Below are 143225 nucleotides of genomic sequence, written 5' to 3' on the forward strand. Positions count from 1 at the left end.
GTCCTTTCTTTGTTTATTGGCTGTACACAGAAGAAGGCACATGAATGTGGATACAACTCAAACAAAGAATTTTATCCAGAGAATGACACATGGTCTGAAATGGAAAAAGATTAAGATTTAGAGGTTTATTGCACTACTTACATGTCCATCTTTCTGTGGAGTTTGATGAAGTTTCGCATAAGAATGCCCAGCAACAGCAGCAAGGTACTGAATAACTTTCTTGGTGTTCTCTGTTTTACCTGCTCCAGACTCTCCCCTGTCAATCAATCATTAATTCAATCAATCTTTCAGTCAAACAATCAATGTGAGTTGGGTTTGTTTGATGTGGTGTTCTCTCCTTAGTATGATTCCCTTGGAGAATCAAGGATGATTCATTTTTAACCTGTGGGATCCAAGGTTTCAATTCCAATTCAATGGGAACCATATGCAAGTAGAGTTTGTTGGGTGCCTCTCTATTGATTTATGAGTTTTTCTCTGCAAAACCTAACAAGCTAAATTTGAATTTAATCTGTGAGTTAACCCTTCCCTAAACTTGAACGGTCAAGAAGTTGTTTCAGGGTTTAATCTGTGAGTTAGCCATGCCCTGACTTAGATCAGCCCAGAGGTTGTTTCAGGGTTGGATCTGTGAGTTAGCCATGCCCTGACTTAGATCAGCCCAGAGGTTGTTTCAGGGTTCAATCTGTGAGTTAGCCATGCCCTGACTTAGATCAGCCCAGAAGTTGTTTCAGGGTTGGATCTGTGAGTTAGCTGTATTCTTGCTATTCAATTATAAGCACCTCTTCAAAGGCGTATTCCCTGTTTTTCCGAGGGGACACCCCCATTATGACAAAAAATAGTTGGGACATTAAAAAAATTCATGCAAAAACAATACTTACGTGCACAAAATGGACTGATTTTCTCGATCTACAAATAGAATTTTAAAAAGGTATAAATAATCATAACAATGCATTTTAGTAATTTCGTTAATGAAAAATTTTAAAAAATAAATAAAAACTGTTAAGTTTAAAAAAATAGCTGTTTTAACTGTGAAAATGAATTGAAAACAAAAGAAACAAACATGTACTAAATTATTTTAATTACATAATTTCATTGTAAAAGAAAACAGTTAAAACAAATTTTTTTGACATTTTTAAAAAAATTTCTATTCATTTTTTTATGATTATCAAATTAAAACTGAAATCTTCAGCTTTTCATGAGGTAATCTTTTTCTTTCTATTTCAACATGGATAATTTTGACCTTTACGGTAAAGGTGAAAGTCGATACTAAAGCTGAAACAATTAACATCAACAAAATGCTAGACATATTAAGATAACAAACATTTCTGGCAAATTCCATCGGTATGTGCCGGCTTATACATATGGCATTACAAAAGCTCAAAAAAATATGCAAAAAGCAGCTAAATAGATTAGAAATGGGATGAAAAACCCACAAGGAATGATGAAAAAGGTTTTTCAAAGGAAACCGTTTTTATTAATAGGCGATAGAAGGTACTAGAATGTTGAAGTCATGCTTGCTCAACATGTGTTCTTTTGAAGCAGTTTTTAATGATTGAATAAGAGCCCCATGAGAACAGGAAACTCATCTCAAGCCAGGCAACATATGCTTAACTGTATTAGTCAAAAAACCACTAAAGTACCATTACACCAGAGTTCAATTTCAAAAGAACAAGCTGGGTGATATTTCTATGTACTTCATTCTTAAACTTGTTTCAGCTGTTTCATATTTTCTTATTCTTGAACACTGTAAATATCTGTCTTATTGGGAAGTTGGAATTTTTTTCTAAACTTAATGCTATTTTGTCTATTTTTTTATAAATTTGACTTTAGGTTTCATTTCTGTGAATAAAGCTTGTAAAATAGCTTTTTTGCTTTGATTGAGCCACTCTTATAGAATAATTTTGGTTCAAATTTTGAATCTCATTTGAATATTTTTATATTATCAAATTAACTATGTACATTAAAAATGAATTCTTACAAAAATATGAATGACAAATCAATATTAATAATGACAATAACAAGAAATAGATATAAATAATTTTAGAAGTTATATCAATTTTATCTAAAATGTCTACAAAGAAGAGTAATATTTACAAATGTTCATATCTTTTTATTTATAGAATGCGAAGTAATGTATTTTTTCTCTTGAGAAAAGTTTTTTTTTAATTATTTTTGGAACATTTCTAAATATTCTTTCAGAATTTTGTGATTAAATAAACAAAAGCTTATAAATAAAACGTTAAAATAAGATGCTTAAAAAGCCTTGTGAGCCTTGCATGACACCAAGATGTAACATTATATTCTTACACGCAGGTATTACCATATTTAGGTCTCTCCTTACAAAAATCTGTTTACTATACACTTAAGTTTGTGTCATAAACTATATATAAGTTTATAGCAAAACTAAAAACATTCTTCTAGGAGTGTGGCAACAATTAAGCAATAAAAAATAAAGTATATTAACCCCAAAGAAGTGATTCAGAAAACAGATTAGAATTGCTTGAATCTCTCCTTTATGACAATGACCATGCTGAAAAATATCACTCAAAGTCTAAAAATTAACACATGAATGGTTGATGACCTCATGAGCTTAATATTCAAAATATTTGAAGTAAGAATAGTGATGATTATAAATGGGCATAGTAAGAGGACTATTAGCAATGACCATATAAAGAGATATGGATTGCACATGGATGTTATCTGTAATCCACTTAGTAATGTAGTTACAAAAATAATACTAGACACTCGCAAGGCCAGAGGTTATCTACAGTAAATCGACTGGAACCACCAACTTAAGTCATTCAAAACAATCTTTCCTAAATTGGAAAACTTCAACCATGCTAACTTCTTATATATTGTATTTCATTATTTGTATTATTCCTAATTAGTGTTAATGGATATATTTCTTTTGTCTTTTTGTTTTAACAGGGCTCTCTTTAAACTAATTCTACTAAACGAGACATCCCTGTATAAATATTGTTAAAATAAATAAATAAACTACATCTAAACAGCACAGATTATTAAATTTAGTTTCAAGATAAATGAGGTTTTTTTTGAAACAAACTAATTCGTTATGATCTTTTAATAATTTTGAATATTTGCTCTAAAAATAGAATGCTACATATCAAGATTAAACTATTAATATACAAGATAAAGATATCTTATCTATAAAAGGGTTTAAAATTGAAACCCCAAGTTAATATTTTATTATCATAGCCATACGTTGACCTAAAATGTTTTTTTGTCTACATATTGTATAATGCACTGGTACATAACATGCTTCAACTTTATACACATTCAACTCTCATCTTGCAGACACCCTGACATTATACCGACACATCGCTATTTTGGACAGGAACAAAAATACAGAAGAAAAAAAATAGACAAAGAAACGACCGTAACAAATTATTCCCACCACGGACATGAAGTAAAGGTCATGATGATGTGATGATATCTGTGCTAATAACAGTTGACTGTATATGTATATCCTTCTATATTTAGAACATATAAATATTTTAAATTATTAAAAAATCTTAAGGAATTAATTTCGAAAAGTTTCATAAATAACATACTTTATTATAAAATAATGTTTCAAAAAAATAAACCTTTATTTATCTTGAAACTAATTTTGATAATATGCGCCAGTTTGATGTAGTTTCTCAATAGTCCCTTCACAGTTCCCTGCACCATCTTGGTTGCTAAACCTTTGCATTGAAGCGAGACAAACGGTGAGATTGCAATGATAGGGACATGTGAATAATTCTCCAAGGTATTAAAAAAGGTCTCCATCATTGCAATCTCACCATTCATATCACTTTGATGCAAAGGCTTGGCTACCATTCAAGATGGTGCAGGGAACTGTGAAAGAGACTATTTAGGAAAAATTGTGTTGCCAAGAGTTTCTTAATAACAACTGTTGATTGTTCTGCCAATAGGCCTGCTTATCTGTGTGTTGGTGGAAGAGACAACATAGAAGATAGAAAAAGCATCTTCCCCCTCCTCTGATGACAACTTCACAAGATATAACTTCATGCCCCCCCTCCCCCCCCCCCCCTCCCCCCCCATTTCACTCCACAATCTTTCACTAGAAGATAAACTTCATATCTTTGTGCCAAGGTGTAATATACTCTACTTATCTTTATATGTCTGGCACAAATTCACATTCATTTAACAAAGTATCATATTAAACATTATTTGCTTTAATAACACTTTTATTGTGGTCTGCAGCCCAGGAAAACAACAATACTTTAACTTTCCATTACAGATATTTATTGCAAAAAAAAATTTTGAGAAAAATAAAAAAAGTTTTTTATAGAATCATTTTTGTGACTTATATTCTGTAGACTACATAAATACTAAAACTGCAGTATTACAAAAACCATAAGCAGCTGCCCTCTAAAGATTATTCTGTTGTCATTTAAATAAGTGCTTGGCCTTCTTTTTTTAAGTTTCTGGGGTTTTAATTGCTCTAATTTGATTTTTAGATTCTCCCTGGGAGAGGGACGTGATCAAACATGGGTTATTAATATTGACAGAGGTAAGTTATGATTAAACAAAGTCTATACATGTATATGAATTTAAGTCCTAACAGTACTGAATACAGCTCAGTAATATATGTGGATATTAGCATCAAATATAGATTGAGTTCTTGGGATAAAACCCTAAAAAACCTCTAAAATATAGATAGATTTTAGAGAGAAATGGTTTCTTTAAATATTTGTTTAATGAACTGAATCTGATCAAAAAATATTTCAAAATAAAAATTACTAAAAAGAGCTCCAACATTTTGACAAATCTAAAAAATCCATATTGAAAGTTATTCATATTTTTGATATTATTCATGAATATTACAGATAAAGTTGTATCACCACAGGTATCCAGAATTAGACTAAATAAAACACTGTTAACATTAAAACTACACCTATGAATTATAAATATAGCTAATAATATACAGCAACTTATGAAAAATTGGAGCCACAAATCATCCTGGATATTTGTTTCCATATTTTCTCCATAATTTGTTTTTATAGTTATAAGACACTATAATTTTTGGTACATGGTATTTAATTGCACTTTTTATCTTTTTTTTTTTTACAAGAAAATGCAAAACAATAGACTCTTACTTATGTATTTGAATTTTTATATCAATGAAGAAGTAAAATACTGGATTTTTCATTAGCTAGTCTTTCGTACTTTCAAAAAAATCTGTATGATTACGATCTATTACTCATATTTTGTGGCTGTGCAAACTGGCTGACGGTGCTCTACAAGAAAGCCTAATATTTCTAAGACTGTAGCATAGTTTTATGACCCTGTAACTAATTGATGACATGTGGGGTGAACCCAGATGCCTGAAATTACTTCAAGCACAGACAATACTTCTATGGACAAGTGTTATCTTTTAGTAAACCATAAACAATTCCTTCAACAGTATTGCTTCTTGGAAATTCAGGAATTGCTTTTTTGAAGAGTTTCAAATTTGCTGTCCATAGGTGATTATATCATTGCATATAAAAATTGGTGGAAGGGATTAATCATACTTTTGTACTACTGATAGCAAAAAATCTAGCTCATAAGTGAACTGATTTGAACAAAAAACAGCATATTGTGATTGTGGCAGGCAATACTTCCATGTTTAATGTTTCAGCTCACAGAATATTTTATAACTACATTAAAGTCTAGCTCTCCAAGAGTGAAAATCTTAACAGATGGGAACAAGATAGAACAATCTTTACGCAAAATGAATAATTATAGTACATCTATGTTGTATAAACAATTGTTATTAGGACAACACTCCAGCTAATCATAACAAATTATGCTCAAGCTGGCTGTACATTTGAATAATGATTGACAAAATCACAGAGGGATGGAATTAGTATTTGTCGGCAAAGTAAGAGCTGTGTGTATTCAATGACCTTTAGTGTTGATGGAAAAAATACCAAGACTTTCTAGTGATAATCAGGATGCAAAGTAAGCTCCCTTGAGCAAAGTAAACAATATTTATCTACAAAGGGGTGGGTGCAGCATTTAGATTCAACACACAAAAAATTGTTTGAGAAACCATTGTTAAAGCCATATTGAAAAACATTTGGAGGTCTAGGTCTTAATTGTTCAGAATGATATTGTTGTAGATCGGTTTGTGATGGATAATGGTTTAGACACACGATATATATTTATGCAAAATGACTCATAATTGTAATGCCTATCCACTGCAAGACGTCACTGAGCGATCCTAAATCTTGAAGTGCTTAAAAAGCATTGATCACGGAATCAAAAGAGACAAGAATGCTGTGAACAATACTAAATCGAGGTCTTCAAGGGTTTCCTCACAGATCACTGCACAGAAATGCGACCGTTTCGTGCGGCCATCTAATTTATTACCATAGTAAATATATTCGCCCTTCCTTTATTATATTCCAAAAAAACACTACCTTAGAACCTAAAACAGTGATTTTAGTAGAGCCACTAGGAAAACAACCCATCATCTATGGCTCAGTTGATTTTTATAGCAATCAGAGTAGTAGAAAAAGTTTTTAAAAAGGTTATAGAATCATACCTTGCAACATGCTCCTGTAAGCTGTATCAGTAATGGCGTAGATATGTGGTGGTACTTCGTGCCTTTTCTTTCCACGGTACATATCAATAACCTTGTCTGTATAAATCGGTAAACGCTTGTAGGGATTCACCACCACACAGAACAACCCTGAATAGGTCTATCATAATTAAAAAAATTATAAAAAGACATCATAATTGGTTCAAAATCAGCTGGCTTTACTACAAAGATAAGTCAATCGCGAGTAAAAATCATCCACAGACTTCCGGTGATTTTAGACCCAACATTTCAAAGTTCTGCAATCTTTTCCGGGTAGACATGGATTCAAATATTACCTAATGAAAAATGAAGACTATATTCTTTACTTACATAGATCAAGCCACTGTAATAACGATCTTTAAGGTTGTGTAAGACGCTGGCTTCGTTCAAACAAGTCAGATCAGCCATGTCTTCAACTTTTTCGAACTTGGGTGGGTTCATCCTCTGAATGTCATCTTTATTCACATTTCTTCTCTTCCCTCCATCTAACGCCACAACATACTCTTCCCCTTTCTCCTCCTTAATACTAGCAGGTAAAAATCCCTCTTTGTCGTCGGGAATCCACACAAGTTTTTTAGAACTCCATTCTGCAAGAGCTACGGGATCCGAGATGGCCGCACGGTCAACGACCAAGTATTTCATTTCGTTCTCCATGGCTTTTTAGACGCGTTTAAACGCGATTTGACCCACCAACACGAAAAACAAGACCTTGTAGTTCTAATTTGTGTTGATAAGGGCTTCTTGGAAGGTTGTTTTTAGGAGAAAATTGGTAAGAATCCAAGCTTGTTTGGTAGGAAAGCCCTAGTGCCGACAAGTCCTTGGCAAAGAGCTGGCTTAGCAGCCTCACCCCGGCGAACCCGTTACGTCACTCTTTCTTGGTATGTAGACCTCGAATACAACGCCCTTTCCTATTGGTTAACCTTGTTAAACCTCCTAAGAACGGCTCGTGTGATTTGGTGATATTTAGTATGGTATGAGAAGCTTGTTTCGGCTGTATTTCCGCTCATAGAGATGGATGCTTTCAGTATGATGTACTTTTGGCTAAGGAAAAGGAAACTAAAGAAAAGATTGCATAATTTGAATGAGTTGGTCGTGAATAATACATCCTATTCTTTAACTGTTCAGTTGAGAAGCTGTTTCACGTGACCATATAAGAAATTAGAATATAAAAATTACATCTGTGTCAGAGAGACAACCTTTTTGGAGTACGTGGGAAAAAAAATTTATGAAGCAAAGTTTTTAAATTTTTACAGGGTTAATAAAATTTTGTGTCAGCTACTTATTTTCTTCTATCTTTCCTTTTCCTCTTCTTTTTCTTCTTCTTCTTCTTCAGTTCTTTTCGCCATTGAGATCATAAACTATTTCTTTCTTTTCCCTTCTTTCTTAAAGAATAATTCCACTCTTATTTGAGCCATTATTGCATATGCTTATTATGATTCTTTTTGATTATGCAAACAAAATAATCTTGCTAAGTGGCCACGTTGGACACGCCCTTATTCGACTCCTAAAAACCATGAGCACCACCGCTGACAGAATCGAAAACACCTTGATTCGTATTTTCGTATCATAATTTTCTTTATGAAATGAAAACATTATGAGAGAAAATTGAGACATTTTCAGTTGCTGACAGGGCAAATGTTCTCGTTAATCTCAATAAAAATAAACCTTTTGAGATGAGCGATAATCATATTATAAGTTAATTCGATTCGATGATTGATAAAGTATCTTTCTCAGGCGTAATCTAGTCATTGACATAATAGGAGTTAGGGAGGAACTATCCTATGACACTAAAGGATGGGAAATTGGATGGGAAATTGTTTGAAGATGTTTCTTTAAAAGTTTATTTATAAAACATTCCTATCAGCAAGACGAGAAGTGTGTTAAATTCAACAGTAACTAAAAGCTGAACAATATCGACATAATATATAATGACTCATAGATCTTTTTACTAAAAAAAGACTAAAAAAGATTTTTTCAGACAGATGCGGAACGTCGACATTTTTGCGGGATTGCTCATTTTACTTATTTTTCAATTTAACGTAAGGATAACAATAGTCTCGGCCAAGTTTGAAGCCTTTTTCGGGCACGGAACGGAAGGTCACGCAAATCATGTTATACAACCTGCGTCACTTCCTGTTTGTCTACAATAAAACTAAGTAATAAAAGTATTTGATGACAGAATGCGCATTCTGATTGGTTTAAGAAAAAAATAACTGTTTATCTTTTTAAGGCTCTAAAGCCATCAGTTATTTCAAGGCCCCCTTTTAGGGCCCTCTTTTTAACACACATTTCTCACTCTGAATGAAAGGTCCTCAAATCCGCTCCCTCCCTACCCCCGGGTTAATGTGGATTACTACATGATAACGAGGCTAATAACACACTGTCCAAGCCTTTGATGGCGGAAAAACAGAAAGAAGTGTGAGGAGAAAGATTGGAATAAAAAAATGATTAAAAGATGACAAGTAAAAGACATTCTTTACATGTAAGTATTTATATCGATATCAATACCTATTCTAGGTCTGGGTGTTATGGTTATTTGTGATTGCATAAAAACGAATTTTGGCGCTTATTTGTCAACCTTCGATGTGGATATTTTGATCATGGTTAAAACAAGAATGGACAATTTTTGTTATTTTATTTATATCAGGCTTAAAAGCGTTAGTCAATGTACAGTCATATTAGTAATAATGCTGATTCTAGTTACCTCCGAGCTCAGATCTGCTATCGTTTGTATCGATTTGAAGACATCGTATCTTCATATCGAGAAGGCATCTTTCTCACTACTAAAATTATCTAAGTTCACTTTGGTTGTGTTAAAATATACCTTCTGCTCCTTAGATAACCATACTGCCGTAGTATGTTAATACTAAACACATACACTTGCAGGTTTTGAGGCTCTCACTGTCAAGAAATATGCCCTGTTACTGGTAAATTCTGACAAGCACTTTGCCTTGAAACCGTAACACGAGAGCCACAAACTCTGCTCTGATGAATCACTGACAACAACAAGGCTCTTTTAGGAGTAAAAGTTCCACAAGGAACATGAAAACGTTCCAAAATTGTAACAATGGCAGTTGTGAAATTCAGAGGGAGGAAATGGGTGTCCCCTAATAGGCTTTTTGAGATGTTCTTAACTCTTCTTCCATACACTTTCTCTCCTGTCTTTTCTTCCAGTCCCAGAGTCCAACAGAAACATGGACAGATGCGTTATCTGTGTGCAAGGCATCTGGTGTTGGTTTTTTAACCAATCAGAGGTACCGAGAAGATGGAGGAAGAAGAGAAGAACATGAGTTTGAAGACAGAAGCTTTCATTTTAATGTCGATGGGACGTGTTTGTATGGAGTGTTTGATGGACATGATGGACCAAGAGCTGCAGATTTTGCTGTTCAAAGGCTTCCTGCTGAACTGCTGCTAGGGCAACTGACAGGTAATGACACAGCCAATAAGAAGTTAGATATCATCATGATTTGCCGAATGTCATAATTAAAGAATCCTAATGAATTAATGAACTACAATGCTTTAGGCACCGGAAGCAATGAAATGATAAGCAAAGCACCATTTTTCTCTGCCAAGCAAAATAATAATAATATAATAATAATAATGGGGTTCTTATATAGCGCATTTCACATGGTCTCAATGCGCTTCACAATCATGACCAGTGGAGGACTTTACGGGCTGCATATTAAGGTGCTAGTAGCCGCCTTGCAGCTTACAATCATGAGTGATTTGTTAGTACATAGGCTGTTGAAATGGGAGACAATCCCCTACTCTTATACGAATAATTCAACAGGTTCTTTTATGTCCCTCATTACTGTAGGTTAGGAAATGTTGGGAGACAGGGCCTACAGTTTTAAGTCCAAGAAGACTTGAAGGTCCAACCATTTGCAGATTTTATTGCAAAGGCAGCACCTTCTACTCAGTTATTTTAAGACCCTGAGTGTTGGTCCAGCCGAGGCTTGAACCACGACCTCCCTCACAACAGACCGATGCTCTTACCAACTGAGCTAGCCGGGTGGCTTGGTGGTTTTGTAACTGAAGTTTGGGAATCCAGTTCCATCGGTACTGTTATTCCTGCTATGTGTTATGACCATCATGATATAATAGTACATAGTCACTTAAAGCTTTCCACAAGATTTTGCATGTGCACAAATTTTGGTGAACCTACACAGCACTGAAATTTTAAAATGTGATTTCCTTGTGTTTTTCAGATGACATGTCTGATGAACAAGTCCAAGTTCTTCTTCGACAAGCTTTTATTTCTGTAGAAAAAGGATTCTTTCAATCTATTGATGATGCTCTTGCTGAAAAAACTGAATTACAGTTGCAAATTCCAGAAGTAAGTGATTTGCAGTATACACTTTTAATTTTAAAATTTGTTAAAATAATCATAAGCCTATTCCATGACAGACATGTTCTAAAAAACATCGTCTGGGCGGAAAGCAAGAAGCAAAGTATGATATATAGACCAAGCAAATGGAGGTGTTCATGGTCTGTAAAGACCTAATCGGCTAACGTGTTGCTATGTACGTTTCCGCCCAATTCAAACCACATGGGACTAAGTTTCATTGTTCGTTATATTTTGGTTTCACAGTTGAATACTTAGCGACAAACGCTTCTATTCCCAGAAGGTTTGAATTGGGTGGTAACGTACATAGCAACACGTTAGCCGATTAGGTCTGTAATTTGTTCTACAGAAAAAAAAATTATGAATTTTTTTTTTCGGATCAAGTATTTGTGCATTCTGATTGGCTGCATGAGTGGGTTGTATTTTCTATTTCTGCCCATGGTCCAGTATCCTGATGCAAGGCTTACATCATCTAAGCACTTAATCGACCCCTCTCTAACTCCATCTCAGTGGTACCTGAAAAGAGATTGCATATAACCGCCACCCGGTTAGCTCAGTTGGTAAGAGCATCGGTCAGACTGTTGTGCGGGAGGTCGTTGTTCAAGCCTTGGCCGGACCAACACTCAGGGTCTGAGGAGAAGGTGCTGCCTTTGTGATTACATCTGCAAATGGTTAGACCTTCAAGTGGCTTGTATGATCACGTTAATGGCGGTCCCATCCCTAATTAACTAGAGACGTTAACAGAGGACCACAAGTTTATCAGTTGAATTACTGTCAAGTGTTATCCTCTATAAACAAAGTTATTTTATTTTTTATTTTTTATACACATCTAATAAATAAAATACCAATTTAAGAATTTTTTATTGATATATTTATTTTGTCTTTATGTCATTCATTTATTTTGCAGGGTGTAAGCTCCTACGAAGCATTCCAAAACTACCCTGAACAAGTAGAACGCATACAAGAACTAAATGACAAAATTAATGGGGGAACTACGGCAGTAATAGCCTTGATCTTTAAGAACAAACTGTATGTTGCAAATGCCGGGGACTCTAGGGCTGTGTTGTGTAGGCAAGTGGATGGGACCTCTTTACAAGTTGAGCAGGTATGCAAAAACAAAGTATTCCGTTTATGTTAAGAATAGTCCCTTTAACAGTTCCCTGTGCCATTTTGAAAGGTAGCTGTGCCTTTGTATCAAGAGTAAGACAAACGGTGATCTTAATAAATAAATATATAATAAATAATGGTAAAGAATTTACTTGTAAAGTTTTTTCCAGGATACCAAGATTTTCCTAGACGAATGTCTCTTATGAAGGATGAGACAAAAGATTTCATATTTCCAAAAATTGCCACAAAAATCGCAGCAAAAATTGCCAGTGTAAACGGGGCTTTAATAGTATAGTCTTGCATAAGCCAAACACCTGAGCAGTATTGGACAAAAAGTGATTCTACATGCTGTGATTGGTCCAATGGCAATGATGCTAATTGCCAAACATCACCTATACCCTGTGTCATAGTATATTGTATCACAGGTAGCCCAAGCTTGGTTTCTGTGGTGTCATGTTATAAGGAAATGTATGGGGATTCATCAAAAATTTCAATAAAATCATTGAAACATGAAATAAAGCCTCAAAATTTTACCTGATCGTTGAGAAATAGCACCTATTTCGCTCTGTGTGGTTATTCTTTGAATTTAGCCCGTTTTAAGATTTTTTTCTGGTGGGGCAGACACCACAGAAACCAAGCTTGGGCTACCTGTGATTGTATCTAATTATTTTGAAACAAAATTTTGTCCTTTAGTTGAGTGTCGATCATGATACACAGAATGAAGAAGAGTTACTAAGACTGGCTCGGCTTGGTTTGGATATCGTCAAGATACAGCGTAATAAAAGAATAGGAAACCAAGAAAACACCAGGAGTATTGGAGATTATTGTGTCAAGGGAGGGTACAAGGACTTTGATATTTTGAGGTACTAGTGGTAATAGTGATTATATGTTGATGATGATGGTGATGAAGATGATAGTGGTGATGATGGTGATGGTGATGATGATGAAGATGATAGTGGTGATGATAATAATGATGATGTTGGTGATGATGATAGTGGTGATGATGTTGATGACAATGAAGATGATAGTGGTGATGATGATCGATCATTACTGTCAAAAACCATATCATGATGCTGTCATCTTTAAAAGCATTCCTGTCACCATGTCCACCACTATAATCACCATCACAATCATCACCATTGCAATCATCATCAACATCATCACCATCGTCATTGCCGCCACCATCATTGCCAACATCAGCAACACCATCATCACCATCAACATCATCACCATCGTCAGCATCATCAGCAGGAGCAGCACCACCACTATTATCATCATCATTAAAATCATGATCAATATGATCAATCATCATCATCATCGCCACATCATCATCACCACCACCACCACCATTGTCATTACCATCCAAACCAGCATCTTTATTGATCTGCCCTATTTTGATTTCTACCCATAGTACCGCCGCCGAGGAGCCCGTAATAGCTGACCCATATATATCAGATGGTATACCAATAGACAAGACTTTCTACGCATTAATCCTGATGTCAGATGGAGTGTACAAATGTCTAGAAGAAGCAACTGGTACATCAACGGTCAATTCAGACATTGTCTACGTCGTTGCTACCGAGCTTCTTTGCCAGAGCACTTTGAATGGAGTTGCGCAAGCCGTGGTAGACAAGGTAGGACGCTACCATCACGATGCCTTCATGCAACAGCCTACTACTTGCCAGAAAAGAGATGATATGACGATTCTTATTCGTAATTTTGACGAAGAGGTAGCCTGCACTTTAAGTAGTCCAAGGAGTAGTACTCGACCATCTGGCCCAGGTGAGTTAGTGACTCAGTATTTAGACTCGAATTAGTCTTGGATTAAGGCCAAGTCAATCAAAATGGCAGCCTCGTACACAGACGTTCTTAGTGTCTGTCACACAACGTTTCCCTAAGGAGGCTACCAAAATGGCGGCTCAACCAAGAATAAATTTGCTGCGTCGCATGCATTGATCACATCGTGTGACCCCCCCCCCCCCCCGAAAAATTGCCTTTTTCATGCAACGTTGCAGGCGATGTTACAATTGTGTATCTGCACCTTAGTCTGAGACGATAAATAATTTAGGCGCGATGAAATATCATTGGCTATATCACAAATCGTTGCGAGACGAGTTGCACGAGGGGTGTTACACTAAGCAATTAACTCGCAATTTTATTGCGAAAAGTAAAACTCAGTTTTACTTCTTGCAATGGTTGTAGCCATAAAATTGCGAGATTTTGCACTGGGCAATTGCCCTATTTCACTATGACGTCACATCAAAACAATCTATTGTTTAAACGTAAAGGATCATGGTCGTCGGAGGGGGTCAAATCAACGCAAATTCACCGAAAATTGTTCTAAAACCCGTATCAATCCACGAAGAGAAGTAGAATAGCCAGCAAACTTTCAGAATATTTTTTAGTACATATTAACACATATTATATCTGAAAACCAGGCCATTTTAGATTAAACTTTTTCGCTGGGAGCAAATTTTATCGAATTTTCTATTGGATTTGGCGATTCTATCCCCCACATAAACAAGCAGTGACGTCATAGTGAAATAGGGCAATTACTCGTGCAACTTGGAACGCAACAGCAACTTGCGAGATTGACAGGGCTCCGTTGTCCAGAGTTAGGTGGCGTACAAGTGTTGTTTTAATGTTGCGAAAAGTAGAACTCAGGGGTGGTTACCATTTAAACCAATCGGCCCGTTTCAAAATTCATTCGCTAATGATAAGAAAAGAGCGGGAAACTTCGAATTTTGAAAAATGGTACCAATCGGGTTGACATACCATTTGTTTCCAACCGGAATTTCCGGTTTTTCTGGGTAAATGGAAAGCACCCCGTCATACTTCTTGCCACGGTTATAGCCACAAAATGGCGAGATATTACAATGGACAACTTCACGTGCAACTTGGCTCGCAACAGCACTTTAAGAATGAAGGGAGCTCGGTTTGTAAGTTGCGTCCAACGTTAAAAATGTATTTTTTTATGTTGCCGTTTGTAGCCTACCAAACGACCAGTCCAGGAGTCCTTCCTGTCTCAGTCCCTTTCAACCCTTCAAAAAAGAACTCTGGATCTGTCCCAACCCTCAAGATCCCAATGCCTCAAAGAACAATATCACAGCCGAATAACCATGAGGGCTCGCCTTCCAGTACTACTTCGACCCCTACGAACCCCACCACAGTAGCACCTTTGGTTTCTCAATCAGGCTCAGAACCCTCTTCACCAGGTCTCTCTCCCAACGCATTCGACCCAGGCCCCTTCCATGAAAGAGATGGTAAGGCCCGGAAGGCAATGTTACTTGAAACTACTCAGCCTGTAGATGGGAGTCTAACGGTGATGCCTGCTTCGTCTACTCATGGGGTAAGCGATAATAAAGGGTCGAACCCAAACGATGAAGAAATGATCGAGCCGTATGTTGATTTTACCGACTTTTTCAAGACTGTAGAGGAACTGGGAGAAGACGTTGTTTATGGTTGTGATAAAATGCCATTGAGCTGATTGGTTAATTTTAATGTGCGGTTAAGTGACGTCTGTGAAACGAATACGTCTGGCTTTACTGTCAGCGGATTTCGCATAAGTGGGAAATGTAAATTCTTAGCCGTATTTTTTATCGTAGCAGTATCTTCGTGATGTGAATGGTGGATTTACTCGAAGGCAATGGGAAGCCATTTCAATGTTAAGGCATGTACTGTGCCTATGGAGCATTTTCACTCACGTGACAAGGCAGCCATATTGGTTAACCAAACAAATAGAAACTTTCTGCACAGTATTTGCATAAAAATAGAGTTCATTTCCCGGAGTATAGAAAATGTATTGTTTTGGTACCCCATAATGGCCGCTGAGACGTCACGTGAAAACGCTCTATAGAACTGGGCCCGGTTGTACGAAGCCTGGATAGCGCTATCCAACGGATAAATCTTATCCAGTGGACGATGAATTTATTGGACAACAGTATGGACTTATCCACTGGATAAGATTTATCCGCTGGATAGCGCTATCCAGGCTTCGTACAACCGGGCCCAGATTGATTAAGAGAAGTGACGGTTAATCCTAAACTTCCTGCTTCAGACCTTAGAGCAGTTTTTGTGTCACTGAAACAATTCACGTTAGGATGTGTCGAGCCGCGACGACGTTGCGGTATCCAAGCATTCTGATTGGTGGAGCAGTGTATAGCGCACTTGTGATTGGTTCAGTTGATGTCATCAATTCAGTGACTCTTCTTTGGCAAGCCTACTGTAAACCTTGATAGGTGCATTCCTTTCCATGACAATAAAAAGACAAATAACATGGCCGCCATGTTGGTTGACAGTGCTAATTTTTTTGTTCAAGTCAACCTGCATGGCGGCCCAGATGAGGTGACATCCATCATAAGAACTTCGACGTCCGTCACTCCATCTATCTATGAATATTGAATGGGTAGAACTGTGGTGAAATAATGATAGATGTGTTGATCATCACAGTGAATGAGCGATCTAAGCGAACGCTGTAAAGAAAGACTTGAAAAAATGATTTCAAGCTTCAACTCCATCTATTTATTAGCCATTGCGAGGTCGAGCGAAAAACTGGGTCGAGTTGAGATTGCAGTGCATTGTGGGACTGAATAGCCGCCACCTTGGAAATACGTCCCCTAAAACAGCCCCACAATGCACAGCAATGTCAACTCGACACAACTTTTTCGCTCGACCTCACAATGGCTAATCATTGCACCGTTCATTCAATGATAAGTTTTTAGCACGGCAATTGATAGCTCAAATCACGTGATATAGGTTGTTCTGATCAGTCATTTTGTAAATATTTTAGCATGTCATTTAAACACGTTTTAAATAGGTTAGAACGTATCGATTTCACAGTCTCAAATATAGACACGAGTATTGATATCGAATGTTGATATTTATGTTCAAAATGTTCATGTAGAATTTTGAACACAAATATTACCAAGCAACAAGACGCTCTTGGAGCGTGCACTGGGTTGCCCAATGTGCTGGTATGCTGGAGCTTATTTAACATCTAAACTTCATTATGTACCGCTATTTGAAAGCATTGATACTAATAAATATCTGAATTACAATCCTAGAAAGTCTTCTTTTACTGCACAATTATATTACTTCTAAAGCCCGGAATTACATCCTCAGCTGCTAAGCCAATCTATGAGCCCAGAATCTATAAACACGTCATTCAAATCCATATATGGGTACTACTCTTGCGCAAGAATGCACATTTCGCGAGGAGACTAAAAAGGCATTTTACAACTGGGCTGCCACAGGCAGCCCAGTAATGATTTTTCCGTTGGGTTTTTGAGTGTTCTTGAAGTTTAGTCTGACCCCAGGGGTGTACTCGGGTGGGTAACATGACGGGGAGGTCCGACGTATTTTTTTGGGTTGACAATTTTCGTTTCCGGTATTTTTTTGGGTCAAGAGACCAGCCACGTATTTTTTTAGGTCTCAAAATAAAACCCGTATTTTTTTGGGTTGTTACAACTCTGAGTTCGATTTTCGTATCAGAAAATTATTTGTTTGACTTTTTTTCAACAAGGCGTGAGTGAGTTCCGTAAACTGAATTCAATAAATCAGTTTTGAAGTATTTAAGTCTTGGTTTTTTTTTTGGGTCAGAAATTTGGATGCCATGTATTTTTTTGGGTGTAAAATTTCAGGTTTGAGTATTTTTTGGGGGCTGCAATACGAAGCTCCGTCGGACCCCCCCCCCCCCCCCCGTCATGTTACCCACCCGAGTACACCCCATGGGGAGTCTTACCTGCTTGCCACTGTTGACAGATAAACCTTTAGATGTTATTTGGGGTGTAACATGTTTTCCAACAAAATATGTAAAATCGTGTCACATTCTCTTGAGTATTATATTTTTCTTGTCAAAATGTAAGTATGGTATGAATACAGTTCGATACTGAAACAACCTCTATAGCTAACTCACAGATCGAAACCTGAAACAACCTCTGGGGTGACTCACAAATCGAGTAGGAATACTTAGGTTTTGCGGAAATCGGAAAAATGTATATAACCTAGAGAAATTAAATCCCTCGAATCAAGGGACCTTACAACCTTACGCACATCTGATAAGGAGTCCACGAATCAAACCTGAGACCCTTGAGTGAAAGGCGAGTGCAGTAAGTGTTACACTACCCTTAACTTTAAACAAAACCAACAAATTTCTAGCCTGTGAAATGTTTTTCGGCCAAAAAACAAATTAATAGATGCATATGTAAGAATCAACACTGATTTCACACAAAAACCCTGTGCAACCAATATGCTCTCTAGCCTCCGTTGCAGACGTTCTGCGGGGTTCGGTTCGGCTGCAACGGAGGCTATATGCTCTCCTAGTCATTTTCTAATCTATTGACTTTGAAACTATTTACCTTTAATATTGATTTGAAATACTAATGTCTCATTGCTTAATTCTTAGTCAAATAATATAAGATGTCGTACGATTAGTATCCCACCAGAACGAGCACAAAAAGAGAAAGAAAGAAAGAGTTATTTTCAGTTTACCAAGAACTAGCTATTGAAACAACCAAGCAAAATAGAACGCGAGTTCTTTTTTTTTCTTTGTTTAACACATCCAGCCACCAGCAGCTGTTTTGACTAATTATCACTTAGGTTACAAATAGGACAAGAAGAACTGGCAAATGGAGAAAAAAAAAAAGTTCGACCTCATATTGTGTTGCTAGGGAGCAAAAAAAGGCAAACCAAAAACTATATTTTTAAAGCAAAAAAATATAAATAGGTTGAAAAATAATACTTAAAATGGATTACTAGTTCAGTTTTCTGTGGAAATATTATTATTTTATTGATGAAAGAAATGAAATGAAATTACGTAAGTATTTATGTAGCATGTGTGTTCACTAGTGACGTACTATACCCCTCCCCCCACGAAGTTTTTTTAAAAATAACTCGGTTTGCATGTCAGAACGTGTCATTCCTTTATCGTCACGGTGTGGTTATCACAAGATGGCCCCAAGATCTTCCCTCGTTTTACGCTTCTTCATCATCGCAGTCTTTGTTTGCTTCATATACCCAACTTTATACGTGAAGGTTTTCAAGTTTGGTAGATTTTCGACTTCGCAAAGTTCCACTTCCTTCGGGAAATTTGGAGAAAGAGAAAGACGATCTCTAAAAGTAAATGAGTCACTATCAAGGGTTTATATAAATATACCAGAAAGCCAGCGAGTTGCGAACTGTGTTAAACCATCCATAGATGATTTCCCAAGTGATTTCATGACTCAATATGAGCGTCAGCATGGAGCTGTAGCAGCACACATTGTCATCGCCTTATACATGTTTGGAGCCCTTGCTGTAGTCTGTGATGACTACTTCGTGAGTTCTCTCGAAAGAATCTGTGAAGGGCTTAAACTTAAAAGCGATGTGGCTGGAGCTACGTTTATGGCTGCAGGAAGCTCGGCTCCAGAATTCTTTACTTCAGTCATTGGAGTTTTTATCACAAAGGGTGATATTGGACTTGGAACTATAGTAGGCTCGGCGGTATTCAATATCCTGTTTATTGTGGCCATTTGCGGTATATTTTCTGGTTGTGTACTCAAGCTCTCTTGGTGGCCTCTAATGCGTGATTGTATCTATTACCTTATCAGTATTGCCGCTCTAGTTGTAGTAACCTATGATAAGGAGGTCTACTGGTACGAAGCTCTGGTACTAGTAATAATGTACATTTTTTATGTTATAATCATGTACTTTAATACCAGATTAGAAGATTTCTTTACTGGGTTATTTGATAAAGAACCGGTCGTGAAGTCCGGAAATAGAGGAGAAGAAAGAGAAGCACTAATTAGTGGTGATGATGATGACAGTTTCAAAGGATCGGATATTTATGAGAGTGATGAAGGGGTGAGCAAGGAAGTGGATGTTGTCTCCTTTACCAGCTGTGAAGACAGCGACAGCCCCTTTACCATGCCACGAGGCTTCTTCAAAGGGATTTTATGGATAATCTTTATTCCCATTTCATGTATCTTCTACATCACAATCCCAGATTGCCGCAAGCCACGTTGGAAGAATTGGTACTTTGCAACATTTTTGTTGTCTGTGATATGGATTGCTGGTCTTTCCTATCTTCTGGTGTGGATGGTAGAAATCATAGGATACACCCTTGAAATCCCTGACGTCATCATGGGCCTGACATTCCTGGCAGCAGGCAGTAGCGTCCCTGATGGTATATCAAGCCTATTGGTAGCTCGGCAAGGTGACGGTGACATGGCAGTGTCAAATACTGTTGGCAGTAATGTCTTTGACATACTCCTCTGCTTGGGTTTTCCATGGCTTCTGAAAACCACAGTGGTGAAGTTAAACAGTACTGTTCATGTCATAAGCGGAAGTATCCTATACACTTCAATTTCTCTATTTGGGACTGTTTTTGTTACAGTGTTACTGATCAGTCTCAACAGGTGGCGGCTTAATAAGTGTCTTGGAATCATCTTTCTCTTGTTGTATATTGCTTTCATATCTGTTGCTACACTCTTTGAGCTGAACATCTTTGGAGATTTCAACCTTCCTGTTTGTGGAACCTAATTCCATCCATTCTTTATGTCTTTCCTTCGTGGGGTAGCAATGCATAGTATTCACACACATTGTATTATTATCCCAGAGTGCTTGTACTTCCTTTTAAAAATGGGCAAAATTATGGACTCCTTTCATCCCCTGATAAGAGGATGTTGGGATTAAATATTCACATATGGAGTAATAGCACAAAAAATCAATAGAAATTCTTAGATTGAGCATATTTTTTTCCCATTTTAGACCTCTAGTCATTCTCTTGAGAATAACATTCTGTTTGAGTTGTATTCATATTCATGAGTCTTTCTTTTCATGCAGAACCATTAAGAAAACAAATTGTAGTGACTAGAGAATTACATTTGATTTGAAATGGGGGAAAAATTATACTGAAGCTAGGACTTTATTCCTCATTGCTTATAGAATATGAATATCCTTAATCTAGCTTTCCTTTATAATAAATTATCGTTGCCCCAGATTTTATAAATCATAAAATATCATTCTATTCATACACTTAATATATTCATACACTTAATATCATGGTCGTTGGAGCTGGTCAACGCATGGAAATTCACCGAAAATCTTTCTAAAACCCATATTAATCCACGAAGAGAAGTAGAATAGCCAGCAAACGGTCAGAATATTTTTTAGTACATATTAACACATATTGTATCTGAAAACCAGGCCATTTTAGATTAAACTGTTTCGCTAGGAGCAAATTTTGTTGAATTTTCTATTGGATTTGGCAATTCTATCCCCCACATAAACAAGCAATGATGTCATAGTGAAACAGGGCAATTAAATACTTGATTAAAATCTACTACAATATTTAAATAACAATATTAATTTGTTGAGAAATTATCCAAGACTTTTTAACATTAGTAGAAGTATCTATAATATATATTTAAAATATATTGATAACAAACTTATGAACAGATATTGTCATAGCTATCAAGAATGTCACTTAAATAATTATTTTTCTAAATGTATTAACAAATAATTTGACAGTGAGGAAATTAATATTTTTCAATAAAGATAAATAGTTCATTAAAATCATATTAGAATGTGACTTTTGTTTTTTATGGAAATTTCCCTTCACTGCAACATTCAATCATTTCCATGAATCTCTTGGTCTTTAGCTGGCAAGCTCCTATTGGTTGTCTGACTGCTGAAAAAAATACTGTTTTCAAAGAAAACTGAAATGCTTTAGTAACAATATACACCTACTTGCAAGAACGTTGTCATATGATATTAGAACATTACTACTTTAGTGAGAAAGGAATACATTAAATGACAAAAGAAAAAGTTCAGCTTCCGTGATCTTCTTTTGCTTTTTAATATAATAATCCTATCCCACTAAATCACTAATGTTCTATTTTCGTATGACAACGTTCTTGCAAGTAGGTGTATATAACACATTTGATACTATACTTATTACTAACTCTTTCATAACTACTTAAGTTTGTAATCAAGATAGGAATAACAGAAATTCAATATTTAACCAGCTTCTTTACTATAGCACTACAAGCTGCTGTTTCAATCCTTGGCCCTTGTTTCCATATTTTGCTTGATATGTTGTTCTCTCTCTTTCCAATCACAAGTTTTTTTCCAGTTTTCCTAAAAACCAACTTGTGATAAAGAAAAATTTGAGTTTAAAAAATTGTTTTTCATCCCTTCTTTAATTTTTCACTTAGTGATTGAATATATTTTCTCTACATCACAAAAAGCAATTATCCAATTGTGAATTATTGATGAGCAAAGATTAAATATCAGTCAACCAGTCTGTAAATATTGGATACAGAATCATGCTAATTTGTATTCACGATTTGACATGAATTTTCTTGCTCAAAAATACTCCATTCTCAAAATTTTCAATAAACAATGAAATTATACAAAGAATATTATAGAAATTTGATAAGCATTTATATTAATAATGTGTAGTTCCAAAAATTATCCATACCCCCGATGGAGGATTTTTTTCAGACCCCCATACCTCCGGAAATTCCAATTTTCTTCCATTCTAACTCTGTAATTCTGTTCTTTCTCTGACCCCCCACCTCTAGGAATTTCCAAATTCCTCTGTGGGGTGGGTATGGATAATTTCTGGATCTACAAAATACGAATTATATATAGTGTCCAATCTGTATTATATTGTATGTATTACTCATATTGTACAGTCGTGTTCTAGACTGCATTTAAACAGTGTTGAGAATAAGAAGGACGTAAAACTATTTTATTTAGAAAAAATTTATATCGGTATAAATAAATATTGTTGAATTGGTATTATGCTCTCACCTGGTTGTCAATAGCAACTCTGCTTCTTATTTTACCTTTTGGTAAAATAACCACGCAATATATCAATTAGATGTAGTTTTTTTTATGTATGAATGAAGAAATAGAAAACGCGCGCGCGTGCTGTGTGCAGTCATAAAGCACGCGGGGGTTGGCAGAACACGAGAGAAGTGTTTGGAGAAGCATGACGGGTAGCAAAGTGCTTCTCGACACTTGTCGAGTGTTCTGCCAATCCCCAAGTGCTTTATAACTTCACACAGCACAGCAAGTTTTTTATTTCTTTTATAAAATACAAATTTCAATAACCGTAATTTTAGATAGGAGTGACGCAACGGAAAGTGCGCGCGCGTGCTATCTGCTCTCATAAAGCACGCGCTCACAACCAATCAGAACGCTAGATTTATAGCAGTTATTATCGTCTTCTTCACAACTGGCTGATCGTCGTGGACCGATTTCGTCTTCTCGCTGTCACCGATATCTGTGGGAACTTTGCGACCTGGACACTAGTAGCCCTCGAAGATCTGGCATACTTCAGTCTCATCTGACGATCAAACGGTGATTCTTCCACTGGCGCCAAAACATGGCTTGAAGTCAAATTTGAACTTCTTTTGGACAAGGAAAACGCTTTAGTACTCTTCTCGGACAGATTAGAAGAATGTCGTTGAAGGCTTATTCGTCTCTGTCGAGTCTCGGATTCCTTACGGGAAGGGGTTGTGTCTGGTAGTACTGAGGGAGTGGATGGTGGTGATGGTTTGTGATTAGAAATCCCTTGTCTGTAGGAGTTTGAGAGCTGAGTTGAATAGATCTCATACAAGCCTGTAAAAGATGGGGAAAAGGTCCTTTTTGGTCGACTTGTATCGGTTTCCATAGAAACGGTTGTTAAGCTACTAGAGTGTCCTCCAGAGTCATCTAGTATTGCTTGAGAACTCAACGGCCTTCTTTTTATAGCAGCTTTTGATTCTAAGTTTAAATTCTTCCTTGAAGGATGAGCAGAATGCGTTCTTGCTTTCAACCTCTTTTCTAGTGACTCCGCGGCCTTCCTCGAGTCCTCTAGGTCTGAAAAAACGAATTCTAACAGCTCTTGCTCTGTTGGAAGTTTTGGGGCGTTTTTAGGGTCAAGTTTTGCTGCCCTCATGAATGTATGGAAGCCCTGACCTCTTGCTGGTAAATTAACATTCTCTAAATAACGGTTTCTGGTAGCAGGATGTTTAATGTATTGTAAGACACCCGAGAGTGACATTTTTCCTTCTTTCACAAGCAGCTTCGCACATTTGTGGTCTTTTCTTTGAAACGCAATAAACAACGGGCACATTCCTTTGTAGTTGAAACGATTGACTTGATCCAAGAGACTAAACTCCTTCAAGACGTCTAGTAACAAAGCCACCATTTTGAGACAACCAGACAAAACTGCGAGCATGATTAAGCTATTCCCTTCTTCATCAAAAATGTTAAAGTCAACTTGACTGTGAAAATGGTCAAGTAGAAATGTAAACATCTCGGTCCGTCCTAGAAAAGATATCCAAGACATTAGAGAACGACCGTGTTTGTCTTTGTTGTTGACCTCAACATCTTGCTTAAGTAGGAGCTTGAAGATTTTCGATCTATTTTCGTCATCTTCCAAGAAACAGCAGTAAATGACAGCAGTTTGGCCATTCTCGTCTGCTAAGTTCACGTCAATCCCAGCTCTGAGAAAATACTTGACCTGACAAACATGACCACTTTTGACGGCGTTTATAAGGAGCATATCTTAGCAAATATTTTTTCATCTGCTTTGAACTCAACCAAGTTCAGTTTCAAGTTGGTGAAAACTTGCCTCAAAACAAGCTTAATCGTTTGACAAATCTATTAATCAAATAAGTTCAAAACGGCTTTTTTGACAAGATTTTAACGTAATCATGTGTATAATCCTATCTAATAAACTAAAATTAAAATTTGATTGACATAAAATATCCTTAGCCAAATATATTATACTCTAATGCAACTCCTATTGGTTCAAGCGAATGGCTGCCAACTCGCTGGCTATCACAGATCCCCAAGCTGATTACATAAGAGCTACTTACTCCAATGTTTCCGAGGTAAAGCTCATTAAAGGGGCTAATAATCACTGATAATCTCAAAACAATGCCCAAAAAATGTTCACAAATTGCCACGAAACAAGAATAGAAAAGTAGTTTCCTCTACGACTTCAATTATGCGTTTCTTGCGGGGGAAAAGATATCTGGAAAAGATCCTTAAAGCCGAAAATTATCGGGACAGAAAAAAATAAATAACGCTTTAAATTTCATATTTAGCATTTTTTTTCCTTCGAAGTTTTAGCTATTAGAAGAGTGACTCGTAAAATACACAAATGCCTTGGTTATTATACTAGTAGGCCAGTAATAAATGGGACTGTATGCACAACATGTTAACTGAAGAAGAAATGACTTTGAAAATTTTCAAATATAAATGCTGTTGAAACGACACTAAAAGAAGATCGAACTTTTATCGAACCATTGTTCCAAATCAGGTAAAAATAGTAATAATAGTTAAGACAAATGCCAGAGCTTATCAAATAACTAAGTAACTAATATAACTATAAGAGTAATGTTTAAAAAAACTGAAATAGCCCCCTACTAAAATAGCATGTCTTAAATCTTTCATTATTGAGGTCATTGCCAATGGGGTTAGTAGTAAACTGACAATTGGACAAAAATAGAAGTTAACTGAACTAAATAACCTACAATTAGTAGTTAACAGTTGATTGATATTTCATTATTTTGGTTCATATTATTGCCAGCGCTTGAAAATTATAAGCAATTATTGGATTGAGGTTGAGCATGATATTAACAGTTAACTGACATTCGGCCAAACAATTAGCAGTTAACAGGCATTTGGTCCGGAATCCACGAAATTTTAGGCTTTGGAATCCGGAATCCAGGCCTTGGAATCCGGAATCCAGTTTATAATGGATTCCGGAAAGTAGTATAGGGAATGGGGGTTCCAGCGCAATCTCAACACGGGGCAAGACCCGTGTCAAAAATCCACCTACGGACGACCCCCACTCCAAGTGTGGTTGAGGGCAACAGCGCACTTAAATATGTTAGTCTATATATGGAGTGCGAAGAATGTAAGAGAACTTTTAAGAAAGAAGCGGATTTGAAAAAGCATTTGAAAATGAAGACGAAGTGTATGAGCAGTTATGATTGTGGATGTGGTAAGAAGTTTGAGACTAAGGTTAAATTGTTTTGGCATTGTCAGGACTGTGAGTACGACTACGACGACCTAAAAAGTGCTTGGTATTAGGTATAAAATATTTCCTATTATATAGATGGAATCCCAAAGCAACTTCAGCACGGTGTCAATACCCGGTAACGGTGAGATTGACGTTAGACAGTTTTGGCGTCAGTCAGAAAGGAAGGTTAAAAGGACTCTCCGAAAAGGTATAGAAGAATTAGGAGCCCTGAAAGCGAGCATAATGGTAGAAGTAAGTTTGTCAAAAGACGAGGTAATGACGACAGCAATGTTGCGATCAAAGTCGTTAGTGATATTAGAATCCACGAATCTGGATAGGTCACTCAGTGAAGCCTTAGAAGCAATAATGGAGTCGCTGTCTAACTACACGAAAGAAGGATCGGGTTGGACAGTAGAGGAGGTTGAAGGAATAGAGATAAGTATGGCCAGGTACGTACCCATACGAGGGGGGAGTTACGTACCGCTACCAACGTGGGTAGAAAGGAAGAAGGCTATTGTAAACGTGAAGAATGAAGACAATCGATGCTTTATGTGGGCAATCAGGTCTGCACTGTATCCAGCAGAGAAGGATCCCTGTAGGACAAGTAAGTATCCCACAGACGATTTAGAGTGGGATGGTGTGGAATTTCCCATGCAGTTGATAGACATCCCCATATTTGAGGAAATAAACGATCTAGCAATTAACGTTTACGGAGTCAGAGAGCAGACGATAGTACCGTTAGTTCTGTCAAAAAGTAAAGGAGAGCGCGTACATTTATTCTACCACGGCGGACACTACTCATGGGTTAAACACATTAGCAGACTATTCTACAGACATACTAAGCACAAAGGCAAAAAGTACTTCTGCGACTGCTGCTTGCTGTCATTTACATCCTTAAATGCCCTAAAGAAACACGATGAGATCTGCCGCGGAGTCGAAGAAGTGGCGCAACGGATCCAGATGCCCACCAACAAAGAGCTTTCATACGCAAACCATCAAAAGCAGATGCAAGTGCCTTACGTGATATATGCAGACTTCGAAGCGTTGATAACTAAGGAAGAGCAGAAACGTGGTGCCACGAATAAGGTAGGATTACACGAGATCTGCTCCTTTGGTTACATAGTAGTCAGATCAGACGGTAAAGCAAACCCTCCTGTGATTTACCGAGGTAAGAACGCAGCTAATGAGTTTCTAGAAGCATTGCGAGAAGAGGAGGGGGAGATAAGAGAACAATTAAGACGTCCAAAGAAGATGGAATTTACCAAAGAGAACCAGGAGGCTTTTAACAAGGCAAAAAAATGCCACATTTGCCAACATACGCTTCTTCAGTTTGGAAGACGAGCCAAGAAAGCGTGGGATGAAGATGGAAAGTATCTAGGAGAAGCTCATTTTAAATGCGGGAAGTATGCTAAGAAAGGTGAGAAGCCGGGAAAGCCCTCCACGCACTGCATTCACTGCCACAAAGCATTTGTTGAGGATTTCTATGTGGATAAGGTTAGGGATCACTGCCACATCACTGGTAAATACAGAGGAGCGGCTCATTGGAAATGCAATATAAACTTCAAAGTAAATCCAGATATGGAGATTCCGGTGTTCTTTCACAACCTCCGCGGGTACGACTCCCATTTGCTACTACAAGGAACAGACGGCTCCGACGTCAAATGCATACCCAACAACAAAGAGCGCTACATGTCCGTAACTGTGGGTAAGCTAAAGTTCTTAGATTCGCAGCAGTTTATGGCGGACTCCTTGGCAAACCTCGTAAAGTATAACACCAACTTTCCCATTTCCAGTCAATATGGTGCGGAAAGGAAAGGAGTCTACCCATACGAATACATGGATTCCTGGGATCGATTCAAAGAGTCCCTACCACCCAAAGATCGCTTCTACAGCACCCTAAACGAGTCCGGCATAAAGGATGAGGAGTACCAGCATGCGTTAGACGTGTGGGAAAAGTACTCCTGTGAGAACATGGGGGACTACCACGACATCTACCTAAGGTCTGACGTAGTGCTGCTTGCAGACGTTTTCCAAAGCTTCAGAAAGATGGCTATAGAATATTACGGATTGGATCCCGCTAATTTCTACACGGCTCCTGGGCTCAGCTGGAGTGCTTTGTTAAAGAAGACAAATGCGCAGTTGGATCTCCTAACGGAGTACGACATGTACCGCTTTATGGAAGACGGTATTCGTGGCGGCGTATGCGGACCCAGCCGACGTTACGCCCGCGCAAACAACCCCTTAGTAGAGCACGACCCAGAGAAACCAACCACATACATTTACTACCTGGATGCGAATAACCTTTATGGTTGGGCAATGTCACAGTACCTACCTGTGAGAGACTTCGAATGGGATCCAGTGAAGCCGATAGACTTCTATATGCAGGTAGGAAAGGAGGAAGACAAGGGTTACGTTTTAGAAGTGGATCTGGAGTACCCAGAGCGCCTGCACGACGAACACAATGAGTTCCCCTTAGCACCAGAAGCGATAGAGATACCATTTAAGCAGCTAAGTCCGCTGCAAAAGCAAATGTGCCCTGGTTACAAACCGTACAGGAAACTAACTATGAACCTGATGGATAAGAAGAAGTATGTGGTACATTACCGCAACCTGCAGTTCTACGTGCGACACGGAATGCGCGTAGAGAAGATCCACAGAGTCCTAAAATTCACGCAGGAACCCTGGATGCGCCCCTACATTGACTTTAACACGCAAAAGCGTACCGCAGCGAAAAATGACTTCGAGAAAAACCTCTTCAAACTGATGAACAACAGCGTGTTCGGAAAGACAATGGAGAACATCCGCAAGCGCGTAAGCGTAAAAATAGTCAGCACCAAAGAGGAAGCAGAAGCATACGTGTCACAGCCAGGCTTCGTTAGATACGTAGAAATGCTGAACTTCTACGTGATTCACATGAAAAGGGCAAACCTCTTACTAAACAAGCCCGTTTACACAGGCTTTACGGTGCTGGATCTATCGAAGCTGCTTATGTACGAGTTCTACTACGATAAGCTTAAGCCAAAGTACGGAGACCGCTGTCGCCTCCTATACACAGACACCGACTCCCTAATTCTAGAAGTGCAAACGGAAGACGTTTACAAAGACTGCCTCCCCGACATAGACGAGTACGACACCAGCGGTTACCCGAAGGAGCACTTCCTTTACTCTGCGAAGAATAAGAAGGTAATTGGGAAGATGAAAGACGAAATGTTAGGAAAACCCATAGTAGAGTACGTGGGTCTGAAACCAAAGATGTACAGCGTGCTAAAGTTAGACGGCGTAGAAAAGAAAGCTAAAGGCGTAAAAAAGTACGTGGTTAAGAAGGACATTACGCACGAGTCCTACCTCAACGTATTACGAACACGCAAGGAACAGCGGCATAAGATGAACAGCCTGCGCAGCTATGGTCATCAGATACATAACGTCACGCAGGAGAAGGTGTCACTGTCTGCATTTGACGGTAAGCGATGGATGTGTGATGACGGAGTGCATACGATAGCATTCGGACATCACACGATAAGCAGTTCTTCCATGACGAACCCACGTGTGGGGCCATCGTGAAGATAATACAAGATGGGCTGACCCTTCTTAGCTATTACGCTTCGGATCTGGTAAGTTTCCAAAGACCAATTAGGATCCGTAGCTCTTTTGGATCCTCCTTCTAATTCACCCGGTCCGTAGAGATATCGGACTGTGACATTACCTAATTTTTTTTCATGGGGGAAGACCGCCCTCGAACTTCTGACGTAGGACTTGTGTTCCACGTGTTTCTTTTTTATGGCATCCTTGGGTTTCATTCCCGTAGCCCTGGCCGCCTCGTTATTTAAAGCCGCGACGACCTGGGGGAGCCGCTGAGTCCATTCCCTGTTGCGTTTGGAGGGATCTTCCAGCTCTTTCCAATACTGGTATCCAAAGAGACGCTCAGCCAGGGTCTTATTGAATCTTTCAACGATGCTCTGACCCCTGTGGTACTCAGCTTCGGCTCTCCTAATCTTAGTGTCGTGGTCTTTCAGGGTTTTGGTAACCACGCCCATGAACTCTGTCCCCGCATCCACTTGCAGCAGCTTAGGCCATTTCAAGACGCGCTTATAAATCCTACCTAGGGCTTCTGCGACTTCCCCAGAATCCTTGCTGGTTATGGGTTCGGCGTCCTTATATCTGCTTGCGATATCAACTACGGTCAAAGCGTACCTATAGGTCTTTTTTCTCACCTTGTCGTGCGGCAAGAAAAGCAAATCCGCCTGATGAACTTCATTGGGGACATTTACGGTAAAGCTGGGCCTGGGAATGTACTTAGGCACGGGAAGATAGACCTGCCAGATGGTTTGTTTTCTTAGCCAGTTCTTAGCCGTTTCTTCTGATACCCTGGCCGCGGTCGCGAGTTTCTTGATGGCCGACGCTCCTTTCCAATAGCCTTCAGGCCCATAGTAAATCCTCTTGAGTTTGTCCTCTACGCGACCCATTATATGAATAGAATCGCGCTTCGCTTGATTCAAGCGAAGGATAAGACAAGATTGATTTGACGTCCATTGAAATCCACAGTCTTTCCGTCCACTTTAATGGTGATGTTTATGCTTTCTACCAAATTAGACAAATCATAGCTCAAAGAAATGGGAGTGTATTCTACTGAGTCAAATGGATTACCTTGGGGCAGAAACTTGGACATAAGAGAAGACTTTTCTCCATTGTTGTAACTATTGACCAAGTCGCAATAAACTTCGTAAGAGGATGCGACTTTCCATTTCACATCATATGTACTGCCGCTATTTATCGTGGTACTAGTAAGGCCCAGGAGTTCTACCAATGAACTGTCCTTTAGATTGGCACTCCCACTATTTTTCTTGAATGTCATTTCATGGGGTAATCCTGTGGTAAGAGTATATCCATGCTTTGCTAGCTCCTTAGCCAGTGTTATAGGGGTGTAATGGGAATCTGGTAACTTTGGCTTGGTGCCGGAAGTTCCGATGACAAAGCCATTAATCAAATTATACCAAGAATTGTACAAAGAACAACTAACCAGCCTAACCTTATGGGCTTTGATGGGGGGATTCAGATAAGTGGTAAAGTTATTTTTATCGCTTTCCAAAAAGACGATCATTATATTAGATACGCCAAAGCTACGCCTCCTGCCAGCCCTGCGACTCCTACAAAGACCAACTCATTGTCTTTTTGTTTCTTAGAAGGCTGATAGTAATTCTTAAACTGAGGCTTTCTTAACCCCGTTAATGCCGCGGGGTGTGCCTGTGCATAAAGTTTAAAGGCGTAGTCTGTATTTTCGAAGTTCTTATCCGCCTGTATTTTGTCTTGGTAGTTCTTGTCCAACCAATCCCTGTAAGCTTGTCTTTTTTCATTCCAAGCTGCCACGTCTCGCTGATATTTCTCCAGCGCTAAGTCGTGTCTCTTCCTTTCGGCGGCCAAATCTCCGCTTTTGTCGCCTCTAACTAATCTATCCAAATACTGACCACCATAATTAGCTCCAGTGAATGCTAAAGCTGCAATAACTCCACCTGCGATTAAACTAGCCATTTATATATTGGGTAGGTACTTTTCCTTCCGTAGGTAATCCTTTAGCATGATAGCCCCGCCTACGGCAGCGGTCATCTTAGCAAAATTAGCGAAGCTCTTGCTTGGGTCTTCAGTAAAGTCTTCTTTGAGCACTTTCTTACCTACCCAACCAATACCCGCAACGATGGAAGTAATAATAGCTGCTTCTTCAACAGTTTTCAACAACGCGGTCGACATTATATTACAAAGCGAGAAGGAAAATCTAGGTCGCCGCGGGTGATAAATCTACTCCATTTCAGGGATCTTACTTTTTCTAACAGCCGGTTCCACATGTGCGTGCACGGGCGCGTGATATGTTGCGGCCTCCCACTTTACTTTTGGCTTCGTTGCCCGCCATTGTAAGTAGAGGCTGCCTGCTGCTATAGCGACTCCTAACGCGCCGATGACGTATCCCGGATTAATAAAGGATTCCTCTTCTTTTTCCTCCACCTTTTCTTCCTTTTTGGCTTTGTTCTTCCTGTTCATCTCCGCGAGCTTCTTTCCGGCAGCGACTCTGCCCGGAGATTTAGCCTTGGTAATCTTGGTATCTTCTACGGGAGCCTTTTCTGGTTGTTCTTCGGTGCCACTCATCTTATATTAAGGGACTTGAAGGACTTGACAAGTAACTTGGTTACGACTTGAGAACGACTTAATAATGACCTGACTAAGTACTTACGAATGACTTGACTAAGTACTTACGAATGACTTGACTAAGTACTTGAGGTGACTTGACAACGACTTGACTAAGTACTTGAGGTGACTTGACCAGGTACCTCAGCAAGTGCCGCCTGGAAGACCTTTTCGACTTCTCTGTCCTTTTTGAAGTCCTTCCAAGAGGCACCAAAGGTGCCCGCAAGTTCCTTCAAGTCAACGTGCTGAGCTACGTGAAGTGCCGCAGAGGCGACTGCCATTAACTTACCGCACTTCAAAGACAACCACCCACAGGTTATCTTAAGTTCTTGGGCGATGACATAGTCCTCGCTTATGTCCTTCCGCAGTTGCTCCACGTCGTCTATGGGCAGCGCAAGTCCAAGCAATTTAGTCGCAAGTCGGATAGCGGAGTCTGCTACGGCGTCCGTGGTCTTACTTGCAAGGGCGGCCTCGTACCTCTTATGGAACTTCTTGACTTCCTCTTCCGACAACTTATTAACCTGCTCATGGGTAAGTTCCTTGCCTATCATTTCTTTGCACTTCCCAGATAACACAAGGATGTTAAGTTGTTCCTTAAGGTTACTTTCATCTAACTGCGTGGGGACTTCATCTAAGAGCTGCTCAATGTCCATATACATTAGGAATCATAGATTCCAACCGTGTAGGGAAACCTCAAAGAGAAGATCATCTTGGAATGTTGGTGCGTCTTTAAATGCCGCATGTATTCATGCAACTTTTCCTTGGATATCTCACCGCCGTAGTCGCTTAAGATGGTTTCCAGGTCAGACTTGCTCGGAGTATAAAATACGACAAGTGAGCCTATGTTTTCCCTAAAAGGCTTAGAGACGCTGGTAAGCTGCTGCGAGAGCAACCAAACGCTAATATTGTCGTGTCTGCCGCTAAAGGCGAGTTTAACGAGCTCGGAAGTGCGTCTTTTTACGTCGTCCCCACAGGCAATGTCATCCAGTATAAGGAGGGTTTGCGTATTCTTGGGGAATTGTTTGTGCCAAAACTTAAGATGGCCGGATAACTCGTTAGGATCTAAGATATCTACAAAGAAGTCGTCATCTTTCACTCCTATGCCCGTCCAGGTGCGGTTATTCACGTAGGTGGGGCATAATAACACGATATAGTCGAAGCGGTATCTAAAGGGTCCTAATAGCTGCTCTACCACGAACTGGGTCTTTCCGCAGCCGGTGGGTCCTACTATCAAAGCGTTACAAGGAATATGGTTCGGATCCATTATATATACGATGGACCCAGTGGACGCAGTAAGAAGGATTGCCGGCGACGCAAAAGATAAAAGAGACACCATAGAAATGCAAAGGGAGGAGATAGACCGGTTAAAAGAGCGCGTGCAGGAATTGTACGATGAAATGTGCGGTCTGAAGCGCGCGGAAAGGTTTGGTGCGCTCTTGACGATGGCGGGCTGGGCGAAAGATTCCGTTAAGGACTTCATGCGGTATCCCTTATAAGGGTTAATAAATTCTTATTATATAATGAAGTGTAAGGATTGCGACAGGGAGTTCAGCAGCAAACAGGCTTTGCAATATCACCAAAAAAAGGTATGTTTTAAAGAGGTGGATAACGTCACCACCTGTGGCACTTGCAGCCGGCAGTTTAGCAGTAAACAGGCGCTGCGATATCACGTGGAAGGAAGGGTGTGTTTGAAGTCTAAGGAAAGACGCTGTGCTGATTGCAATCGGCTCTTTAGCACGCCCCAAATGTTGCAATACCACCAAGAAAATAGGGTGTGTTTAAAGGATGTGTGTGCGCGCTGCGGGGAGCTCTTAACCGACGCATGACATCAACATAGATGTCGTGGTAATTATGATTTGGATGTCGTATGCGAGGAGCATGGTGATATCGCTGCGAGATGTTGCCCAGCGGAAACCATAAGGAAGTTAACTCTTCGTAAGAAAGAAATAGACCAACGCTTTACGGAGTTCGACCGCGCCGAAGGTACGCGCTGGGAGAACGCAGAGTATTGGAGTGCGCCCTGTGACGCGTGTGGCGGCTTAAGGAAAGGAGATGATCATATCTGGCAGTGCTTGTGCCCGCAGCATAATCCCCGCGGTTTTAAGGAGTACTTGGATCGCTTTGATGATTGGCATGCCCAAAACGTGGAGGTAAGAAAAAGGCGTCCTTAGTTTGCGCAAAGAGTCTCAAAATGCACTCTTATATTTATTAATATTCTTTGATTCTTTATTAAGAAGAAAAGAAGATACATTAATAAATATAAGGACCCCTTTTGGAGAAGGTATGCAGAACTCAATAAGAAAAGAAGATACATTAATAAAAATAAGGACCCATTTTAAAGGTATATGCTAGCCTACGCAGCCGCCTTTCTGGGAGGCATTCTAATTACCCTTTCAATATATGGACTGTATTACTTGCGAACTACCTGCCGACTGCATACCGATACCCAAACCGCGTAAAAAATACACCTGCCTTCATTGCGACAGGGTATTCTCCGAAGGATCCTTTGTGGGGCATTGGTGCTCCGCGGATCCTAAAGCGCAGCGGACTTTAGCAGACGCGCTTAACTACAAAGAGGAGATGGAGTGACTCTTCTTTCAATGTCAAACTTCCATCGGCCATTTACCTTACCATAGCTGCGTAAGTGGGTGAATTCCTCGCCCTGAATTACGTACCGCACGCAATCCGGCGCCCAAAGGGAATATTCCTTGCCTTCTAAGTCTTTGAGGACTAACCGTAAACGGTCGATGTCTTCGAAGACGACGTAATTTTTTATTTCGTATGCTTTACCGTGGGCAAGATCACGCCAGTGAGTCAAGCTGAGCTTCATTATACCTATGGAATATCTTTAGGTGCGTTTTCAAAGTGGCGTAGGACTTAAACCGCTTTACACAGCCCTTACAGGGAATACGAATGCCATCCGCGTAATCCATCAGGGCACGGCAGATAATGTCGTAATCGTTGCTAACCATCGTTAGGTAACCATTTACGTCAAGCTGTGAGATTTTCTTAGATTGCTTCGCGGATAAGACGCCGTTTCCTTTTGGGGTTTTCAACTCAATACACAACCCGCGGTATTTCTTATGCGCATTTAGGATTAAAAGGTCGGGTTGACCGGCTTGGTAGCCTTTTCGCCAGCAGGTTATTCGCTTGCTGTCTGAATCTTGAAGTTCGCCAAGACCCGGCGCTATGATGAAATCGGGGTAAAACCTACGTGTGTAGTCGACGACCTTCGCGTGTAGGTCGGCTTCATTTTCGATCTTGAATACTAACTTGTTTGGGCCGCCAAACCGCCTTTCTATTGCATATTTACCCGTTTTCCTTAGCGCGGGTAGGACTTCTTCGAAGACCCAATCACGAAACTCCACAGCTTTGGGTAGTTTGGAGCTAAATATCAGTTCATACAAACCAGGTTCGGATATAAACACGGCATTTGGTTGCGCAGTAAAGGAGCGGTGATTCGCAGCCCCTTGTAGATCAACCCATTTTTTCTGGTATTTCTCAGATACGTGTGCTCTAATTGCATCTCTAGGGCGCTCATAGCCCAACGCCAAAGCCACTTCCTTTGCTTTGAAGTACAAAGTTTCGCCTTGCACTATGCATTGCAGTTTGGTGTCGTTGTTTTCAAATACGCGAAGCATTGTATATTTAAGAAATATTTTAACATTAATATGCAACGCTCTTTAGCTGATTCATTTCTACGCTCAGTTGCGCGTCAGACACGACGAAGACGTAGCAGTTTATTTTGTCGCCGTCGCTCGCACTGGTGTTTTTGGTGCGTTTGATCTCCAATGTTATGCCATCCTGCGTATTTACTAGACGTAAACCCTGACCATGCAGGTCTTCGTCGTTAATGGTGCGCATGTCAATCCACAGCGCATACTTATCCTTAAAGAATTCCTCGGGGCTAATTTGGTCGCCAAACTTGCGCTTTGCCTCCCTGTACACGTCTGCGGGCTTTATCCCCTGGGAGTAAACCTTGTTTGGGACTCCGTTAATATTCACGCCGACGTTAGTAATGTTGGGGTTATGAAAGGCTTCGGAGTTGCGCTTGCCGGCTTCGTAGGGTTTAGCAAACACCAACATTAACCCCGTGAGACTTCTTCGGGGGAGGTTAATGCTTTGGTTGATAACCTCATCCGTCTTATCCAAGAAGCTAAATGTCTTATACATCACTACGTGGTCGTAAAGGAATGCCTTACCGGAGCTGTATTCCATGCCAGCGCTACGGGCCAGCTCTTCGCTGTACACGGTCTCATACTGCAGCTCTAAGTTGGTGATAGAATAGGGATCCACAGCTCCACTGATTGCGCTGTCCATTCCTCCTATAACGTTCGTGGTGTCTGCTAACGTTACTTCAAACTGCAACTCGGATAACTGTCTGGGGTAATACGCGCCATGGTTCGTAATTACTTCGAAATCCAAGGGGATAACGTACTTGCTACCATAGGCGGTCTTTACCCTCGTTGCGTCTGCTACTGCGGTTGCTCCACTGGAGTCCGTAGGCGCGGGGTTAGTATCGCTGCGAAGCTTACGAAGGATAACGCTTCCAATTCCCTGCTCTATCTTTTGTGCACGGTCGAAGGCTGTTAGCCACAGATCCTTATACGTGGTGTACAAATCGTACCTATTCAAATCCAAGAGGGATTCCCCTGCGAACTTGATTCTCATCTTAGAGACGAGGTTCCTACCCACATTATTGACGGTATAGCGCTTGTCCTTGGTGCTTGGTTGTATTGCTAGGTCAAACCTTAAAGCCAAGGTACCAGGAACCAATACTAGGTTATCCGTTAGGCGGGGCACGCCTACGTACAGCGTCTCCCCCGGCTTTGCGCTAGAAGGTGTGAATGTGACCCGGTGAAAGGTGCGTTCTGCTTTTAGTCCGCCAACCTGCTTAGGTAATACGTTGGGATTTAACTTTGAGCTTATCATATATAATGGAAGTAGAAGGAACAGACCCCGACTTTGACCCCACCACTGAGGAAGGTCAGGCTGACATTAACGACGGTGACGAAGAACCGCTGCTTCCCACCCAACAAGTCGACGATTCCCTAAGGGATAGGATTGCAAAGGCCTTAAGACATCCCAAAGCACGCGAGTACACGTTTCCGCGTGAGCACATAGAGCTTCAAAACATGGGCGAGCCGGAAGCAGCCGCACGGGAAACCATAGAGTGGGCGACGCAAGAGCTAGAGCTGCGCTACGACAACTTTGATGCTGACGACGTAAAGCTCACGGAAAAGGGAAACAAAGTCCTCATAAGCGTCCAAGACTTAAGATTTCCCGACAAAGACCGCTGGACAAAACCGCAAAACCTCTTTGATGAGGAGGGCAACGTTAGGGGTGACGTCTTGAGATTAAGAGGCTTTCAGCGTGCTACTAGAAGCCTGTTAGAAAGGCTGCACAACTTAACCGAAAGGACCAACGCGGAAAAACGTGCCGCGGATCTGCAAAGGGAGTTAAGAGAAAAAGATGTAGAATATGCAAAGCAAGGTCAGCTACTTGCCGATGCTGAAAAGAAGTCCGCCCATCAAGATGAAAGAATAAAAGAAATAGGAAATCAGGTGGATCAGGCCCTGCGCGAATTAGACAAAGCACGGGAGGACTTAGGAGAAGCCCAAAGCTCTGGCACCTCAGTGGAAGCGCTGCGGGAAACGTTGGAAGAAAGGGAGGAGGAATACATGAAGCAAAACCAGCGGCTTGCCGACGCGCATAGGAGGGAGGTCGAATTTAAAAATCAAGAAATAAGGGAGCTGGTAGACCAAAGAACCCAAATTCGACGCGAAAGAAATCAAACTCAAAGGGCTCTTAACCTCACCCTGCAAGAGTTAGACTTAATTAATGACGATACCGATAACCTGCAAACCACCATAGCCGGCTCTTTAGTGGAACGGCGACGGTTAATGGCTGAAATCAATACTAAGGAGGAACAAATCCGGCAAAGAGATCAGGCTATTGAAGACCTGGAGGGACAAATAGAGCGGCAGCAAGAAGTAATCGAGGACCAAACTCGTACCGAGGAAGAAAGGGAGGCAGCTCAAAGGGAAGTAGAAATCCTTCAGGAAAGAGTCGCGGAATTACAGGCGCAAAAGGACAACCTGGAAAAAGAGCTGGGGCTTACCACCAAGGAAAAGGTAAAAAGAGCCCTTTTGAAGTATGGTATTCCGCTGGCATTTGCGGTTGCTATTTCGAGCGTAGTAGGAGTCATCCTATCCACGCTTAAGGCTACGGGCGCGGGCGTAAAGAAATTAGGCAGTGGGCTGACGGACTTGGGAAAAAAGATGGCAGCCGGTCTTCCTGGGCTGCTGGGTTCGGTTGTTTCCTTGGCACTTAGGGCCGGCGGCGAACTGTTGAAGTTCGTGGGGAATAACATTTGGATCTTGGTCGTCGCTATCGGCGTGGTCCTTTTGAAGAAGATGCGGGGTTGATCTTATCCTTGTGTATTACTGGCGGCTTATAATCGTCGTCAGGCATCCGGGGTGTTCTCGACTTGGGATAAGTAAAGATAGTATTCGCACCGCCTTGATAATGCGGAACTAGCGGAAGCACGCTCATAGTGCTAATGGGCTTATGATTCCAAATAGCATCCGGCGTAGGTTCGGTTGCCTTACCCGCAGCATTCATTCGGGCAATGCTGGGCTTGGCGCCGGAGGCAGTGGCATCGCTGGGGCGAATCTGAAGCTTCGCATATTGACAATTGGCTATCATGTGAAAAGTTAATGGTACTAGGTCTTCGAAGCTATATAGGTTAATCTCAGATGAAAAATGGGTTGGGTGCCTATTATTATTTTTCGTCCTGTAAGGCAACAATGGGGTGTTGGTCTCGTCAACAATCCTAAATCCAATATTACATGAATACCGCTCCGACATACTAATAGTGCATACGATTAATCCTAGCCCCCCAACATCCACCCACAGTCCGGTGTCGTACCACTCGTCGCCCGTGTAGTCCTTTTCCTCTAGGTAATGAAGAAACCAGTCCTCTTTCGTGTGTGGGTTCATATATTTAAAGACTAAGCACCGTAAGAGTGCTAATGGTCGCGTGGTTAAAAGGCTTATCTCTTTGATCCTCTATGCTATTCACGCAAACGCGCCCAGTATCGTCTACACGCATTTGCAGCTTTACCTTCCCATGGCAATCAGCAACCATGTGTAAAGTCCAAGTCGTAAGATTCTCAGCACTGCCGGGGTACGGCTCTACGGAGAAATGCACTGGCTCCCTGTTGTTCGTCTTATTTCTCATAGGCTGCAGTACGCCATTCTCATCCAGGAACCTAAAGCCGACGTTGGCATGGCTGCTCGTGCCAATGCAAATACTACAAAGGATTAACTTCTTTCCTGAGTAATTCAAATTCACGGACATGCCCGTGACATCAACCCAAGAGCTCTGGGTGTATTTTTTCTCACCTGTGTAAGTCGTATAGACACAATCTACTCCAGCTACGTAGGGGTTGTTCATCGCCATATATAATAGCTCAGACCAATGCTTGCAGCTGCTAGGCCGGCTTTTAGTAAGTTATGGTCATATTCCTCAGGTATCGCAGGCAGGACCTTCTTTGATGGTTTCTTAACTACGGGTAGCTTCGTTTCGTGTGACTTTTTTGGCTTCTCTACGAAGTGAGGAATGTTCCTAAGAGTGTCAGAGTTCACGTCATTCACCCCAAACTTCATATCCTTAGTAGCTCGCTGCAGCTTATTGTTGTAACCCACGACGGAATTGGCGTTGATAACCAAATTACTTGGCATCAACCAACAACCCGGGGCTACTGCATAGTCCAGTCGGGCCTTAGAATTTTGTATGGCTAGTTGGTAACGCTGTACGCCCTTGCTAATGTCGCCCTCCAAGATCGAACTTTCGAATAGAATCAAAGCTTCGGCTCGCGTTTCTTCTGCGGCGCCCGTATTTCCGATTATGCTGGATCGGGTGTTTACTTGGGCTCCCAAAATGGAATACACGTAAGCTTCTATGCTGCGGTTCAAACGGGCAAGGCCGGCTTTGGTTAGTCCTTTACCTTCTGGGGGTATGAAATTAAAGTATTGCTTCGTTTGCTCGTCGTTGGTAATCTTAATAATCAGTGGATTGGCCCCGGCATACTTACCACCCTCGTCCTTGAACAGAGGTCCGTCTCTGACTTCCTTAGTGGTCTTGGCATTTGGTTCAAAGAAGGTGCTACTGTCGTGAGTTTCTTTGTGATACCCAGTGTCCCACTGCAACCGCAGCGTATGCACTTCCCTGTTGCTTAGCTCGTGCCCACCAATCCCCCAATAAGCCCAAATATGCCCCAGCCCATTGTTAGCGCCCGTAGTGCATCGGAAATCCTTCCCTACAACACCAAACTCCTTACAAAGCCTGTCATAGGCTGGAACGTCGTATTTGTTATCTCTTGGATAAAACGTGGCATCTCCCGGCAGCGCAATAACACCCATTTCATGTAGTATTCTTCTAACCGTGAAGTGGAAGTGAAACATGAATATTGAATTCTTCATCAAGTTTGCACTTACCCCACAGCCACTGGTGGCGCACCAAACTGCAAAGTTCAACTGCTGCGGCCAATAACGCATGTTAGGACCGCTTAACCATTCATGAGATTCCTTGGCGGTGGTATGATTAATGGGCACGTTTTTGAAGATATCTCGCACCTTTAACGGAAAGGAATGGTTGTTAGAGATCCGCATGTTCAATGTCAAATCCAAACTTGGATGTTCATCAAATGAAACCGCGGGTATCGGATAAGTACCGGTACCAAGCAATAATTCCTTTGACCAACCTTGCACGGGCTTATGTTCGATATAACCAGAATTCTTCAGTTGATTGTCTATCTGATCGACCAGCGTAGGTTTCAAATCCTCGTTGCTGTACATCCTAGAGCCGTTGAAGTAAATCCCATCGGGTCTCCTTTCGAACTTACTAGGGTCTGCATGCGGAAACATCTTCCTAAAGGCCCTCCAGTTCCAGTAATCCCGGTTGTCGTGATGTGGCTGCTCCTCAATATCATTCCCAAAAGCGTCGTACATTAGTATATATAATGGATGTTATACCATCAGCACCTCAGTTGTACCCAGATGTTCCCTATACTACACCTAACGAACTAAACGCCGAAAACTTTCGTCTGAATAAAGCGAACTTAATCCTGGCTTACTTGGAAGGGCAGGCAAAACACTATGAAAAAGTTAGAAAAAAGTACGTTAGAGCCCGGAGTACGCTACATAAGATTGCGATAACTTCAGGATCCATATCTGTTGTGTTAACGGGCTCTGGCGTTGCTACTTCGCTTACTGGGCCGGGAATAATCGTTGGAGTTCCTTTGGCCGGCGTTGGGGCAGCTTGTGGTATCATTTCGGCTGTTGCTACGGGTATTATGAAAAAGCTATCCACGAAAATATCCAAGCATGACACGACAATAGCTCTATCTGGGGCTAAAGTAAATACAATTACCGATCTTGTCTCAAAGGCTCTGCGTGACAGAAAGATAGACGACGTAGAATTCTCGCTTATTCTGGCCGAAGAAGACAAATACGAGAAATTAAAGACGGACATAAGGAATAAAAAAACAGTCGTAAAAGATCTTTCCGAGGAATCTCGCAAAAAGATTTACCAAGAAGCGAAAGAAGAGCTTCAAAGAAAGCTTGCTCAGTAAATATCGTGACAGGATTCTATTTACATATTGAACGTCAGTCTGGAAATTACGCGTAATCTTATGCCATAAGATTTATGCTAATTACTCATCTTATGGCATAAGATTTATGCTATTCGCTCATCTTATGGCATAAGATTTATGCTATTCGCTCATCTTATGCCATAAGATTCACTATCTTCTCGGAATCCATCCTAACAGGGGGTGGTTGGGGTCTATTTTGTAAAATATTTCGTAAATTACGTCAGGATAATAAGGAATATCCTTATTCAGCCGACAAAACATCCACTCGGCTTTTGTCATATCAGAAACCTCAGGAATAGACTTACCGGTAATTTCAGACAAAAGATAGGGAATAGCTTTGTAATATTTCCCTAGCTTTAATTTTTTCAACGCTTTCCGTAGGCTTTGTGGGGTTGGCTCTTCTAAATGGTCTATGATTTTCTTCTTTACTTCGTTGTCTAAATATATCGGATGTAAACCTTGGATATGACTCATCCAGTCCCTGAAGTATTTTATTCTCTTATATGGCGTTTTCTTACGACCTCCATTGGCGTAATACTGCTCTCTGGTAGCATTTGGTACGGCATTACGAATATTCTTACCACACTCGTAACACTGTGCTGACGTGTCGTCTTCTATTTGCATTTTCTTACCACAACAAATATACTTATTTGGCTTAGTAGGTACAAACTTGGGTTTCAAGCACTTTACACAGAAATCATAAGCAAACTCTTTACAATCTTCGCACTCCATATATAGACTAACATATTTAAGTGCGCTGTTGCCCTCAACCACACTTGGAGTGGGGGTCGTCCGTAGGTGGATTTTTGACACGGGTCTTGCCCCGTGTTGAGATTGCGCTGGAACCCCCATTCCCTATACTACTCCGGAATCCACCCTTTTAGAATCCGGAATCCGCGCTACTTTGAAATTCAAAGTATACACTCAAATGCTATCGTCTCGACCTAGACTGAACCGATGTAGCCCCTCCCCCACTGTGTAATATCTCCACCAAGAATACCTGTCATCAGATGCTGATTCAATTGATAGACCATTCCACTTATACTGGCAAGTATATCAAATATAATTTTCAGAGAAAGTATCTGAAAACTAACGATATGGAATCCGGAATCCGCAATACAAACGTTTTGGAATCGGGAATCCAGACTCTTGGAATCCGTAATCCAGAGTCTCGGAATCCGGAATCCAGCGCTTGGAATCCGGAATCCACCATAAGTCCGGATTCCCTTACATGGGGCGAATTTGGGTACACCCGCATTGGCACTCTAATCCAGTCCATCAGTCTACTACCTTTCTCTCTCTCTCTCTCTTTCGCCCGCCTTGAGCTTTGCATCCCAATTCATGACAACTGATCCATTGACATAGTTTGCCGTAACAATCCTAGAAGTAATCCTGTTGAGTACAAAAAACGCTAGCTAAAGTTAAAAATAGAAGGTGACTATTGTTCTATCTTCATCCACCTAATCCCTGAGTATACAGATTCATGAGTTTGATTTCAGATATTAATTTTCTTTGCCCTTTTTAATCAGTGTTTTCTAAGAAATTACAAGGTACTACTTTGTAACTAAGCCGGTTAGTCCAATGGGTCAGTGAGTAATGAAGTCTGATTTCTTATGAGTTTTTTTTTTTTTTTTTTTTTTTTAACAGCAAGCTGCACATGCCAGAATAATAAAGCTTTATAATGTTTGAATATTTTTTGACAACTTTCCACGTCTTGGAAAGTGAGTTTTGTCTGTTCGACAATCTTTTTTTCTTTTCTCATTTTATGTTTTTAATTTTTTTAGAATTTTTTTGTTATTCTATTCGTTTTATCTTTTTCTTTTTCTCTTCTTTTATTCTTTTCTTTTTCGTTTCTTTTCGTGCCTTAGTTTTCTTTTTCCTTATTCCTTCTTTAATTTTCTTTCCTTCTTTATATTTTGTTCAAAGATTCCGAACGAAATCACACGACTTCCTGTAGATCGGAGAGCCGCTTTAAAAAAAATATTTATCCTATTTTAATTCAAGAAACCCTGTTTGTTCTACCACGCGAGTGAAGACATAATTTAGCCATTTCCGGTAATCAAAACGTGTACAAACTTGTTCAGAGGTCATCTACTATCTTCCCAAGTTTCACGGGTGTTTTGATGGGAGCTCGACGCTCGTCTAAACCTAGCCGAAGCAAAAAAGATCCTCTGGGACCCAGTGTATCGTTACTTTCGATTTGATAGAAAATTCCAGCGTGATTTCGTGCTTTCTGATTGGTTGCTTTCTATGTGTATTTTCCTAGTTTTTGATTGGTCGATCCTGTGACTTCCAAATATAAGCTACTTCGTGCTTTCCGATTTGCTTTGAAGCCTTTTAACAACTCTGATGGCGTCATTGATATTAATTGGTGATAACAGAAATCTAATCCGGATAAGGAGGGTATACTCATGTTTAATTTATCTTTTTGACCTGACTTCATATCAAGGAGTGCGTTATTTAACTTTAATCTGATATTCAAAATGCCCGGCTTAGAAAGTGAGATATTTTACACTTAATCTAGCCTACGTACGTAGCAGGTACTTGCCCTTTTCCTAGGCACCCAGAATGCCATAAAGGCGTGCTACGAAACAACTGCTGACGAAAGCAGAGCTTGCAAGCTTGTAAGCTGCTGGTGAAATTTCAGACGAGAGTAAATCTCTTTGCAGCTTGCACCGCAACGCTTTCCTGGTCAGCGATAAAACCGCATCGATATGTAAGCGGGGATATGGAAGAGCTAAACTCTGATTGGTCACTTGCGAGAGTGATTGCATTGCACGTTGCTACAATGCACTTGCTTCGCAAATTTGCAGAAAGTAGAACTGAGGCTCGTCCAACATATCCTGCAACTTGTAACATTGCATTGCAAGTTGCAGAGAGTGGTGTTACAAGCAACGAAACGGAGTTTGAATCGGGCTTTCTGTGTTTTCTTTCTCGTTCCCATTTACTGAGCAATGATTATGGGAAATTCGACTAATTCCCCAAGCCCACCCTCCAAAGTATCACTTCCCTAAAGAGAACGATTTGCTTCAGCATGTCGCTGGCACGTGACGTCGGAAATCCGTTTGACCCGAGCTGACATGGCAAGACTGACAGATGGCCGGATTATTGGTTTCGTGTGGCTGTCATCAAAGACCCTGCAAAACCTTGGCCTTAATTTAAGAGTGCCCGCGGCCGGGCTATCTATTGCACAGCTTCTATTGCAAGTAGAGCAGCCCTGAGGGGAAAAAAGCCTTAATTCTTACATATAGTTCACAGGCATTCTAATCTGGATTTAAATTTAGCAAATTTCTCTCTCTTCGAATAAGAAACTGCTGACTCATCAGTTGTCCTTTAGGGCCTATCTGAGAAAGAAAGATGTATGGAAAGTGAGTGATGACAAAGTAGCCCGTATCCTCCCCTCTAAGTCAACCATGTAGCGTGCACTCAAGAAATATGAGACTTCTGCGTGATCTGTGCAAGATGACACTCATTTGCCTCGACCAAGGTTTCTGTATAAACAATATATTATTTCCAAAACACACTTAATATAAGGTATTTTTAGGAAATACGACTCTAGAACACTAGTTAGTTACATCTAAGAAACCATGTAACTGTGTAATTGGTGCCGTTATAAGATAACATCTTTAGTGTGCGGAAGAGTGCAACGCTTATCTAGATGCAAAGGTCAATTGGTTCACGTGTTCACTTCATGTGACTCCACAGGTACTATGATAAAAGGATTGACCAACCCTCTATGTAAGCACAACTAGACTACTTTTCTTTAGGTACAGACGACACTAACTTAATGGTCCTAGTGTTGTGGTACTAAAATGGTCAAGGAATTGGTTAGAAAGCTTTCGAACGCTGTTATATACAATATAACTAGAGCTTTATCAGTCAATGAAGAAGATAGACAGGACGAAGGAGAGGAAAGCTCTAGACCTGGTTCGGTACAAATCTCTGCATTGAACGAATCGACTATCCTAAAGATCTTTCAGTATTTATCGATATCAGAGCTGATAAATACCTCCTTGGTCTGCAAGAGATGGCAACACTTATCTTTCGATGGTTCTCTCTGGAGAAATGTGGATCTAAGGCATTTTGCGCAAACACTACATGATGAGCAAGCCCTACGCTTTGTCACCAACGCGTACCTGGTACAGAAAGTGGAAACGTTGGATTTGAGTGGTTTTAACGTTTCGCACATGACGTTGAATTCCTTGGCAAGTAACTGTCCGGACCTTAGGAAACTGGTCCTCAAGTCTGTGACATTTAGTATCCATGAAGAAGATGCAGAAAAAGAGGTTTTATTCCCGGCTGATTTAGAGCACTTGGATATTCGATATTCCCACGGTGATGCGGCGGTTTATCAGGCAATGGCACGCAGCCTTACCAAGGTAAAATGGCTGGGTCTTTGCGACGCTTTTGTTCTCGCTGTAACAGCTCAACAAACTTTGCAACAGACAGTTTCCAGCTTGGAAAAACTGGAAAAACTCGATTTGACTCATTGTAATCTAGCGAAAGATGAATTCGTGGAAGCTTTTGGTGTTTGCTGTCGACTTAAGGTACTGTCTTTGAGAAAATGCACACATATTGAAGGGGAATTCCTTCCTAAAATTATTCCCCAACTTCCATGTTTGGAAACTTTGATTTTGAACAGTACAAGCATTGAAGATGAACCCTTGAACGAAGTCGACTGGGTTAACTCAAAGATCAAATATCTAGACATTGGTTGCTGTCCTTTAATATCTTCCAAGGGATTGGATAGTTTATTGCCTATTGTTGCCCAGATGCCATATTTGGAGTACTTTGGTCTGTGTCGAGTTGGGGAGGGGAGAGCTTTAACTGATGATAACCTACAAAGCTTTGCTAAGCAGTTGCAGATTGGGACATGCCCAGCGTTGAAATCTTTGAACTTAAGTCTTTCTAATAACATCACCGATGAAGGCGTAGAATCGTTCCAGAAAGCGTATCCCATAGAGACATTAGACGTATCAAACTGCTCTCAGATTACAGACGATGACGACGATGTGTTCGAACTTACAAACGAAAGAAAGCCAAGTGTGACAGACAGTGTTATCTCTACGATGAGTGATGAAGGTCAAAAGTTAACAAGAAAGCGTAGCCGTGGATCTTTCTCAACTGTTCAGTTTGCTCTGTCAAATTATTCTCTTGAAACGCCTTTGTAAAACCCATAGAATCACGAGTAAAACCCACACGAAGCCATGCCGTGTGTCCGTGTTATGAATTAACGTAACTTGAGTTTCAGGCCCAAGGGGAGACAGTAAGTATTCTCTCCCTCTGCCATTTGCGGGACGGGCTAATCCCGGAAAAGGCTTATTTTAGAGGTAATTATTATTCGAAGGAAATTTGCGTTACGATACGCTGGAATATTTTTTGGATAGCATTATGCAACTCAAAATACCGTATCAGAGACAGCTGTCTTTGAACCTCTGTAACCAACAGCAACAAACGTTATTTAGTAATATTGTCGATAACAAAAATTATATAAAATCACTGACGAAAAGTTCAAACTTGCAAATATCATAGATATCTTTGGTGTGGTATATAGTTTACATGTCTATTCTTTAAAAATTCGACCGGCGAAAAAATACTTTGACACCTGGACAACCCAGGAAGCCCAATTTCGATAGGAAGAAGATATTCTCGACCAATCAATCCCCTTCCCTCTAGTAATGTTGAATGGACGAATGCTCATGTGCTACCAATCGTTAGCCGAAACAACACGAATGATAACAAGGAGGGGAGTTTATAGTTTCTGGTCATAAATTTTAGAGCAAAGTCTTACGAATATTTCTATATTGGGGACTAATTCTTTTATTCGCCGATTTTAGCCCATAATTGGGCCGGAAGGGCTCATTACTGCAAGAGTCTTTACGTTTCAAATTAAGGGGGCTTATGTATTGGTAGTCATGTGAAAATCTTTTTTTAACATTTTGCATTTGACTTTTGTTGCAAAATAGTCGAAATCAGAAGAGCGCGCATCCTGATTGGCTGGCTAGTGTCTTCGTATGTGAGAGAAAATTCGCATGGAATTAAAGACATGATAGTGTCGAACAACTGGTTTTATTTTTTCTTTCCTTCTGTCTTTGCTTTCTTTCATTGTTTTTTTCTTCTTTTTTCTTTTATTTTTTCTTCCCGTTTCATACATTTTCTTTCTTTTTTCCGGCTTAGCTCATGTTTTTATCATCTATCACTCTGTCTGTCTGTCCTACTGATTGTCTGCCTGTCTGTCCAAATCAGTTGTCTGTCTGTCCAAATGATTGTCTTTCTGTCCTACTGATTGTCTGCCTGTCTGTCCTACTGATTGTCTGTCTGTCCTACTGATTGTCTGCCTGTCTGTCCAAATGATTGTCTGTCTGTCCTACTGACTGTCTGTCTGTCCCATGCATGCTTAGTCAACAGTCCGACCTTCATAATCAATGCAAGGTCAACCAATCAGATCCGTTTCTAGGACTTCCCAAGGTCAGAGCACTTGAAAATGGATTTCAAATCCCATCTTCTTAAAAAGTTCCACAGAGGTGCACGAACCCCATTTGCATACCAATGTGTTTGCATACCAACCTCTCTCAGAGGTCAAGGCTCAATCCAAATTCAAAAGTCAACAAAAATAATAACTCCTAATTCTTTTCAAAGTTAGAACCGTAGAAAATAAATGTAAACTCTATTAAGGTAGTCCTTTCTGCATCTTTTCTGGTATCCATATTCCTTCTACTAAACTATAAATGTATGCGGTGGTTCAGTATTTCCGGTATAAGCACTCCTCCCACCACCACCCCCCCCCCCCCCCCCCCCCCCAAATTACAGGTCCACAAAGTAGTTTAAGCCCAGGGATTATAAATGAGATTTTACCGTTAAACTACTTACAAAATAATAAGACATTTAGGCATGAAGATTATATAAAAATAATGGTATTTTTTTTGCAAACCATTCAATTGTTGCTTACGAGCAAACATATTTTAGACGCGTGTAGGCAAATCTGACCAATAACGACGTTTTGGTCATGATCACGAACGTTCTATGTAAGATAAAAATTTTCATGTCTCGAGACATGACCCGAAGCTGCATGACGTCGTTCGAATCAGGATTTCAACCGCGCGGGACACCTCCGTGCCAAAGCTCTACTGCTCCGTTGGAGTATGAAAAAAAATGACTTTCTTAATTATACGAGAAAGGAAGCAAAGTAGATAAATTCGGAAGGGAGTAAATAAATGGCGCAAAAATGTTACAAGTTAAAGTTGTTAACTCTTGTAAACAATTGCGTGCGCGATTCAAACTTTTGAAAAGGACTTTCTTTTAACTCTTTTTGATTGAAGTACAACAAAGGCCGGGTTAGAAACTCGATTTTTAAGACGCAAAAGTAAAAACGCACTTTTAAAACAAGACTTAAAATGAGCTTTTGTTGAAAAAGATCCAAAAGTGAGAGATAAGGAAAACGTGGTGTCAAACTTGACTTGTCGATCAAGGTGAATAATATTGACCTTGGTTTGGAAGGGGTGTTATATTACTTGCAACAAGTATTTATAAGCAGCTCAGTAGATTTCGATACAAGACAGCATGGACTAGCGTAGTTAAGAGGAAAAAATGTAATGAAGATGTTAATGCTTCATTCAGCGATTCTACTCTGGACTGACTGCTCAAGGAATAATTCCAAAAGCCTTCCAAATACTTCAATTCTACATTTAGATGAGGGGATTCTTCTAGAAATATTTGATTATTTGGATATTTTAGATTTACTTCGAGCTGGGCAAGTCTGTCAGCAATGGTACAGAATTTCAAGGGACTATTACCTTTGGAAGTCTCTAGATTTAAAAACACTTAGAAAGCCTTTTTCCAAGGACAATTCAATTGAAACTCTATTCCGAAGGTGTCCCGTCTCGAGACTAATCAACCTCGACCTCAGTGGCTTACAGCTAACAGGAAGGATTTTCACGACGTTGGCACAAAATTGTCTTCACTTAAGAAAACTTGTTTTAAATTCAACAAATTTTGTAGCTGAAGAAACTGAAAATGATGAAGAAATTTTTTTATTTCCAGAAAAATTGGAATACTTGGATCTTCGGTTTTCTGAAGGTCCCGCGAGATTCTATTTGACTGTTTCAAGGTATCTTGGCCAAGTGGAATGGTTTGGATTGTGTGACGCGTTCATCTACCCACTATATAAGGACGGGAGCCTGGACACTACTATTATGAACATGCAAAATTTAAAGAGCCTGGACACTAGTCACTGCCTATTGGCTAAAGACAATTTGGTCTCCATGGTAACGTCATGTCGGAAACTAGAGGTACTGAGCATGCGTAAGTGTCTGTGCGTGCGGGGACACACTCTTGGTGAGTTGCTTAGCAACTGTAAGAGTCTCCGAGGTTTGATACTGGATGGGACGAGTGTGGATGATGACGTCATCAGTTCGTTGCCATGGGAACACACCAGAATGGATTATCTTGAACTTGGTTGGTGTCCTCTGGTTAGTACCGAAGGACTTCGAGTGGTTCTGGATAAACTCTCTCGCTTGAAATCATTAGAGTACTTGGGGCTTTGTTCTACTGGTGATGGTAAAGCGATCAGCGACGTCATACTGGAAGACTTGAAAAAGGCTTTATCTAAGGGACTATTTTGTAGCTTGAGGACCCTTAATATCACGTCTTCGAAGAAAGTCACTGAAAAAGGACTTAGGTCCTTTATTGAAGAGTTTTGTCCAAACCTTGAGGTCAAGGTCGGCAAATGCTATGCTCTCGAGGGGTTTTCGATCCAAAGTGACGACCGGACCTGGGAAGATGAAAATAATAATAACGGCCCAGCACACAAGAAGTGGAAATGCAACTTCCGGTCAAAAAGATCTAATAACCAAATGGAACAATATTTCCTCGAGTCTCCGCTGTAATCTGGTGACAAAACTAAAGACTTTGCGTGAGACATTGCGTTACCTCGCGTGACGCATGGTTGACACGATGGGTGACATATCGTAGTGATATGCTCACTAGCTTTGATAGTATAATGAGTCACGGACTTAAACATGCGTGACATATTCAATCGCTTATTCACACGCATAACCGATTTGATTATGTACGATAGGTCACGGGTTGTACCTTGTGTGATACACCCTACCGTACCTATTGTATGATGGGTAACAGATCATACCCTACGTAACACGCACAACCAATTTGATTATATACGTTAGGTCACGGGTTGTACCTTGCGTGACACACACAAACGCACCTATTCTGTGACGGGTAACAGTCCGCACCCTACGTGATGCATATCCTCTGGGGAAGGCAGAGGACATATTCAATTATTTTGGTTGGACGATGGTTTACAGACAGAACCTTGCTTGAAACACCCGACCAAAAATTTGGATGTTAGGTAACGGATCATACGTGACATTTGTCGTACATAATAAATTTATATTTAATAAAGGAATGAATCAGATATCAATTACCTTTGGTGATTGTATTGAAGATTTTAAGCCGTGCTTCTGGCACAGATGCACTTCAATACCGCTTTATCTCCCAAAGTTCCTGGTAAAATCAGTTTTCAAGAAATCATCAATAGAGTCACATACGTTAAGGGGAGGGGAGGGGAGGGGAGGGAAGGGAAGGGAAGGGAAGGGAAGGGAAGGGAAGGGAAGGGAAGGGAAGGGAAGGAAAGGGGAGGGAAGGAAAGGGGAGGGAAGAGAACAGAAGAGAAGAAAACAGAAGAGAACAGAAGAGAACAGAAGAGAACAGAAGAGAACAGAAGAGAACAGAAGAGAACAGAAGAGAACAGAAGAGAACAGAAGAGAACAGAAGAGAACAGAAGAGAACAGAAGAGAACAGAAGAGAACAGAAGAGAACAAAACAGAACAGAACAGAACAGAACAGAAGAGAAGAGAAGAGAAGAGAAGGGCAGGGAAATGAAGAAGAGAGAATGGGATGGGATGGGAGACTGACAGACAGATATTTCCCATTATTCGTACCAGTTCCTTGACTCTCTCATACTCCAAGAACTGTTTAAAGCTGGTGGGTATTTTCCTTGATTGTAAGACTTGTTCTGATTCTAGTTTTTGTAGTGTGTTGATGAAGTGGTCATATGCTGGACATGAAACCTCCAAAAACTCTAGAGTAAAATTAAGCCTGCAGAAGAAGAACAGAGTTTTAAAATAATCTCAAGATAACACCATTTCTCTTGCCTTATACTGTACCCACACAGTATTTGTCATATCCCTTATCGCTGCATAAAAAATATTCTTTCCCTAATTAAAGGGTATATGTCCCCTATAACCTCACAAGAAAGCTCTCTATATTTCAAAGGCTTTATTCGTACATCATCAGAAAGTGATAACGTCCCCACCCTTCCGAAGAGGATATAAATTCCCTACCCTTCCCCCCCTACCCAACAAAAAATGGCCTCCCCTATTTAGTTATTCTCTCAGCCCCTCCCCCCTCAAAATCTAGCGTCAGATCTAACCTTTTTTCTATCGTAATGTAAAGCACAGCACTGTCATTCTTATGGAGATAATGAACCACTTTTTTGAAAAATGCATCTGTGAGTTGATTATCGTAAATAACTGAAAAGTAAGTACATCATTATTAAGATCCTCAATATCTCTAATGATATCCTCATCTTACATGGTAAATAAGTTTTAACAACATCATTAGTATCATAGTATCACCAGAATTATGAGCACTACTATAATCAGTGTCATCATTATCATCACCATCACGATCACCACCAACTATATCATATCACCATTCATTAACAACACCAATACTATCATCAGATTTTCATCATCATTCTGATCAAGGGAGCACTGCAGAAATAAATTTGTTGATTGGTCTTCCTGTGGTAGTGACGTGTGCTGACGAATATTGTTTTCTGCAAAAAATAGTGCTGGCTCAAGTAAATATCAAAGATGGTGGTGTACATTTATTTACTTATGAGCCCACGAGACGTTTAAGAAAACCGCATGTGCATCCATACAACAGGAAGACCGATCAATTAAATTAGGTACCACAGGAAGACAAATAAGCAAATTAATTTCTGCCTTGTTCTGATGTAGGCTAACATTAGTCATAACCAAAACGTTATGTCTTTACCACAACTTGGAGGCTTATCAGTAATCTTACATTCATTATCATGTCTAAATGCAAAAGGCTCTTGAAAAGATACTATTATTAATGGTAGTGTTAAGTTATTACCATCTGCAGCAATCAAGACTGTAATCTTATCAAGTTCATGCCTGTCCTCATTGCTCCAACCAAACTCACAACCACCTTCATCTGATTACAAAAGCAAAACAAAATAATGTTATTCTGAATTGCATTTATAGGAGCCCGCACAATTAGCTCAGCTGGACACCAGCATGTTGTGTGTGTGTGGAGGGGGGGGGGGGGGGGGGTTCAAGCATCAGCCCAACCAATACTTAGGGTCTTAAAATATCTGACATACCTTCTGGTAAACAGTCTTTTGTCCAGTCAAGCTGTCGCACCTTAACAACTCTATTATAGTCACCTAGTAGACAAATTCAATATCATCATCATCACCATCATCATCTATCACCATCATCATCATCACTATCATCATCACCATCATCACCATCATCATCATCATCATCATGACGAACATTTTAATTGGATCGATTTATCTGTAATCCCATCACCTGCTTTCCCTGGTTACAGAGAGTAATGGAAACATATTTTAGGATATTACTCTTCTGCTCAAGCTGTACTGAGGTACGACATACGATGATTAAAAAATGGCAGGTCATCTAACAATGTCCAGCCAGAATTGGAATATGTCTGGTTAAATTTTTGTCTTGCTGGTCATTTTAATCAGAAATGTTGAGCCAGAAATGAGGTTTGACTGAGCTAACACTACTTTGTTTGGTGATCAAGACTTGCAACTGTTTAACCATTTATTTTAGGCTGTGACATACCATTTTCTTTCATTGTTGCATTCCTGTAGAGATGGGAGTTTGTTTCTACATTCTGTTTACAGTTCTTAAGAATGGCTTCATGACCAGTTTCTGAAAAGGCAGAAAAATGTACACTTCAAATGAGGTCAATTAAGGGGTAAGGTCAAAACAATGGTCCAAAATAGGGACTCGATTTTATGAATTAAGGTGGTGGGTACCGGTACATACCCCCTCCCCCCTCAGAGACCTGTTCAAATGCTTGCTACTGGGGGTCTGTAGTGGCAATTTCTATACACAAATATGTTTTTTAGCATACATGCAGACCATCCATTCATCAATTTGTTTATCCATCCTATCCCATCCACTTATCCATCTATTCATCCTATTTCATTTTATCCCATCCACTCATCCATTCATCCATCCATCTCCTATCTATTCTTCTCTTCATTCATCCATTCAACATTCCTATGTTTACCTACCTGTGCAAAATACTCTGCTAGCAACTCTCCCTAAAACAATACTACACAACCCCACACCAGCTCCTAGTTCCATGACATAGCAGCCACTGAACCTGAAACACAGGAAAAAAAAATTTTCATCACTCCCACATGGGGCTCCTCGACTCAAACTACTACTACATTGAGTGTTTACCGACATGTTGATTTTAACCATGAGGTGAAAACTGCCAGGAGAACCCGGAAAAAAGTTTTTTTTTACCTCAGTAGTTTGAATAAAGGATGAAATACTCTTTCAAGTGCTTGATATGGCTTTTCAAATTACTAATAATTATTGGAGTAATTATACAGCTTCTCATTAATCCCATATAGGTAACTGTCCAATTTTTTTCTTAATTGGATAGGTCTTGTTGATATGGGATTAATTAGGCAGCTATATAATTAATAGGTAATGGGATTTCATGCTCTCCAATCAAGAAATAATTAGACTCGAAAAATTCCTCTGACTGCCAAATTGGACTCGGCCTACGGGCTCATCCAATTTTGTCATTCCTCGGAATTTTCCTCGTCCAATTATTTCTTAATTGGACAGCATGGAGTTCTATTACATATACAAATTCAAACATAAGTTGCCAATATTTTATGCTAATTAAAAACACATTTCCAAACCTCCTTTTGCGCTTGTGGTTTTCTTCTTTGTGTTTTTTTCCTCATGAATCATCGATATGACTTTTAGAACAACAAATCAAACAAACTCTTTTCAGTTGCAAGTTTCAGCTGAGAATCAAAACTGTAACCCCAAGTCTGAATGACGCCATGACCAGAGTAGTGCTGTAGTACCCAAAGAACATAACTTTTTTCTTAGTGGTAAGTTTTACTCACTGAAACTATAGTAATACTTACATCTGTTCATTGTTGAGAATAAAATCGGCCATCAACAGAGCACCTCTCCAAACCTGATGAAGTCAATATCACTGGTTACAAAAGCAGTCTAAAAATAGTTTTGAAATCAAGAGTGCATTTCTGTTCATCAAGCCTGGGATCGGAGATGAGATAATAGTACCACCCTTTATTTCAAATCACAAGAGACCTAAGGCTGCACTCATAATGCATGGCAGGGGGGGGGAGCAGGTGAAAATTTGAAATGTCCAGAATAATTCTTAACACCCCCCCTTAAAGTCATGCATAAAAAAAAACCGATCCCCCCCTAAGCAAGGCTTGTAACTTCTTAAAAAAATTGTGCATCCCCCATTTTTCTGATAAAAATTTACCCATCCCCCCTTTTTCCTACCAAAATTTCCCGATCCCCCCTCAATTTCACCTACCCCCCCTCTCTGCCATACATTATGAACGCAGCCTTACAACCTCTATTTACATATAATGCAGAGGCCAGGAATCAAGCCTGGGACTGACCAGAATGAGAGGTGAGTGTCGCACTGCCACTCAGCAACCTTCAATTTTCAAGATAGAAACCACACTGAGAAACATGTTCCAATAAAATGTTTATGAGACTGTGTAGTTCCAAAATATATCCATACCCCACCAACAGAGGAAATTAGAAATTCTAGAGGGGAGGGGGTACAGAGAATACAGAGTGTGTATGGAAGAAGATTGAAAGTTCCTTGGGGGGAGGGGGTCCTTTTAAAAAATAGTCCCCTTTACAGTTCCCTGTGCCATCTTGAAAGGTAGCCGTGCATTTGCATTGAAGCAAGAGGAGCAGTGAGCTTGCAACGATAGAGATGTGTGAATAATTGTCCAAGGCGTTAAAAAAGGTCTCTATCATTGCAAGCTCACCGTTCGTCTCACTTCAATGCAAAGGCACGGCTACCTTTCAAGATGGCACAGGGAACTGTGAAGGGGACTATTCCCTTTGAAAAACCTAAGACATTTTACCTGCAACCCAACATCTTTCAGACCAGTAGCAAGTTGGTGTTCTAAAACATAAAATATACAAAAACGTATTACTTTTGCTTTATTGCTAGGCGCTGATTCAGAGACTTGAACCACTATGAAAGTGCATCAATCAGAGCATGTAGAGGTGCCGAGCTTTGTGACTGTTATCTCAATCAGTGTGTAACAATAAAAACAGTGTTAAAGGCAATGCAATTCCTTCAGAAATGGCTAACAGAAATACCCAAAAAGAAACAATTTCAAAAAGAATAATCATTATCTACAAACCTATAGTGATGACTTCACTTGATTGGTGCATGTTTTTCTTTCGCCGTTTTATCACATAATCCCCCTCATCGTCGCATGGAATGTTGCCGAATGATACACCATGAGTCACATCATCTTCACCATCTTCATCATCATCATCTTCGTCATCATCATCTTCATCATCATCATCTTCGCCATCATCATCATCAAAGTGACATCTCACATGGAATCTTGTATACACTAAAAATTCAAAGTCAAAGTTTTCTATGAATTTTTTTGATTGATTAAAAATATATATGGATAGTTTCCATAAAGTTCTGCCAAATATACTCTTCTCAGACCCTCCATGGGGGAGGTGTGGATATTTTCTAATGCTACACAGTGTACCCTCCTCAGAACCAGCTTGTCCAAAGAAGGCAAGTATTCTTCATTTTCCAAATACCGTTTTTTTCAACAACAAAAAAAACTTAAGAAATGAGATTTTACAGAATTTTTTGACAAAAAAGGGACACCAGTTCTCGTACAACATTAAACAAATTAAGATACTTGCCTACATTGTCCGAGTTGTTTCTTTGGAAAGGAATAAAGACGTGAATATCAGATACAACTTCTTCCTCGTCCTCCATTTTGAATTTGAATTTGGAGCGAAGCCTGGACACAATTACTCGGGCTACCTATCAAAAACCAAGTCAGTATCGAACCCAGAGACTTCCCCGATTGAAAACGCCGTTAATAAAGATTAATTGTATCAAATTCTTTAAATTTTGTGGATTTAGACTAATTTGGGTTGCATTTTTTTATTTTCTCCCTTACACTCAATATTCTTTTTCTTTAGTATTTTGTTCATTATTTGTATTTCCTTCTTTCTTTGTCATTTTTAATTTCTTTCTCCCTTCATTCTTTTCATCCTATGTTTATTTCTCTAAGTACCTTCCATTTTCATTCATTTATTCTTTTTTCCACTCGTCCATCCATCCATCCATCCATCCATCCATCCATCCATCCATCCATCTATCCATCCATCCATCCATCCATCCATCCATCCCCTATCCATCCATCCATCCATCCATCCATCCATCCATCCATCCATCCATCCATCCATCCATCCATCCATCCATCCATCCATCCATCCATCCATCCATCCATCCACCCACCCACCAAGTAATTGTAACTAATGCTAAATAATTATATAAAGATAAATAGATTTAGAATCCAAGTGAAGTAAGAATGGAAGGAAATATTTAGAGATTCAATAAATCTTTATTCAAGAAAGTAAAACCTTTTTCCAAAATCCCATTTGATCCCAAATTGAACAAATTACTACTTCAATTTCCTATCGTATTTGCCAAGCTTTCGACGTGCACATTCATATTCAGGGCAGAGTCGAAATAACGGGAAAAAACCAAAAACGTAAGCAAACAGCGTAGAGCGAAAAACAAATGGTTTAAAAATAGCATCAAACTGTGCACATGATGGTTACAAGGCTATATAGGGGGAATTCCTTCTCTTAGTTCATTTTCTCTTGCTGCAGCATATTAGCGTGTGCGCGGCTTAGCTTGGCTTCTCCACATTGCAATCATATCACGCATAATCCTTACGTCATCTGTGAAACATTTCATTACATTATTATTTTGCAATTATATAAATAATTATTAAATAAATAATTAATTAAATAGAAGGTTTCTTCGTATGTAGGTGTCATAAGTTAAATATTCAGCTGTTGTTTCATTTATATGTATTGATTATTTTACGAGCCTTCGGATTTTGAACCATCATCCATTATAAATGTTTGTGTGTATAAACGCATGTACTAAACTAATTAGACGTGTATAATAAATGGCAGTGGCAGTGGCAGTGGCAGTGGCAGTGGCAGTGGCAGTGGCAGTGGTAGTGGTAGTGGTAGTGGTAGTGATAGTGGTAGTGGTAGTGAAAGTGGTAGTGGTAGTGGTAGTGGTAGTGGTAGTGGTAGTGGTAGTGGTAGTGGTAGTCATATATTGCATATAGTCGGATTCTATATACAAAGCAGTTATATCATTGATAAAGCTAGATTAAATTAGCATTGTTGACCATTGCAAAGGATGTAGTAGAAGAGTAGAAGAAAATACAGGTGACAAGTCGGATATTCCATGGTGTGTCCCGAGAAAATACACTTTTTTGGCTTAAAAAGGTCTTTAACCGACGATTGTACAACAGGTTTCCTGCCTTCTAATAGGCCTGAAGCAAGATGACGTTTTGCCCCCGACTCTATACCATAATAGTTTTTAAAATTATTTCATATTAAAATTTTTGATTCCTTAGAAAATACAGGAACAATAGTCATAATTAAAGAACAGAAGCAGTGTGAAAAGTATTATGGTCTAGAGGCGGGGGTAAAACGTCATCTCGCTTCAGGCTTATTGGCTGTATTTTTCTATGGTGTGCTATATTGGAGTGCAAACAATCCGTGAAACACTAATTACTAAATAGTACAAAATAGTGCTATTTAAACAATAGAAAACAATGGAATTTGCATGAGATTGTGCTATTTAGTATTACTAAAGTTTCACGGACTTACTGTGGTCACTCTACTATATGTCGATCTGTATATAGCACTATATTCTGAATATCTAGCTCCAAAATCTGCTGTTTGCTATCCTTCTACTCTTCCAGTTCCCTACTTTGCACGTTTTTGTATTTCTGAAGACGCGCATCCCATTCAAGCCCAGGCAGCCAACAAGGCTTGGGTTCATGTTTCCAGAACGAACCAAGCACTCGCCAGTCCCATTCTTTTTTCAGCTTACAATAAGAATTAAATGGTTTCCTTTCGACCTTTTCAAAATCATCTCCTTTCAGGGAAAACCAAGAGTCCTTTGTTAAATTCCAGTATTGCCACATGTACTTTGGATAAGCCTGGTGAATTCCGAGTAGTTTCTTACACATGTCCTTGCTTGGCCCTTGCTTGAAGTGACTTCTGATATGCATGAGTCGATTGTTATCTGGGAAATAAGTAGTGTCGTATCCTTCACGCTCTAATCTGTTCATCCACATGGCAATCATTTGTCCTCCAAAAGGATGACAACACAAGGAGTTGTTACGTTTCATGATTTCTTCAACAAGATCGACAGACAGCATCACAAACCCTTCATCCATGGCGACCATTTTGGGGTCGCACCCGAACCATCCCCAGTAGAGCAGCTTTTCGTTCATCCTGTATTGTATGTCGTTCATTAAATTATTTAAACACACAAAATAGTCGTCATCGAACTTCAAGTAAAATTTAAAATCATAATGTTCGTAGCCCCAGAACATTGCGAAGAGATACCGATGAGTTAGCCAGTATCCAGAGCGTGTTGGGATAAACTCTAGATCTCTGAACTCTTCTCGTTCTTTTTCCAAGGTTTTAATAACTTCAGGTTTGACTCCAATGCTGTCGGTAAAAAAACGATAAGCAATCGAATAGTTCTTTGCTGTTGAGAGCCACGTCTTGCGGAGGGTAATTCGTCTAATGGACCAGCCTCCTGCTGCAGGAATGTTTATAAAGATGATGACTTTAGGTCTTCCTGGTGGGGTTATTGACTTGAGATCAATAAGTTCTGAAGCCACGGTCTTCCCACATGTAGTTTGAGGGGGACGCATACTTGTAGAATTATTACTGGATTGACCTGGAGACTGGATGTTTTTTAATTGGGCAGCTGCTCTTGAGCTAACGCCTTGATCAGTATAAGGTGGTTGTGTGATAGACGGTTTACCAGTACTCAGGTACTTGAAGTAATGAATACCATAACCAATAATTGAAAATACACCAAGTCCAATAACAATCCTCAATGAAAACCTCATCTTTTCTCTTTGTTTTTCTTCAATCACAGTTTGTACCTGAGGTGATTACAAAAAAGAATACTGTAAAAGAAATTTTGAACTTTTTCTCTAGAGTATTACAAAGTACTTTCAAAAAAAAGAGAAATAATTGAGATTCAAGATGTTTTGATGTCATTTTGCTTATCAAAAATTGGAACGACGTCACAACGATAAAAAAGTAATACCGAGTAATACACAAATCAGGACACGGAAATCATTAGAATTATCAGAGGAAAAATATTATGTTTTCTTGTTGAAATACTCACATTTCTATTGAAAATGTCGAAGGAAAAATTGTCGGAGGGATTTTTAGAGGACCTGAAAAAGCGTCAGTACTCAGTTTCCCATCATGCTTTGTGCTAGGGATTCGTTCTCGTGCACATTGGCTATTCATGCGTGGAAAGGATGCGCACGAACAATGCCCATGAATGCACGAGCACGAATCTCCAGCACAAAGCATAATGGGAAACCGAGTACTGTCGGTTTTACATCTCTAAAAATCCCTCTGACAATTTTTCCCTCGACATTTTCTATGAAAGTGTAAGTAACAAAAAATAAGAAAATAACAGAATAATTTTTTCTGATAATTCTATTGATTTCCTTGTCCATGCTTTGTGCTAAAGATTCCTGCTCGTGCATATTGCACATTATGCAGGTCCTATAGGACATGATCATCTTTGATAGATTTCCTCTTTTCAGCTTTTCCTTTAAAAATACTCTAGTTTATCAGTTATAGAAGACAGCCCTGTAACTAAAGCTGAACGATCACAAACAGAATTCATCGCAATTGGAACAAGGCAACAATTGGCAAAAGTAAGCATCGAGTCGCTGTGCTTCGGAAATGAAACCATTGTACCATCTGATTAAGTAAAAAACCTTGGCTGTTGGTTCGACACGCAGCTGAAAATGGACTCGCACATTAAAAACTGCTGTAGAGCAGCTTTCTTCCATTTATTTAATATCAGACGTATTAGGAAATTCCTTAGTTATGATACTGTGCAAACTCTAGTTAATGCTTTAGTCGACTAGACTATTGTAATAGTCTCCTTTATGGTCTACCGGCCAATCAGTTATGTAAACTTCAACGAGTACAGAATGCTGCGGCGCGACTCATCTGTAATATCAGTAGATTTGATCACATCACTCCTGCCTTGCACAAACTACATTGGCTACCCGTTAGATACAGAATATACTTTAAGAGATTACTTATTACCTATAAGGCTATCCATGGGCTATCAACTGAATATATCACTGAACTCATTAAGTCTAAGGCAGAATCAAGATACAATTTAAGATCATCCAAAGAGCTGTTGCTGGAGAGCCACCAAGAATTAGATCTTTAACCACTCTGGGCGAACGCACATTTGAAGGTGCTTCGCCTAAGCTGTGGAACGCCCTCCTAGCAGAAATACGCATGCCAGTAGCACGCAATCATTCAAGAAGCTGCTTAAAACGCAGTTATTCAATAAGCATTTTGCTGATAAGTTTTATAAGTAGATTTTATATATATATATATATATATATATATACACATACACACCCATGATTATTATCAACCATTGACCCCTTGCAACAACTTCTGCTGGGCGTGATTCGGTGGGCAGAGCAATAGACACTACCTTATGGCCAGTTCGTTACTTGCCCTCCTGGTTGCGCTGCTTTGGGGCTGATGCAACGGGTCCACACACGTATATTTTTCTATTTCTATTTCAGTTTGTAATGCGCGTGTGAGCATCTTCCCATGTAACACGTGCAATATAAGTATTAAACTATTATTAAAATTATTATCATTAACCATACATTCTTTGGAAATTCTAAACATTTTAGAAAGCCAATAATTCTGGTTCTTTTCATCCAATGTTGGGATGTTGAAATGTTTTCTCAAATGACTTTTTTTTGTTCTCTTTTTTTGTTCTTTTTCTTTCTTTTAATTTGCTAATTAGATTAAAATTCAAAACTCTCCGCAGTCTCTTTTCTCGTTTCTAAAGTGGCCAATTTGTCGCCGAAACATAGAAGTTAGTCAATCGGAACTTGCACGTTTGCCACGCGGCTCTTCTTGAATCAAATCGCGGCCGGCTTATTTTATTTACTCATTTATTTGATAATCCGCCACATAGGACAGGTGATAGAACAATAGGAAAAAGAGAGCCGCGTACCAACTATGCGCTTTTCGGTTGACTAACTCCTAAGTTTCGGCGATCATATCAAAACATGTCTTAAGCCACGTTTACACTAGCGATTTTTGCGGCGATTTTTGCTGCGATTTTTTTGCGATTTTTTTGCGATTTTGTCCATAATAAATAATGGTAAAGAATTTACTTGTAAAGTTTTTTTCAGGATACCAAGATTTTCCTAGACGAATGTCTCTTTTGAAGGATGAGACAAAAGATTTCATATTTCCGAAAATTGCCACAAAAATCGCCGCAAAAATCGCCAGTGTAAACGGGGGTTTAGTTTCATGTGTTCACATTTAAATGACTTGTATAAATCAAGAAAACGTTTAACCCGTGAAATAAAAATTATTAGTCAATGTGTAATAAAAAAAACAATGGAATTTAAGTGTACTAAAATGTGTTTAAATATCTATTTCACGGGTTTGATGACTTCACTATGACTTAAAGCATAGTTAATTATGCTTAAAGTTGCCAATTAATTTCACTGACTTAAGACCCTGTGCAAGGTTATTTACACAAGCCTAATTATTATTATATATTAAGATAGATAGATATAACTAGCTAAAAACTAGTGTGAGCTGCGTCGGTGTTTCTAATGAAACAGTAATGATGAAAAGGTAAATTATACACCGTGAAAAGATGAAAAAACTTACTGACGTTTCGGACGCTAGTCCTTCGTCGGAGTCAAAGATAGATAGATAGGTAGATAGATGAATAGATAGATACTTTTATTAAACCAAGATAAAAAACTTCAGGGTAGTCCAGTCAGTGGTTAAATGCCATTGATATCAAAAGGGCCCTTGTACACCTATACTATATACAACAAATAGAAACTAAATAAGAAAAAGCTATACATAACTAATGTTATTGTCATGATATTGCTTCTTGATAAAATATATATTTACAAGGATATAAATGATGTTTTGTTTGTTTAGGCTGGGCTGTTCAAGGGGCCAATGTTTTGCCAGCCTTCATCCTTCTGGGATTTCATGAACTTTTCAAACTGTTATATATTCAAAATAACACCATACTGAAGATGACTTTCACAGTCCAAAACGTTTTATTTCAAAACTTTTATAAAAAACATCATTTCTATCCTTGTAAATATATATAACTAATAATAATTTACAAATTTACAGCAGAGTTTATTAACTCTGTTTTCAGTGAGAGCGAAGTGATTAATTCCGTGATATAGATATTAGGCTAAAACACTTTATTAGACCTTAAGTTGAATCCCTACAGTATTTTTCGGTCCATGGCTATCATTTTTATCCTACTTTTTGATAGCCTCTATCTGCAACCAAGGATTTGATTTTTGGACCAGCTTTAGAACTAATATAAAAGTTTTAGGCGATTTTAATCTTAGCTTGATCGACATTACCTTGTCAACAATAAACTAATTTCGTCGAAGTTAGTTTTTTCACATATCTATAAAACAAGAGCAGCTCTAGACAAGCGGTTAACGAATCCATGATTAACTGCAAGCTAAAGTCAAGACGGCGTAAATGATGATGAAGTCAGGATTTGACCAAAGCCAAGAGTATAAGCAAAGGTTCTTTATACATTGTTTTGTTGGTATTTCTCTTGTCCTGATTATCATTTGCGCCGTCTTGACTTTGAACAAAAGAAAATCAAAGCCTCAGAATATTTAGGCGATCAATCAAACAGATTGATTTTCTTGAAAATAGATTCAATAGCGCAGCGCAGCCGTGACGCCATAAAAACGAAGACAAAGGCAAAATTCGGACAAACAAACTTACAAGTTTACTTTCAGCAGATAATTTTCACAGACGATCGCAGTTGATCTTAGTTTACATTGGTTGTTATTGTAACTTTAAGTAAAAATAATAAAATCGGTTCGTATAATCCTCGTAGCGGATAAACAGAATGCAATGTTTGTCCGAATCTTTAAGCCATAGCGTCGGTCTCGTGGTGCCGGGTTTGAGTCCCGCTGTGACCACTAGCTGAGACTGTATTTGTCCCGATTCCTGATTAGTTCAGATTCAGTTTCTCGACCTGCTTGTAAATAGCCAACTGGTTTACCTCCTTTCATCTTAGTTCTAAAGCTGGTCCAAAAATCAAATCCATAGGTGCAGATAAAGGCTACAATATGCTGGATAAAATAATAGGTAAGGTCCTAAAAATATTGTTAGGAGTCACCTTATTAATTCCGTTGTTTTCCGAAATTGCACGGTCAAATTGCTAAAGCAGACGTTTCGGTCTAAACAAAGACCTTCATCAATGTAAATGAAAATGTTTGCACACGCGAGTGTTGAGGATCTTATAGGGCAAGCAATAGCGCTAGAATGTTAGGTAGAAAGTTTCAATATGCTGGATAAAATAATAGGTAAGGTCCTAAAAATATTGTTAGGAGTCACCTTATTAATTCCGTTGTTTTCCGAAATTGCACGGTCAAATTGCTAAAGCAGACGTTTCGGTCTAAACAAAGACCTTCATCAATGTAAATGAAAATGTTTGCACACGCGAGTGTTGAGGATCTTATAGGGCAAGCAATAGCGCTAGAATGTTAGGTAGAAAGTTTCCTGTATATTCCTGCCCTGGAATCGTCCGTTGTTTTTGTTTGTGTTTATTCGACTGTTACACGTTGACTAGTATTTTTATTTCACGGGTTAAAAGCCTTCACTCATTTAATTGCATCTAAAGCCCTATGGCTGTCGCCTATTTTGGTAATTAGGGACCTTAAGAAGCAGGCAAAACGTCAACCTTCTATTGTATTATCATTTCATGTTTGTTAAGTCTTTTACTCAATGAGCTACCCAGTTTTAGAGTGAAATGACGCCTATTTGGGAGCACTTTTCTAAAAACGAAAATCAGCAAAGATGAGCATTTGGCGTGGTCGTTCTCTTTAGTACGTAAAAGTAGGTAATTTCATGTCTTATACTTTCATCATCAGATGGCAATGATGCACAGTGTTTCGTACATTCCAACGAGTGTCTTGTATTGAATATGCTTGCCGTCGTCGTCGTCGTTGCTCTCTTATATCTTTGCATCAAACAGTAGAGTGCACGCACTAGAACCGTGAACATTAAATAGTACTAAGAAGATATAACTAGCTAAAAACTAGTGTGAGCTGCGTCGGTGTTTCTAATGAAACAGTAATGATGAAAAGGTAAATTATACACCGTGAAAAGATGAAAAAACTTACTGACGTTTCGGACGCTAGTCCTTCGTCGGAGTAAAAGAGAAATTAGTACTATTTCATGCAGAATCCCTTTTTTTTTCATTGTTTAATTATCACTATTTAGTGCTAAAAATTAGTATTTGTTTCACGGATTTAGTGCGAGCACTCTATCACAATATTCCAAAACCGGGCGAACAAAAGAAATATAAATAATATTGGCACAATGCAGGTTCAATTATTTCTAATACGCCCTAGAATACCTAGGCCTCTCGCAGCTTTAGATAGTATATTTTGGATATTGCAATTCCAAGAAAGCGAGTCGTCAAAAGAGCTTCCTAGATATTTTATTATTCAAATACACGCTTCACGGGTTCAGTGCCATTGTGTAACATATTAAATTCAGAGACCTGAGAAGGCTTATTTGTGTGTTCCTAATAAGATACATTCAGTTTTAATAGAATTAAAAATAGGCTGTTGTCACCAAACGATCGATGATAACCACTTCTAGGTTAGCATTAAACTTCCCTTCGATTGCAGACGCAGTTAAACCGGAGCAAAACAAAACAGTATTGTCTCAGCATACATCAGCATATTAAGGCCGGTTTAGACGGTACGATTTTCGCCTACAACTATCGTATACAACACGCTCGCGTCATCCTACAACTCGAGTCGTAGAGTGTAAATCAAGCCTACAACTCGCCTACGCCGACCTCACAACATCCAGCAGATCATTGAAATGGATAACGAACAGAAAAGGGTCCTAGTATTTCTAACCATAATAACCGTTGAACATAGCTCCAAACTTTGTACTCCGAGTGCCCGAAGGGTGGATAGCGCTATCCGACGAATAAATCTTATCCAGTGGATAAATTTGTTGGATAACAGCATCGATTTATTCGCTGGATAAGGATTTATCCTTTGGATAGCGCTATCGACCCTTCGTACAACCGGGCCCTGAAGGGCAACACACACCTTGGCCGTAGAAATTTTTTGAGACCTGTTTTTCATCCTTTAGAAGGACGGTCCATTCGCACCATGAGACCGCTAAGAAAAAAAACTCAGCCTTACAACCCCATTCAACTTTGCACAAAACTTAACGCTTGATCGTAATTAGCATAGTTTATAAAAGCTTTGATTAGAGCTCGCGCTTTTTTTGAATAGACCTTTTTAGCTTCGTTGTTGTTGTGCACATTACAGACCATGAAATGCGACTATTGGGAGTTGATTCTTTCATGTGTAAATATTTTATTATGTTCGTCATAAAAGAACAATTCTCAAGGGAATTTCAGGTGATCTGAATGGGCAATATTTGCATACGAAGCTATATTGATTTTCCATGTGCAATAAACCAATAAAAAAGTATATGAAACTGAAGTTAATATTCTAGTGGCTTCCTTAATTATTTGTTTAAAATTGAAACTACGAAGGAGTGCTTTAAGATGTTTACATTCGGACAATTAAGTCTATTTGGTAAAAAGTCACAATTGAAATCACCTATGATTATAATATGAATGAATATATCATATTCTGGCTGCTTTACCAGCGTGATTGGTCCTTGTAGTGTAGTGGTTAACACATCGGACTAGAATACCGAAGACGTGTCACAATTGAAATCACCTATGATTATAATATGAATGAATATATCATATTCTGGCTGCTTTACCAGCGTGATTGGTCCTTGTAGTGTAGTGGTTAACACATCGGACTAGAATACCGAAGACGTGGGTTCGAATCCTGCCAAGGGTATTTGATATTTTTCTCTTATTCTCTCTATGATTATAACGGTAGGAACTTGTAGATAGATCACCGTGAAAAGCATATGTGATTATAAATGATTATAAAGTACTTTCCTTCAGACACGGCACTTCCAAGGATGTCGTCCAGACCTGTGAAATCATTGTCGTGGTCACTAGAAGAGTTTGAGGGTCTATAAAAAGTACCAACCAAAAATCCACGAGTTTTTGGCGGCATATTTATCTCGGGCCAAAATCCTTCAATAGTGTAATATTCTAAATCCTTTCTTCTTGTGACCATTGTTTCGTTCTTACATGCTGGTAACATAGACGACAGTACCAATGGGGCCGAAAACATAGTAGTTCACTGACAAATAACCTAAAGTTAGTAGTTAAAGATAACTGATATTTCATTAACGATAAAAGGGTAAATTTTACACCGTGAAAAGATGAAAAAACGTACTTGACGTTTAAAGAAGAACGTTTCGGACGCTAGTCCGGCTTTGTCTTAGTGAAAGAAAGCATTTCATTATTTTGTTTAACAATATGGCCACCGCTCTGCATATTCTGGTGAAAGATTTCAAAATCATGCAGCCTTATAGTTTCCCCTGCTTTGTGGGAAGATACAGTTTTGGTTCAGATGCGGCACTTAATTTCATCACCATGCCGTTGTTTCTCACATTCATGTTAGTTTCCAGATAGTTCAACATCGGGCACTTAGGCAATTAAGATGGTAGTTTTAAACTCCCGGTTTAACTGCATGAGCTACATTGCAAACGGGGTTGATTCAAAAGTAGATAACCAAAACAATCGAACATCTCATTGTTGCTAGGGGATGAAACGGCGATGCAATCCAAATTTTGGATGAAACGCCGTTAGCCAAACCGACGTTGTTTTGGAACCGCCATAATCATCAAAGCATATCTCCAAAATTCAAAGAACAGTGTTCGTTTGTACGAAGGGTGAATAGCGCTATCCAACGAATAAATTCTTACCCAGTGGATACGTCGATGCTGTTGTCCAATTCCAATAAATTTATTTTGTGGAGGAAAATTTATCCGTCGGATAGCGCTATCCACCCTTCCGTACAACCTGTCCTAGAAGAATAATAACCAATGTTTGGAAAGAACTTGTTAAGTTTAGTAAAACTATAGGAGATACTTTATCAGTAGGTCGAGAGCCGTCGAGAGTGGCTAAGCTTAGATATTCATGTAGTCACAAGTATATAATCTTTCTTCTAGCTTCAAAACTAATTAATCTACGCTAGGGGGATTATTTACATATTGCTTATTGAGCCGCTAAGAAGACTATGAAGCCAAGTATTTCGCAGCGCTGAAATACCACCTTTTAAACTACTTTCTCATCAAAAGAAGTATCCCTTTATCTTAACTATGTTGCTGTAAAACTAGTTAATCTAAGAATGATTCGAATTTTCAATTACTTTTTAAAATAAATAAACTTGAGTGAAAGCATGAAAAGAAGCCGAACTAAAACCAAAACTCCTAAGCATGATTATCAAACTAAGTTCTTAATAATTTATCAAATAAGTGTAAAAAATTCTACATAAGTGAAATCTTACCGATGAAATGGAAGGAATAGCTTGATTTTGATGGTATGGTATGGTTCAAGATTACATATATGTTGCTGTTACAGTTTTAGATGTAATGCCAACATGCCGCACGCCGCCTTGCTTGATCGAACGGTGAAGCCGAAACAGTGTTAGGTCCAGCGTTATCCCATGATGCATTGCATTTCAATCTAATCATTTGAAAGTGACGTAATCACTCTTTACTATGGCAAGCCAATGGTAGCAATATTTAATCCACGAATAAAATATTTAAATCATGGCTTTAAATATTTAAAAGTGTAAAAAATATACTTAATTTAAACTTTAATTTTTTTATTTATTCCTTTTTTAATTTTCTGAAGTTTAAAATTTTTATTTAATTCTACAGATTTTTATTTAAACTTCATAAATATCTTTAAAATCAAAATTATTTATTTAAACTTTACATTTTCATTTAATATTCCTGGGACGGGCTCGGCCAAATCTGTCTGGGAACGAGAATCGAATGCTAAAAACAAAAATGGCTACGATACTATTTTTAATGACCGATACTATTTTTAATGACCGATACTATTTTTAATATATATCAACGATCTTCCAGCTAAACTACAGTCCAAAGTTCGACTATTTGCGGATGATACTATTGTGTATATGACTGTGGCTATTGAAACTGATGCTGCCACCTTACAGAAAGATCTTAAACTTCTTGAAGAATGGGAAAATAAGTCGCAGATGTCTTTCCACCCTGACAAGTGTAATGTGCTTTGAGTCACATGGCGTAGGTCTGCATCTTTTTCCTTAAGGGTCTGGTTGTGTAGGACGTAATCATAGATTACAGGCTTGAAGCTTAAGGAAAAAGATGCAGTTAAGCACCTTGGTGTCACTGTACATCATAAGCTTTCTTGGAATGAACATATATGCTCTGTATTCAAGAAAGCAAATTCATCCATAGGCTTTCTGAGACGGAATTTGCAAATTCACCAAAAACACATCAAGCTAACGCATACAAAACCCTTGTTCATCCTCAAATTGAGTATGCGTCTACTGTGTGGGACCCTTTTACCCAAGTGAACCAAAATAAGATCGAAATGGTTCAGAGAAGAGCAGCCAGATTTGCTTGTAACAACTACAGCCGCGAATCAATTGTACCGCAATGTTGGAAGAGCTTGGTTGGCGCAGTCTTAAGCAGCGCAGAGCTGACCAGTGATTAGTTATGCTGTACAAATTTATAAACAACTTAGTTGATGTAGATCTCTGTAATGAACTGATACCCTTGACAAGAAACTCAAGAAATAATCACAACAGATCCTTTAAGATTCCTCTCGAGAAAAAAACATATATACAATACAGCTTTCTACCATGGACAATAAATCAATGGAACAATCTACCCGCTGAATTAGTCACAGCCCCAAATGTTAATGCATTTAAAAGTGGGGTCTGTAAATTAGAACACTAACTTTGATCCTGACCTACCCGAGCACTTAAGCCTCGAAGAGAGGGCGTGCTTGTAATTTGGTAAATGTAAATGTACCAATGGCGTAAACAGAAGCGAAGAGAGGAAAAGAGTTTTTCTCCGACCTTTTCCCTCTCTTCACTTCTGTTTACGCTGTCACCCATGGTAGCCATTTTTGTTTTTAGCATTCGATTCTCGTTCCCAGACAGATTTGGCCGAGCCCGTCCCAGGAATATTAAATGAAAATGTAAAGTTTAAATAAATAATTTTGATTTTAAAGATATTTATGAAGTTTAAATAAAAATCTGTAGAATTAAATAAAAATTTTAAACTTCAGAAAATTAAAAAAGGAATAAATAAAAAAATTAAAGTTTAAATTAAGTATATTTTTTACACTTTTAAATATTTAAGCCATGATTTAAATATTTTATTCGTGGATTAAATATTGCTACCATTGGCTTGCCATACTTTACTTGGCGTCCGAACAGAAGCGTCCGTGAATGAAAACAAGTTAACTACTATACTTTGAGAAATATTTTCCTATATCTATAGTCGGAATAGATTGTATCCAACTTATTTGTCGTCAAATTCTTGTGAGTTTTTTGGATAAAATAAGCGAGAGAAGTTTATACCCCATTCACACCAAGGCTTAAACATGTTTTAAAGTGGTTTAACTATCTCTGAACACTGCACAATATTTGGTGAAATAATTCATGTAAACTATCCTTTGTCTTGCTCTGACAATATCATATTGTAGGTTTCTAGTTTCTCATTTTTTTTCCTAATGAAAACATAGTTTAACTAAACACGTTTAGGTGTGAATGGGGTATTAGATTTGGTTCCTTCACACATACTTCTAAAATACATGAATTGAATTAATGAGTATTTAGACCTATCAGGTCCTTCGAATCCATCACGTGCATGGATCTTTATACCCGATAAAGAAACTCGACAATCTAAAAAGCCCAGGGGCGGTTTTGATTTCGGACCCAGGGGAAATCGGGGCTGATTGTGCTGATGAATACAACCACCACAAATTACTAAGAACAAAGTTAATAGAGGGGAATGGTTAGGAAACCTATTGTTATCAGGTCTTTGTTCCCTTTTGATGTTAAACTGGTCTTGACCGTACAATATGTTTGATTTATGCTCATCCGAAATTGCAAAATAAGTAAACATAAATGTCTATGGGATTGTTGTAAGGAATATTCAAATATCTCTTATAAATCTTTAAGTATTTTGAACTAGCAGCCAAAAGAAAGATTTTGGTCTGGCCATTGCCAACAATGGTAAAACAATGGTAAAACAATGGTAAAACAAAGGATTGTGCATGGTCACGCTTGAAAAAAGTGAACAAAGACCCATAGCAAAAGGGTTTCCTAACCATTCCCCTCTATTAACTATGCTAAGAAGCTGCCTGCAATTTCCTTATTATTATTAGGTAAACCTATTTCACCTGTTTCAGTTGCTAAGGATCTTGGAGTATTGATTGAGCAAGGCCTTAGCTATGATGTTCATCAGGGCTGGCATGAATCAAATAAACAGGATTAAGCACCTTTTTACTTTTATTACTTATAAATAGCTTTTTATTTACTAAATTGTTCTATTGCTCCTCAGTGTGGGGAAAGAGTAAGAGAAAAATATCAAGTGCCCTTGGCGGGAATCGAACCGATATGTATACCACTACACCACAAGGACCAACCACGCTGGTAACGCAGCAGAACTATGAATGTATAGGGTACTCGTGAGGATCCCAGAGCGATATTTTTTCTCTATAGGTAAGTTGAACACCGTAAATATGTACGCAAAGAATAGACATAGTGATAAAGTTCCTAGTTGAGTCGAGAGCTCAATAAATTTTATCCAAATTTATTTTTTCCAGTTTAGAACAAGGGCGGAAAGGGGAGCTGAAGTCCCCCTTCATCAGAAAAACAAAACAAAACTGAAGAATTAGATGCTTTTTTATTGTTTTCCGCTGTGTTGACGGAAGAAACTCAATTAGCCCCCCCCCCTAAACTCAATTACCCCCCTAAACTCAATTAGCCCCCCTAAACTCAATTAGTCCCCCCTAAACTCAATTAGCCCCCTAAACTCAATTAGCCCTCCCCCCCTAAACTCAATTAGCCCTCCCCCCCTAAACTCAATTAGCCCCCCCTAAACTCAATTAGCCCCCTAAACTCAATTAGCCCCCCCCTAAACTCAATTAGTCCCCCCTAAACTCAATTAGCCCTCCCCCTAAACTCAATTAGCCCCCCTAAACTCAATTAGCCCCCTAAACTCAATTAGCCCTCCCCCTAAACTCAATTAGCCCTCCCCCTAAACTCAATTAGCCCTCCCCCTAAACTCAATTAGCCCCCCTAAACTCAATTAGCCCTCCCCCCCTAAACTCAATTAGCCCCCCTAAACTCAATTAGTCCCCCCTAAACTCAATTAGCCCCCTAAACTCAATTAGCCCTCCCCCCTAAACTCAATTAGCCCCCCTAAACTCAATTAGCCCCCCTAAACTCAATTAGTCCCCCTAAACTCAATTAGTCCCCCCTAAACTCAATTAGCCCTCCCCCTAAACTCAATTAGCCCCCCTAAACTCAATTAGCCCCCTAAACTCAATTAGCCCTCCCCCTAAACTCAATTAGCTCCCCCCTAAACTCAATTAGCCCCCCTAAACCCAATTAGTCCCCCTAAACTCAATTAGCCCCCCCCCTAAACTCAATTAGTCCCCCTAAACTCAATTAGTCCCCCTAAACTCAATTAGCCCCCCCTAAACTCAATTAGCCCTCCCCCTAAACTCAATTAGCCCTCCCCTAAACTCAATTAGCCCCCCTAAACTCAATTAGCCCTCCCCCTAAACTCAATTAGCCCCCCCCCTAAACTCAATTAGCCCCCCCAAACCCAATTAGTCCCCCTAAACTCAATTAGCCCCCCCCCCTAAACTCAATTAGTCCCCCTAAACTCAATTAGTCCCCCTAAACTCAATTAGCCCCCCCTAAACTCAATTAGCCCTCCCCCTAAACTCAATTAGCCCTCCCCTAAACTCAATTAGCCCCCCTAAACTCAATTAGCCCTCCCCCTAAACTCAATTAGCCCTCCCCTAAACTCAATTAGCCCCCCTAAACTCAATTAGCCCCCCTAAACTCAATTAGCCCCCCTAAACTCAATTAGTCCCCCCCTAAACTCAATTAGCCCCTCTAAACTCAATTAGCCCCCCTAAACTCAATTAGTCCCCCCCTAAGCTCAATTAGCCCCCCTAAACTCAATTAGCCCCCCTAAACTCAATCAGCCCCCCTAAACTCAATTAGCCCCCCTAAACTCAATTAGTCCCCCCCTAAGCTCAATTAGCCCCCCTAAACTCAATTAGCCCCCCTAAACTCAATTAGCCCTCCCCCTAAACTCAATTAGCCCCCCCCTAAACTCAATTAGCCCCCCTAAACTCAATTAGCCCCCCTAAACTCAATTAGCCCCCCTAAACTCAATTAGCCCCCCTAAACTCAATTAGCCCCCTAAACTCAATTAGCCCCCCCCCCCTAAACTCAATTAGCCCCCCTAAACTCAATTAGCCCTCCCCTAAACTCAATTAGCCCCCCTAAACTCAATTAGCCCGCCCCTAAACTCAATTAGCCCCCCTAAACTCAATTAGCCCCCCTAAACTCAATTAGCCCGCCCCCCTAAACTTTTGGCTGGATCCGCCCTCGTAGAATGTATTCTTCGTTTGCACGTGACGTCACAGACCAAGAAAAAAATGACTTAAAATTTATATTTTGCTACGGCTTCATTCTTTGATATGTTTTAGATAACTATAATGTGACTAAGTTTAAACGATTTCAGATGGTTTTACCGTTTTGTTTCCGAGTTGTGAATGTGTTACATTTTTCATTGTGATTTACGACAATTGCTCTGAAGTGAAATAACCTAAAAGTGTACAAAACCATATATTTCAGTTATGAGGATTATTTGCAAATGAAAAAACAGCAGTTTTTTTCCACAACAGCATTTTTGTATAATAAATTAGTCTTGAATTTAAGTCATCTCATTTGCATATTGATATTTCAAATGTTTACATCTATGAAATAAAAGGACTACATACAAAAATACTGCAACCATACTATTGACATACTAGTAATTTTGAAGAAAAAAATTTTTTTTCTTTGTAGACACACTTTAGGATTGGACTTGTCAAGTGTCATATCAATTATCACCTTTAAATGACAACAATTCAATGTCACGCAAAGACTTCAGAAGAATAAGAGATAATAGTTTTGAAGTTCTTAATTGGTTTATCATAATTGCATAAGTTATTTTGCTATCCAACAAAACAATTATAAACCGTTTGCAATTCCGAATTCCCTTGTCTAGATGCAAGATTTATCTTACAAGTCACTATTGAGTGGCAGAATTTCAAGATGATTCATCATTATCACACTGTTAACTTGCCTTTATCAGCTGTATTAACACCAAATTATTCAAAATTGAAGTTGTTTATAAGTTTCAAGTGGAAAATTTAACAGGTGTCTTCATTGAAATGATAATGAAAGCTAAGCGAATCATTTGAAAATTGGGTAGCAATTTGTTTAGATTATTACTGAGTGAGTGTTGACTAGAAAGCAAAGAAACGTTCTAGTTCGACTCTTGGGCTTTCTCAAATGGTACGCGTCAGTCCAGCCCATAATTTCTAATGGAAAGCGCCCTTACTCTTGTTATAAGGGTGGAGCTTTGTTAAAACAACTTTTGAAAGGTAGGAAAATTGAACAAGTATTAATATGCCACACCAACAAACAAATAGACAAAAACATTTCGTAAGAAATTGGATCGATAAGACGTTTGAAAATTCAAGTTATTGGTCCATGAATGTTAACATGTAACTTAAAGGTTTTGTTTTTCTGATGCATTAACTATTAAAATAAAATAAAATAAATATGGAGATAGTTATTTTATGGATAATTATATGATAAAATATAAAAACGTCGTTTTTAAAAATATGTTATCTTTAATAAGAAATATATTTGGTAAGAATTTTGGTTTCAAAAAAGTCTTTGAAAAAATATCAAAAATGTTATTAAATAATAAAAACAATAATAATAATCTATGATAATAATATTACCAAGATCATAACAAAAAACCTTACTAGTTATAATGATTCTCAACTTTAAAGTTCATATTTTTAGCCCCTCTCCCTTAAGCATGATTTTTGCTGACCCCCCTCTCCCTTAAGCATGATTTTTGCTGACCCCCCTCTCCCTTAAGCATGATTTTTGATGACCCCCTTCTCCCTTAAGCATGATTTTTGCTGACCCCCCTCTCCCTTAAGCATGATTTTTGCTGACCCCCCTCTCCCTTAAGCATGATTTTTACTGATCCCCTCTCCCTTAAGCATGATTTTTGCTGACCCCCCTCTCCCTTAAGCATGATTTTTGCTGACCCCCTTCTCCCTTAAGCATGATTTTTGCTGAGCCCCCTCTCCCTTAAGCATGATTTTTACTGACCCCCTCTCCCTTAAGCATGATTTTTGCTGACCCCCCTCTCCCTTAAGCATAATGTGTGATGACTCCCCTCTCTCTTAAGCATGATTTTTACTGACCCCCTCTCCCTTAAGCATGATTTTTGCTGACCCCCTTCTCCCTTAAGCATGATTTTTGCTGAGCCCCCTCTCCCTTAAGCATGATTTTTACTGACCCCCTCTCCCTTAAGCATGATTTTTGCTGACCCCCCTCTCCCTTAAGCATGATTTTTGCTGACTCCCATCTCCCTTAAGCATGATTTTTGCTTAAACCCATGCATAAAAAAACTTGGCCCACCCCCACCCCATATTTGCACCGCCCCCCCCCCCCCCCCCCCCATCCCTTCGATAAACAATGACCAGTCCCTTAATTGTTTTTAACAGCGTTTTAAGGTCTTTAGTAAGGAGCTATAAACTCCTCAAAGGTAGATATTCGCTCTAACATCCCCAGGATATTATTGTTCAGGTCTAGCACATTTAACACGAAAAACAGAACCTAAAACGCTGAAAAATAAGTACTTCGTAGACTAAGTAAAGTGCTTTAAAAAGTCTTTTTGAATCAGTCATTTTTCCCCAAAAAAGTTTCTTTTTCTAATCTTTTTCCATGTTTATAATTCCTAGAGCTGTCTGTCAATTTTTTACAAAGATTCTATTTATATGGAAGAAATTTTTTTAGCAGTATATTGAGATTTTTAACCAGTGATTATGATAAAGCTAGAATTCGCTCTTATATCCCCAGGCTATTATATTAAGTTTAATTTTAACACAAAAATAATAGAAAATAAAGAGTCGACAAAACAACTTAGTATACTTATGTAAGTGGTTTATAACGTCTCTCAGAATGTGCCATAGTTTTTCCAAGCGTTTTTAAAATATATTTTGAAAATAAGTATTTTCTTGTTAAATAATACCTAGAGGCTTTTTTTTCTTCAAACTGAAAATATTTTTATATTAATGGAGGAAATTAGAACGATAATGGTGGTTAATTCAAAAAGCGATGCCCTCCGGCTGTTTGTGTTAAATGGTACGTGATTAATCAACTTGTTCCAGTCAAACAAGTTTTTCAATTAAAAAATAATCCCCTCTAATAAGTTTTTTTAATCAGTCGACAAAAGCACTGAAAAGCAACAATAACAATCTCTAAAGAAAACTGCAAAGGAAACGACAAAGACAATTTTTTTAAATTTTTTTCTTCGTAGTACCAAAATGGACGACATGCGTGACAACGATTCATTGGTCCAGCGGTGTTACTTTCTGACTTTCATCACTGAAGACATTGACCAAGTCAAACACATCTATATCATGGCAGGATCTCTCGACGCCATACTTATTCTACCAACAATAGTCTTGAACATTCTCTTGATCATCTCCTTGTACCGGTCTCCACAGCTCAACAAGCCATGCACTAAACTTCTCTACAGTCTGGCCATATCAGATGTTCTGGTTGGCATGGTGATTGAACCAGCGTATTTGACCAAGAAGATAGCAGAGCTACAACACTCGTTTGGGATCTACTGTCGTTCTGGGATGATAACGTATGTAGGAGGTTTTCTTACGTGTGGATCTTTCTTTACTCTCACTGCCATAGCAGTTGACAGGTACCTCGTGGTCCATTCAGGGACCAAATATAAAACAATAGTCACTAATACGAGGGTGACATGGGTAATCATAACATTGTGGGTCCTATCGGGGACTCTTTTCTCGGCACAGCTGTATGCCTCTAGAGACTTGTACTTCAAGTTGACAGCCGCTTTCATGGTAGGCTGCTTTGTCATAGCATCATTTTGCTACATCAAGTGTTTTTTAACCTTAAGAAAGCAAAAGAGAGAAGTGAATACGTTTTTGAAAGTGAATTCCACTCAGCAAGGAATAACGAATGTTCAACGCTACAAAAAATCAATTTACACCATGTTGTACATCTTCCTCATCTTCAACCTCTGTTATCTACCCTACCTGTGTACCGCGGGGTCTGCTGGGATACTAGGGGAGTCGGCAGCCATCTGGGGTGCAGAGAGCTTGTCTGCTGTCATCATTCTTGCCAATTCGCTCATTAATCCTATAATATTATTCTGGCGAATGAAGGAAATACGAAAGGCAGTAAGCTCCACTATTTCGATCATCCATTATTCACAAGGCAGACATTGCGCAGGCAAATCTTTTTCCAATCAACAAGTGCAGATACAACACTTGCATATCAAGCATCTTAATAACATCTAATTAACTTAATTCAGACTTATATTTATTTTAATCTTTTATTCATTAGCTTTACAACTTGTAATTATTTAAAAATTCTGCTCTTAAACTCGCAAGTTTAATGTGGTAGTTGCACACACACTTATTTTAATACACGAATTTGACTAACCTCTAAATAGTCGCACAAATTTATCACTTTTGTAACAACGGGCCGGTCGACCGTCAGCCTCATGCCTCTGACATCAAATTCAGTGAAAATGCACGGGGGAAAATCATAACAAAAAGTCTTGAATCAAAAACTGTTGTCTGAAAAAGGGAGTTGGAATAAAGTACGATAAATATGAATAATGTATACGAAATAAAGGAAACATCTCATGGCTGAGCTGTACCAGAATAGCATATGCCTCCTAGAAGAAGCGAAATGCTTCATAACACAGGAGGAAAGAAACGAAGAAAAAGAAAACTTCATAAAAGTTGAAATACTTCATACATAATATAGGAAGAAATCTTACTTTCTCAGGGTTCAACAAACGACGAAATTAAACCGCGTATACGTGTAGACTAACCTCTCGGGAGGAAAATCACGTTTAGTTTTTGCAGCTTGTTCATCCCTTGAGTTGGACGTTTCGTCGCCTTAGAAGTTTTTAAAATGGTTGTTTCTGCAAATTTCCTTCCACAGACTCATAACTGCTTCTATTACCTCCTCTCTAGGATTAGATAAAGTCATGCATCATAATCAACATCATCTTTTGTTTCGTCTTCTTCATCTTCATGCTTCATAATCATCATCATCATTTTTTGTTTCGTCTTCTTCATCTTCATGCATCATAATCATCATCATCATCTTTTGTTTCGTCTTCTTCATCTTCATGCATCATAATCATCATCATCTTTTGCTTCGTCTTCTTCATCTTCATGCATTATAATCATCATTATCATCTTTTGCTTCGTCTTCTTCATCTTCATGCATCATAATCATCATCATCATCTTTTGTTTCGTCTTCTTCATCTTCATGCATCATAATCATCATCATCATCTTTTGCTTCGTCTTCTTCATCTTCATGCATCATAATCAACATCATCTTTTGCTTCGTCTTCTTCATCTTCATGCTTCATAATCAACATCATCTTTTGCTTCGTCTTCTTCATCTTCATGCTTCATAATCAACATCATCTTTTGCTTCGTCTTCTTCATCTTCATGCATCATAATCATCATCATCTTTTGCTTCGTCTTCTTCATCTTCATGCTTCATAATCATCATCATCATCTTTTGTTTCGTCTTCTTCATCTTCATGCTTCATAATCATCATCATCTCTTGCTTCGTCTTCTTCATCTTCATGCTTCATAATCATTAACATCATCTCTTGCTTCGTCTTCTTCATCTTCATGCTTCATAATCATCATCATCATCTTTTGCTCCGTCTTCTTCCTCTTCATGCATCATAATCATCATCATCATCTCTTTCTTCGTCTTCGTCTTCTTCATCTTCATTCATCATAATCATCATCGTCATCTTTTGTTTCGTCTTCTTCATCGTCATGCATCATAATCATCAACATCATCTTTTGCTTCGTCCTCTTCATCATAATTTTTCCTTTTCTTCTTTTTCTCCTTCTTAATCTTCTCATTCTTGAATAACCTTGTCCTTCTTCTCTTGCTTCATCTCCTTCATCATCATCTTAGTTCTTCTCCTTCTTCATCTCATAATCATTCTTGAATAACCTTTTCCTTTTTCTTCTTCTCCTTCTTCTCACCTTCGTCATCTTCTTCTTCTCCTACTTCTTCTCCGTCTTCATCTTCTTTTAAGAGTCTCGAAAGTGTCCGTTAGAACTTCTTTTTCTTCTTCTTCTTCTTCTTCTTCTTCTTCTTCTTCTTCTTACTGAAGTTCTTGTTTCTGCTAAAAGGTTTAACACTCATAAAGTTTCTTATTATTCAACATTATTCACGCTATCGTTCTAAGTTCAAGTGTTTTTTTTCCTTCATCGTCCGGCCTTCAACTCTTCTTTGCTTCTCTCCTCGCTTGAGAGACTAAAAAATAGCAAAAAACGATGCCTTTTTTGCCCCAAGCCTTGTTTGAGATCCTTTGTTTATCTTCGAAATTGAAGTATTGAAGTATTGAGCTATTAGTTTCGACTCCTGAACCTCTTGCTCTCTATGACACGAGTCCGCTGGAGCATAAACAGATAGCAATTGGTAAGATTTATATCCGCTTTTTTACGCTTGGTCTCCTTTTGTCAACATCTTTACTAAAATTATTATTCAATAAGGGTTGCAAAACCCCGCAGGGCTATTTAAAGAAAAACACTCAAGCACTTCAAACTCCCAAAAAAAAAAAAATGCACTCAATCTCGGAGAACGTCATCAGAACAGTGTCTTCTAATGATGGTTTCTGACGCACAGATACCTTAAGATCTTACTGAACACCGTTGGTAACAGCCTAATCGTGTTAAAGGTAGGTAAATAGACAAAGCTCAAGTTCAAATGACGTTAATAATTCCTTAACTACTTATTCAGAAAATACGAATAAGTCGTAATTGAGTTCCTGTCTGTTGAAGTACTTTAGGAGTCTGTTTTGTTATGCCATGAGTTGCGAGATAATTCCTGTTCTAAGTTGAAGTTCCAACTAACATTAATTATACGGCCACAAATATATTTTAAAATGTTGGACTGTTTAATGTAATTTTTACGATTCTCGTTTAGATTCCAACGCTTATGACGACATAGAAATGTAATCTTTACATTTCAATCCTCAAAAAAATTTTAAAAGTTTTAAATATTAGATAATCATTTATTTGTTTTTAGGATTTGCTTGGCCGAGGTATTTCGAAATGAATAGGAACGATTCATTGGTCCAGCGGTGTTACTTTCTGACTTTCATCACTGAAGACATTGACCAAGTCAAACACATCTATATCATGGCAGGATCTCTCGACGCCATACTTATTCTACCAACAATAGTCTTGAACATTCTCTTGATCATCTCCTTGTACCGGTCTCCACAGCTCAACAAGCCATGCACTAAACTTCTCTACAGTCTGGCCATATCAGATGTTCTGGTTGGCATGGTGATTGAACCAGCGTATTTGACCAAGAAGATAGCAGAGCTACAACACTCGTTTGGGATCTACTGTCGTTCTGGGATGATAACATATATTGGAGCTGCTCTTTCTTGCGTATCTTTCTTCACTCTCACTGCCATAGCAGTTGATAGGTACTTTGGGGTCCATTCAGGGACCAAATATAAAACAATAGTCACTAATACGAGGGTGACATGTCTGATCATAGCTATATGGGTCTGTTGTGGGGTTCTCTACACGGCTCAGTTTTATTTCTCCAGAGATTTGTACTTCAAGTTGACTGCTGCTATCATGGGAACTTGTGTTTTCATAGCATCGGTGTGTTACATAAGGTGTTTCGTAACTTTACGTCGACACAAACAAAAAGTCAACACGTTATTCAAGTGGGATTCAACACGACAAATATCCCTCTTTTCGAATCAGTACAAAAGATCTACCTACACCATGTTGTACGTCTTCCTCATCTTCAACCTGTGCTATCTACCCTACCTGTGTACCGCGGTGTCTGCTGGGATACTAGGGGAGTCGGCAGCTATCTGGGGTGCAGAGAGCTTGTCTAGTGTCATCGTGTATGCTAATTCTCTCATCAATCCTGTCATTTTGTTTTGGCGAATGCCAGGAATCCGAAAGAGCGCTAACGTGACGAGATCTGTCAGTCATTCTTGGCGTCGCCATGACAACCAAGTAACGTTAAGTTCTCCAATAAGCGACCTTCACCCACAAAATATAGAACTTCTGGAAATGAACCGAATTAATACGTAACTGATACCTTTGATTGAAAATATACGCTCCATTTACTTGACGTCATTTCCGGTCTTGCGCATAAGGACTGAGAGCAAATGCAAGCATTGATGTCAGCGGTGATCGTCTGATGGGTAACAGTGCATTGAGAAAGCAGAATAAGAATGTTTTCACATATTTATATATGGTTAAAAGTCCAATCTTTATCTTTTCAGCTCTACCGCTTGCCTATTACGCACGCAGCCATCTTTAGCGTCTGTCACGTACTTGAGACGGCTGCAATCCCTACTGTTTAAAGATGTTAAAAATAGCCAAATAAAACAATCAGCATGGATATATGATCAAGAAAAATTAAGCGAGTCTAGCTTAACTGTTGATCGTTAAGATAATAGCACCTTAATGATTTGTGTTATACAAACGATTGCAGGATTCATTAATTCATCGATTTAGTCCATTCACGATCATTTCGGTATCTCGTTTTGGTCAAACTAACAGGAGAAAAAACTTTTAAAAACTGGAAGCAAAGATCTTGCTCTTAACAGAGGACGTCAAAAGGCTAGGTAAGACGAGAGAAGACAAAATCGCTACCAAAGACTCAATTTTTTTCGATTTATCGCGTTGGTGTTGATATGAATTTTTCAAAATTGCTTTTTCTCTGCTGTTTGTCATTTTACTATAGTTGTTTGTTGTTGCTGCTGCCAATTTGTCGTTCAAACTCGACAGTGTTAACAGTTTCGTCCTTGTTTGTTTGCCTGATTTGTTAGACTTTTTTTTTTTTTGATATCTTCTGCTCGCGTAATTACTCATTCTGGCTATGAGATCAAATCTGCAGAAATCCGTTCAAATCTTGAATGGTTTAATCTCGAAACTAGACAGACAGACAGACAGACAGAAAACTAGAATGTCAAGTCATAAAGCTACTTTAATGTATGAAATTATAGAAAGAAATGCACCGTTCCTTTTTAAAAAAAAATTAAAGAAAACCAACGAGGTGTACAGTTATGGCTTACGCGGTTCTGATTCAAACTTAAAAGTCTGTCTACTCCATTTTGAGTCTTTGAAGCGAAGCCTGTCTTACAAGAGAGCCAAATTCAACTATGGAACAGTCTTCCATTAAGTTAACTCGTTAACTCCTAGCTCTCTGAGTAATTTCAAAAAAAAATAATTGAGTAGTATTTTTAGATGTTGAATATTTTTATCTTATATATCTGCATAATTGAAAAAAAAAGAGGAATTATAGATAGATATTAGAAAACTGTTGAAAGATCAGATAATTAATATATTAGAACAGCGAGAACTTTTGTGTAATTGGTCAGTCTGCCAGATGTTCAAGTGGATGTTTATTGCATTCAGCTAGAAAGGCTCTACGTTCTTATCAATATAATGATATCCAAAGACCTATTTTTAGGATCCACTTGTTGTTTAGCAACTTATGGTGATAAAGCACATGCTCAGAAGAAGCTATCCGCTGAACCAAGCTCACATTTATCGTAATTTTTTCCTCTTTCTATTTTATATTTTTTTATATTTTAGGATTTACTTGACCGAGGTATTTCGAAATGAATAGGAACGATTCATTGGTCCAGCGGTGTTACTTTCTGACTTTCATCACTGAAGACATTGACCAAGTCAAACACATCTATATCATGGCAGGATCTCTCGACGCCATACTTATTCTACCAACAATAGTCTTGAACATTCTCTTGATCATCTCCTTGTACCGGTCTCCACAGCTCAACAAGCCATGCACTAAACTTCTCTACAGTCTGGCCATATCAGATGTTCTGGTTGGCATGGTGATAGAACCAGCGTATTTGACCAAGAAGATAGCAGAGCTACAACACTCGTTTGGGATGTATTGTCGTTCTGGGATGATAACTTACGTAGCAGGCGGCGCCCTTGCAACTATTACTTTCTTTAACGTTTCTGCCATAGCAGTTGACAGGTACTTAGTGGTCCATTCAGGGACCAAATATAAAACAATAGTCACTAATACGAGGGTGACATGGGTAATCATAGCAATATGGGCCTCGTCATTTGTCCTCCACGCCAATCAATTCATATTTCCAAGATACCTATATTTCAATATATCAGCAGTCGTTTCCATCTTTGGCGTAGCAATGGTATCCATAATGTATATCAAGTGTGTAATAACGTTAAGAAAGCAAAAGATAAGAATAGATACTTTGTTTAGAAATTCATCTCGCCAGAGAGTAATCAACGTAGAAAGGTACAAGAGATCTACTTGCACCATGGTGTACGTCTTCCTCATCTTGAACCTCTGTTATCTACCTTTCCTCTGTACCGCAGTGTCTGCTGGGATACTAGGGGAGTCGGCGGCTATGTGGGGTGCAGAGAGCTTGTCTGTCGTCCTTATTTACGCCAACTCCTTTTTGAATCCGATAATGTTGTTCTGGAGGATGAAGGAGATTGGACATGCGGTTGCCTTGACGATAACAACAGCATACCTCGCGCGGAGTGAGCCTATTCGTAAGCGGAGTCGCTGCCCATCGCAGAATATCAATCACAATAATGAGCTAGTGGTTGAAAACTTGTAGTTGTGAACGATGGGCGAGTAGTCAATAATGGTGATTATAATAGTGACACTGAAAATGAAAAAAAAAATGACACTTGTAATGAAAATTAAAGCTAAAATCCGACGTTTCGGAGTCATCTTGACTCCATTATCAAGGTTAAATGACCAAAGTTTCGTCTCACTATTTAAATCACAGGGGAAAAAACCGGATTCCCAAATTGGGAATTGTTGGGAGTTTCCTTGAATTCCCAATTTGAACACTAACGTTGGGATTTATTGTTGGGAATTTCCTTCTAATACCCAATAGATAAACAAAATTCCCAACAAACTAACATTGGGAATCAGTGCCACGTTCCCAAATTCGTTTTCTCTGGGAATTGGATGGGAATTCCTTGGGAATTCAAGGAAATTCCCAACAAATTCCCAATTTGGGAATGCGGTTTCTTTTCCTGTGAACGTTTAACAAACAATGGGTATTGTCACGAATTCACAAATCAACAAAGTCAAACAAAGACTTTTGATCTAATTGAGACGACTTTTGATCTAGTGAGACGAAACTTTGGTTATTAAACCTTAATAATGGAGTCAAGATGACTCCGAAACGATAATTTTCATTATAAGTACTTTTTCAAAATCTGTCTTACGAAAAAAATAATAATAAAAGTAATAATGTCTTGAATAATAATAATAACAATATAATTGCACAAAAGTTGTAAGCCGCCGCTTACAATTACATGCTTCGTGTAAAATTGCATGAATAAACTGGTTGAATCGAGATGTTTTCAATTTTTGGGGACGTTAAGCTCTAATTTCCGGCCTTCTGTGTTATTCGCACAACTCACAGCAATACACAGGAATCCCAAATTGCGTCAATATTTAAACTTGTTTTCTTTTCCATAACAATACTAGTTTAAAACAATACTTACGCCCCCATATGACAGATCTATGGATCTACTACATATCTCAGTTTTATTGAAAAAGGAACTTAAAAAGTACCCGAAATAAGGAAAATGCTAAAACGGCTATACCGCTGACCAAATCCTATTTTCATCAAAACTTACGACCTCTATAAAATCTTCAATATAGTTCTAATCCAAAAAATACTTTCAGAAACATGTTGACCTGGTCCTACGCTTTGCAGAGAAGTGTATTTTGTTTGGAAAAGCTTAATATTTTGATTTACGAAAATTTGGACCCACCGAAAAAACGCTTATTTTAGAGATTCCAACTTCAAGCGGCTTGTTTTCCATGAAATAAAGCAAAAACTCGAAATATTTTTAGGCAAAAATTTAAAGCTCCTTTGGTTCTTTTAGAAAAATTTAAAACGATCTGAATAAAAGCTTTCTTTCATTTTTTTATTGAGGGTTTTTTGACTGGCCGAGGTGTTTGGGCACCCTGTGGTGAAGTTTTAGATAAGTTAGCAGTACATGAACAAGCTTTTGGGAGTGAAATAATGTAAAAACTGCAACTATTACGACGGATTTACGATGAATAACTGATATTCTTTTAATTAAATTGGTTTGTTTCAACAAAAGTTAAATTTTAACTTAACCGCATTTTTTGTCTCATACCACAGGTATCCCAAGCATTCACAATTATAAGCCCAACAGTAATGACTTATATACTTCAAATTTCAAAACTCAAATAATCTTATTCGGAAGGTTTATGCTCTTCCAAGGTATCTTTTTAGGGTTTCACCTACTTTTGAGTTAGTTAGGAAAAGCATTTATAAGTTATAGTATTGCTTTAGGTGGCACTAATAATAATGTGTGCGATAATTTAATCAACTACTTGTCTTATTTCTTACCTTCAAAATGGGCTGTAATTTGAAGTTAAACTTAGACGATTGAAATTACTCAAAACATCATTTTGCTATATTCATCCAGCATGAAGCGAATATATGAAACATTTATAACTCATCCTCTTATTGTCATCTTAACTTATAGATGCTTTTCGAAAATTACTTAAAATGTAAAACTTGAAGAATATATGCAAAACTATCAACTTTCCGAAAAAGATTATTTGAACTTAAAATTTTGAAATATATAAGTCAATACTAAGATATAACTAGCTAAAAACTAGTGTGAGCTGCGTCGGTGTTTCTAATGAAACAGTAATGATGAAAAGGTAAATTATACACCGTGAAAAGATGAAAAAACTTACTGACGTTTCGGACGCTAGTCCTTCGTCGGAGTAAAAGAGAAAGAAGTGGTAGAAAGGAGTGTATATATGATATATATGATATTCTATCATATATACACTCCTTTCTACCACTTCTTTCTCTTTTACTCCGACGAAGGACTAGCGTCCGAAACGTCAGTAAGTTTTTTCATCTTTTCACGGTGTATAATTTACCTTTTCATCATTACTATAAGTCAATACTAATGAGCTTGTATCAATTGTAAACGCTTGGGATACCTGTGGTATGAGACGAAAATTGCGGTTAATTCCAAAATTGACTTATCTTGAAACAAACCTAATTAATTGAGAGAAAACCGATTATTCATCGTAAATCCATCGTAATGGTTACAGTTTTTACATTATTTCGCTCCCTAGGGCTTGTTCATATACTGATACCTGACCTGAACTTCACCACAGGGTGCCCAAACACCTCGGCCAGTCAAAAAACCCTCAATAAAAAAATGAAAGAAAAACTTTATTTAGATTGTTTTAAACGTATCTAAAAGTATCAAAGGACCTTTAAATCTGTGGCTAAAAATATTTCGAGTTTTTGCTCTATTTCATAGAAAACAAGCCGCTTGAAGTTGGAATCTCTAAATAAGCGTTTTTTCGGTGGGTCCAAATTTTCGTAAATCGAAATATTAAGCTTTTTTAAACGAAATACACTTCTTTAGAAAGCGTAGGACCAGGTCAACATGTTTCTGAAGATATGTTTTGGATTAGAACTATATTGAAGATTTTATAGAGGTCATAAGTTTTGGTGAAAATAAGGTTTGGTCAGCGGTATAGCTGTTTTAGCATTTTCCTTATTTCGGGTACTTTTTAAGTTCCTTTTTCAATAAAACTGAGATATGTAGTAGATCCATAGATGTGTCATATGTGAGCGTAGGGGAAATCTTTTAACTCTTCTAGTAATAGAGAGAAAAACGAATTTAAATTTGAAGCAATTTGGGCTTCCTGTTTATTGTTGTGAGGGGAATAACACAGTTAGCCCACTACGCCTTTTTTCAATAAATTCCAAATCTCAGTTGAGAATAATCTTTTTTTTTTTTTCATTTTCAACTATTTTCTGTTCTCTAGACACTCTCTAGAGTCTAAACTCAACCAATCGTACAATATATTACACATTCATAAGGAATAATAACATATTGTTTGCAATATAGACCTGTTTCTTATTACTCACACGCTGGAACAGTAGATTTTCCCATGCGTAGCTTTGCATTCCAGCGCGAGCATGAGAATAAAAGTATGCGGGTTAAACAAAGGTTTTATTCTCATAAGAATAAACATGCAATGGCTATCCAGTTTATTATCTCTCACAGCTTATCACAGGGCCGGCCATGCCTGTGGCTCATGCTTTGAAGGTATTATGATTTATAATTTCAAATTAACCGTAAGTTTGTCTTCCGTCAAAAAAACTTTTAACAAGAGATCCTCATGAATATTGTTGTGTTCTCTATCTCCAGAAATAATGGAAGACTTTTTGTCTTCAAACAAACACTACCGTATTTTAATGACTGGATGTTTCATGCTTTCGGGCTTCATGCTGGATGGAATAAAGCTAGAGGATATTTTCTATTGATTAATTCCTATCATTTAAGTTCAACTCCACGTTACAGCACATTTTGAAGGTAAAAAATAAGGAAAAATAGTTAATTAAAATTGTGCGCCCCTTATTTTTAGTGCGCACATAAAGCATTACGCTAACTTGTATATGCTTTTCGTACATCGCTTTAAAATATGTAAAACCTTTAAAAATATTGTTTAAGGCTATAAAATTTCCTAATTAGATTTTTTGAGTTTAAAAATTTGAAGTATACAAGTCATTGTTATTGAGCTTATGATTGTGAACGCTTGGGATACCTGTGGTGAGAAACAAAAAAATGAGATTAAATCCGACACGGCTTAAAAACGCGTGATTGGTTAATTCGAAATATTAACTGAGGATGCGCATTGTGGTTTTCCGCTGAATTTAGCGCGGGCGGTCAGTTCAAAATGGCGGAAGAGAAAGAATTCTTGTCGAGCGCTATTTTTTTCCTAAAATCGAAGTTTTTTTCTAACATATCTGGATTAAATGCCATAATTGATCAAGAAAACAAGTCAGATGAGTATCTTGATCTTATGCGAATGGTTAATTGTATTGTTTTCAGTCTTACTCGGACAAAAACAAGTCATCGAAGTGTATGTATTTGAATAAAAAGACAGCGAAGAAATGCAATTATTGCGCCGTTATTCTAAGTCTTTTCCAAAGTTCTGACCTATAAATGCTGCTCGATTGTCAAGATAATAATGTAAATATAGTCGTGAGTGCTTTAAATTTGAAAATATGTATTCAAAACTATAGATGAGCATGCTTTACTCCGATTATTATGTTAAATCTGTTCAACTGGGTTGCTGTAATTTCGATATCGTGTGTTAGATTCCTAGATAATTCTTCCTTTTAGGTTTTTATTGGCGAAAAAACAACAACGTACAATGGGAATACTTATCATTCAACTAGTTTGAAAGCAGACGCGAACCTTCCATTGATAAAAGCATTTTTTCGTCAGAAAAATTAAAATTTTTTTTAGGAAAAGGGTTTTTATTATTCTCGTCATTAGCAATTAATCAAATGCTACTTCATTTGTGCTTGCATGGCAATCTTACTTTTTTCATTTAATCTCTACAATATCAATGAAGAAGTTCTTAATATTTATGTTAAGTAGATATGGGAGAATCTCTATTGTAAAGTACTCAGTTTGATCTTCCTCATATCTTCAGCCAGTTTAGCTAGGATGTTTTTTCCTTTGACTTTAAACATTTGAGTCATGCACAGGAGAATATTAAAACAACTACAAACAAAAAAGTCAGCTTTTAAAACTGTTTCAACTTAATGTTAGTGCTGCATTTATAGTCAAGCAGAAGTTTGTCAAGGTTCTGAATTTTATCAAAAACCTGTTATAATCAGGTACTCCTCTAGATAAGCATTGGTGAAATAACATTAAGAATGTTTGGCTTTATCACATCTGTCTTTAGTTTAGATATAATGAAATTCTTCATCAATTGTAATACTGACTAGGAAGCTCTTTCCATGTGGCATAATTTGCACTTGCTTTATTTTGGGTTCATCCAAAATGCTAATTCCCTCCCAGTGGAGTAATGTTTCATGTATACATCATATTCCTTGTTTTTGTTAGTTGATTCAATCACATGTTGTTGATTGTAAAGGTAAGTGATGTCAGCATTATATTTGCTTTGTGTATTGCATCAGTCAACTTTTATAGCAATCTAGATAGTTTTAATCAGTAGTTTTGCCCTGTTTTTACCCACCCATATGGTGCACAAGGAGGTTCTTTTATATTTAGTACACCTATAGTGGCCTGTGTTGTTTGTTATAGATCAAAATAATTAGAATACATTTTCTCCTTTCTGAGAATTGAGAATTATGATATTACCAAAGTTAAAAACCAAAGTAGATAGATTTTCCATCTACCAAGATACAATTTGTTTGAATAGAGTAAAGGCATATACCATAAGTACCCTTATGATACACAATTGCAAATTTTAATTAAAAGGCCTTGGAAAAATTCCTAAATACAATGTTGGGGTTTTTCATGTTCTTTTTTTGCTAGCAGTTATTTCCCCCTCACATTGCTTCATAAATATATACCCCATCTTTCAATTTTCAACTGTTTTGATACACTAAAGTACTAAATGATAAGATGGTTGTTAGGAGTATGCTGGTATCCCACCCATAAAATGATTACATCACTCTGGGTATACCTTCCTAGTAATTGGTTCATCATTAATTCCTTTTGTATTAAATCAGTTTTCCATTTCTAAACCTAGGACTGAAATGTTCCTTATGAGTGATACTGAGGGTGAGACCATTGTTGTGAAAATATTTTGAAAATATAAAAAAGAAATAGTTTATTTATTCCATTGTATGTATTTATTAAAATTAATGATGACCACTTTCAGCATATAATTTTTCTATATACATTTATTGAAATAATTCCTTCTAACACCCTCAAGATGCAGAGCGCTAGGTTAAAGCTATAGTAGAATAACCCAGCACCCACTTGTGAAAAGATGATACAAAAAGGGCTGAAATAGTTTCATATTGAAAAGCTTGTGCCAGTGAAAAGTTTTATTATGAAAATTGGTAAACCCAAACCTAGTTTTTGAATCAACAAGATTGGCAGAACCAGGAAAAAATGTCAAAATGTTTTCTGGCATTTCAGATCTAGTATGTCACTCAAAAATAATTCAATAAAACAAACTTTAGATTTAAAAAAAACAACATCAGAACAAAAAAAGTCAGTTTTGAAATTTTGCTGAAAATATGAAGCCTATTCAGTACAAACTAAAAGACAATCTTCCAATGTTTTTGCCGAGCTTTTGGTAAATACCCTTTAACTAAAGACTTGAACTTGGGAAGGTCGAGGATCAGAGATACATAAAAATGATTTCCAAAGTAAAGGAATATATTTATCCTTCGTATCACAACATTTCATCATTGACTAAAGCTTTTATCCTTGGTCTTAGCAGTCCTCTAAACAAGCTCTTCGAAACAGGTGTCTCCTCGTCCACGAATACGTTTTATCACGAAGAACTTTATTTTTCAAGTACTAATAACTACATCTGAAGAATTCCAATGAAATAAATTTATGTTAAAATCTAATATAGATTACAATTGTCCCAGTTGAGCAAGCAATAGTTGATTGTACTATTAATATGTCTAACTTCGAATATTTTATTACTTTGAAAGGGAAAATCTAGCACGGCCGAACTTCAAATACAATGGCCATTTGCAGTTACTTACAACAGATATTAATGAGTAAAAATATCAAAATTTTAAGCTTATCTCTGTTGATCTGACCTTATTTTTGACTAAAACGTAAACATGACCTACATCAATTTGTTTCACAATTGTCGACTTTTGTACCGAAAAGTAATTTAGCGTATCTCGATAACCATCATGTTGACCTCATTCTAAACATCACTGCCACCCTCTAAGTACTTTTTAAATTACACTTTGACTGATCAATTAGATATTTTGGCTGCCAGTAAGCTGTAAGAATTATTCAAAGTCGCAGGTTTTTGAAGCACGAATACTGCTATAGCGTCCGCCATTTTGTTTTTGGCATTTTCGCGCATGCGCACGCGTTTTTAAGCCGTGTCATTAAATCCAAAATTAACTTATCTTGAAACGAATAAAATAAATTGAAAGAATATCGATTATTCATCGTAAATCCGTCGAAATAATTGCATTTTTTACATTATTTCGCTCCCAAGGGCTTGTTCATGTACTGTTAACTTGACTAAAACTTCACCACAGGGTGCCCAAACACCTCGGCCAGTCAAAAAACCCTCAATAAAAAAATGAAAGAAAAATTTTATTTAGATTATTTTTAACGTATCTAAAAGTATCAAAGGACCTTTAAATCTGTGGCTAAAAATATTTCGAGTTTTTGCTCTATTTCATAGAAAACAAGCCGCTTGAAGTTGGAATCTCTAAATAAGCGTTTTTTCGGTGGGTCCAAATTTTCGTAAATCGAAATATTAAGCTTTTCCAAACAAAATACACTTCTTTAGAAAGCGTAGGACCAGGTCAACATGTTTCTGAAGATATGTTTTGGATTAGAACTATATTGAAGATTTTATGGAGGTCATAAGTTTTGATGAAAATAAGGTTTGGTCAGCGGTATAGCTGTTTTAGCATTTTCCTTATTTCGGGTACTTTTAAGTTCCTTTTTCGATAAAACTGAGTTATGTGGTAGATCTATAGATGTGTCATATGTAAGCATATGGAATATTCTGAACTCGTTTAGCATTGGAGAAAAAAACGAGCTTACAATTGACGCAATTTGGGTTTCCTGTGTTTTCTGTTACTTAAACTTCACCACAGGAAGCCCAAACGCCGTCACCCGTCAAAAACGTTTTTTAAAAAATGATAAAAAGCTTCGATTTAAAATATTTTCAAATTTTCAAATAAGCTTTAAACCTGTGCATAAAAATATTACGATGTTTTGGTTATTTTTTATAGAACAAGCTGCTTAAAGAAAGACAAACATATGAAACTCTACATATTTTACGTCGTATTCATTATATTATGCCACCTTGCAAGATGGCCGCCGTATCATCAATGATGTCCATTGTTTCATATGAAAGTTAAATCCTTGAGAAAGTTGATTGCTTTATTTTAGCGGTTTTGTTACTAGCTGGACCCGGAAATACGTCACAACTTATACAATATTGTTTTCAAATTTCGAGGCAAAACTACGAGGCCCGCCCTAGAGTTTTGAAGCTGTTAATCTTCGCAAATCTTTTTTGTTTCGATCAAAAATTTTGAAAAAGATCGTCTTTATATTGAAATTACATGATTTATTGCGCTGTAATTGGCTTATAGTTAGGATGACGTCATTTCCGTCCCGCGTCATAGTACCTTACCAACTGATCTACTCTATATTCGATAAAACAATGATTCATTAATTGTCCCACTCAATTAGTAGGCTATTTAAAGTTTAGGGCTTGTATGTACGAAAAATAAAACAGTACGTGATAAAACAGTATTGCACCTTCACAAGGCCAAAACAGATATGGGGCAAACACCTTTTCAATACTCAGCAGCAACAGATTCTTCCAAAGAACGAAATACGCGACATTACATCGTTGCAGAACTTTAAAAAGGAACTTTTTAATCATTTCAAGCTTCTAGGTATCACGTCCCATCGCTGGTCATTACCTTAACTTTGTTTTATTTTTTTACTTTTTTGTTGTTTTTTATTTTTATTCTTTCTTTTCTATCATTTGCGAGTAACTTTATCATATCTTAGTTGTGTAGCTTGTTCAATTAATTTAATTGTTCATAGATATATTTATCAAGAGATGTAGCAGTAATATTAATACTTGTATTATTTTTAATACTAAGTTAGATATTTGAAAATTTTGTATATATTCATAAGCTTAAATTATATTGTATTTTTTACATAAAGAATTTTATTATATAGAGTGCACGCACTAAAACCGTAAACATTAAATAGTACTAATTAGTACTATTTCATACAGAATACTTTGTTTTCTATTGTTTAATATTACTATTTAGTGCTAAAAATTAGTATTTGTTTCACGGATTTAGTGTGAGCACTCTATTGCTACACATGGGTTTTTTTTATGCCAGCTGGTTGTCTCTCCAGCCCTCCAGCTGATCCATCTTTGTAGGATATATAGAGTTATTGATTGATTGATTGAAATTAGTTAATAAAGTTGCTATGCTGTTCCTGTTTGAGTAAAAAGCCAAGGTGAACATGTTGTGAGCATATGGAAGAACAATGAACAAAATAATACCGGTTAATATAATTATAGATTTAGAGAGTTTCGCGCGCTGTGATTTGTCGAGCGACCAATGATTCTATGACAATAATCACTGCTCAAAATTTCATTATGACGTTTACCAAAGGTTGTCAGAGCGGACATAATACTAAGACGTTTTTTTAATACAGAATTTCGTTTTGTTTTCCTGTTTTTTCATGACTCAGATTATGGCTAAAACAAAGATGCTCGGCTCTGTCACCAATAATCACTTTGACTTCGTTCGCTAACTGTCCTAGTCAAGCTAGAGTGAAACGATTAGACCTTTGGACAATAAATCCTCTCATGAGGATAAAGTAAGCAATTTATCTTGATAGAACTGCTTTTCTTTTTGTATCCGGAAATCGTTTTTTCATGGGTGACGTCACACCCAAAACTTCTTCTCAGGAAACCCAACCGAAACCTGGTAGTTCTGTGGTTTCGCTAGTGCACAGCTGTTATATACGCCAAATACCCTTTATTGGAAAATTATGAAGAATGTTTTATGATAAAATGCATTATCAGTAACCACAATCGTTTGCTACGTTTTTATATCAAACCGCACTTGGCAGATTAGGTTGTAAAAGCAAAAAAAAAAAAAAAACAACACCTTCCTAGCAACACTGAAGGCCTTGACAACGAATGACCAATAAGGTTGGTGGTAAGTCGAGACGGCTGACAGGTACAAATAGACGAGTTTTCTTGTTTTGTAAGAGTATTTGGCTGAATTTGACAATCTCTAAACGAAGGACTGACTTCTAACAGAAAAAAGAGGTAACCCGTTAAGATATTACTTTGGTCTTTTTTTCCTTCCTTCCTTCCTTCCTTCTTTCTTTATCGATATCTTTACTTCTTTCCCTCTCTCAGTAAACCTTAAGATTTTCCCTGACAATTCAGTTCAGAGTAAGCCCGAAAAAACTCCCAAAATTCGAAAATTAATATCAACGCTAGAGCAACTGGCTATGATTTATGTGCTATCATCAAACCTAAAAACCACCATTAATTCGATTATATCAAGATGCCTATCCCCTAATTAATGTTTTAAGTACTCTTTATGAGAAAAACTGAAGTAGTTTGCAGAAAAATAGGTGATTAGTTAAGGCGCGATTTCACGGAGCAATTTTCTCTGCAACAGCGCGGACATAAGTCGCAAGAGTGTTTACGCAGTGCAACGGACACTCAGTCGTTGCCAAAAGTAGAAACGAATTCCACCTTTTGCAACGATTGCTGCAACTTATCTCGCAACATTTGTCTTTAATATTGCGCTGTATGTTACACGTTGCAATGTCCCATGCAACTTGAGTCGCACGCCGTTGTGAAAGAAAAAAATTGCTCCGTGTAATCGTGCCCTTAGTGGCACATCACTTCTTTTCCTATATCTTTAAATCCCATATTTAGGTCCAATAACATAAGCATTTTCCTGATGTGATTTTATCAGATTTCAGAAAACTATTTATGATAATACTAACTTTTTAAAATCAATTTCCTAAAGAAATAAAGTCTCGGAAATTTTTCCTAGAAAATACGATCCATGTGGTCTTAGAATTTCACGTTATGACAATCATATATAGTATATTTGAAAAGAATTTCTCTTACTATTGTGGTTTTGGAGGGGATAATAACGGCTTAATCTGATTGAAATCTAAAGGCTTCCTGTTCAGTCCAGAGTTTACCTAACGAAACCGAAGCTGTTAAAATCTGTCTAAAAACTGAGACTGTTCAAATATCTTGCGTTTTGTTGACTTTTAAAAATTTCAGTAAAGAAAAAAAATAAAAAGAATTCTCTCAGTCAGGCTATTTCAGGAAAAGTCGCAGGTCTTTAAAATTATACATATCTCAAGGCCGGTTTAGACGGTACGATTTTCGCCTACAACTATCGTATACAACACGCTCGCGTCTGTCGTAGGCGAGTTGTATGCTTGATTTACACGCGTGTTGTATACGATAGTTGTAGGCGAAAATCGTACCGTCTAAACCGGCCTTTAGGGAATTAACCCATTTTAGCTCCACTGAAAATTCTTCTTTATCATAATTCAAAATCGTAACTTAATTTGAAATTGTTTCGTATTTTTATAAACTTGTTGCTTACGTCATGAATCCTCAGCGACCGAGCCATTCAGCTTTATCAATTTTCTTTTCGTTTTATTTTACTAGATTCACTAGCTCTTATAATTAATGAACAGAGTATTTGAACTGAAGTCTAAACGAAACTCGCTTTTCAAATATTGAATTTCAAAAGTACGTCACTTCTTGAATGCAAGAACTTGATTGTCAGACAAGGTCAGACAAGAGTGACCGGTTTTACAGGATCGACTAGTTTGACTAGTTTATCCTGAAACAATATAACAGGTTGCATACCACAGGCAGCCCAAACAAGGTTCCTGTGTATGGTTTATAAGGGAATGTATGGGAGTTATGATAAAGTCATGACAATAAAATGTTTCACTCAACAATTTGCCTCAAAACTTGCGGAGTAGAAGTTGTACAGAGTATTTTATTAACGAGCCTATTCCTTTGATTGCAGATTGTTCTTCATCACGTCACAAATGGGTGACAACGATTCATTGGTCCAGCGGTGTTACTTTCTGAATTTCATCACTGAAGACATTGACCAAGTCAAACACATCTATATCATGGCAGGATCTCTCGACGCCATACTTATTCTACCAACAATAGTCTTGAATATTCTCTTGATCATCTCCTTGTACTGGTCTCCACAGCTCAACAAGCCATGCACTAAACTTCTCTACAGTCTGGCCATATCAGATGTTCTGGTTGGCATGGTGATTGAACCAGTGTATTTGACCAAGAAGATAGCAGAGCTACAACACTCGTTTGGGATGTACTGTCGTTCAGGGATGATAATGTATCTTCTCGGAGGCGCTCTAGGTAGTGTGTCTTTCTTTACTCTCACTGCCATAGCAGTTGATAGGTACCTCGTGGTCCATTCAGGGACCAAATACCGAACAATAGTCACTAATACGAGGGTGGTATGGATAATCATAGCAATATGGGTCACATCCGGCTGCCTTTATTCTACTAATCTGTTTCTACCAAAGTCATTTTGCTTCAGGCTAGCAGCAAGTGTTATGGTATCTTGCGTTGTCATAACAACGTTCTGTTACGTCAAAGGATTTCTAACCTTAAGGAATCAGAAGCGAAAGGTTCAAAACTGTTTGAATAATGATATTAAAGGACAACCCTCGACCAACACTCGGCGATACGAGAAATCCATGTATACCATGTTGTACATCTTCCTCGCCTTCAACCTGTGTTATTTACCCTACCTATGTACCGCGGTGTCTGTTGGGATACTAGGGGAGTCCGCAGCTATCTGGGGTGCAGAGAGCTTGTCTGTTGTTCTCATTTTTACCAATTCTCTCATCAATCCTATAATATTGTTCTGGAGGATGAAGGAGATTCAGAATGCTGTTACTACAACAGTCGTGATGATATATTCGAGATCATCTCATTTTGTCATTCAGGACACGTCCCACGCAGGGAACCACGAATAGACTGACGGACATCGGAAAACCCTTAGCAACCGAAGGCAGAAAATTAGGCAGAAAATGGACATAATATATATTAGTATAATGATAACGATTATCTAGTGACACATTTGTAGTCGATGAGGTTAGAGCAGCGTACGCAGACCTACCGGATGTAATGTTATGGTCTAAAGATGGCGTTGAGGATGATAGTGGTGGTGATGATGGTGATAATGATGGTGGTTATGATGGAGATGATGATGGTGGTGATAATGATTATGATGGTGATGATGGTGATGATGATAGTGATGATAATGGTGATAATGATTTAATGATGATGTTGGTGTTGATAATGAGGCGATGATAGTGATGATGATGATACGTGATAGTGATGACTATGGTGACGATAATAATAATAATGCTTAATAAAACGCAACTTTAACATATGGATATGATCAAATGCGCATACAATATCATAAGACAACGAAAGCAATAAAATTTTTTTTTTCAAATTTGTAGACTTAAATAAATAAATCCACTGTTTCCGCCCGCACCCAATCATCAGACCAATTTTAGAAACAAAGGGAAACAATACATATTACGCTCAAGGAGGTTGTGATAGTTTGTTTATTTTGAACGACCGCCTTTACAACACAACCCATAATAAACCGCAATAATATCTAAATCTCTTATAAAGATGGAGATAAGTTGAACTGTCAGGTATGACATCGTCAAACATAGTCACTGAAAGCTATCCTTCAAGCGCTTCATCTCACTACTCAAAACCTCTAGTTCTTCACTCTTCAACTTTCTCGCTTCTTCTTGAAAAGCTTACAAACTCTTGGAATGTTTGCAATTGATTCTCTTCGCGGAGAACACTTCGCAGGTCAAGTTATAATTGACGGGTCGTAGCTCGGTTTCCAGCCGTGGAGTGTGCCATCGATGAACCGTGTCCGCGACGTCACCTAAAGCGGCGCGGGCGCGAGCGCCGTGAGACAACTTTTTCGCGCGCTTTTTGCGTACACAGGAACCCCGCGCGCTAAATCAAAAACCCTCACGACAGTGTTCAGTTCCTCGCGTATTTATAACATTTTTTTTTTTCCCCCGGTAGGTTATCAATAAACACAATAAAATGGACCGACTGTCTTACTGACTGACCCATTGTCCGACTCTTTGACCGACTGTCTTACTGACCGACCCATTGTCCGACTCTTTGACCGACTGTCTTACTGACCGACCGATTGTCCGACCTTTTGGCGGACTGCCTTACTGACTGACCGATTGTCCAACCTTTTGGCCGACTGTCTTACTGACCGACCGATTGTCCGACCTTTTGGCCGACTGTCTTACTAACCGACCGATTGTCCGACCTTTTGGCCGACTGTCTTACTGACCGACCGATTGTCCGACCTTTTGGCCGACTGTCTTACTGACCGACCGATTGTCCGACCTTTTGGCCGACTGTCTTACTGACCGACCGATTGTCCGACCTTATGGCCGACTGTCTGACTGACCGACCGATTGTCCGACCTTTTGAATGACTGACCGTCTGATTGAGTCGTATGAGTAGTGATCCATGAACGATTTATTTTTTCACTGAAATTGTATGAATTTAGCAAGAAAGATAATATACTTAAACCCATTTATAACTAATAGTAGAAATTAAATGTAAAGATAAGTAAAATGATAAATAAAGTTACGCTTAGATGGTCTTTAACAGCTCCTCGGCTTCTGCTTTGGCCTAAAAATGAAAAGAGAACAAGAATAAGAAATAAAAATATTGGATTATTATTATAAATTATTTACATAAATATTACAACTCGAAGACTTAAAAAATCATATTCTCAAGAGACTGACACGTGGTCTGAAATGGGAAAACTGTGATTAGGTATATTGAGTGTTTTAAGACGTGTTCGTGTTTACGAGAGAGAAGATATATGTGCTTTATTCGAACAACCACATGTGTTAAGTATAGATAGATAGATAAACTTTATTAAAAGTGTCAAGTTATTTACCTAGAATAATAAGCTAATTGGGGACACTAGAGTACAAACACTAAAAGTGTGCAACACTTTGCACTATTTAGTAGTAAATAGTGCTAAATAAACAATAGAAAACTAGACGCATATCGGCGTGAACTCGGGCATCATAGCAGAAAATCGAAAAAATTCTTCGTCAACACTGTCATCCTTCTGACGAAACCTTGAAATATTCCGCCATTGCTCGACCATGTGTTTATGTGGCGCATGCGCTGTGAACGCAACTGCGATTTGTGACAGAACGCAAATCAAGCCTAATTTATACCTCGGGCATTTCTTTGAAAGCCCGAGTAACAATAGGATTAGCATAATTTAGCAGTATTTAGTGGTATTTATGTTACACACTTTTAGTGTTTGTACTCTATAAAGAAACAATTAAATGAATTACAAAGACTAGATAAATACTAAATAAATAAATAAATAAACAAAAGTATATACAAATATGCAATAAAATCTAAAATATGTATGTTATGTTAAAATTTAATTAGACTAAAAATATATACAGTCAATGTCATTAACGTTGTCCACCGAAAAAAGACATTTACACATTTACACATTTACACATTTACACATTTACACATTTACACATTTACACATTTACACATTTACACATTTACACATTTACACATCTAGACTAAAGTGAGACTGAACTTTAAATGTAAAATTCAACTCGTGAATCGAAAATCCAGAATGCCCCAACCATTTAGTGAGGATTTAAGATGGAGAATTGTACTTCAGCGTTTGTTTTATGCCAGAACGTTCGAGAAACACGTGATATTTTTTTAGTCTAAATGCGTAAATGTGTAAATGTGTAAATGTGTAAATGTGTAATTGTGTAAATGTGTAAATGTGTAAATGTGTAATTGTGTAAATGTGTAAATGTGTAAATGTGTAAATGTGTAAATGTGTAAATGTGTAAATGTGTAAATGTGTAAATGTGTAAATGTGTAAATGTGTAAATGTGTAAATGTGTAAATGTGTAAATGTGTAAATGTGTAAATGTGTAAATGTGTAAATGTGTAAATGTGTAAATGTGTAAATGTGTAAATGTCTTTCTTCGGTGGACAACGTCAATGACATTGACTGTATATACATACTATGTAAACATTTTAGAATAGCTGGTCTAATAGTTGATTACAATTACAATTACAATTGCGTAAGCGCTAATATTGTAACATTGAGGATGTGAAAGAAGAAATCAATAAAGTAACAACATATCCCAAAAAACTAGCTACCTGTTCGTCATCTACAGTTTTACATATGCAGTTGGCAGCTTTGCTCAGCCATATTTTTGCTTCTTCTTTCTTTTTCAGCCTCAGATTTGTTTTACCGATCATCAGGTGATTCTTGGAGAAGAAATCTGCCTGAACTATAAGTATAATATCGACAGATATTAGTGACTGTGTGGGTGAGTGAGTGAATGATTGAGCGAGTGAGTGAGTGAGTGACTGGATGGATGGTTGGATGGAAGGAAGGATAAAAGCAAAAAGTACTAATAAAGTCTTTTCTTACGTGATTCAGCCATTTCAAAATGATCAAGTGCCTAGAAACAAAAACATTAACAATTTATAGTTCATTGTCAAAATCAAGAAAAAAGTTATTGCCTAACTTGTATTTTTGGACAAACATAACTTTCAGTTCTGTGCAGAACATTTTAGGGGTTTGTTTTTGTAAATATCTTTATTTTAAAATGGACTTATTTCAGGGGTGGACTGCTCCCTTAACTGAGGCTATATCACAGGTAGCCCAGCAGGAAAAGGTGTTCAAATAAATGACAAACCTCTCGATATGTTGAAGATGGCGGGGTTGAGAAGATGGCAGCTGCGATCTTGTGTTGATACCAAGGCATATCAGCAAATGTGAAACACCTGTGACAGACAGACAAATATTGTATGACAAACAGAAAAACTGTGACAGACAGACAGTAATAATATATGAGAACAGACAGACTGACAGGAATCATATGAAAAAAAGAAAACTGTGACAGACAGACAGGAATTATATGAAAAACAGATAATCTGTGACAGACAGACAGGAATTATATGAAAAACAGATAATCTGTGACAGACAGACAATGTTATAACGTCACCATGATATAATGTCCACCCTGATTGGCTGGAAAAAGAAATGAATGGAGTTTGTGGTTCAGGTGATTGACCATGTGCACGAAGGCTGACATTAGCTTTCTGGCCATTGTCATTCCACTATAACATCCTTTTTTCATGAGGGTAGCACTTAATAGCCAGTGGATAACAAACCTGTGGCCCTCATTCTGTGATCGAGTTGGAATTTAGGAGTTGATTTTTGCGGAGGGAGGAAAACCAGAGAAGCACAGGAGAGAACCAACAAACAACTCTACTCATATACAACACCACCAGTGCTTCCCTTCAACTCTTTCACTTTTTTCCCTTATTACAGACCTTCAATGTAAATCCAGAACCAGACGAACTGGATATAGGCATAGCTAAGCATTGACCATTCCTTTATTGCAAGCTTCACTCTATTTAACTATAAAGTTATAAGGTAAAGACTGACTTACCATAGACCTAATAAATATCTACACGTAGGATCTGTGGAGTTGAGCTCTATTGCTCTCTACGAGAAAACAGAATATTATATGTACTTTTTCTGTCACTTTTATATAGGAATGAGAGAAAAGAATGGAGGGAGGGAAGGAGGGAGGGAGGGAGGGATGGATGGATGGATTGATGGATGGATGGAGGGATGTATGGATGGAGGGAGGAAGGGAGGGAGGGAGGGAAGGAGGGAGGGAAGGAGGGAGGGAAGGAGGGAGGGAGGGATGGATGGATGGATGGATGGATAGTAGAATGAAGGAAAGAAGGTATGAATAAATGAATAGATGGATGACTGATGGGCATAAGACATTCATATATGGAATATGCAAGAGGTATGCCTTATAGGTTAAATACCAATGATACAATAATGATGCCATATGTCAGTACTACATGTAACGTTTTGGTTTCAATTTACCTGAAATTCATCTCTTATTTTGTAGGCATTCTGTATCTTAACCTTGGTTCCTTCAAAGTCTCCTGCATTACTCAGAGTTATCCCATACCACTACAAAAAGTGAAACTCAATGAATTCTACAGAAAGTCAATGATTTCCCCCAACTAAATTATAAAACGCAAGCTGATCGTAGCAAAATTCAATACTCATATATTTGTATTCAATTCAATATCTCAATTACTACTCATTCAATTCAATCCAAGTATATATATTCAATTCAATCTAAATATAATGCATTGAGATTGGAATATACAAGGGGTGGGGAGGGTATGAGGAGGGTATATTGTGTAGAACCAGAAAATATCTATACCTCCCCCATGGAGGGGGATTGGAATTTCCAAGGGGTGGGGAGGGTCTGAGGAGGGTATATTGTGTAGTAACATAAAATATCCATACCTCCCCCATGGAGTGGGATTGAGATTTCCAAGGGGTGGGGAGGGCTCGGAGGAGGGCTTACAGTAAATAATCCAACTTCCTTCCCCTTCAATGGAGGGGTAATTAACAAATTTGAAAAGGGTTGAGAGCATTTTTCTTTTAGCATTTTATCTCATACGGTACTTACTTTATGGCAAGCAAAGTTGCTGTCATCCAATTCAACTGATCGTTTAGCAAAATCCAAGGCTTCAAAAGTGAATGCTTTTTTATCATCATAATTCTTACACAACTCAGCTTTATTCCTTGCAGCTCTAGCCAACTTCCACAAAATATCTGCATTTTTACTCTCTCGGTATTTAGACAGTAGCTTGTACAAGTCATTTATTTCATTGGTATCAAAGAGTCTGTCAGATTCAATGATGGCCAGTTCTTCATCGCTGACTTCCTTTTTCGATTCAACTTTTGATGTGGCTCCAAATAAGCTGAATGCAACCAGTGGTGGAGCAGGGAACATAAAATACCAGTTTTTACTTTGCAACCTTGTCCAAGAAAGAAAAATCTGGGGATAAATAATCAAGAATAAAGATATGTAAGCTAGACCACATCTGACCTGCGTGCATCTAGTCTTTTCTCTGTCAAGTCTGTACAGAGAAAAGACTGGATGCAAAGAATGAACCCTGAAACAACCTCTGGGCTGACCTAAGTCAGGGCACAACTAACTTACAGATCAAACCCTGAAACAACCTCTGGGCTGATCTAAGTCAGGGCATGGCTAACTCACAGATTGAACCATGAAACAAGCTCTGGGCTGATCTAAGTCAGGGCATGCAATCATCTTTATGATATTCGCAATAACGATCCCACCAAACCAGTTTCCCGCCATTTTAATCTAGCTAACCATTCTCTTTCTGACTTCATTGTTTTCGGTCTTTCTTTGCTTAACGGCAACAATGATTGTCACAAGACCAAAGAAATGCGGCTTATTCACCTATTGGGCACTCTTAGTCCCAACGGGATTAATGAACGCTTTATTTTCAACTAACCTTTTCTTTTGTCTTTTGATTGTTTGTTTTTGTTTCCTTGCCTACCTTGCTCTCATTGGTTTCTTTTGTCTTATTCTATCATATATACACTCCTTTCTACCACTTCTTTCTCTTTTACTCCGACGAAGGACTAGCGTCCGAAACGTCAGTAAGTTTTTTCATCTTTTCACGGTGTATAATTTACCTTTTCATCATTACTAAGTCAGGGCATGGCTTACTCACGGATTGAACCATGAAATGACATCTGGGCTTAAGCAGGCATGGCTAACTCATACATCCAATCCTAAAACAACCTCTGGACTGAACAAAGACAGGCCACAGCTAACTCATAAATAGAATGGAATAGTGCCTTTGGTATCGTGGAGGGAGGACAACCAGAGAACCTGGAGAAAAACCCTCAAATCAAGGGACTAACCCAGCAAACTCTGTTCACATCAGATTGCAAATTCCAGCAATGGCGCTAGAGAGCCCAATTTCCAGGATTAAAGGAAAATTTTACTTCTTTTAGGGGTATAGTGGGGCACCTTTGTCCACCTGTTGTTAGTTTTCCTTTTCCTAAGTTATGAAAATTTTGCATTTTGATAGGAAACTATATTAGATTTTAAAATAACTTATCATCCTTTAGTAGCTTAGGTTATATTTCATTCAACTTTTTAAAATTCCAACGCACATAAAAGTTATTAAATGTCAAATGAATGACTTTCGACTTTGCCCAAAATATTTCCCTTTTAGCGTGTTTTGCGGAATAAAAACTTAGTCTTTTACCTTACTATGACTCTTATACGTGTTTTTCCTTCTTCCAAACAAATAAACTTGACGAATAAAAGCGAAAACTGGATTTTTTTGACGCTTGGCAAAATGTTGTATTATGTTGGCCGCCATCTTGAGTAAGCGACAGAATTGGATATTAGGGGGAGGGGTAAGTTATGGAATAAGTACTTTGGGGGATATAGATGGGGGGATGTACAAATTCAAGTTAACATATTACTATGAAAATGATGGAATAAAGATGAAAACGCAAATGGGATAAACAAAATCACGCCAAGCACGTGCAGTGGAGGGACTGAATAGCGATCATTGCTGCAAAATTACAAAATAGACCGTTTTCTCAAGGTTTCGCGCTCAACCAAATTTAAAGAACTTGACGGGCCACGATACCAGAACAAGAGCTTTATAAGTATATGTAATAGGACTCCATGCTGTCCAATTAAGAAAAAATTGGATGAGGAAAATTCCGAGGACTGACAAAATTGAGTCCAATTTGGCAGTCAGAGGAATTTTTTGAGTCTAATTATTTCTTGATTGGGGAGCATGAAATCCCATTACCTGTTAATTATATAGCTGCCTAATTAATCCCATATCAACAAGACCTGTCCAATTAAGAAAATAATTGAACAGTTACCTATATGGGATTAATGAGAAGCTGTATAATCATGAGAATTATCATACATTTCTACGTGACTTTTCGATAAGAATTCATAAAATCGATTATTCTCCTCTTTAAATTTAAAACTGTCTTCTCAATTTTACTGAATTTGCGTTTTTCAGTTTTGGCAGTTTTTGGCCGGCGAGTTGGATGCGCACGCAACCTTGAGAAAACGGTCCGTATAGCCGATAAGATTTCCCATGTTCCTTTGGGCCCCGTTAACACTTCTAGATAGGAGGCTTGCTTTCATCACATTATTTCGATGGGACTTTATATTTGCAGTGACCTCATTTTGCGCATGCACATAAGGCTTTTTTTCATTCCACTAGATGCAAACAAAGGCTTGTAATTCTTACTACGCATGCTCGACGAAATGACATCTTGAAACTTCATCGAGCAAGCGCAACGAGAATTACAAAAAACTCATCTTTTTTTTCCCGAGCGTGCGTAGTAAGGAATAACGGCTCTAGAAAATAGATTGGGATTTCCTGTGGACGTCCCAGAAGGATTTAAAAAAGGATTTATTATGAAACAGGAAGCCTAACTAAGGAACGTGAGTGGAATACATCATTCAATCAACGCGCGTCAAGAGAGTAAAAAAGTCATGAGTTAAAACCTCGAGATACAATCGCTTTCCTGACATACGATTTAACCTAACGCATACAGCATTTCTTTCTTCTCTCTTTCGTGCAAATTAGCACGTACAGAAGGTTGAATTCTGAGTATACAGTTATTTTAATATGGTAGGTTTTTCCTCCGAGGTCATTATGATAAGTGCCTTCGAGCGGTATCTTGCGAAATTTCAATGACGAACAAGAAGCTGCTATCATTAGACGAGTTAATTACCAGATACAAGCTTGTTAAGTGCATGGAATAACCGCGTTAAAAAAAACTAACGCAGACGCGTGCTAACAAAACATCAACTACCTACACTTATACAACACGAAAAAAAGTTGTCTGCATTTGACATATTTTTATGATTTAGTTTTCATGACAAAACTGGGAAAAAATGGAATAAATTTTATGATTCAACGAGTTCAATATGAAGTGTGATTTCCGGGCTTTTAGTTTAATTCATGTGCATAAAACAAGTAGAGAATACGATGAATTGTTCAAAAGAGCCATAGTTAATCGCCTACGTATGACATATATCATTCATATTTGAACGTTGTTTTGGCTTTTTGATTGTTATATTGCTGCGTCATGCTCTCGAACTTAACGTCTTTGTCAAACTGAGAAAAAAGACTAATTTGGCAGACGTCGGGTAATGAGGCTGTCCAGTTCTAGTACAAAAAAACACGCAGAAATTATAATTACAGAAAAGGGTAGAGTAACAAATATAATGATTATCTAGCTTTCAGAACAAAACATATTTTCCCTATTCACTCGAATCTATTATCTTCTGTTTGAGGTCTGTATAGCCAGAGGGCATAAATTGTTTTGTCAAGAACGGTAAAATTTGTCATGTACCGTAGTTTATAACAAGGAATATATTTCGTACACTATCAACTCTATTATCTACAAAACGGGGGAAAATAAAACTAGAGGCAATTAAAAGAATTACAACGAATTAGATTTTTTTTCCAAAACATTCTTTGATCTTTACGTACTGATTCCCCTATTTTTTTATCCTCGGAAACGCAGCAAGAATCGAGCGAAATAATTTTACCCCTGGGTTCCTCGAGGATGCAATTTCCTAGATAGAATAACCTCCCTCTATCTGTCCTCTTAATTATTGTAAGCCGATGCAATCTAAAAATTTCGAACAAGGAATTTTTACTTTTTGTGACCGGAAGTAAAATTGGCGGTTGCCATGCGGTTGTTGATAAATACGTCGTTACCATTTCCGGTATTATTCTAATTTACATATAACTGTTCTTGATCCACGCGCTAAGCGACATCAACAATCTGATATCATAGCAACTGTGAGCCAATCAGATTGGTTTATTCAGCGTCACGGCTTAATCATATTTCAATGGTAGCAACAGATTAGCCAATCAGGGATGAGTGCAGTTGTTTATTTGCATCCAAGTCTGCATTAAATGTTCTTGTTCTAAAAGCTAGCGTTATGCATCGTGATGCCATTCATCTCATGGAACATCTGTGGACTAGATCTGTAAATCATCCATAACACAAAATCAGCCATTTCCTTCTAATTTGCACCGCAATCAAGCGCTGAATTACAGCTAAGAAGACCGGCGCAGCTAAGATCTCTAGGCAATCGAATAATCATCAAACGATCTTACAATCATCTTCTCGCGTAATAGCAAAAGAACTTTGGACAAGGAAGCTGCTTGAAGTAAATCACCTGGCCTTTTAACATTTAAGCGAAAAATGCTGCTGTGAGTAAAATATTTGAAATTTCCTCGAGAAGCCATTTCAGTGCTGTTATACTAATTTACATCTAAAAGGTTTTTTTGATATTGCACGAAAAACTTTGAAAAGTACGTGGCGAGACACGAGAGTTTTGAAGAGGTGTACTCGTGCTGAATCCATTTGAGAAGGGTCGTGTTTCTTCCTAATTTGACAACAGAAGTAATAAAGAAGAGAAAAGACACCTTATTATTTCGGGAACCAGGCGAAAGTCTTGTTGTGTAGGCGTCGAAGTTTGTTCTGTTCCACGGAGTATGACGACGATTGAATCCATGCCTTCGTTAACTCAATCGTACGCGGATAAATTCGCTGCTAACTGGAAAGCTCAGAATCCTGAAGAAGACGAAGAAAGTAATGAGACAGCACTAGATGATAGCTTAACTAATCTACAATGGCTTCATTCTATAAATATACAAGATATAACTGCAAGTAATTCATCGACGCTCTCTGACGCGTCAGGCTCTGCCGAAGGGTCGAATTTTTCGGACAGCGAATGTCAAAGTGAAAGTGGAGAATCCAAAAACTCTGAGCAGATATTAAAAGAACCTCTAATTGATTATAAAAACGATCCACACCATAAACCGCCCTATTCCTACGCTACATTAATCTGTATGGCAATGAGAGAGACTAAAAGAGTCAAGATTACACTCAACTCAATTTACAAATGGATCAAGGAAAATTTCATGTACTACAGAATGGCAGATCCAACATGGCAGGTAAGCATTTTCTTCAATTTCTACGTGAAAATATAATTTCCCACTAAATGAAAATCTTAGAATAAGTTTTAGAGTCTTAAGTAATGACTTTTTTTTCTAGTTTTGTATTCTTTATAAAATTCTTATGCTTTGGGGTTTTTGTGAACAATAATTAATTCAATTTCGAGAATTCATGAAATTTATACAATTTTCGGCTTAAAAGAGCTTTACATTGTCTAATTAAAGCCCAAAATATTTATGATAATGGCATCTAAAACGCTTCTACATCTTTTTAACGTTTTACAGTGTTTCCTAGTCTTTTTGGAACTATATTTGGTTATTTTAATCGATTCTAAAAATAAATTAAATTCTGTCAAAGCTGAGACTGTTAAATTTTTAATTTTTCGTATTCCTAAATTTCAAACCAAGAATAAGCTCGATTTAAAAGTTTGAAGAATGCTATAATAGGATTTTAAATGATGCTTTTGAAGGAGAAATAGGTGTATTTTTACCATATGCAGAGGGACGATTTCATTTCTGAAAAACGAGATTCATTTGGGAACTTTGCATCTACTCCGAAAATTGTTTTATTTCTTTAATTTTAATTATTAATTCTTCAAGAAACAAAAAATACATGTAAAATATAAAAAAGTTCTTCAACTTCAAAATATCCTAATAATAGATATTTGAAAAAGTTTATGAAAACATGAATTATAATTATTATAAATTGTTAGATTTTTTGTTAAAAAAAAACAAAAGATAAGTTTTGATCTGTTAGTGTCGAGAGCCTATTTTTTTTTCAAAGCTTAAATCGCAAATGTCAAGTTGAATAGATAAGTTCTTTAACTTGGCCGCCATAGTTTCACCTGTTAAGTTAGCTTCGAGTTTCATGGGAGTCCTGTTGATTTGAAATCCCAAACATTATTGATATTTAAATTTTACCTCCCTCGATTATCAATGCCGTTAGCAGAAAAACTTTTTTATTTAAAACTCATGTTTGAAAATCTAGCTAAGTTCTTACTGAAGTCATTCTCACTCACAACGGGATGTTAAGCTAGATACGGAAACAAGTTTTTGTCTTTCATAGAAAATATAATGAATAACAAAAAGCTGTATTTCCTCTCATGAAAAAATTAAAATTTCTTCAAAAATTATAGCTATAAAACAATTTAAATCCGGCTTAAAATCCTATCCACATTTCTATGTCTCAGTATAACGGAAAATTAGAAAGGTGTTTCTTGACATTTTAAAATAATTACTTCGAGAATTCAATTCTTAAAATGCCGAAAAAATTTTCGAACATTAATCTGAAAATAGAAAAAAAGCAAATTGATTAGTGTACTGCATAAGTGCAATTCTTAAATTTTTAATCTCGGTTTCCAAGGAAGCAGTTGAGGTATCCGAATTTATTTGCCTAAATAAGAAAATGCCGTGAATTTTTCTCAAATTGAACACATTTGGTTAAAAAGTGTCGTCTCCATTATGGAAATTTCGCCATCTACACATTAAGTCTGCAAAACAAACTTCTCTAAGTGAATGCTAACATCGACAATTTATTTGTTTACTTTTTGAGATTTATATAGAACGGAAGAGAGCTGTTTTTGAATATTTTTAACGGAGTAAGAAGCCATATTCCAAAAAGTATTGACTCTAGTCGCTGGACTGATAGGTCTCTATTTTAAATCTGTCATTTTCACTAAGAGTAGCTTGCGTTGTTATCTGATATTCTCTTAGGATAAAATGTTATCTCTTCTTGTTTTGTCATATTTTAAAATGTCATAATTGGAAAACAAATTAATTGACAAGTGTACATTTTTAAACACGAATTTTTTTATTTAGATATTAAATTTTTACATAGTTTTAAATTTAATTCCAGAGTTTAGTGCTTAAGCCTTGCTTTACATAAATCATAAATTCTGTTTTGCACCAGGGTGAATGTACAGGTATAGAGGGAATTTAACGCATACTTCAACAGTTCAACAAGTTTAACTGTAAAAACTACAATAATTTGAACAGTTTATCTTTTCCCAGCGACCTTTAAATTCCCCGCCCTGTCTCGAGGGTTTCGTCCCAGATTTACATCTACAATCCTCGCCCTCCCCTCTCAGTTTACCCACAAAGTTTCAAATCAAATCAAAATAGTTTACCCCTTATACCATACCGTTTCATACTAAAAAAAGGTTTAAGTTTCAAAATACGAAATATGTTTTCCTTGACATTGGGGCTTTCTTGAAAAAAATGGTTTAAAATTTTGAATTAGTATTCTAGCATTGTTACTTCTGCCGAACTCGTGATTTAACTTGCAGTTTACTTTATCCAAGTTCTTATCGTTGTTAAGTATAAAGCTCTAAATACATGTGATAAAAACCAATAAACCGGTCAAAGGTTTGTTACCATAGCGACATGTTAAGTCTCGTGTAGCCATAGCAACAGGTATAGCACAAAATCCAGCAGAAAGAGCGAGTTGGAAAAGTTAAAATATAAAAATCGGTTTTTGGTCGGTAGTTTGTGAGTTAAAGATGTAATAACTTTATGAAGGATACAAGAAAAAAAGAAAAAGAAAACAAAGGATACAGATACAAAAGAAAAGTCGATGTTATACATTATTGATGGTTTTAGCACCCCACTGTTTTATTATTGTGCAGGAAAAAAAGATTGTATGAAAATAATTAAAAATAATTTTGGTGCTAAATGTGTAGAGATAGTACTAAGATAATTACACGAAATAGGTTAATAATTTTGGGCCGTATGTCTTTATGCCTGAGCTTGTCTTCTTCTTGTTCTTCTTCTAGTTCTTCTTCTTGTTCTTCTTCTTGTTCTTCTTCTTGTTCTTCTTCTTGTTCTTCTTCTTCTTGTTCTTCTTCTTCTCGTACGTTCTTCTTGTTCTTCTTCTTGTTCTTGTTGTTGTTCTTCTTCTCCTAGCTTCTTCTCCTTCTTCTTCATCATCGTCTTTCCATTGTTGCTCAAAGGTTCCAAGCGCACAGTACACAATCTTTTCGATTGCTTCTCAAAATCTATTTTCATATGTCATTGTTTGCATTTCTTTATTAACAAAGTCAACTTAAAATTCAGGTAATAAAACAGTCTGAAAATAAAACCAATATTTACTTGTGCAGGTGCGAGTTTTGTATCATCATTATTCATGCCGGCAATTTTCTCGTGTATTCCAATATTTCAAAATAGTTTTTAAATATTCTTGCTACTAAATTTCCTCTTGTTTTATGAGTTCTTGAGTAAGTTTCGTAAAAAATAGTAATATTTATTTTAAAAAAAGGTTTTTTACACGTAGAAGGTGGTATAAATGGGCCTTTCTGTACAGTTCCTATTCAATTAAGCCCATATCGTACTTTATTTCTGTAAATCATAATAAATATAATCTACCGAAGTCATTACCGCCTTCATATTTCCTTCTTCGCTTAATTATTTTCATTTCCAGACCCCACCAATGCAAACATCAGTCAAAACGAGAATTTTATGAAATTTTGAAAATTTTAGACCCCCAATTCTAAAACTATTGCAGCTGCACATTTTGCGCGCGGTTTCAAACTTTCTTTTTTTTCTCATTTTCTCCTACTTTAGTTCAATTTTTAAAACATGAATTATTCTTCATAGATACAAATCTTTCAAACCGCCTTAAAAACTTTTAATATTTCAGTGTTTATTGCCGACTAAAAAAGCTGGCTTTCTAACACCTTTAATTGCACATTGTTTACTCAAGACTATTTCCAATATTCGTAAAGTTAGCAAATTTAATCAATGAATATCTAAAGCTGTTATATTTTACGTTTACCTTATCTTAAAAATCTTAAATTCTTCATCTATTTCAGAACTCCATTCGTCATAACTTATCCCTGAACAAATGTTTTGTAAAAGTAGCACGCAAAAAGGACGAGCCTGGTAAAGGTGGTTTCTGGAAAATAGATCCACAATACGCGGACATGTTTGTCGACGGTGTCTTCAAACGACGGCGAGGAGTAAACACACAGAAAAATGCCAAAAAGAGTTTTAAAAAGAGTTCTAAGAAATCTGTTGATGCCGAAAGGAAGCGGTTGGCAAAGCGACAAAGCGATGAGCCAAAAAGCAAACGAGCAAAAATAAATTCTTTAAGAGTTTCCGATCCTTCAGAGCTGTTTGGAGATTATTCCGAAGAGGAAATACCGCCGTTTTCAGGCGGTTTAAAGGGGAAATTTAGCTGGAATTCCGTTTTGAAGACTAATGAGTTGGACGAGAGTATTCGTGAGCTCGCTGATGCTCATGGGATTACTTTAGACAGCCCTTCGCACGTTACAGGGGGGTACAATCCAAATACATTGAGCCCACCCCCCTCGATAGACAGTCACGAAGAACATTTTAAAGCGGATCCAGATTTAGACCTGACTATACAAGGAATCGCTATTCATCCATCAAGGGACCATTTAGCCACACCCTCCCCTACAGCGTTAACAGATGCAACTCAATCTTTCTTCAAATACATGCCACCCTCCCCTCCCAGGCTGTACGACGATGACCACCCCTGGGCAGACACGTGCTTTGATTTTACAGATGAAAACAATAACATCTTGGATGCCGTTTGGTGAGTTGATATTCATTACTCTCATTACCAGTCGTCCTCGTCACACAGGATACCCACGCAGACAAGATTTCTAAAAATAAGGCTTTTTGAAATTTCTATCCATTCTTAACGCATTTTAAAAATATAAACATACAAATATATTTAAAATCTTAGAATAAATAGATATGTAAAGTTTGAACAGAATTTTTATAAGCATTTATTTCCAATAATGCAATGCATATGTATCCAACTTCTTATTCAGGGCCGGGTTGTTCAAAGCTGGATTAGCGCTAATCCAGGATCATGTGATATTGGGCATGCGCAGAAAGAAGGATTATTTGCTCATGAAAAAATAGTTGTGAAAAGTTCGAATTTGTCAGCAAAATTGTTACTCAAAGTGTGAACCCTGTGACAAATTTACTGATTTTCATTCTCGGTTTTTCCTTCGTTTCCCACTTTTTTATTTCCCATTTTTCTTTTCATATCTATTTTATTCTATTTTGTTTCATTTTATTTTATTTTTTCACTTTAAATCTACTGTATAATCATCATGAACCGAATCATTGTAATCAATTTGAATAACTATTGATTTTGGACGACTAGCCTCTCTCCTTCATGTGAAAACGCGTTTATGTTTTCACGTAAACACGAGGCTAGTCAGTTCAGAACTATACTTATTCAAATTGGTCGGCATATTTTGATTCGGTGTATACTTATGTGAGAAAATCCTCATAATTTTGTCTAATTTTGATGTAATTCTCCTTTCGCCATATCACAACTACTTGAAGCCTCTTCGAATAGTCCCCTTCACAGTTCCCTGCGCCATCTTGAAAGGTAGCCGTGCCTTTGCATCGAAGTGAGACGAACGGTGAGCTTGCAATGATAGAGATGTGAATAATTGTCCAAGGCGTTAAAAAAAGGTTTCTATCATTGCAAACTCACCGTTTGTCTCGCTTCGATGCAAAAGCACGGCTACCTTTCAAGATGGCGCAGGGAACTGTGAAGGGGACTATTGTCTTTGAGTCACGAGATAGTGGTGTTAACTTAGGCAAACAAATGGAACTACGAAATGGATTCCGATACTAAGTACTATTGGTAGTAAGAGTTTTAATATGTGATAAGGGAAACGGAGAAATTTATGTTAAATATAAGTAATTTATATTTATATTTTGTAAAGAATATTTTTGAACTGGAGAAAGGATATCAAGATTACTGAGCTGCAGAGGTTCCAGTTGTCCGAGATAAAAGGTTTCAAATCAGAACAGAAAGCGGGTTATAGACAATTCCGTTTTTTCATCTTAAGTAGATTAATAAAAAACCTCTTAAAGATATCAGTTTTACTCTTGCTCTGCATGGGTCTTATTTATTGAGAACCCGATAAGATATCGATTAGATTACGATAAGATTTCGATCCCATTATCAAAGACATACGCAAGGGGTTCTTTTTCTGACACCGTTTCCGCCCGCATGACAGAAAATTCCTCTGAACAGTTAAGATTCATTTAGTCTAACGGTTTTATGAAACCCTAATTTTTTTTAGAGTTCGGTTTTCGTTGGTTTTAGAAATTGAATAATATAGCTGTTTGTTCCTCCAAAGGAACACTCGTTAAAGATTTTAAATTAAGGCTTAGAAATCAATTGGTTATCATTTTAAGAAAAAAATCTGCCAAAGGCAGACGATATTTTTATAAGAATATTTTGTGTCAAAAAATAACGCGTGAATTTATAATTATTAAGAAAGCTCTAGTATAAAACTGCAAGTTATGAATGTACATATCATAAATGATAGATATAATGCTATTGGTGGATGCACTGTGACGTCATCCATTGTTTATAATGCAAGCGAGAATATGATTGGTTTATTAAACAAAATTAATTGCAAAATCGATTGTGAGATTCTAGAAACATTTAACAGTGCAGTTACATTTTTACATGTATCCAACTCGTACTGTATTACCCATATAAGACCATAATTCCATTCGGTACGAGTTTTCATTGTAAAGCTCGTATACACTTATTTCAATAAAGTTAGTCACCTAAAAAGCTACAAAGCTGAGACCGACAGGGATTATGGATAGATACATTTTACATGTTTCAACCGCTTGATAACTGTTGATGGACTTGAGATCTTCTACCAGTTACAAGTTCACCTCCTGTGAGCATCCTCAACTGCTGCAGTTTGTGTCAAAAGCTTTACCCATGATTCTCAGCGATCACAGCTTTCTAGGTTTTTGATGACTAACTTTATTGAAATAAGTATATACAGCTTTTTCAAAAAAGGTTGGTGAAAATCCCATATCGGGGCGTTGTCACCTTTTGCTGATGGCCTTCACATCGCCCGTAGTGCATTTCGGGCTTCTTATTCCACACACAACAAAACCTTCATCAACCTTTTTAAGAGGGCGTCTCTGTAACAGCGTGCCACTCGATCTGGGCTCGAAAAATAGATTTCTTTTATATTCCTATCATCGAAAGTACTATCTATCCTCACTACAAAATTGCAGTTAGAATTGTTCTAAATTCTTTTTTCCACCCGCTATGCGAATTTTTGTTCATCGACCCCAAATCAGTGAAAGACGCCGATTTTCGAGGTCGGCCGAGGGCTATTTTCAAAGTCTGTTTTCTCGGGTTTCTCTGCACATAAAAGCTAATTTTTCTATCCAGAACTTTAGTCTAGTGTAACTTCTGTATAAAAACAGTAATAGTTTTTTTTGGAATGCTCGAATTCTGAAAAATAATCCTAACTGATCGAGACTACTGAAAGCGTGACATGGAAAGCTAAGATTATGAGACCTCGAATATTGCAAATTTCTCATTTGTGGCACCTAATCCAGCCCTAAAATATAATTCAACCTTGAGATAAAAAGCTATTTTATAGATGTGTGCAATAAAATTTGCGGCACATTGCGTTTCTACGAAATAAGCTAAGTTTCAAATTGTTCTATTTTCAGTTATTTCCTAGCGTGACACGACAGGCCGTTGGGTCTGTGACGGCTACTTCTTTGCTCATTATCCTCAATACCATTACCTAAAATATAATATGATGAATTAAAAACCTTAACTTTACAATATTTGTTCCATTATAAGAGATTTCAATGATCTACGGCTTCATTTGATAGTGTTTCTATAAGCTGTTTTGAAATTTCACCGCACAATAATATTTTTTATTTGAATATCTCGAGGTCGGGAGGTCAATCGCTATTTGTTTATTTAATTGTAGTAAAGAAATCCTCGCTTTATCTCGAAACATACTAAAGAGATCCAAAAATGAGAAGTGTTCTTGCCTGTAGAGCTGAATATTTCTAGTTTTTTTAGTTGAAGGTAACATATCATTCATATCATTGTATTAAGTAAAGGATGCACTTGCCCGCGTTAGTAGCGTTATTCACTGTGTTATTGATCAACTCTATACTTATATTAGTAGTACTTGGAATACTGAATCTATGTCTTTGTACTAAATACTAGTGAGTTAGACTAGTACGTCTAAATTGAAGGCTCTTGCAAAAAAAAAAAAAAAAAAAAAAGAAATAAAATAAAACAAAATAGCAATGCATAATAATTTTTTTTAAATATACATCTTTTAAATATAATACAAATAACCATTATTACAAATACAAATATTTATTATATAATTACCAATGAAATATCTATTTTTCTCTATTTCGAAAAATTGATATCTTCACACGTGAAAATAACATGTTATTTTCAAGTGTGAAAATAACACCATTGCGATGGCTATTCAAAAATACACGAAAAGAATTGCCTGAAAAAGCCTAAACATACTTTCATTGATAATTATATAGTAAACAGAATATTACATGGGCGCTTGGAGATACGAAATTTATCTTCTCGTGTTGAAAATCTCTCATCAGCCTTCAATGTTGCAATGCTGAAAAAAATACTTAATCACTTTGAAGTACAGTTTAGATCTAAAGACCTTAAGGCAGAGCTCTTGCGTTTGGTTGGGGAAGTCATTAAGGAATGCAAGTGTTCTTCGCAGTAGAATCAGTAGTGCTAGCTAGCTATACCGCAAACCGGTTGGCTCAGCTAGCTAGTTGGTTGAGCTTCGGGACTTTCGTGCGGGAGGTCGTGACTCGAGTCACAGCCGGACCAACACTCAGGGTCTTAAAATAACTGAGAAGAAAGTGCTGCCTTTGTAATTACATCTGCAAATGGTTAGGCTTTCAAGTGGCTCGGATGAGCACTTTAAATGGCGGTCTCGTCCCTCCACAATCATCATTACTAACCAACATCGGAGGGACGTAAAAGAACCACTGAGGACGTAAAGAAACCCTGGCAGTGACCACTCTCAGTGCCTACACTTCATACTAACCATCTCTCATGCTTGTAGATTGCACAAAAAGCAATCTGTCATTAAAAACTCAATGTAAAGCGCCTTTGATTTTATTCATATAGAAAAGGCGCTATATAAATTCATAAAATCATTGTAAGCATTTAATCTTAGTTCAGTGAGTACACGACAGGGGCGGCGGAAGCTGAACATTATCCATTGGAGGACTTGAGGAGCACGTCAAAACAGCCTGTACTGATTGACCGTTTTAAAATCGCCTTGAAAATAATGTTAGTTCCGAACTCATGTAGATAACCAAAGAATTTGCTTTTGTAATGAAGATGATGACGATGACGAGGACGATGACGATGACGATGACGATATAATAATGATTTATTAAATCATAATAATAATAACAATAATGATGATTATAATGATAATGATGATAATAATAATAATAATAATACAACAAAACAACAACAAAATAAAAACATCAATAAGAATAATCTATCAAAGACACAGGAATATCAACCATCACAGATTTTGAAAGAATGCTTTAGACGCAACCATAATAGCTTGGCTTCAAAGTAGTTGAACTTACTCGAGTAGAGTGAGACCTGAATGTTTCTCTAAGAGAAGTAAGCAATACATTGATTCATTGATTGAATAATGATAATAATAATAATAATGGTTTATTTGAAGCATATCTACAGAGTAGCTCTATGTCTTCAAAATTATTGGAGGAGCCACTACCCGCAACCCCCACTTCCGAACCGCCGCCCCTGGATGATCATAATTTTCACAATCACTTGTTTTGTAGTTGTGAATGAATTCAGACGTTTGATTGCACCTGTTGCAAAAATCGTCATCTCAGCCGAAGAACAGTCAAGACTGCAAAGTATTTTTCGACAAAATGATAGTATATGGAGTTCGAAAATATCGGAAGGACGAAATACCTTTTCACAATAGGAAATGATGGATAATTTATAAAGGAAATAAACGTTGAGAATGTTAAATGACTAGTGACAAAGATATCAATGATATATTTCCTAGAACTTAAAAAAAACTAGAAATATTCCGCTCTACAAACAAGAACAGTTCTAAGTTTTGGATCTTTATAGGGTGTTTCGAGATATTAGAGTGCTCACACTAAATCCGTGAAACAAATACTAATTTTTAGCACTAAATAGTGATAATTAAACAATAGAAAACAAAGGATTCTGTTAGAATTAGTACTAATTAGTACTATTTAATGTTCACGGTTTTAGTGCGTGCACTCTACTAAGCGAGGATTTCTTTACTAAATTTACTATAATTAAATAAACAAATAACGAATGACCTCCAGCGGAGCTCGAGATATTCAAATAAAAAAAATTACTGTGAGGTGAAATTTCAAAACAGCTTATAGAAACACTATTAAATGAAGCCGTAGATCATTGAAATCTCTTATAATGGAACAAATATTGTAAAGTTAAGGTTTTTAATTCATCATATCATATTTTAGGTAATGGTATTGAGGATAATGAGCAAAGAAGTAGCCGTCACAGACCCAACGGCCTGTCGTGTCACGCTAGGAAATAACTGAAAATAGAACAATTTGAAACTTAGCTTATTTCGTAGAAACGCAATGTGCCGCAAATTTTATTGCACACATCTATAAAATAGCTTTTTATCTCAAGGTTGAATTATATTTTAGGGCTGGATTAGGTGCCACAAATGAGAAATTTGCAATATTCGAGGTCTCATAATCTTAGCTTTCCATGTCACGCTTTCAGTAGTCTCGATCAGTTAGGATTATTTTTCAGAATTCGAGCATTCCAAAAAAAACTATTACTGTTTTTATACAGAAGTTACACTAGACTAAAGTTCTGGATAGAAAAATTAGCTTTTATGTGCAGAGAAACCCGAGAAAACAGACTTTGAAAATAGCCCTCGGCCGACCTCGAAAATCGGCGTCTTTCACTGATTTGGGGTCGATGAACAAAAATTCGCATAGCGGGTGGAAAAAAGAATTTAGAACAATTCTAACTGCAATTTTGCAGTGAGGATAGATAGTACTTTCGATGATAGGAATATAAAAGAAATCTATTTTTCGAGCCCAGATCGAGTGGCACGCTGTTACAGAGACGCCCTCTTAAACGCTGTAGATGAAATATCCGGAATATGTCATATGTTACGTCTGAACTTTACTGCAAATTTAAGAAATCTTTTATAAAAAGTGTGTGATTACAATAAAGAGACATTAAAGACCCAGAGTTTCCTCGAGATGCTTTGCGGTTGCAAATGCTAATTAAGGTATACAAAAACGTTCGTTTTGGCTTGTAGTATAATTATCAAAGCTGTTTGCAATTGGCTGAATAAATAAATTTAATAGAATAAAAAAAGTCGTATTATAAAATAAAATAAAAATGGCGGAAAGCTTTGGGTCTTTAAATCATTTTAGCCTTAAATCAAGGCACCAACAGGCATTTTATAGAGTGTACTATGGTATAATATAATAATTTAACCAATATTAAGGTTTAGTAAAAATACACAGGTGATTATTGAAAATCTCGTGTGCTGATTGGTCGAGAAACTCACACTATCACACGATAATTATCTCCAGCGATAATCCAAAATGGCGGCCAGCCGCTTTGTTGCTGTTACCGGGAAAAAAATGTCTTTTATGATCTTGCTTATCATTTTGTTGAAAGAATCACCTGTGCATTTATACTAACACTAAATAATCGCTGTTAGAGCATATTTAATACTGACTCGCCTGAGATACCTACGTGGGATCCCCCAACGTTAAGTACAAGTTACTAATGTTATCCGTTCGCTGAAGGACTCTGATTTAATAGCCATTCTGAGGTCGAGGGAAAAATCTGTGTCAAGGTGCCATGACAGTGCATTGTGGGACTTACAGGTATCCAAGACTAGAACACAGTCCTAAAACAGTCACACAACCTGGAACGCACTGCAATGCCAACGTAGCCCAGTTTTTCCCTCATCCTCTGAATTGCTAATGCCACTTCCAAATTGACTTAGTAAAATAATGAGTTGCCTGCGTTCTATATGACCAGCGGTCTTACACGTCGGGATCCTCAGACGCATACAATAAAAATAGAAACGTGTGAACAATAATTGAAATAAAATAGAGTGAGAAGTATAACCTTGAGTATTTTTAAATACGGGGTAAGATAAAGGGTTTCCTCATTGTGTGAAAAGAACTAAGACTGACTGAGTGTTGATCCGGCTGCGTTTTGAACCCAGGGCCTCCAGCATAAGAGCTAATCTATTCTCACTGCATACATAATTAGCGTGCCACGTAGGAATTTAGCAACCCCCCATTTATGGACATTGGAGTTTGCGCAGTGCAGGTGTAATGCTTTGCGACCCCTGCATATATAAGCGCCACACCCAGATCCTTGAATCATTCCGTCGGAAGTTGCCAAAGGAGAGAGTAGAAGATTCACCCCACCCACCTCTCCTGGTGGCGGTTGACGACGCATCGCATGCTTTTCGCATGCTCATTGCCAGCAGTCGCGGTCACCTTCTATATCTTAATTCCCTTGGCTCGGTAATGAGTATGCAGTGAGGATAAAATACTAAAAGGGACGGACCATTTGACTTTTGATGAGGGGTGGGGGTAGGTAAATTTTGTATGTAATCGATGTTTTTTTTACAATCATCCATGTTGCAAGATACTTTTTAACCGAGTTTTGAGTGAACCCGGTTTTGAGCTATGCGCGCGGAGCCTGGAGACGAAAAAACGACTGCACTTTGGTTTTCTAAAAATCTCTGAATTTTTGCGCTCAATGTCCCAGTGAGCGATATTCTGGATCGTGATTGTTAGAAGTGTTGGGAATCCTGCCTGGAATTGAAATAGTAATGATGAAAAGGTAAATTATACACCGTGAAAAGATGAAAAAACTTACCGACGTTTCGGACGCTAGTCCTTCGTCGGAGTAAAGTCCGACGAAAGACTAGCGTCCGAAACGTCAGTAAGTTTTTTCATCTTTTCACGGTGTATAATTTACCTTTTCATCATTACTGTTTCATTAGAAACACCGACGCAGCTCACACTAGTTTTTAGCTAGTTATATCTTGGAATTGAAATAGTCCAACAATGTATTTTCAGTTTGTTTACTGATTTGAGCTCAAAACGAGTCTACAGTTGACTTAGTCACGTGATAGTCACTATAATTGATATGATATTGATTTATATACACAGTTCATTCACTACATTGAAGAATTACTCCAAGCCTTGCTCGATCCGCGATAGAGTTTTTAAGTTTAAGGGCAATCGTACGGAAAAAGGACTTCCGGGACGAGATAAAAACTGGGTGGATTAGTCATTACAGTGCATTCTGGGACTTTTAAGGCGCATATTTTCTAGATGCGTCTATTTCGTCTCCTAAAACAGTCCCACAATTGCAATGCCAACTCGACCCAGATATTTTCCTCAACCTCAGAATGGCTAACAAAAAGATATTTTATTTTATTTTCTTCTTGAACGGATTTACTGCGCAAAGAAAATTTTTCGCATTCTTTTGGTGTTTTTAAGCAGTTGGACACTTTAAACGCTATACAAAATGTACCCGAAGTGATCCTTATTAATAGTTTTAACTATAACGGTTAGAAATGAGCGAGCAAGACTTGGAGCGAGACTACGGCCGCGTGACCCTACACGAAATGTTTTTGATCTGTTAACTAAAGAATTTAATAAATTAAAACCACTGTAAAACCGAACTACATATTCTTTTAACGTCCCTCTTAACTAATAAAATTACACCTTGTGTGAAACATCTTTCGTCATTCGCCACGTTTTAAAGATAGCGGGAACCTATAGGATTAAAAACAATCCATAGATGGGGTAGCAGCTTGAGCCCAGGTTCACAATGTTAAACACATGACGAATAATCCTTAATAATTAATAAGTATAGCATCATCATTTATGAATTCTCTGACAATTAAGCTAGATAGAGTTTAAATATATTGATTAATTACCTACAGATTTGTGGTTAGCAGGGGAGAAGTGGGTAGGGAATAAGCTCAACCCATTCTCCGTATCCCATGATTCATAGCGAGTTGTTCATATCACGCAACGTTTTAACATAAAATACCAGCAGCCTGGTCACTACTCCATGTCATTTACTTGACGTGTGTTAGTTTCTCAAGTTCTTTATCGATGCATTATAAGTTGTATTACATGAAGTGAAAACGCAAAGAGTTCACTAATTTTCTGTCGCACGTGGATGCTCGTTGCAGGAATTTCGGAATTCCCATTTAATTTCCCAGCCTAAATTTCGGCAAAATCAAGTCCCAGTGATGAACCTTGGAGAACTCCCAAACTGGTGATTCTAATCTGCCCTATAAACATCCACATACTTTTAAGATTCCTAGTCAAGAATAGGATTAAAATGTGTAGATAAAATCTCAACATGTTGCCTTGGAAACGCTAGTCCTGAAAGGATTATGGGACGCCCTAGTTTCATTTCTCTAATGGGTACAAAAAAAACACACGAAAAATTGAAAAAGTCACGTGACCTTAAATGGGCCAACTATAACTAAATCTCAGAATGTCTATCGAAACTAAATAGATATACGAACGCAAAGCATCCTGGTACTTGTAGTCCTATGCAGGGATCGCGTAAATCTTTGAAATTTGTCGAACTAGAATGCGAAATACAGGAAGCCCAACTTTGCATTTTTACCCCTTCACGTCAATTCAAGGAACAATTGTCGTCTCCATCTGCCTCACCACAGGTATCCCAATCATTACACTTTAAGCAGGGCAAGGTTTTTCTATATCGAGTATAAATACTTCTATCTGATTGGTGAAAAGGGTGATCAAACCCCCCAATATGTTCATGAACTAATAGAAAGATCCTAAGGCTAGAGCTAAATGAAAGATTTCTCGGAATAAATTGTTAGAATTATTAAAGATTGATTTCCCCTTCGGTGGTTTCGAAATCAGGATTAACGTACGAGAAGCCTTCGAAGTCTTTCGGGTTGATGTTCGCTATGAAGGACTTATCACAAGGCGTCAGGCGCGCTGCTTCGTCTGTGAATTCTGGATCAAAATTGTCGAAAGAACGCTTTGATTTCTGTCAAAAAAAGTAGCGTATTAGTAGGAGAACAGAGAGAACTGGGACAAGACACGACACGAAACGGTATACGACATGCTGTAACACTGAAATGGCTTCCCATAAGAATGGTTATCGTATGAGTGGGAATTATACGCTACTGTACGACATGCCCACGTAACATTGAAATGGCTTCCCATAGAATGCTTAGAGTTATCGTATGAGCGGGAAACATATGGTACTGACTGACAGCACGGACATGGGTACGACATGCCGTGACATCGAAATGGCTTCCCATAACAATGGTTATCATATGAGTGGGAAACATACGGTACTGACTCACAGCACGGACATGGCACGACATGCCGTGACATCGAAATGGCTTTTCAATGCCTTTCAGTAATTACGGCTACGTTAAGATACGGTACGGTACGGCTATATGAACTTGCCGTATCGTTTGTCGCTCATACAAAAAGTGCACGATATCGTATACACTTACGATTTTCGGTTTAAATGGCGGTTGTACTTCTCTAGATGCTAGTTTAACCCAGTCAATGTGTCTGAAGAATAAATGATCTCTGATCTCAAACTCTCCGTTATCCGAGCAGCCAAGACGCTTTGCAGGGTGTTTGGTAAGGAACTGTACAGACAGACAGACAAATAAATTAATGGATAAGTATAACTTGGCTAATAACACAAATCACAACCGTATAGGCAGCTATTTCTCGGGGGAGAGGTTGGTGGGTGAGGGTTTTATCGTAGAACATTCCGAAAAACGTGCAGTTAAAGTTTGGGATAGTTCTATAGAGCTTTTTCAGAAATTCAACAATACTTTATTTTCCGCGCTAAAAGTCAAATTTATTCTTTTTTTTTTTTTTCTTTTTTAATTCAAAAGAATAAATTTGACGTCAAACGCTGAACATAAGACACTGTAGGATTTATTAAAAGGGTCTACATATTGCATGTGACGTCAAAGCAGCTCAATTTGGTGGTCAAAACAAAAGCATTTCAATCTCATGGGGTCAGTTGGAAACCTAATGTTATAATCCCCAACCTAGCCGCATTCCGACGTGCTACAAGGGGTCTATTGTTGTAACCTCTTGCTGATTGGATAATCGCCCATAGTATATTTGGGGCTTGATGTGCAACAGGCAATAAAACCGTCACCAACCTTTTCTTAGAAACAGTCAATGTCATTAACGTTGTCCACCGAAAAAAAGACATTTACACATTTACACATTTAGACTAAAGTGAGCCTGAACTTTAAATGTAAAATTCAACTCTTGAATCGAAAATCCAGAATGCCCCGGCCATTTAGTGAGGATTTAAGATGGATAATTGTATTTCAGCATTTGTTTTATGCCAGAACGTTCGAGGAAACACGTGACATTTCTTTTAGTCCAAATGTGTAAATGTGTAAATGCGTAAATGTGTAAATGTGTAAATGCGTAAATGTGTAAATGTGTAAATGTGCAAATGTGTAAATGTGTAAATGTGTAAATGTCTTTTTTCAGTGTACAACGTTAATGCCACTGACTGTATCTGTATACTGTAAGTTACCACAGTCCACCTACCCCTTTGATAATAGACACGGATTCTTTAGACATGGATTTGGGATAAGAAACATTGTGTTCTAAAATAGAATTGAACAGTTCGTCTTCGTCATCGCCATCGAACGGAGGCTAAAAGAGATGCGAAAACATATGAATAAAAATAGATTGCTTGATCACAAGGGCTATTTTAAGCTAGTCACGTGATCACTTCAAGGGAAGCGCACATGCGCAAACCTTACAAAGCTCAGATAAGCCAATGTAAGCGGGCTCTTATATTCGGGTCTACCTACAATTGTAGCCGTCAGTTATAATATCCAGCGGAATTTCTCATAAAATATGCGCGCGCAAATCCTCCCTTAGGGACACTTAGTATAACGCGCGCGCACAAATATCGATGTTTGTCAAGAGTGTACGCTTGTAATCACGAGTTGTTCTCCAAAAACAAAACATACCATTACTAATCATTAATAACCTCGAATGATATATAGACGTACCTGTCCAGCTAACATCTCGTAGATCAAGACGCCCAGTGCCCACCAATCCACAGAGTAACCATAGGGTTGATATGCTACGATCTGAGATAAAGCACAAATATTCATGGTCCTGTAGTGTGGGTGTTTGTTCAGTGTGTGTGCTGTGGGTGAAGCAGGTTATAAACAAAGTCTAGGGGGACAGGAGATACGGTAAATATCCCATTTCTCATTTACCCACACCTACCCCCACCCCCCACCCCCTCAAGATCCTGTAGTGTGGGTGTTTGTTCAGTGTGTGTGCTGTGGGTGAAGCAGGTTATGAACAGAGTCTAGGGGGGCAGGAGATACGGTAAATATCCCATTTCTCATTTATCCACACCTACCCCCACCCCCACCCCCTCAAGAGCCTGTGGTCAGGAAAATCCAATGGCTCTACCCTCACTACCCTTGTAGTGATACTTTGGATTGATTGAACAATACCCCGTTCCCACTCCTCCCCTAGATACTTCTGTCCTGTCTCTATCCATTACCTCTGGTGCGATGTAATCGGGTGTCCCACAGAATGTTCGAGTGGTCTTGCCATCTCCCATGCTTTCTTTACACATCCCAAAATCAGCAATCTTGATGTGACCATCGCTATCTAACATCACGTTATCCAGCTTCAAATCCCTGAAAAATAACCATCGATAGTTAGGAAACATTTACTATACGTCACTGACTACCCACGTCACATGTAATACGTGACTAGTATAAGTCACTGACTACCCACGTCTCATGTAACACGTGACTAGTTTAAGTCACTGACTACCCACGTCACATGTAACACGTGACTAGTTTAAGTCACTGACTACCCACGTCACATGTAACACGTGACTAGTTTAAGTCACTGGCTACCACTGACGTCACCGATGTGACCTTTAGCTTATGTGAATGGCTTCAACGCAATTTGTACCATTTGTTTTGTGGTTGTTGGTTAACGCCATATTTCACATGACCTTTCTTTTAGGTCATGTTGTGACATGACATGTCGTGTTACGTTATTGTGTGACACATGACAATTGTCACGCAAAACTTGAATTCCCTTTGTGAAAAGTTATTACCTGTAAACTATTCCTCTCTTGTGTAAAAATAACAGTCCTATAACGATCTCTGCAGCATAAAACCTAAAAGATAAAAACCAAATGGACCATTAGCCTATTTTATTGAGTCAGGCCAGACAATAAAAAAGTGTGTCGTATGAGTAAGTCCCATTTTTTTTCTTTTTGCTTTAAATCCTTTGTTTTGGATATTCTACTGATAATAGAAGTGGTTAAATGATGGCTAATACATGAACAATACACATACACTGCTTGAGGTTCCTTGAAGCGACCAGCCTGTTGAATATGAAACATCAAATCTCCTCCATTGACAAACTCCATCACAAAATATAATCGATCCTGAAAAAATAATTAGTTTTAGTATAATTGTAGACTTGAATATAGAGTTTCTCGCGCTGTGATTGGTCGAGCGACCGGTGATTCTGAGACGATAATCACAGATGGAGCGGTGATTATGAGATTTCCCAAAACCACGACCTCCTGCACAGCAGACCGACGCTCTTACTAATGGTATGGGCACAGGCGTTTTATTCAGTTTACTCACCATTGACTGAAAACAGCAGAACAAAGAGGTAAGGAATGGCGGCTTTCCCAGCAAGGCCAACACTCGCTTCTCTGTCATGGTACACTCAATGTCATCGTCTTGAACTATAATGTCTTTTTTTAACACTTTGATGGCATATACCTCGTCTGTATTCTTTCTTTCTGCAAGCATGACCTAAAAACACAAGAGAAAAATGACAATGCACTTTTTGGCTTGGGGTTCCTATGTCTAACAATTGACGAGAGAGACTGATGAAGAGACCTACTCAAGCTTAACCCACGCTCTTTCCATAGGCCACTTCTGCCTTTCCCAAACAGTAATCAGGGTTCGGCTTAGGATCCCTATGTCTATAGTAAATTTCATGAGAGAGACAGAGGACAAGATTCCCTGCTAGCAGAGTCTCTCTTCTCTTTCTCTCCCTTCTTTCAGGCGGGGAGGAAGAAGACTGCCGATGTAGAGCGTTTCCTTTGATACACCGCCGTCCATGATCGTGGACGAACAAAACCAGTTTTAAAACCGGTTTTTAACCGATTACATGTATTGCGCATGAGCAAATGAAACACACCGTGACGCCAAACATTGTTTGACGAGAGCGGCTGTCAAAACCATGACAGCGTTGCTAAGTTACGCCACACATGCGCGACAAAAATAACGTCCTATATCGGCAGAGTCTATTTTTCTCTCTCAACCAAAACAAAAGGAAAATAGGCTCTGCTAGCAGGGAAAGGACAAGACCTCCTTTTTCTAAAAACTACACAACGAACACAGGAGTCCCCCAAAATAAAAATCGTTTTACCTTTCCAAAGCTGCCTTTGCCTAAAACTTTTAGAAAATGAAAATCTTCAGGTCTAAACTTTTTAGCATTGGGATCAGCCACAAGATCCTTCTTTGCTTGGTAGCGCTGTTCTTCTTCTTCCAGCTGGGTCTTCAAATACTACAACAGAAAACAACCCATCAGGATGGTATATTGTTTGGCCATTTGACAGGATGACTCCTAATTGGCTTATGCTTTGAACCAATTATATGCGCTGGAGTAAAGAACCAATCAGGAAGCATCTTTTATATGTTTAGTTGCTGCACTCAAATTTACTCGCTTTGCACTTAATTGTGTTTTCCTCTAAACCAATCAAATGCCCAGGAGTGAAGAACCAATAAGAGAGCTCCGTACAAACCAATCAAATGTGCAGAAGTGAAGTGCCAATCAGAGAGCTACTTAATGGTTTTAGTGGTTGTGTATGAACCCAATAACCAATCAGCAAGAGAGAAGGAAAGGAGATTTGATGAAGGTTTATTTCTTTCTTTCTTTTACAATCACGTCAAGAGATAACAAACTCACCTTGAATTTCCTCTGCAGTTCAGACACAGCCTGACCTACATCCTCATTGATGGGAATGTTATAATACTCTCCCTCCTCTTGACTTAACAGCTTGAACCAGCCTTCAACACCTTGCTTCAGCAGCTCAGAGACACCAAACGACAGGGAGCCCATGAAGTCATTTCTAGATGTTCTGTCCCAGTCCCACACCTCGACAGACAGACGCCGATCTTTGTCTTTTGGCTGGATTTTACTGAAATAATGACATTGGATATTGTTTTAATATATTCTGGGTCATGGGTTGACTTTAAGCCAGTTGGATGACCTGTCTCTTGCTGAGTTTTCTAACATATCAAAAAAAGTGTCCCCCAAACAGCCCCATGATGCAGTGTGGGTCCTACTGATTACCAGTTTCCCACTCAACCTTAGAGAGAGACCTATCCTTACAAGTCAAAAGACTCATTGTAGACAGGATTAAGGGTTTTCTTAATAGTTAATAGCACCTACCCTCCCCACCCTCTATACTTACAAGTCAAAAGACTCATTGTAGACAGGATTGAGGGTTTTCTTAATCGTCTTGGTCTTTTTCTTGCTACTGCTTTCAGGGTCTGGTAGTAACTTCACCTTGACGTAAGGATCAGAAAAACCATTGACATCCATTGGAATAAGGTTCTTGGCTTCTCGTACTGTAAAAATGAATAAAATATTTTTAAAAATGACATCGCCTTTCTTCATTCAAGCAGTGAGCAATTTCTTTTAAATGTTGCCACAATCAACAAAGATATAATAGACCCCTTGCAGTACATCGAAATACAGATCAATTTGGAGGACCTAACAATAGGTTTCCAATTCTCAGGAGAGGTTTTGTCATCCAAATTGAGCTGCTTTGAGGTCACATCACAAATAAAGGTAACAAATTTGAATTTAAAGTTATAAATATTCATATCAGTTTCAAGAGTATATTATAATTGAAAACCTTGAATAGGTTCTAACTTATATATTCTATGTACCTATCGTAAACATTTACCTTACTCTACCTTTACCTGTGCTACTTTACCTGACTATACTTGCCATAATGTGCATCCTATCTATCAGTCTGTCTAATCATGGTTCTACTGATCTGGCATCAGAAAAAAACAATTATAACAATATTATAATTATCATTATTATAATATATTTTAATATTAAAAAATAATTATTTTAATAAGAATTTCTTTTAAACTTTTCCTAGGTTTTAACTTGCTAGATTTGTCCTCATTTTAGTGTCAAAATATCCACAAATACCAACGACAAAGTAAAAAAAGGCACAGCTTCGACAATATAAACACTTTGAAATCTATACTTTTACTGGAGCGCTGAAGCTAGCATTGAGCGACAGCAACAAAGAATTATAAACTAGAATTGCTGCATTTAAAGAGGATTTTTTTAAAATGTGGGATATAAAAATGTACTTCTTAAAATCATTAATAATTCATGAGGTTTGAAAAATTTGCTCTTGATCAGAAGAAAATTGGGGCAACTTATGCTTTGAATTTCTACAAACATCATTAATAGTTTGAGAAGACATATCAAGCACTTGAAAGAGTGTTTCATCCTTTATCCAAACACCACAAAGTTGGTTTAAAAAAACTCGGCTCCCCATCATTTTTTCAACTCACTTCTAACAGGAAAAAAAACCGGATTCCCGAATTGGGAATTTCCTTGAATTCCCAATTTGAACACCAACGTTGGGATTTATTGTTGGGAATTTTCTTCTAATACCCAATAGAAAAACAAAATTCCCAACAAACTAACATTGGGAATCAGTGCCACGTTCCCAATTTCGTTCTCTCTGTGAATTGGATGGGAATTCCTTGGGAATTCAAGGAAGTTCCCAACAAATTCCCAATTTGGGAATTGGGTTTTTTTCCTGTGGTGTTTGAAAATCCAAAAATCAGATAAAACACTCTTTGATGGGTTTGATATATTATCTAAAAAACATTACTCTCTTCCTCTCCATCCAATTAATTACATTGATCTAGAGTGTTGTTACAACATAATTACATTGACAAACTTTGGTTGAAAACTCATCTTACTTAAATTAAATCGTTGTCGCCTTCTATAGCGTTACCTAAGTAACTGACAAACAAGATAAGCTGATGATCAATACAAGTACCTATTCTTAGACACAGTTTATAATCGTTTAAGAAAATCAAATTTTATATGCCGTGTAAATCCCTTGTATTGTTTTGTTTAAGATTAAGAAAACAAAACAAAATAATTTCAAAAAAAAAAAAAAATTTGAGACAGTAAAATTGAGCATCATTTACTGAAATAACATGAAACAACATCGATTTTACACCAGTAAATTTGAGTTTGAGTAAATTTGAACACTTGAGTTTTTCTCAGATTATATCCTGAATTTTCTACTGTTTCTAATCCTCTTAAATGAAGCATTGAGTTTAAATACACTGAATAATCATAACAAATCTTATTTTCTATTTTTAATTGATTGACTCAAGGGATGATTTATAGTGTAATATGTTTTCTTTTTTAAATTGACAAAAAACAGCGTGCTCACTTTAAAATAAGAATGCAAATATTTTTGATAAAGGTACCTAAAAATATACCTCAGAAAACACAAAACTTAATCCATTTAATTAAATTTTCTGCCTTGGAAACAAAACCCAACTTTTGTTTCACTCATTTGACCCTGCAAGAATACATGTACATGCATCTCTATTCATCTCTTTTTTTTTAAATAACAAAATCCCAGAGAAAGAGAAAGCGAATAGACAGAAATTTGTTTTTATGCGTGGACTTTTGTTGTAGGAAAAAAATTAAGAAACACTACTGTACCATAATTTCTCTATATTTCCACGTAATTTATTAGCGGTATTAGTTTCAAATCATTCTGTGGTTCTGCTATTATTTTAGATCAATAATTAATATATTGTCAGCTGGCTCTTGACAAACCATTAAAACAACTTGATAACTATTAATTAGCATTTGAAATTACAGTGTTTTGAGGAAATGGCCACCAGACAGAATAATAATAATAATAATAATAATATTAATAATAATAATAATAATAATAATAATAATAATAATAATAATAAGCGCTGGGGTTAATTCACAAAGCACTGGGATTAATTCACAAAGGACTAGAACAATATGTCAACCATTTAAAAGGGGACATCTCCATCACAGAAGTACAGAAGATTGCTCTCTTTGGAACTGCACACATCCTTAGAAAAACTCTCATGATTACTTGATTCTTGATTTCTATTTTCCCTTTAAATTGATTTATTTTATTTTTTATTTTAATTCCACCTCGTATTGTAAATATATTCTTGTTTTCCCAAGGCCCATGGATTGGACTCGGTAAACTAAGGATTTTGTAAGCAAAATAGAAGCAAATTTTAATTAAAGATAATAATAATAATATCTTAGCTTCATGTACTATATACTCAATTGATAACTTTTAGTATATTTTATCTTTTTTTTTTTTCCATTTTATAGATTAATGAAAATTTTTATTTTATTTTATTTATTTTTTATTTATTACTTTTATAATAATGTAAATACTATATAGTATACTTAGTCCACATTGCCTAGGCTAAGCTCGCAATGATGTTGATACATTTAGTGAAATTTTATCAATAAAGTTCCCCATAATAATAATAATGTATTTATATAGCGGGTGTTCCATCTGGATATGAACACAGGCGCTTTACAAAATCAAAAATTACGACTAAAAAGAAAAGATCATATATATACATATTTACAGCTAAGATTAATAAAGCTAAAGGAAAAAGAAAGCGAAAAAAAGAAAAAAACAACTAAGAATGTCAAAATTTCACTTCTCAGCAGAATGTGTCATTTATATTAGTAATGAGATCTTCATTTAGTGGAATAAGTCAATGAGCTTCAATTCCCAGACAGTGTTATGCAAAATAATTTTTTAAAATCTCTTCACTTAAGAGTTTTTTATTCTGCACTCTTTATATGAAGCTGATAATGACCGTGGGTTATAGTTGGGCCTACAGTGGGGTGTTGAATACACAAGTGAATAAGAATAAAACTCAAACACAGTGTGAAAAAGGATTTTTATGGGTTTCTTTCATTAGATAATGATTATGATTAGCTACATAGAGACTTGGATCAGCCCAGAGGCAGTTTGAGGCTGCTTCTATCTGTGAGTTAAGCCATGCCCTGACTTAGATCAGCCCAGATATTGTTTCAGGATTCTATCTGTGAGTTAGCCAAGCCCTGACTTAGATTAGCCCAGAGGTTGTTTCAGGGTTCTATCTGTGAGTTAGCCATACCCTGACTTAGATCAGCCCAGATATTGTTTCAGGATTCTATCTGTGAGTTAGCCATACCCTGACTTAGATCAGCCCAGATATTGTTTCAGGATTCTATCTGTGAGTTAGCCATACCCTGACTTAGATCAGCCCAGATATTGTTTCAGGATTCTATCTGTGAGTTAGCCATACCCTGACTTAGATCAGCCCAGATATTGTTTCAGGATTCTATCTGTGAGTTAGCCATACCCTGACTTAGATCAGCCCAGATATTGTTTCAGGATTCTATCTGTGAGTTAGCCATACCCTGACTTAGATCAGCCCAGATATTGTTTCAGGATTCTATCTGTGAGTTAGCCATACCCTGACTTAGATCAGCCCAGATATTGTTTCAGGATTCTATCTGTGAGTTAGCCGTGCCCTGACTTAGATCAGCCCAGAGGTTGTTTCAGGGTTTGATCTGTGAGTTAGCCGTGCCCTGACTTAGATCAGCCCAGAGGTTGTTTCAGGGTTTGATCTGTGAGTTAGCCATGCCCTGACTTAGATCAGCCCAGAGGTTGTTTCAGGGTTTGATCTGTGAGTTAGCCATGCCCTGACTTAGATCAGCCCAGAGGATGTTTAAAGGTTCACTTAGAGAGTTAATAATAATAATAGAAAAGCTTGTAAAGCGCTTATACAAGTCGGTTCTAAGCTAGGCTGTTCTAAGTCTGTTCCAGTGAGGTTTTTCTTTAGATGTTAGACTGTGAGTTAGCTGTGCCCTGACTTAGACAACCCTATCTAACTATTAAAGAAAAACAAAAATGATGTTAATTGACTTCAGTTGTAAACTCTTGATTGACTAATGAGAGTTAATACCTTCCTTCCAATACATTTAGTAATACTACTTAAGACACTATCAAACACTTTTTTTTAAATTTCCCCTGAGATACAAAAATCCTAAGACCACTTTTACAATAACAGGATTTGATAAAGTTGAAGCCTTTTTTACAATGATGATAATAAAATGCATATACATCTAGCACCATTATTTTACACGAAAACTTACAGTCAAATATATACTAGTTATAACTCCTAGTTTTTAAATTTACACTCAAGAAAATGAATTTTTTTTTAAAACGTCTAAGGCTCAATATAAATAATATGCTTGCAATTAATTCACTTGTCTAGTATGCAAGCACCAAAAACATCGGACAGCAAGGCAGACAAAGCAGATATCATCAAGATATGGGCTTATCTGTACATTAACAGGTTTTTGGTGAAACATTTTCACTAAATTCACTTTAAAATTTTCTGGAACAATTCTCTTAGGTGATCAAATAATATTATTGAATTCAGACCTGGGATTTTTTAGTCCGGTATAATTTCAAAATTTTAAAAAATTCGGGAACGTTTAACCAAAATGAGATCTATAAGGTCATTTTTGATCAATATGTAGATTTTTACAAGGACATTTAATTGCAGACAAATAATCCTTGATAAGGTAATTGAACTTCAATTAAAACCACAACATCAAACAGATGTTTCAGGACTGTAAATTTGCTACATTTTATAACAAAAACTATATATTTAAATTTGTCAAAAAAATTTTGACAAAAACTCAGAAGTGAAAGACAACGAACATAGAAATTCAATCTAATTAATTTTTTCTTCCATATTTGATCAAAAAGTGAAAAGCAAAGATGCTGATGTCAAATTTTATTCAAACAGATTTGAATAAATGTTGTGAAGGATAATACGTCAAGGAGGTTGTTTGATCAATGGCAATCTGTTATTAACAGTGGTAGACTTTTATCGAGAAACGTACAAGAAAATGTGTTGGACAATGTTATTTGAAACCTGTCATTTAAATGTCAGTAAAGATTTCCCATTAGAAGTTCATTCACTACCTGCCAACCTCAACAAATAAAATTTCTCCCAAAAACCACATATTGTTTTATATTCTCAATCTGGCAATGGCATTCTTTATACTCCCAATGATTAATTGGAAGACAGTGACAAAAACTTATTTTTCTATCCACTCAGAGCTTTTATCCCGAGATTTAAACCTATTTAGGAACAGTATCTCACTGAAACCTAAAATAAACACTGAAGGCTTAATGAACAGCTACGTATATATATACGAATAGACCCATATTCAAGAATAACTTTACGATTTAGTAGTCCTATAATGGATGAATTCCAGGATTCATGTTTAATAAAATCAATTGTGCCTTTGTTTTGCCGCTGCACAAACTGAGTAGTTTTTTTCAATCTAATGAAAAAATTTCTAGATAATCACACAAAAAAAGATATCAGGTTCTAAACATTAGGGTCCAAGGCTTGACTTGAGGTTGTCATTGTTTGGACTTGATACAACTGTTTGAAGGCAATAGAGAGTAACTCTAATATCTCTTATTGCCTTGTTGGTGTCTAATATAAACAATGTGGCCAGTCAATCACAGTACAGATTAAAACTCAAATATTTTAGAGGTGCTGGGCTGATCTAAGTCAGGGCATGGCTAACTCACAGATCAAACTCTGAAACAACCTCTGGGCTGATCACAGTCAGGGCTGATCACAGTCAGGGCATGGCTAACTCCAAGATCGAACCTTGAAACAATCTCTGGGCTGATCACAGTCAGGGCACGGCTAACTCACAGATCGAAATTTGAAATAACCTCTGGGCTGATCTAAGTCAGGGCATGGCTAACTCACAGATCGAACCCTGAAACAACCTCTGGGCTGATCTAAGTTAGGGCATTGTTAACTCACAGATCAAACCCTGAAACAACCTCTGGGCTGATCTAAGTCAGGGAATGGCTAACTCACAGATCAAACCCTGAAACAACCTCTGGGCTGATCTAAGTCAGGGCACGGCTAACACACACAAAACCCTGAAACAACCTCTGGGCTGATCTAAGTCAGGGCACGGCTAACTCACAGATGAGAGGTGAGTGAATGACTGCTACAACACCCTTATTCCTCTTTAAACTGATATATAACAAACTTGTTTTTACATTTTTATCACATTAAGCAAATCAATCTGTTTGGTAATAACATCTATACATTAAAATTATGTGCTTTTTCATTATTCTTAGCCGATCCCTCTACCTTGAATTATTTATCATTAATAATGTTTTGAAATCCCATTAAAATTTCTAGTTTCCATAATTTGATCGATAATAACATAAAAACCCAAAACATGCCTTGCCCTAGAAAATATAAATAAGAAGTTAAAAAAAATACATTTTCAATTTCATGATTGTGTTTCTATGAGAATTTCTTACAAAAAAAGCACATTACATGTATGTAAAAATAAATCTACTGTAGCAATACAAACTTTATGATAGAGCTACTGTATTTCAAAGAAAAAGGCTAAAGGGGTGACCGTCAATAAGTTGTAACTAATCTAGGCAATTTATAAGCAATAGAAATACCTGGAATAACTGGTGTTTTTGATTATAATTTTATTCAAGAAGTCATGTTGTTCTCAAGATATTTATTGTTTTTTATTGTTGATAAAAAAACACCATGAATTTCATTTTTAGTCATTTGTCTACATTTCATTTTGGTCGTAATTTTGAATCACTGATTGCCATTCGCCAAGTTTTTAGGTGTTTATATTATGAGTAAATTTAAGAATATTCATCAAGGCTTTAGGAATAGCTATGATATATACCAATGATATATGGGTTAAGTGACATCTGTGACTCACTTCCATAGTTACTTGTCAAGGGAGAGAAATTATAAAACTAGTTTATTAGAATACGCAATAAAAAATCATAGAAGTAATACCAGCCAGATATGTGAGCAAGAAACTTGTAGAATACATTCAACTGGGTATAAAGTTAATGGCATTTGGAAATCGAATAAAAAGTGGGAAGAAGGACAAAATGATTAATTGGAAAATTACAATTGCAAAAACTACCCAACCAAGTCTGAGTCAAATAAATATTAATGACAATTGAAATAAATTATGCAGAAAGATGTAAAAAATTCTAATACTTCAAACCCTTTGATGAATTTGTAAAATGTATATGAGCTTATATATAGAAATATGAAAAACTTAATCCCCAAACTCTCAATACTCAAAAAGTTGTGGGCACCTTAAAGAGAATTGGTAAATAAATATAAAAAATGGAATTTTTAATATTTGAAATTACTAGTTTTATTTGCTTTGTCTTTGATATTAATGAAGGTGAAGTTTGTCATATGTGTGTGAGAGTAATGTGGAAAAATATTAATGAGAAATCTGACGCTTAAAGTCTACCTCATTTCCAAAATTTAAAAAATGAAATAATAATAATTCAAGATTTCAAAAGAATCAAGTAGAAAAGATGTAACACGGATTGGAATAAGAGATTTTTCAACAGTTGAATTAAATAAATAAATATATAAAAAACACGGACTTTGTAACTCAATGTACCAAAATATTAGTTAAAGGGAGAGAGGAAAAATGGGATCCCAGAACCAAAAATATTAGTATAGGAATACCTTCAACTCGAAGAAGACCTCTTTCTTCTCCGTTGGACGATTTTGTCGGCTCGTAACAAACTTTAAGATGGATTCTACCCCGTCTTTCTGTATGATCAGCACCACATAATTTAGGTACGGCTTGCTCACATTTTTTGTGGACATTCATCTCACAAGCTAGAAAAAATAACAAAATCATTATTAGAATGAACACGGTTTGAGGAAAATCCTAAAAGAATTTGATTACCCTCGCATTTTTTGCCTTGATGGATCAAACCATAAAGTAGGGATCCGCAATGATCGCAAAACGTTGGACTCGAATAAGTATGAACTTTAAAATGATGAGGTGAAACTGGAACCTGAAACAGTCATAAAATGGTTTCAAAACATTGAAATACTAAAGTGAAAATGAAGTTATTTCGGATTTTTCCGACGAATTTAGAGAAGAAAATGAAATGAAAGACACTTAGAACGCTTGAAGCTTACGTTTTCATTCAGGTCCTCAGCTCCTGGGCATTTGAAGGATACAAATTCGTGGCATCTTTTGTGGACAACGAAAGAGCAGACTAAAAAACAAACAAAATACGACCACATCAGGCAAAACTACCTTAAATAATATTATTTATCGATACAAAATAATAAGTATAACTTGGGTTAACCCCAGCTGGAGAATCACAAAAAGAATAACCAACCTTTGCATTGATACCCTTGAGTTCCTAGAAGTCCCCTGGTTAAGAATTTTAAAAAATGAAGAGAAATTTCTTGGAGTTAAAATTTGAGTCGAAAAGTCCATCTAAACTACCCGCCCAAACAAAGATCATGACGAATTACAACCCTGGGAAAAATCCTTCCTACCATATGAAATCTTTACAATGAGCACAGAAGGTAGGCTGACGAAAGAACTTGGGGATGAACTGGTGGTCTTTCACATTGAAGACGTTTTTCTGCTTAAAAGCTCCTCGGCGATTAAAACCTTTAGGTTTTTGTTCGGCCATTTTGGAGCATCTGCAGCATCGACGAACCCTGCGCGGTAAAACCACACACGGACTGGGAACTAATATGACGTCACTACATCCTTTCTGCTTCTTGAGATCCGTAATAATAAGGTTATTCATTAATTTTTAATAGCTTTCGTGTTAATAGATGATTTCAAAATTTTCCATACATTTATCTGTAGTAAAAACAAACAAGCCTCAAATACCTCCATTCCCACTAAAATGTGTGTTATCTAGATCGAGTTGTAATAAATTATTGAATATTTGTTAATGAATAATTTGAGATTGTTTGAACAAATATTGCATTATTTAGACTTCAATGAAAAAAGAACAACCCTTCAAAATTCCCCACCCCTCCCCACTGAAAATGATATTGCATTTTTCTGCACTTCCAGGCTTTAAATAGTAACCCCACTCCTTCCCCCCACAAATATGTGCATTATATAAATAACCAATTATTATTAACTATTAATAGATGCTTTGAATTGCAGATTAATAACAAATTTATTGAATTTTGTTTTTCCACACGCACCTTCGATAGGAAAAGAAGCGTACGACTGGTGTGATTTAAATTGACTTTTTTCCCTCTAGATCAAAAGACTGAAACGACGTAAGGAAATGTAGAATGCAAACAATAAAATGTTTGGTAATCAAAGGAATGAATAGTTATGGTGGGCAATCTATAGCGTTTCATTTTAGGGTAGTTATTTTTTGGCTCCCATGAAGATATGCTTCTTAATGAACTACAACAAGAGTAGTCGTGCTGTGAAAACCTAAACACCGAAACAAAACACTTGCAGATGAACTTCTTAAGACAGGGGAAACTTTAAGACTCCAAGGTACATTGGGATAACCTACGGATGTAAACAAAGATATACAACTGAAAAAAACCCTTGTGCAAAGACAATTCATTGTAGCATCGAAATCTTTCATTAAAAAGTACAATATAAAACGACAAATTTTTCAAATTTTTACTCAGTTGTTTCAGTCTCTTCAAAGAACCACTTTAAACCTTTATAAAAACCGCAAACATTTAGACTGTATTTAGCTGGACAATTTTTAAAACCTCGTGTTTCAAATGTAACTCAGATCAGAACACAGGGGAGGTGTAAGAGCTATCGCCTGTTCAATCTAATAAAGTACGTGCCCCATATCTATGTTAATTGAGCTTACTTATTTATTTTCATCTATTTTTAAATATGACTTTATTAGTCGTGTCTTCTTGTCTTCTTTCTTGATGTCTTTAGAAAAATGAGAAATATTTAAATAACAAGACTAATAATAAGACAGTTCTAATAAAAGAAGTAGACTATGTTATGCCTCGTGGCCTCCAGGCTGAGGTAATCACTTTAATTACCATATTAAGCGTTCTGCCGATATTTCACATGCACGAACGAACGACAATTTCATTCTATTTAAAGAAAGAGAAACCTTATTTCAATTAAAGACACATGTTTTTTAACTGTACGATATTGAATGAGGTTTCCATTCTTCCCTATGGTATCAGTTTTTTTTTCCAATCTTTCTTTTAACGCCATTTTTTCGCTTTCATATATTTTTAATGTGAGCACTTAGCGACATGTGGCAATGGAAAGTAGGGTGCTAAAATATCAAAAGATCGTAACAAGTTGAAAACATCATTTATAATACACTCGTGTGCGTGGGATCCATTCAATCAAGGTAAAATAAATGGCTTCCGTTTGATTGGATGATGTGCATATTGTGTTTTTCTGCTTCCTGATTGGTTCAGAGTGGAAACCATTCCAGTTAAGGTACCACGAATGGCTTCCTTGCAAGAGAATATGAAGTAAGAGAGCATATCCCTGTGACCCATGAAAGTTTCTTGAAAATCTATTTTTAGCTCCGCGCGCTAGTCTGAGCTATTTTAGCATGCGAATCTTGATTGGTCAGAGTGTAGTGATGTCATAGGTACAGAAGAGATCGGCAGTGACAAAGCAAGCTTCACGCAGTTGACAAACCAAACTTTATTCAATTTGACGAGAAAATGTGTTTAGAGGAATTCCTTGAGAAATTCTGAAAGGTATTTGAAGGAATCCATTATAACAGCATATGTAAAAAATACTCAGCTGAGACAACATCATTCAAGCTTGTTTTTAAATCAAAACAATGGTCGCTCGATTGAAACTCAATCATTTTGGAGTTGATTGCAGTTATAGATGAGACTGTAAGTTATTCCACAATTCTCCACCTAAACTGAAATACAGTTAATATTGCTGCATCCCAAGAACACGTACTTCTGACCTGAACTTCAGTGTTTTCAAAATGACAAGTTATCTAATGGACATCTAAAATGAAGGTAGATTGGACTCGTTTCAGAAAGAGCCGGATTTTCGATGAACAAACTTGTTGAATTCACTGAGTCAAGAGTTTAAAAAACTTTAGATTTGAGAGAAAATTTAGCATTTACTGTTGGAATCAGTTGTTTACCAGTAAAAAGAAGAGGTTTTAAAATAGCTGAAAACAGTCAAGCTGCTCGGAATAGAAGAATTAAACATAAAGGCACAAATACGCCGAACTGAGAGCATCTGGCATGAGAAACAATCGCAAGTAAAACGCCCTTCAATCAGGTAAAAATAAACTCTTTTTTATTAGTTTGAATCCTCATATACTAAGTTTGATTCACTTTTTGTACTTCGCCGATATTGTGATTGTATTTCTATTGTCTGTTTGGGACTTTAGAAGTTGAAAAGTTATGAAAAAAATACCTGAACATTGAGGCGGAGCGAGATGCAAAATTTGAAAGAAAGTTCTAGTTTTAATAGTCAAACTTTTTCATTAATTCGCCTTTTCTCAATGGGCAATGTCTTTTGCATAAACTGACACACCGTATTTTGGCAAGCTAAACATACTTAATAATCGTGAAAAATCACTTCAGTGCCTCTTGTAGTTTTTTCCTCTGTGAAAACAGAAAATTTTCTTCGGCACATTCGGTGCAAATAGTTTTTCTGATTCGTGTGTGAAACAAAATACTGGTCTTGTTCATCGTCTTCTTAATTACTTTAACTTAAACTTTATTTGCTATAGAAAACACTACGGTAAATGCTTTTTTGGCTGTATTCACTGTAGGTTTTTCGCTATTTTCATCGTATTTTTTATTGTGGTTTCCTTTCCCATGACGTCTTCGCTGTTTTTAGCGCTTGTTTGTATGTGACTGAAAACCATCCTGATTTGATCTTTTTCGATGTTCTTTTACATCAATTGTTAAGGTAATGTTTAATTCGTCCATAAAGAACACATGATACTTTAATCATTTCAACTTTTTACTAATTTTGAAGGCATTCTTCTCGTCACTAAACATTTTTCGCTCGCGTGGAAGTCACTACAACTCTGAGCAGCAATAAGGGATCGCATGTTAAAAATAGCTCAGGCTTGCGCGCGCAGCTAAAAATAGATTTTCAAGAAACTTTCATGGTTACAGACCCATGTATGGGAGATGTGCTCTCTTACTTAATATTCTCTTGCTTCCTTGTGATTGGATAATGCGTGTTTCTTGATTGGTTCAGAGTGAAAGCCATTTCAGAGTCTGGGTACCACGAATGGCTTTAGACTCTTCCACAGTCTCTTGCTCGTCCGTTCCGTCTCCACGCTTAGAGACTGTAACGGTACAATGACCGAAGGGACTTATGGGTCCCGAAAACTTGGACCCAGCGTGCTTTGGGAACCAAAATACTCGTCCACAGTCTCTCTCGTTTCAATATTTTCAAGATGGCGGCGAAAAAGAGAGAGACTGTGGACGAGTATTTTGGTTCCCAAAGCACGCTGGGTCCAAGTTTTCGGGACCCATAAGTCCTTTCGGTCATTGTACTGTTACAGTCTCTAAGCGTGGAGACGGAACGGACGAGCGAGAGACTGTGGAAGAGTCTTGAATGGCTTCCGTGTGATTGGATGGTGCGTGTTTCTGTGTTTCTTGATTGGTTTAGAGTGGAAGCCATTTCAATTCAGAGACATCTTGGTACCATGAATGGCTTCCGTGTGGTTTGATGGTGCCTGTTTCTTGATTGGTTCAGAGTGGAAGCCATTTCAGAGTCTGGGTACCACGAATGGCTTCCGTGTGATTAGATTATGTATGTTTATGTGCTCTTCTTGATTGGTTAAGAATAAACAGATTAGATTACATAACTCACATATTTAGAATACGGCAATTCAAGTTAAAGGAACACATCATCACACAGGACACCCACCTTTTCACTTTTTTCTTGATCAAATGTTTGATTGTTTTGCAGAATAAGCGAAAAAAAGGGTTAACAAAAACCTCGATACTGTAAATGAAGAGTTAGTTATGCAAGATGACTAACAAGCCTCGTTTCCGGGTTTCCCAATATATGACATGAGTATATTTAATACAGGTGGTAGTGGGTGGTAGCGATAATCGTATGAGTCACTCTACTAGATTACATGTCCAGTTTTATTACAGTATATATATTGACTCAGTTCAGCTTCAAAAATGAAAAAAATTTGCAAGTTTTTTTCATTTCCTGAACCATGAGAAATCATTAATCGAAAAACAAATATAATAAACTGATTTTTAAAATACCGTAAAATTAAGCTAACCGCTCAAAAGTAAGTGAACTCGTAAATTCCTCGTATGTAAATAGGGTGGTAAAACGCACAAAGCGTTCCCTTGGGAATGACATTATTCACAACACAATAACTCTTAAAAAATGGAACGAGAAAGAGATTTGAAAAGAGGCTCAGCCGATAAAATACGTTATCTGAATGAAACGTCTAGAACTCTCAAGTATTTCCGTTTTTTGGTGTACAAATAAAGACACCCTGGATAGCGTGGTCTTGGATGACTGAACTGCACACTAAATACGCATGCGTCAATTTAGAAGCTACTTTTCTTGTGGTTCTGTCAATGATTCCTGTCAAGTGTTTATTTTCGAGCGATCAAATTTCATTCCTAGATTGAAATCAAACCCTTAAGGACATGGATGGAAACTCTAGATTACATGTCCGGTTCGACAAAATCCTGATCTTTTTGAATCTTGTGTTTTGTACCTTGATCAGCCTATCCAGCTCGTGTCCAAGTCCTTGTGTATGTGGATTTCAAAGTGGATCTAAATGGATTGAATGTGTTGGTGCGAATTTTACAACTCTGCCTAACGATATACCACTAGATACAAATTTAATGTAAGTAGTATTTTAGTAGTTTTATATAGTTTTTTAATGTGTTTTCAGTAGCAAAGCGTTTGTTGTTTACATATCAAATGAGTTAATAGAGCGACTCAAAGCGTGCTCAACACATCTAAGTATTTGATTGCAAAT

At 37.6% G+C, this 143225-nt stretch overlaps 15 protein-coding genes and 1 long non-coding RNA gene across 20 annotated transcripts in view; 10 read left to right on the forward strand and 6 right to left on the reverse strand.

The window, feature by feature from the left end:
• The window catches only part of LOC116307794 (uncharacterized), a 34356-nt gene extending 26929 nt beyond the window's left edge, over nucleotides 1–7427 (reverse strand). The window contains exons 1-4 of the mRNA XM_089032104.1: nucleotides 6920–7427; nucleotides 6554–6710; nucleotides 876–903; nucleotides 142–256 (exon numbers count right to left, since the gene is read on the reverse strand). Of these exons, the coding sequence (XP_088888230.1) occupies nucleotides 142–256; nucleotides 876–903; nucleotides 6554–6710; nucleotides 6920–7243 (624 nt within the window). The 5' untranslated portion in view covers nucleotides 7244–7427. The remainder of the gene's footprint in view (nucleotides 1–141; nucleotides 257–875; nucleotides 904–6553; nucleotides 6711–6919) is intronic.
• Nucleotides 7428–8930: 1503 nt separating this feature from the next.
• LOC116307793 (TGF-beta-activated kinase 1 and MAP3K7-binding protein 1) lies at nucleotides 8931–17098 on the forward strand. The gene is made up of 7 exons (XM_089031893.1): nucleotides 8931–9071; nucleotides 9764–10016; nucleotides 10798–10925; nucleotides 11842–12039; nucleotides 12735–12904; nucleotides 13453–13823; nucleotides 15032–17098. The coding sequence occupies exons 1-7, from the start codon at nucleotides 9045–9047 to the stop codon at nucleotides 15526–15528; spliced, it is 1644 nt and encodes a 547-aa protein (XP_088888019.1). The 5' UTR covers nucleotides 8931–9044; the 3' UTR covers nucleotides 15529–17098.
• Nucleotides 17099–18897: 1799 nt separating this feature from the next.
• Nucleotides 18898–21187, forward strand: LOC116307795 (sodium/potassium/calcium exchanger 4-like). The gene has a single exon (XM_031718107.2). The coding sequence runs from the start codon at nucleotides 18942–18944 to the stop codon at nucleotides 20556–20558; it is 1617 nt and encodes a 538-aa protein (XP_031573967.1). The 5' UTR covers nucleotides 18898–18941; the 3' UTR covers nucleotides 20559–21187.
• Nucleotides 21188–45605: 24418 nt separating this feature from the next.
• On the forward strand, nucleotides 45606–47085 carry LOC116297250 (F-box/LRR-repeat protein 12-like). The gene has a single exon (XM_031705441.2). The coding sequence runs from the start codon at nucleotides 45689–45691 to the stop codon at nucleotides 47045–47047; it is 1359 nt and encodes a 452-aa protein (XP_031561301.1). The 5' UTR covers nucleotides 45606–45688; the 3' UTR covers nucleotides 47048–47085.
• A 2327-nt stretch (nucleotides 47086–49412) lies between these two features.
• Nucleotides 49413–51312, forward strand: LOC116297252 (S-phase kinase-associated protein 2-like). Its single transcript, XM_031705442.2, has one exon. It carries the CDS (start codon nucleotides 49469–49471, stop codon nucleotides 50759–50761), a length of 1293 nt encoding a protein of 430 aa, XP_031561302.1. The 5' UTR covers nucleotides 49413–49468; the 3' UTR covers nucleotides 50762–51312.
• Nucleotides 49891–57039, reverse strand: LOC116297254 (methyltransferase-like protein 22). Its single transcript, XM_031705444.2, has 12 exons — nucleotides 56933–57039; nucleotides 56404–56622; nucleotides 56119–56159; nucleotides 55129–55181; nucleotides 54250–54341; nucleotides 53792–53881; nucleotides 53305–53367; nucleotides 53055–53135; nucleotides 52324–52423; nucleotides 51833–51989; nucleotides 51317–51395; nucleotides 49891–50646 (listed from the first exon to the last, which is right to left on the reverse strand). The coding sequence occupies exons 1-11, from the start codon at nucleotides 57006–57008 to the stop codon at nucleotides 51369–51371; spliced, it is 999 nt and encodes a 332-aa protein (XP_031561304.1). The 5' UTR covers nucleotides 57009–57039; the 3' UTR covers nucleotides 49891–50646; nucleotides 51317–51368.
• Nucleotides 57040–57622: 583 nt separating this feature from the next.
• On the reverse strand, nucleotides 57623–68977 carry LOC116297253 (uncharacterized). Its single transcript, XM_031705443.2, has 2 exons — nucleotides 68845–68977; nucleotides 57623–60234 (listed from the first exon to the last, which is right to left on the reverse strand). The coding sequence occupies exon 2, from the start codon at nucleotides 60196–60198 to the stop codon at nucleotides 59020–59022; it is 1179 nt and encodes a 392-aa protein (XP_031561303.1). The 5' UTR covers nucleotides 60199–60234; nucleotides 68845–68977; the 3' UTR covers nucleotides 57623–59019.
• Nucleotides 64352–78348, forward strand: LOC116297249 (melanocyte-stimulating hormone receptor-like). Of its 3 annotated transcripts, none has more exons than XM_089031704.1 (3): nucleotides 64352–64519; nucleotides 71903–72063; nucleotides 76976–78348. In XM_089031704.1, the coding sequence occupies exon 3, from the start codon at nucleotides 76983–76985 to the stop codon at nucleotides 77991–77993; it is 1011 nt and encodes a 336-aa protein (XP_088887830.1). In that variant the 5' UTR covers nucleotides 64352–64519; nucleotides 71903–72063; nucleotides 76976–76982; the 3' UTR covers nucleotides 77994–78348. The 3 variants fall into 3 exon arrangements, with proteins under 3 accessions (XP_088887830.1, XP_088887831.1, XP_031561300.2); XM_089031705.1 differs by lacking the exon at nucleotides 64352–64519 and adding an exon at nucleotides 67204–67275; XM_031705440.2 differs by lacking the exons at nucleotides 64352–64519; nucleotides 71903–72063 and adding an exon at nucleotides 74835–75014.
• On the reverse strand, nucleotides 77465–80153 carry LOC148910352 (uncharacterized). Its single transcript, XR_016120060.1, has 4 exons — nucleotides 78482–80153; nucleotides 78139–78275; nucleotides 77730–77845; nucleotides 77465–77584 (listed from the first exon to the last, which is right to left on the reverse strand). It is a non-coding gene; the product is annotated as an uncharacterized LOC148910352 (long non-coding RNA).
• Nucleotides 80154–80267: 114 nt separating this feature from the next.
• On the forward strand, nucleotides 80268–82790 carry LOC116297263 (melanocortin receptor 3-like). Its single transcript, XM_031705456.2, has 2 exons — nucleotides 80268–80426; nucleotides 80777–82790. Exon 2 carries the CDS (start codon nucleotides 80803–80805, stop codon nucleotides 81811–81813), a length of 1011 nt encoding a protein of 336 aa, XP_031561316.1. The 5' UTR covers nucleotides 80268–80426; nucleotides 80777–80802; the 3' UTR covers nucleotides 81814–82790.
• Nucleotides 82791–83351: 561 nt separating this feature from the next.
• Nucleotides 83352–84350, forward strand: LOC116297259 (melanocyte-stimulating hormone receptor-like). Its single transcript, XM_031705451.1, has one exon. The coding sequence runs from the start codon at nucleotides 83352–83354 to the stop codon at nucleotides 84348–84350; it is 999 nt and encodes a 332-aa protein (XP_031561311.1).
• Nucleotides 84351–94087: 9737 nt separating this feature from the next.
• Nucleotides 94088–97837, forward strand: LOC116297260 (histamine H2 receptor). The gene is made up of 2 exons (XM_031705452.2): nucleotides 94088–94615; nucleotides 96366–97837. The coding sequence occupies exon 2, from the start codon at nucleotides 96388–96390 to the stop codon at nucleotides 97354–97356; it is 969 nt and encodes a 322-aa protein (XP_031561312.1). The 5' UTR covers nucleotides 94088–94615; nucleotides 96366–96387; the 3' UTR covers nucleotides 97357–97837.
• A 103-nt stretch (nucleotides 97838–97940) lies between these two features.
• Nucleotides 97941–104697, reverse strand: LOC116297262 (regulator of microtubule dynamics protein 1). Its single transcript, XM_089031725.1, has 8 exons — nucleotides 104582–104697; nucleotides 102961–103332; nucleotides 102360–102449; nucleotides 101908–101963; nucleotides 101149–101236; nucleotides 100881–100911; nucleotides 100604–100737; nucleotides 97941–99070 (listed from the first exon to the last, which is right to left on the reverse strand). The coding sequence occupies exons 2-8, from the start codon at nucleotides 103285–103287 to the stop codon at nucleotides 99032–99034; spliced, it is 765 nt and encodes a 254-aa protein (XP_088887851.1). The 5' UTR covers nucleotides 103288–103332; nucleotides 104582–104697; the 3' UTR covers nucleotides 97941–99031.
• Nucleotides 104698–107294: 2597 nt separating this feature from the next.
• Nucleotides 107295–114746, forward strand: LOC116297264 (forkhead box protein J1). Its single transcript, XM_031705457.2, has 2 exons — nucleotides 107295–108331; nucleotides 112138–114746. The coding sequence occupies exons 1-2, from the start codon at nucleotides 107870–107872 to the stop codon at nucleotides 112885–112887; spliced, it is 1212 nt and encodes a 403-aa protein (XP_031561317.1). The 5' UTR covers nucleotides 107295–107869; the 3' UTR covers nucleotides 112888–114746.
• Nucleotides 114747–121262: 6516 nt separating this feature from the next.
• On the reverse strand, nucleotides 121263–137975 carry LOC116297255 (protein kinase C alpha type). The gene is made up of 16 exons (XM_031705446.1): nucleotides 137797–137975; nucleotides 137634–137668; nucleotides 137428–137507; nucleotides 137189–137300; nucleotides 136963–137118; nucleotides 128733–128889; nucleotides 128225–128456; nucleotides 127685–127822; nucleotides 126889–127062; nucleotides 126592–126683; nucleotides 126348–126410; nucleotides 125778–125916; nucleotides 125269–125349; nucleotides 124796–124903; nucleotides 123721–123861; nucleotides 121263–123242 (listed from the first exon to the last, which is right to left on the reverse strand). Exons 1-16 carry the CDS (start codon nucleotides 137934–137936, stop codon nucleotides 123075–123077), a joined length of 2016 nt encoding a protein of 671 aa, XP_031561306.1. The 5' UTR covers nucleotides 137937–137975; the 3' UTR covers nucleotides 121263–123074.
• Nucleotides 137976–142769: 4794 nt separating this feature from the next.
• Nucleotides 142770–143225, forward strand: part of LOC116297257 (uncharacterized) — a 9682-nt gene continuing 9226 nt past the window's right edge. For 2 of the 3 annotated variants that reach the window (XM_031705448.2, XM_031705449.2), the window contains exon 1: nucleotides 142770–143090. In XM_031705448.2, coding sequence (XP_031561308.1) covers nucleotides 142888–143090 — 203 coding nt within the window. In that variant the 5' untranslated portion in view covers nucleotides 142770–142887. The remainder of the gene's footprint in view (nucleotides 143091–143225) is intronic. The other variant, XM_089031845.1, reaches the window with a different exon arrangement.

The sequence above is a fragment of the Actinia tenebrosa genome, unplaced genomic scaffold (genome assembly GCF_029948245.1).
Source record: "Actinia tenebrosa isolate PJP-AT-01 unplaced genomic scaffold, QUT_ActTen_1.0 PGA_scaffold17__23_contigs__length_9995812, whole genome shotgun sequence".
In the NCBI taxonomy this organism is placed as follows: domain Eukaryota; kingdom Metazoa; phylum Cnidaria; class Anthozoa; order Actiniaria; family Actiniidae; genus Actinia; species Actinia tenebrosa.

Excerpts from the sequence above, each read along its gene's own strand:
- LOC116297260 (XM_031705452.2), top strand. The coding sequence starts at position 96,388 with ATGGGTGACAACGATTCATTGGTCCAGCGGTGTTACTTTCTGAATTTC.
- LOC116297259 (XM_031705451.1), top strand. The coding sequence starts at position 83,352 with ATGAATAGGAACGATTCATTGGTCCAGCGGTGTTACTTTCTGACTTTC.
- LOC116297255 (XM_031705446.1), bottom strand. The coding sequence starts at position 137,936 with ATGGCCGAACAAAAACCTAAAGGTTTTAATCGCCGAGGAGCTTTTAAG. Across the intron at positions 137,508-137,633 it reads TCAAGGGTATCAATGCAAAG|TCTGCTCTTTCGTTGTCCAC; the intron begins GTTGGTTATTCT and ends TTTGTTTTTTAG. Across the intron at positions 126,411-126,591 it reads TTCAAGGAACCTCAAGCAGT|GTTTTATGCTGCAGAGATCG; the intron begins GTATGTGTATTG and ends TTTATCTTTTAG.
- LOC116297249 (XM_089031704.1), top strand. The coding sequence starts at position 76,983 with ATGGACGACATGCGTGACAACGATTCATTGGTCCAGCGGTGTTACTTT.
- LOC116297253 (XM_031705443.2), bottom strand. The coding sequence starts at position 60,198 with ATGAGGTTTTCATTGAGGATTGTTATTGGACTTGGTGTATTTTCAATT.
- LOC116297263 (XM_031705456.2), top strand. The coding sequence starts at position 80,803 with ATGAATAGGAACGATTCATTGGTCCAGCGGTGTTACTTTCTGACTTTC.
- LOC116297262 (XM_089031725.1), bottom strand. The coding sequence starts at position 103,287 with ATGTTCCCTGCTCCACCACTGGTTGCATTCAGCTTATTTGGAGCCACA. Across the intron at positions 101,964-102,359 it reads AAATAAGAGATGAATTTCAG|AGAGCAATAGAGCTCAACTC; the intron begins GTAAATTGAAAC and ends GTTTTCTCGTAG. Across the intron at positions 101,237-101,907 it reads AGATATTTATTAGGTCTATG|GTGTTTCACATTTGCTGATA; the intron begins GTAAGTCAGTCT and ends TGTCTGTCACAG.
- LOC116307793 (XM_089031893.1), top strand. The coding sequence starts at position 9,045 with ATGACAAGTAAAAGACATTCTTTACAT. Across the intron at positions 10,017-10,797 it reads GCTGCTAGGGCAACTGACAG|ATGACATGTCTGATGAACAA; the intron begins GTAATGACACAG and ends TGTGTTTTTCAG. Across the intron at positions 13,824-15,031 it reads TACTCGACCATCTGGCCCAG|CCTACCAAACGACCAGTCCA; the intron begins GTGAGTTAGTGA and ends TGCCGTTTGTAG.
- LOC116297264 (XM_031705457.2), top strand. The coding sequence starts at position 107,870 with ATGACGACGATTGAATCCATGCCTTCGTTAACTCAATCGTACGCGGAT. Across the intron at positions 108,332-112,137 it reads TGGCAGATCCAACATGGCAG|AACTCCATTCGTCATAACTT; the intron begins GTAAGCATTTTC and ends CATCTATTTCAG.
- LOC116307795 (XM_031718107.2), top strand. The coding sequence starts at position 18,942 with ATGTCAGAACGTGTCATTCCTTTATCGTCACGGTGTGGTTATCACAAG.
- LOC116297252 (XM_031705442.2), top strand. The coding sequence starts at position 49,469 with ATGAAGATGTTAATGCTTCATTCAGCGATTCTACTCTGGACTGACTGC.
- LOC116297250 (XM_031705441.2), top strand. The coding sequence starts at position 45,689 with ATGGTCAAGGAATTGGTTAGAAAGCTTTCGAACGCTGTTATATACAAT.
- LOC116297254 (XM_031705444.2), bottom strand. The coding sequence starts at position 57,008 with ATGGAGGACGAGGAAGAAGTTGTATCTGATATTCACGTCTTTATTCCT. Across the intron at positions 55,182-56,118 it reads TGAAAGATGTTGGGTTGCAG|GTTTGGAGAGGTGCTCTGTT; the intron begins GTAAAATGTCTT and ends TGACTTCATCAG. Across the intron at positions 51,990-52,323 it reads TACATTACGATAGAAAAAAG|GCTTAATTTTACTCTAGAGT; the intron begins GTTAGATCTGAC and ends CTTCTTCTGCAG.